Source organism: Pithys albifrons, chromosome 16 (genome assembly GCF_047495875.1).
Source record: "Pithys albifrons albifrons isolate INPA30051 chromosome 16, PitAlb_v1, whole genome shotgun sequence".
In the NCBI taxonomy this organism is placed as follows: Eukaryota; Metazoa; Chordata; class Aves; order Passeriformes; family Thamnophilidae; genus Pithys; species Pithys albifrons.
In genome coordinates this window covers 2646422-2765480 of record NC_092473.1, presented here as the reverse complement: position 1 = coordinate 2765480, position 119059 = coordinate 2646422, and the positions used below count along the sequence as shown (strand labels likewise).

Below are 119059 nucleotides of genomic sequence, written 5' to 3'. Positions count from 1 at the left end.
ACCCCCCCAGTCCCTTCACGCCACCCTGATCCCCTCACGGTCCCCCCTGATCCCCTCACTGCTCCCCTGGATCCCCTCACTGCCCCCCTGGATCCCCTCACAGCCCCCAGGGATCCCCTCACGGCCCCCCCGAATCCCCTCACGCCCCCCCCGGATCCCCTCACGGCCCCCCTGGATCCCCTCACTGCCCCCCTGGATCCCCTCACAGCCCCCAGGGATCCCCTCACGGCCCCCCCGAATCCCCTCACGGCCCCCCTGGATCCCCTCACTGCTCCCCCGGATCCCTCACGGCCTCCCCTAAATGCCCCCACGGCCCGCCCTGGATCCCCTGACGACCCTCTGAGTCCCCTCACGGCTCTCCTGGATCCCCTCACAGATACCCCCGGGACGAACCACCTCACGGCCTCCCAGTCCCGTCATGGCCCCCTCCCTGTCCCCTCACAGCCCTCCCCGGGTCCCCTCGCGGCCCTCCCGGGCTGAGTCCCCTCATGGCTCCCCCCATTCCCCACCCGGCCCCAGGCTGGGTCCCCTCCCGGGGTGTCTCCAGGGATATGCCAGGAGGTTGGACGGCGAGCCCAGGACATCACTTCCAAACCGACTGATGGTAAAAATCCGGTCAGTGTTTTCTGGGGGCTCGTTTGGAACGGGGAGCCGGACACAGCTGACAAACCCAGCGCCCTCCCGGCACAGGCGGCCCTGCGGCTGTCACAGCCCCGGGACAGGCGGTGGCGGTGGCGGTGGCAGCTGGCACAGCACAGGGCACTGCGGTTCTGTTGGGCTGGGAGCTCCTCCTGCTGTGCTCAGCTACGTCGGGCTGACCCCGGGGCATTCCTGACAGCGACACATCAAGGAGCTGCTGTGAAACACCCGACCCCTCCTGTCCCACCTTGGGTGTACTTTGACCATTGGCCATGAATTGTTTTCCTGCAGGGATCGCAAGGGCTCTGGTAGGGATCCTTCCCTCTATCCAGGCTTGTTTCAGTAACCCAGGGGTTGGCAGCAGCTCTCTGCCAGCATCCTGCTCCACGGGAAAAGTTCCTGACTGTGAGAAGCGCAGGGAAGGACCCCCCACAGCACAGTGTGCCCTGCAGTGCTCCCCAGCCCCACAGCACAGTGTGCCCTGCAGTGCTCCCCAGCCCCACACTGTGCCCTGCAGTGCTCCCCAGCCCCACAGTGTGCCCTGCAGTGCTCCCCAGCCCCACACTGTGCCCTGCAGTGCTCCCCAGCCCCACAGCACAGTGTGCCCTGCAGTGCTCCCCAGCCCCACACTCTGCCCTGCAGTGCTCCCCAGCCCCACAGTGTGCCCTGCAGTGCTCCCCAGCCCCACACTCTGCCCTGCAGTGCTCCCCAGCCCCACAGTGTGCCCTGCAGTGCTCCCCAGCCCCACAGTGTGCCCTGCAGTGCTCCCCAGCCCCACAGCACAGTGTGCCCTGCAGTGCTCCCCAGCCCCACAGCACAGTGTGCCCTGCAGTGCTCCCCAGCCCCACACTGTGCCCTGCAGTGCTCCCCAGCCCCACACTGTGCCCTGCAGTGCTCCCCAGCCCCACACTGTGCCCTGCAGTGCTCCCCAGCCCCACAGTGTGTGCCCTGCAGTGCTCCCCAGCCCCACAGCACAGTGTGCCCTGCAGTGCTCCCCAGCCCCACACTGTGCCCTGCAGTGCTCCCCAGCCCCACACTGTGCCCTGCAGTGCTCCCCAGCCCCACACTGTGCCCTGCAGTGCTCCCCAGCCCCACAGTGTGTGCCCTGCAGTGCTCCCCAGCCCCACAGCACAGTGTGCCCTGCAGTGCTCCCCAGCCCCACAGTGTGTGCCCTGCAGTGCTCCCCAGCCCCACAGCCGCTGTCTCATCCTCCTCCCTGCACTGGGACTGTCCCAGCCCGCTCCATCCCGGCAGGCGCGCTCCTCTTCCTCGCCCCTGCCGTAACACTCCCGTGTGGAAGCCCCGAGCAGGCCGCGCTCACACACGCGCCGTGGGCAGCCCTGCGGCTCCGCGGACAGCCCAGCTGTGCCCGCAGCAGGAGGGAACATTCCCGGCCCGCGGCAGCAGGAGAGGCAGCAGCAGAGGGGAGCGTGGTGGGCAGCCCCACAGAAGAGCAGGGAACCGTCACTGCAGCCCAGCGTTCAGATCTAAGCACCTTCTTCCCCTCCAGCATTCAGGGAGGGGAAGGTCTTACCCACCCTCTCCAGCAGGAAGATCCCGCACTGAGCTCCAGGGCACTCTCACCTTATAAATTCCCGTTTCTAGAATGCAGTTCCGTATTGCCTGTACTCCCCCCATCAAACACGGGAAAGGACTGGAAAAATCCATGCCCACCCAGTCTTCAGACACGCTGAATTTCCTATCCCAACTCTCAGGAGACTGGAGTGAGGCCTCCCCGAGGCGGCAGGGGCTGCACCCCCGGCCCAGGTTTGATTTCAGCTCTGCACTTCCCTTCCTCATAAAACACCTGCTCTTCCCTAACCCACCTTCTCCAGAGAGCTGCAGTGAGTGGATCTACAGCGATGCCTTGACTCTGAGCTCACCACACTTCAGGTGGTACTTAAAAATATTCTGGTATCTGTTGTTTTTTTCCACTCTTGCCCAGACCAGGCACCCAGACGAGCTGCAGCCTGAGCCACACCAAGCAGGGCTCGGCTTATCCAAATCCGCAGGCGGTGCCGGTGCCCGTGAAACGGAGGCTCCTTAGAGGAATCAGTGGGACTGAGGGCAGTATCTGAACCTCGGGCACCAGCCAAGGGGAACCATCCTTCAATCCAAGCAGTTTTACCAGCTTTTATTAGAAACACCAGCACATTTCAAGTTTCCTCTTTTTGATCACAAATATAGTATTTTTCCTCTTTTTAAGTACACAGCATGAGACACAGTATCAGGGCTTTCCATCAGTATTTTCTCCTGTTTGGTTTTTGTTTTCTTTTTTTTTTGTACAGCAATTTCTTTTGGACAAGCTTTGGGTTAGTGTTCACTGACCTCACCCCAGCCCCAGTTTTGACATCTTGAATTGCTGAAGACAATAATTGCATGGGCAGATGGATCCGAGGGTGGTGAAAAAGGTACAAAGTTTGCAAGAGAAGTTGAAGCAGAGACCCTCTCCCGTTAAAAGGCGCTGCAGCTTTCACAGCTCAGGGAGAAAAGTGGAGAGAAATGTTTGCTCTTCTCCCCCCGCCCGTCTCCCCCCACGGGCTGCGTGTGAAGAAGAGCCGTGTGTGCCCCGTGCCCGCTCCGGGCGGGATGCCCTGTGGAAGCGCTGCCATGCCGTGCCAGGCACATGGAATTCAGGAGCCTCGAGGTCGGGAGATGGCGCTTTGGGCTGCGTGGTCTGAGCTCACACCTACGCTGGGAATGTTTCCCTGGGCTTTTTAACTCCACGAGGGCAATTCTCTGAGGGGAGGAGGGGTGGGTGTCCCAGGGACATGAGGGCATGGTGACAGGATATTAAAGGGAACATGGACATGATTTGTTATTTTTTATTCCACAGAAAACCCTCAAATCTAGACTCAGAGTTAACAGCAGAAAAATAGTGTTAAAGTCAATAGGTTCATATTTTACTGTAGACTAAATAAATTAGCCTAGAATTAACTCAATACTCTCTATTTTCCTTTCATTGGTGATCCTTCTCTAAATTAATGCAGTTTTTAAAAAGCAACGGCTATTAATAATTTATTCCAGTTAACCCTTATGGATGAACACCTGCAAAGAGTCGATGGCTGGGAATCATTCCCCTCTCCTCTCCCTCCCCGAAAAGGAAACAATCACTAAGGGTGTGTAAAACAGACATGCTACCTACAATATCCATGGATCGTGCCACTCCCTCCGCTGCCTCTGGCTGCTCCGGGGCATGAGTGAATCGTCATAGCCATGTCTTACAAAGAACATGATCCAAAAAAATATATAAATAAATAAAAACCTTAAACATTCTTACATGGATTTTAAAGAACAGAATACATGTTAAAAACTTCAGTAATTTATATCAATTTTAAGCAATACTTTATATACAATGGAAAAAAGACATGCATAGTCCAAATACAATGTTGAAAACAGCATTTTCATAACAAAAAACCCAAACACTAAGTGTTAATACCATGTACATGGATTCAAGAAGGACCACCCTTTTTGTCTGTTGCACACAGTTTATTTAACAATATGATATTATAAGTAAGAAATGAGTTTTTTTCTTTTTACCATTCTATACAGTGATTGAATCTTCTTGGATTTTCTTATTTATAGTAATTATAGCGCTTGCATGATTTACACTAGAATTGCTTTCCTCGTTTCAAGTTTCACACAGAAGAAAGAAAGAAAAGAATGTTTCTTCTCTATCCAGATCAGCACGGCCTAAGAGTGATCATCCCTATTTTCATCTAAGACCAGTTTTATCAGAGAAACAAAGCAACAATTTCTACATCTGCAAGACAAGGATTTTGGCGTTGGCCAATGTGTGCAAGAGTCAATTCCTATCTTCCCAGGGGTAATACTTCAAACGCCTGCAGAGTTCACTATAGAAAACAAAACTCTTCCCGCCATGTGTCAAAGTTACCGGGACACGCTATAATGTTGCATTATCTCAGGAAACAGTTTCTGAATATTATTTTTTTTTCTTCTTTTAAACGCAAATGTTTAAAGTCTTGAAAATACAAATAAAAAATATGAATATAATGAACTTGTTTTCCCCGTTAAAAAAAAGGTATGAGTCAACAGCAACAAAAAAATAAAAACCAAAAAAACCCACAAAAGAGACCAGATATTTTAACCGCCTGGCTTTAACAAAAAAATATATTCTTTGTATTGTTTTTTTTTCTTTTTATTTTTAAACAGCAATTAATTCTTCCATCTGTAGGAAGCAGCAGTTCCATCTAGGATTCAAAACAACCCAGATGTCTGAATCTTTCAGTACAAAATATCCAAGAACACGAAAGGAAAGAAGAAACAAAAGTGATGCTCCCATAATGCTACAAACCCTCCACAAATTTCTCTAATGTGTCCCCGGTGGTGTCACCGACCAGAGACAACTCGTTAGACAACGCGCTCCGGCTGGGGGTGTTTAGTTGGGGAAGCATTGCACTCTGTTCTGGGTTGCCCAAGTGTCCCTGATCCATGGAACTAGCCATAGTGACTGCGAGTCCTGGGTGGGGGGAACCAGTCTGGGGAGAGACGTGGTGCGGTGACGGTTGGGGCTGTATCCGGGGTGACGGGCTGGAATGTGGTGGCTGGGACTGGGGCCGGGGAGACTGAACTGGTGCTGGGGACCGCACCTGGTTGCTGAGGGAGGTGGCGATCTGCTGGCCCGGGAGATGAGACGCCTGCGCTTGTCCTGAGAGCATGTGCTGCTGTGGGCTCATGGGGTTGGGCTGCCCGGGGGACCCTATCTGCTGCTTCATCTGCTGCTGCTGCAGGATGCGCTGCTGCAGGGCCTGCTGGATGTTGGGAGCGCCGTCCGCCCCCAGGCCGGGCTGCCCCATCTGGTTCAGCTGTCCCATCTGAGCCATCTGTCCCATGGAACTGCCCTGTATGGACAGGTGCTGCTGCATCCGCTGCTGCTGCATGGCTTGGGGGTAACCCCCCGGGCCCTGGGGCTGCTGGAACTGGTTGTGTGCTGCCATCCCTCCTGCCATGGCGGCCCCTCCCTGCTGCTGCTGCTGCTGCTGCAGGAGCTGCCGCCTCAGGATCTCTCGGTACTGCGGGCTCATGTTGGCCATGCTGGGGTTGTGGCCGGGGTTCATGATGTTGATGGCCTGTCCCTGGGGATTCATCGCTCCGATGCCTTGCTGCTGCGGCGGGACGCTGGGTCTCTGCACTCCGGCCTGCATGGCGTTCATGTTCTGCAGTCCTGCCTGCGCGTGCATGCCCGGCTGCTGCATCCCGGTCTGTGGCTGCTGCATCCCGGGCTGGGGCTGGATCCCTGCCTGCGGCTGCATCCCGGGCTGGTTCGCCACGTATTTGGCTGTTCTTTGCTTTATAAAAGCTGCCATAAGCTGAGGGTTGGATTTGAGGATATTAAGAACCTGCTGCTGCTGCTGCGGAGAGCTGGGTGATTTCAAGGTCCTCAGCAGGTCCTGAAGTGCATTCGGGGTGATACTGCGCGGCGGCTGCTGCACGCCCGGCATCCTGGGCCCGGCCACGGCCTGCGGCGTCGCCATCGGCATCACCGGCCTGGCCATCCCCGGCTGCATCGGCTGCTGCTGCGGCATCGGCGCCGCCTGCCACTGCCCGGCCTGCATGTTGGACATCACGGGGCCGCTCACGGGGCCGGGGCGCGGTACATTCATGTTGACTTGCGGCATCTGGTTCACCGAGCCCACCGTGGGGTTGACGAGGCCCGGGCGGCCGGGAGGCAAACCATTGTTCATGTTGTTGACCCTGTAGAGCTGCTGCTGTTGCTGGGCAGCCTCCCTCTCGATCTGCCGAGCCGCCTCCACGGCAGCCGGCGGCGGCTGAGCCGGAGGCGGAGGCGCGGACACCGGGTTTGCGGGTTTGCCTGTCGAGACGGTGGTGGGGGGCTGAGTTCTGGACACGCTGGAGAAGCCGGCCGGTGACATACTTACAGGGGAGGGCTGGGGCTGGGGCGCAGGCTGCGGCGTCTGCGGTGTACTTGGCTGCTGCGTGGGGGTACCAGGCGTTGCTGAGGTAGGAGAAGGCAAACTTTGCTGAGGCACGTTGCGGGTGTTCATGGTCGCCATCCTTCTGCGCATGAGCTGAGCCTGCTGCAGGCGGTGCTGGATCTGCTGCTGCCGGAGCTTGTGTTTGATATTGAGACAGAATGGCACGGGGCATTTGTTCTCTTGGCAGTGTTTGGCATGGTAGCAGCACAGAGCGATGAGCTGTTTGCACACCGGGCAGCCGCCGTTGGTCTTGCGCTTGCAGCCCTTGGTGTGCTGCACAACCCGCTTCATCTTCTGGCAGGATGGCAGGGAGCAGTTTGCGTTGCGGCACTGGCAGGCGTGCACCAGGGACTGGATGCAGCGCTGGATGCTCAGCCGGCGCGACTCCTGGGGGCTCTTGGACTGCTGCTCGCCTTGGCTGTTGCTCTCGTCATCCAGACCCAGGCCCCACTTAACCATCTTGTGGTCATGGCTCTTAGTGTTGTAGCAGTTGATGCAGAGGTCGTAGTCCTGGAAGACAAGAACAGCCAGAGCTGAGCTGCTGGCAGAGCACGAGCTGCACTGACAGGACAGCAGAGCGGGGCAGGGGGGCAGCACCACCCCCACGTGCAGGACACCCTGGGTGTCCCTGGTACAGCCACACGAGCACAAGCAGGACAACTTCAGGGACAGCCCTTTCAGCTGAGAGCGGGCAGGGGAGCAGCTGCACAGGCGCCGGGGCAGGCAGGGCAGCAGCCTCAGCACGGCCTGCCTGCAACCACAGCTCTGTACACTGGGTAACAATGAACCAGGGGCTGTCACTGTGGCATTTTATTGCATGAAAAAGTTGCAGGAATTGGGGTTTTTAATTTTTCCCTCTTGGTGACAGAACTGTTTATTTTTCTGTGCTACCTGTTTGGGTACCAAAACCTCCCCCTAGCTGGTAAACCTCAGGTCACTGCCCAAAAGGCAGGGTTGTTCTCCACTGGGTTATTCTTAGTGTAACTACTGACTAATAATTACTACCCTGAAATACGTATTTTTTTTAAATCACTAAAAAAGTCCTCAAACAAATGCAAGTTTCACACTAAGACATGATGAAAACCTCCTCATGATCCACCTTTTCAGTGCCCTGTCCCTTTTTTGCTGCAGGAAGAGCACTCTCCAACATGGGGTACCCTGAGGCAGCTTACAGGTCGTACCTCCTTCCACCACCCAGTTCCCCACGTGTGTCCAATCCATCTCCTGCAGAAACCCTGCTCAGTGCTTTCCTCAGAGGGATTAATTAAGACTCTTCCACCAAGAACTTGGCAGTAACTCGTAGTGTGCAAACCAGGCTACACTTACTCAAATTTGTTCTGTTCAGCTACAGCCAGAGGTGAACACAAGCCCTCTCAGAAAGCCCCTTCTCCCCAGCTCCCTGCTCCAGCCCCATGGATAACTGCCCTCCAACACAGCCCAGAAGTGATCCCTGCTGTCCAAGGGCTGGCCACTGAAAGCACTGAGCCAGGTCAGGAGCAATTATTTGGTCTGATGTGAAGGGCAGGGAGCCACTAATACTGGACCAAAGGGACAACAAGGAGGAGCTGTGGCACCTCCTCTCCCAGCTCTGGGACACTGCCCAGCTGTGCTCTGTACAACACAAGCACCATGTGTAAAGCAGAAGGGAAGTGACCCTGCAGGAGGGTAAGTCAACTGCCCTTGTGGGCATCCCCAAAATGTGGATGTGTCAGAGCTCTGCAGGCTCTGACCAGTCTGACAGTCCCACCCCACCACCCAGTCCTAAAGTTTGAGCAGCCCGAGACAGGGGAAGGTGTCCCTGCCCCTGGCAGAGGGTGGAGTGAGATGGTCTTTAAGGTCCCTTCCAACCCAAACCATTCTAAGATTCACAACTCCTTAAAATTCAGTTAAAAAGCTGTCTATGCAGAGGAGCCATGGCAGAGTAAATGATGTAGCAGGAGCCACTCCTGAGTGTTCCATGTTGAGAAACTAAAGTCACTTCTATAAGAAGAGGTACCCGTCTGATAATTCCCTTCCCTTAAGGCTCAGCAGCCCTTCTATCAGGGCAGGCCTAATCTGGGGGAGCTCTGGGCACTACCCCAAACACCCCAAGGCTGAGCTGTGGGGCAGTTCCTGGGGTCCCAAACACCCCCCTGAGGCTGAGCTGTGGGGCAGTTCCTGGGGTCCCAAACACCCCCCCTGAGGCTGAGCTGTGGGGTAGCCCTGGGGTCCAAACACCCCAAGGCTGAGCTGTGGGGCAGCCCTGAGGCCCAAACATCCCAAGGCTGAGCTGTGGGGCAGTTCCTGGGGTCCCAAACACCCCCCTGAGGCTGAGCTGTGGGGCAGTTCCTGGGGTCCCAAACACCCCCCCTGAGGCTGAGCTGTGGGGCAGCCCTGGGGGCCCAAACACCCCCCTGAGGCTGAGCTGTGGGGCAGCCCTGGGGTCCCAAACACCCCAAGGCTGAGTTGTGGGGCAGCTCCTGGAGTCCCAAACACCCCCCCTGAGGCTGAGCTGTGGGGCAGCCCTGAGGCCCAAACACCCCAAGGCTGAGCTGTGGGGCAGCCCTGGGGTCCCAAACACCCCAAGGCTGAGCTGTGGGGCAGCCCTGGGGCCCACACGTACCTCGCAGACCGTGCAGTGCCACCTGGTCTCCACGTGGTGCTTGCACTCGTTGCAGGTGTAGACGAAGCGGTCCTGGCCCTGCGTGTGCAGCTCCACCAACATGCACAGCGTGGACCACTTGGAGCGCCGCAGGGACGAGAACTCCCAGTGCTTGTCCCGCGCCAGCGTCAGGAACGCGTCGCGCCCGTCCATCAGGTCGCAGCTCAGCAGCGGGTCGGGGTCCACAATGGGGTGCAGGGTGTTGATGACGGGCCCAGCGTGTAAATGGATCACAAAGAACACCTGCAGGTATGAGGGGAGAGGAGTAAAAGTCAACCAGGTGGGAGGACGTTGCAGGAAGAAGCTCGTGCTCTCTGCAGTAACGGCGTGCTGCAGACCTGATCCAATTAACTCAGTTTAAGCTGATCTCTCCCAGTGTGTTCTTATGCAACAGAAACATTTCTAACCCAACCACAGGCTTCACTCCTCCTGATTTTCAGTTCTGATTATCACCGTGCCCAGATTCCCAGGGACAAACCCTCCCCGGGCATATTGTGCCAGTACCTCTTTATGCTTCTCCATGGTGGCATAGAGCTTCTGGGACAGGTCATTGGACACGTTGGGCATGCTGGGCTTCTTCTTGTTGGCTCTGCTGATGCTGCTCTTGTTCTTGTTGGTTTTTTTGTTGTTCTTTTTCTTGGCATTCTTGCTGTCGCCCTGGCTCCCCTGCGAAAGGCACGGGAAGGATGTTACACCTCACACAGCCCTCTCCATTCACTGAGCTCACACTGACACACTTCTGCTGTCAGGAATAGAACTTTGTTCCAATGCCTGCAAATCAGCCCTGCTGTGTTAAATATATCCCATCTTCCAGGAAAAAGCAAAAGCCAAACTGGCAGGCAAACAAATCCAAACACTGATTAAAAACAGACGTTTAAAGTTCACATATACATTAAATAATTGCCCTCTTAACACTGGGATTTTTCCCTTCTCAAACACTGACTTCACCTTCCAGTGCTTGCTTTACAAGATCCTACAGATATCTGATGGTGAGCTACAAATAAAAAGGACTTCAAAAAAATTCCAGGATTGCAGGATCTTGCTTGGTTGTGCATTTGGGGTTTCATATACTTGATCAAGCTCTGATTTAAGGTTTGTTTGTTCTTACTGAACAAATTTAGGGTGAGGACACAGATCAGGACATGCAGGATTTGAAATGAAACCAACAAAACACTCTGTTCTCCATCCTGCAGACTCCCAGCTGTGTGTGCAACTCCAAAAAATAACCTCCCAAACCTTCCCTTGTGCCCAAGTCACAACACAGACCACAGTGGCCATGCCCTGAATGCTACATGTAAGTAAAGAGAGTGAGAAATAGCAGATGATGTTATTTAGATGGCCTGGGAAAACAGAAATAACTTTTAAGAGTTCTCATGTCCTTGCAAAATCAACCCCCAGCTCCCAGCAGGGAACTCACTCAGCCAAACCCCCTTTCTAACTGCGAGAACGTTGGTCAGCATAAAGTTAAAATAAGCTCCTGAAATACCCTGATATATAAATATATATATATATATATATATACACATATGCAAGGAAGTGCCATGAACAGCATGTACAAGCAAACACAGGACTATCCACAGGCATATTTATCCAGGGAAAACAAAAATATTCCAAATGCAGAAAGCAATTCTATTTATAGGCTGCTGCCATCCTTCCCTTCTATTAATTAGGCTGGACAGGAATTCCCTGTCCACTCCTGGGTTCTCTGGAACTAATTTTATGGACTTTTTGATCAAACCTATTTGGAAATGAAAATGAGACTATTTTATGGGAAACCAGACAGCTCTCAGTGATCTGCAGGGACTCAGAAGGGAGCTCTTGTGTGTTCCCACCTTGAGTTTCCCCTGATTTTCTACCACCCTGATGGAATTGGGGCCTGCCCTCCTTTGCCTGCCCATCCTGGAGCATCAACAGAGGCTTTAAAATTTAAACACCAAAAGGAAGAACAGATTGAAACTTATCCAACAGTACAAGCCTAAGTTTTCTTTCCACTCCACCTTTACCAAGTTTGTATTTGGTCAATTGTATTCCAAACAATTTTAAGAAGTTGTAAGATTGTGTTTGTTCCACTTTATTTTGATACTCAGCCACATCACCCAGAGACATGTGAGTCTCACCCCTTCAGAATTGTCCAAGAATTCTGAATATTTCCCACTTCTTTAGACTCTCTTTAACCTGTGGCACAAGTTGCCTTTTAAGAAGCTTCCTCTCTACATACACAAAGTTTAGGATGAAGAATTTAATAAAAGACAGGCAGATTCTGTGCCACTTCAATCCCAACACTCCTCTCGTGCTGCCACCCATGGAGATCCCCATTGCTGGGCAGTTCCCTCCAAGGAATGTCCCAGGTTGAGGTCTCTGCACTGCAGAAGTTCTCACACTTTGAAATCTCCTCCTTTTCCCAAGCCAGGAGGCAAAGACCACACTGTTAATCCTTTGCTGAGTTCCTGGATGACACCTCAGCAACTGGATGCAGATTTTGTGCCCCTGATGCCCCAAACAGCACCTGTGGCTTTAAATGGGTGTTCACAGTCAAGGCTGCTCCATCCCACTTTAGGCCACAACTTGTATGAGATCAGGATTAGTTGTTTTGGGCTTTTTAAACACCTTTTTTCCCCTCTCAGATGCAGAGTAATGATCCTGTTGGCAACAGAGGGCTGCAGCTTAACCCCAAGCCTTGCCTTCCACCTCCCTTTATTCTGCTCTGTTTGCTGCAATATTTCAACATTCAAAGTTACATTCAGAAGGAACAAAGTGAAAGGCACTTGATTTTTGGTTCCATAAAAACACAGCAACAAACTAAATTGGCTTTGGGGGTTTGCTGAATTCTAATTGAAGGAACTTCCTTACTACTGAATTGATGGATTAAGGTCCATCCATCCACACCAGTATCACGTAATTCACACTGTAAGCAAAGTCCTGGCACTGAAGCTGAGGGCAGGTTGTCCCCAGGTGAAGCTTTTGGTTCCCCCTCAATCCATCACACTGCAGATTTTCCTACAATATTAATATTCAAACATGTTGCTGCAAATCACATGTCCAAGGGGCAGCACGAAAGTGCTGAGACTGTTTGGTTACAGCTAAAATCAACACAGAAATAAAAATGAAGGATGAAATTTCAGCCAGGACTCTGAAAACCTTGGTTGTTGGTGTTTTGTTTGGGTTTTTATACACACAGAGAATGGTGGTGAAGGAACAGCACCATCAGGATCAACACTTCCCACCAGTGCAAAGCCTGCAATAAATGCTCTGAAGTATCAGCCCCTTGCTGGTGCAAATGACTACAAGAGCTTGTGCTTAAATGACAGCCACATTTCATTCAGCTTTGAGAGATCCAGCACCTTTCAGGATGCAAACCTGAAGGTGCCCTGCAAAGGTGTGAACCAGCTCAGCCAAAGGACTCTGAGCAAATGCAGCGACACAGAACAGCTCAACACGTTTCTCCAAGAGTGGAGGTGCTGAACTGACACAACTGACTCCTGAGCCTGGTAAACAAACCCCACCCAGCCCCCAGTGTATTTGTTACCCATGTAAAACCAGAAAAGCAGAGAAAGGGCCCCCTGATTTCATGGCTGATGTGAGTGACCTTTTCTGGTTTACTGGGTGTGAACTCTCTCGTTTATTAAAGTGCTGATTGTCGGGTTTGTGAGTGAGAAGCAGACACAGCACATGAGGTTAACCCACCTCTGTTGTTTCACTTGCTGCAGTGCTTTCCTCCTTCTTCCTCTCCTCCTCCTCCTGCTCCAGCTCCTTAATGCTTTCCTCCAGCACGTTGGGCCAGAAATCCCCCTCAAAGTAAGGCAACTCCTTGGCACTGGTCAGCCTGTCCTCAGTTGCTTGTTTGAAGATGTCCTGTGGGGCACATCACACAATTCCAGGCAGAAATAAAGAAAGGAAGGTCACTGAGGGGAGAGAGGAGAACCAGAGGTACAGCCCCAGAGTGCTGGGCCTGCCTTGCCAGGCTCTTTCCTGGTGCAGCCCCACACCAGCTGGCAGCCCTGATAACAGCCCCCTCCCTCCTTATCTCAGACAGTGCTGAGCCCACCCTGAGCCCCATCCTGCCACCAGTTTGTGCTCCTGATGTGAGGGCAGACACCAAAATACCCCTGGGAACTGTTACAAAGCCCTCCCTGGTTTCAAGACCACCTTACTGGAGGCACAGACCCTCCAGCTCTTTGCTACACTAAACCCATGGCAAGGCTTGTCAGAGGCTGTTCTGCCCCACACATTTAGTGACTGTCACTTTTTCTCCAGCACTGTCACTACCATGAAGGAATTACAGCAAATTTTAGTGTGTAAGGAGTGGCAAATGCTCCCTTTGCCACCTCCACCCTGTATCCCTGTGTACATGAGTGATGTTCTCTAATTAAGAAAATCATCCTTTTAATAAGGAGGTTCTCTCATTCCACACTAGTGGGGCCCAGAGGGGCACAAGCTCCTCCAGAAGCAAACAGCCTCTTGACAAGCTCCATATCTCCTTGCCTAGAAAACTGCAGTGAAAGACAAGTACACAAAGGCAGGTTCTTGCACATTTCCCTTCACTCAGATGCCAAACCTGAGGAATTTTCAGCCTGAAAGGCAGAACCTCAAGAAAATCTAAGAAAATGAAGACACTGGCTGAGAATAAACCCCTTGTGCAACACTATCCCAGATTGAAAAGCCCATAAAAATGAAACCAGAAATGAAACAGCAGCAAACCTTGTAGTCATGAATGATTCTCTCAGCAAATGCCTTGTCCAGCATCTTCTTATACCACTCCTGCAAACGTTTGGGTTTGGGAATTTTCTGGTCAGGTGGGTGGCAGTGGAAGATGTAATCATCTCCTTCACTGGGGGGACAGGCCCAGATGTGCCCTGTCACATACCTGGTGTGGCACAACAAAAAAACCTGTCACTGCCATCATCAAATTAATGCAAACTGAGGTATCAATTCAGAGCTCTGGCTTTATTTTGTAGTAGTTCTTATTTTTGCTTTGTAGCAAAGTTTCCAAGGCAGTAACTTCTATTTAGACAAGGGATAAGGTGTGGGATATAGAATCACAGAATCATAGAATTGATTGAGTTGGAAAAGACCTCTGAGATCATCAAGTCCAACCCTTGGTCCAACCCCAGTCCCTTTACCAGATCATGGCACTCAGTGCCACGGCCAAGCTCAGTTGAAAAACCTCCAGGGATGGGGAATCCACCCCCTCTCTGGGCAGCCCATTCCAATGCCTGAGCACTCTCTCTGCAAACAATTTCTTTCTCATCTCCAACTTCAATTTCCCCTGGCAGAGCTTGAGCCCATCATGCCCCCTTGTCCTATTGCTGAGTGCCTGGGAGAAGAGACCAACCCCCACCTGGCTGGAACCTCCCTTCAGCCAGTTCTAGACGGTTATAGACAGTATGTAACACCAAAGCTTAAACACCAAGTGAGCCTCTGATCAAGTGAATGATGTGCTGTCAGTTTAAGGATCAGCAAACCACATTAATAACCAAACTCCAGTTTCCTGTGCAGTGCAGAGGAGGGATGTGTTCCACATGTGTGGAGAGGACAAGCAGAGAGTATCCTAAATGCAAAGCTACTTGGCAGACTGGATTAAAAAAAGCCACACTTCTTTCTTTCTTTCTTTCCCAAGAGCTGCCTTACCCCAGTTTCTTGACGTACTCCAGGTAGCCGATGAGGATCTCGTGGTACACGGCCGTGCGCAGGCAGCGCGGGCGGAAGAAGTGGATGCTGTCCAGGTAGGAGATGTACACACGCCTGGAGCAGGACACAGAGCCACAGTCAGTCACCCGGGCCCAGGGCTGTGCTGCCTGTCACAGAGACTCTCACACCACACCCTCACACCACACACACAGCAGGAAAAACCCAGTGATGATATTTTAATAAAGTGTATTCTGTCACCTTACCATGGTGTGAACAGGTCTCGGGAGCGAAAAATGGGATATACATCGAGAGGCCAAATGAAAAGCAGAATACAAAATAATGTGGGTTTGTCATGTCTTCCCTTCAAAGTCACCTGCAGTCCTGCAGTGCCCCAGGACTGAGACTTACTGCCCAGCGTGCTGTGTGCCAGCAGTTCCTGGCGTTTGGGAGGGGGGCAGTGCCAGCAGTTCCTGGTGCTGGGAGGGGGGCAGTGCCAGCCGTACCTGGTGTTGGGAGGGGGGCAGTGCCAGCCGTACCTGGTGTTGGGAGGGGGGCAGTGCCAGCCGTACCTATGTGTTGGGAGGGGGGCAGTGCCAGCCGTACCTGGTGTTGGGAGGGGGGCAGTGCCAGCCGTACCTGGTGCTGGCAGGGGGGCAGTGCCAGCCGTACCTGGTGTTGGGAGGGGGGCAGTGCCAGCCGTACCTGGTGTTGGGAGGGGGGCAGTGCCAGCCGTACCTGGCGTTGGGAGTGGGACAGTGCCAGCCGTACCTGGTGCTGGCAGGGGGGCAGTGCCAGCCGTACCTGGTGCTGGCAGGGGGGCAGTGCCAGCCGTACCTATGTGTTGGGAGGGGGGCAGTCCGAGCCGTACCTGGTGCTGGCAGGGGGGCAGTGCCAGCCGTACCTGGTGTTGGGAGGGGGGCAGTGCCAGCCGTACCTGGCGTTGGGAGGGGGGCAGTGCCAGCCGTACCTGGCGTTGGGAGGGGGGCAGTGCCAGCCGTACCTGGTGTTGGGAGGGGGGCAGTGCCAGCCGTACCTGGCGTTGGGAGGGGGGCAGTGCCAGCCGTACCTGGTGTTGGGAGGGGGGCAGTGACAGCCGTACCTGGTGTTGGGAGGGGGGCAGTGCCAGCCGTACCTGGTGTTGGGAGGGGGGCAGTGCCAGCCGTACCTGGTGCTGGCAGGGGGGCAGTGCCAGCCGTACCTGGTGTTGGGAGGGGGGCAGTGCCAGCCGTACCTGGTGTTGGGAGGGGGGCAGTGCCAGCCGTACCTGGTGTTGGGAGGGGGGCAGTCCGAGCCGTACTCCTGCACGTGCATCCCGAAGAAACAAACGTCGACGCCGTCGATCTCCTCGAAGGCGAACAGCGCCTTGGTGCGGTACGGGAAGGACTCCGACATCTCCCCAGAGTCCACAAACCTGCAGGGCAGGGGCAGGAGGGGCAGCAACAACAGAGCCAGGCATTAAACAGTGTCCCAGCAGAAAGAGAGCAGGACCTGCAGCGTTATTTGGGGGTTGGAGCAGAGCTGAAGTAAAACAAGGAGTCCTGGTCCTGTAAATCCATGGAAAGACTCTGTTTCCATACAGAGCACAGGGCTGACCAGGCCAGCACTGAGACCAGGGACATCCTCAGGGACCACAAGCCTCTAAACAGGCTGCAGAGCAGAAAACCTGATGCATTATGATGACGTGATGTCACACAAACACTCCTTGTATGAATTGAAGCCAAACTGCTCCACAGAATAAACCTTTTAAGCTTTTCATTTAGAGTGAGGCAAATTAAAAGTCCCTCCTGAAAGCCAAATAGTTTATAAAAAACCAACAAAAATGAAGGAACAATAAGGAACAGGATCTCTCCAAACTAAACTATGAATTCTGTAACACCAATCAAAACGGGGTCAGAATCTTAAGGTTTAGTAACACAAAGCCCAACTATTATAAACAAACCCAAGATGCTCCCACTGCCCCCCAAACAGTCAAAACACAATTGCCACCTCCTCTGCTTTTCTTTAACCTTTCACAATCTTACTCATGTCAAAGTTTCAAAAATGTGTGAAGGAATCAAGGTGCAAACTGTTGAAGTTTTGCAATATCTACACAAGGGGACTTGGAAATGAAAACAATTAAATGGACTGCATTTATTTGAAATAATGAGACTAACCTGGATTTCATTCCTGGTTTGACTTCCACTGTCTTATCTGAACTTGCCACTACTCTGACAAAGACCTCTCCAGCCTCGGGGTGGTTCTGCCGTCGCAGGAATTTGTTCACTCTGTCTTCCAGATGGTTTCCCAAACGGGTCGTCTGCAGCCCTGCAAGGCAAGGGGGACAACAAGACAATGGAAATTTCATTCTGGAGAAACCACTTCAAGTTCAGGGTGTTACTGAACTTTTTAACTCTTCCAGCTTGTTGCTCTGGATGGAAAGGGGTTTTTTGCCCTCTTTGTTTTACCTCCATATGAAAACCTGATGGTTTTATTTATGCAGCCAAAATGAAAACCAGCAAACCCCTCCAGGCTCCTCCCCAAGGCTCAAGTGTTCACACCCTGTGGTGGAAGCTGCAACAGTGGGAAAATCAGCCTGTAAGTGACCCAACAAAGGGCTTCACGGAGCACTCCTCAATTTGCAGCCTTATTTTATGAACACTGCAAACGTTTCCTGCTGCCAAACCCACTCTCTGGCTGCCTGACAGAGATGACATCACTCCACAGAGCTGGCTCCACACCACACGTCTTCAAGCAAAGCAAAGCAAATCACCAGAAATGAAAAGCCTTTTGACTTCAATGGAGATTTCACTGCCTTTGCTCTCCCAGAGAGCTTTGGGACTGCAGGAACCTGCACTGGTTCAGTGGCTCCTGCACGGGCACAGCAGAGCTCAGCTCCACTCCCTGCCCAGACCCCCTCCTGATCTGTACATCACAACTGGCTTCTGTGGGCAGAGCTGGGTTTGTGCTCTCACAGGATGAGAAGGTTTGTTTGCAAATAAATCCACAACAAATTACAGAAATCACAATGAGTATTTTGGGTTAAATTAAGGAAACAGAAGGAACCCACTGTTTTGACTTGAAGATTTATGACCATTTCTCTTATCCTGCTGCACTTATTTTACTACCCAGTATTTCTATTTCATTTTATGGTCAATCTGCTATCTCTTCCAAAGTGATGGTGTAATCTACAGATGTTCAGTTTACTAAAATACATTTAATTTTCTGCTCTCTGTTGCTACATTTTTCATTTGTTCTCTGGCTCCTGACACAGGGCTCTTGGTTCTTCCTCCTGCCATGCAGAAAGCTGCAGTGGAATATCAAGGCTAAAAATTATTCCAGGCTCCAATTCTGGGGAAACCCCCCACATATAATCAAAGGATGATCTCACTTCCTATGGGATTTTATATACTTAAAATTATTTTATAAAATCATGGAATGGTTTGAGTTGGAAGGGACCTTAAAGCCCATCCAGTGCCACCCCCTGACACGGACAGAGACACCTCCCACCAGCCCAGGTTGCTCCAAGCCCTGTCCAGCCTGGCCTTGGACACTCCCAGGTCTGGGGCAGCCACAGCTTCTCTGGGCACCTGTGCCAGGGCCTGCCCACCCTCACAGGGAGGAATTTTTTCCCAATATTCCACCTAACCCTGCCCTCTGGCAGCTTAATCACAATCAGTTTATAGAAACTGCCAGAAGCACCAATTTTGATTTACATCTCTCAGCCTGTCCCCTGGGCCAGTGACATGATGTGGTTATAACCAGCACAACACAGTCTAAATATCATTGACTTGGGACCAAATAACCAAATTTAAAGGCAGGTTAAAATAAAAATACACCTTTATAAATTCCAACACCTTGCCCTTTCCCAGAGTTTCCCGGCCCAATACACTGTTTTAGGCTTTCCATGTATAATAGAAGGAGGTTGGTTTTAAAGGGAATTCAGGAATACTTTATGAGAACATTGTTTTGTTTTCTCTGAGTACAAACTGAGAAGAAAGGGCTCCATTTCAGCTGCTGAGTTAGGAAGCCACCAGAGTTAACTCCACTGCCTTGTGTTTTCATCTTATCCCCTCCCCAGGGCTGAGCAGACCAGGGGTATTTGCTTCCTTCCTCAGGCAGTGCATTGGGGCTCACAAACCCACAAACACAAAAAGACCAGATCAGAAGCTAAAAGAAACAGGCAACATTAAGATCACAGGTACTGTAAAGAAAGGATCTAAAAATAGCATATTTTGAGGTTTTAGAATGTTCAAGTTCCTTTAGAAAGCAGCCAGAGTTTGGCTCTTGGACTCCTCTCACACCAGCACTTCCAGTGACAGCTCAGGACTCAGTGGAACCTGAGGGCAAACTTGAGGAAAGGTCCCCAAACTGTTAACAAGGAATGCTCAGCACAGAAGGTTTTGGCAGCAGCAGAGGCCACACAGCTGGGAGGGGATGAGTAACAGGACACACAGGAACAAAGTCACACTCCTGACTTCTTGTCAGGAAACTCCTCTGGCTGAGTTACTTGCCAGGGCCCTTTGTCTCTGAACGTCCCTGCATTGGCTGCTGGGGAAGTGACATTTGTGGGTTGGCTCAGGAAAAGAAAGACTTGAGGAGTTTGGAGTCTCACAGCTGCACACTGCAGGCTACCAGCTAATTAACCAGTTTGACTTGATATACATTAGGAATCTGAGGTTATTTATCAGCAGCTGGGCCATTGTGCTTGGCAGAGCACACAAATATTGATGGCAATTAACACTTGATTGCATTACTTGATGGCAATACAAGTTTTTATGGGGAGAGGGGACATGTTAATGTTTTGGTGTTTCCCTGCTCAGGTTTGTTTTCAGGTCAGCAGTAAGACCAGGATTTGGACAAGAGCAGGCCCTCCTTTCCCTCCCTGTCCCTGCACTCCCACCAGAGCACTGCTGGAGAAAGCTGAGCCCTCCATGGAGCAGAGCTGGCAGGACTCACATCATGGGAGAAAGACAAGACAGTCCAACAGCAGAGAAGGGAAAAGGGAAAAGAGGAAAGGAAGAAAGCCCCATGACATCCCTGTCCAGAACAGAATGGCTGCCTTGACCCAAATGGCTGCTAACACAAACCTTAAGCAGTGTCACGAACACCTGCACTAATCAGGGGCATCACACACTTATTTCAGACAATTTACAGCAATATATGCTGTGAGGTCAGTATGCAACAGAAGAGACATCTATCTAAAATGGTTGTCTAAAACTGCCATTTTTATTTCATCATTTTAATAATGTTCTCTTACCATTTTAATCTGTCTTTAATGAGACTAATTTAGACTTTTTAACAACAGTGTCTTGTGTGCTTCAGGTTCCTCCAGGGACTGCTTTGATTACTGTAACCAATAAAGCCTCACACAGCTTTATCACCCCCAAATCACCCCTTCACAGCTCTTATTATGCAATCAACCACATACCAAGCTATCAAGAAGCCCCATTTAATGCAAACTCTTGCCTTTATCACAGTGTGGAAGATCCAGGCCTGGGCAGGCAGTGTGACCCAGTAATGCCCAGAACTTCCAAGGACAAAAGAACAAGCAGGGATCATTGCTCCTTCAAGTTCTAGCTGGTCAAGTGGCTGAATCCCCCTCTTGGTGTCCACACTCCCTTTGTTTTTGTGCTCAGTGCACTGACACTGCACTTCCAACACCAGCCCCTTCTTTTCCTGCCCTCCCTTCAAAGGGGTGTGAGTGAAAACTATGGAATTACATTCTCTGGTGTGAGATGTCTGCAGAGAGCTCTGTGTAGGGATTGCTAGAGAGACTGACAGAACCTGACCTGGCATCTTCTGGCCCTCTCTTCAGTGCCCATTACAACACCACTGAGCAGTGGTTACTGCCAGGGGACTCAGACACACAGGGGAATGGAATGGGTTGCCCATTCCAGTGGACAGTCCTTGTCCCACCGCCCACTCTGGAGGCAAGAAAAGCTCTTCCAACACTTCTGTGCTTGGCGGCAGCAGCACCTGAACTGCAGCACAACTTGTTTCTACGTGTTGCTGGAAGGGCACAGAGGTGACAGGCATTTACTACAGTTTCAACACTACATGCAAACATGGCTAAATATAGCCAGAGAAGTGCACACAGACCCGAGCTTTCCCTGCTCTGTTTGCTCCTCTTTCTGCTTCTTCATCCTAGAAAATAAGGACCAAGATGCCAAAGACAGAGAGCAGGGCTTTAAAATGCTGATTCAAATTCTGAGAGCCTCAGGCTACACCACTCTCCATTCTGCAAATGCTGCTCATCCTGACAACACAAAGTCTCAATCAAAAGCTGTTGGGGGTGGCAGGGGAAGGAAGGGCAGTGTTGGAGATAAAACCAGAAATGTCAAACTCACTTTTAGCACTGAATTTGTTTTCTTTGCGTGTTCTCCCGGTTTTCTTCAGACAATTATCACAGACAAACCTATGGAGAGGAAAAAAAGCCAAACATTTAGCACAAGCCCATTACTGGTGAGCTTAAACCCAGTGTCTGAACCCATAATTTAAATGTCAGAGTATGATATAATTCTCTCTGGATTTGAACAGCTTGTGTCACTTCACTTTGAAGGGACTGAAAGCCTCTGTGAGGGGGTTTAACTCTGCCAAGCAGCTACACCTGCACTTTGTGTTCTGTGCACACAACTCACCTCCAACCAGCTGCCCTGGATTGGGAGTTAGAAAGAAACCACAGAAACCTGAGTGTAAGAAAAGTTGGTTTCATGCACATTTTTATCTGAGTCGACTGAAATAAGACCCCAAACACCACAAAATGTATTTTATTAATAAACACTTTGTCCTTTTGTGCTCAGTTCCTACAGGGCAGTGGCCACATATGAAAGAACAGAGGCAGAAAGTCTTTATTATATCAACTACATCTGTCTTATTGTATAAGGGGTAAAAAACTAACAACCATCTCTTACCCTGAAGGCCAAATAATATCATAATGTAACACACAAATCTGGTGCATCTTCCGGCCACATTCTTTGCAGTCAACAAACCTGAGGAGAAAGAACAGCAGCCAATCACTCCTGGGGTCAGGTAAGGGATTTCCCACAACTCACCAAGAAAGAAGGACTTGCCAGTGCTCTGGTAAGAACTGAATCAACTTCAACAGGCCCAATTTATGTGTCAGTTTAAGAAATACTCAGAATAGATTCAGATCTACATCTATCAATCCATGTGTGAATTACATATACATATATATATTACAAAGTGTTCTAGTTTAAAAATCTGAAATGGGCTGTCATGCACAACTTTTTCTGGGTCTTTTTTATCCTTTTCTAAGCAGAGTCCTGAGTCTTCTCAGCTTCACAGAGCCTGCTCAACAACACTGCACAGACTGAGCTTCCAATTGCTGCAACAACCACAAACTGACTAAATGGTTGCTCAACTTTCTGTAAAGGTAAAAACTAGTCAGTCATGAATCACCCTGCCAAGAAAACATGTATTAACTTGTCTTTGCCTGCATAGCTCTGCTGTAGCTTTCTTTTCTTCTGGTCAAAATATGTCAAAATCCTTTTTCTGGATGGGAAAACTGCTAGAGGTTCTCCCAGTGCAGCCTGCAGGGTTGGTTGTGAAGCCAAATGCACTGGGGTCTATCCCAGTCCACCCTCTCAGGCCTGGGGAGGAGCAGAGAGATGATTAGGAATCAAAATGCACTGATATCAAACTGCCAGAGCACAGCAATGGTAAGATACAATCTCTGTGCAGACAGGAAAGGATGCAGGGAAAGCAGCCCAGGCTCCTGAAGGGAAGCTCAGCTGGGCTGTCCCTGCAGCTCCCACAGGATGGCTCCTCTGGGGGACTCAGCACTCAGTGGAGAGAAAAACGTGGTTTAGAACCAGCAGAGGAAAATGCAGAAGTGCCCCAGGAATGCAGGGCTGGGTGTGAAAGGCTCGGTGTGACAGAAGACCATTCCCAGCCCTGGTCAGAGCCTGGCACATTCTTGGAATCACCCAAATCACAGACCTGGGAACTGCCTGTGGAACAGGCTTGTGTTTCCTTTTGGGTATCAAAGTCAGACATCAGCTTTGGATATGGTGCCAAGAACGTTAGGGAAAGATTCTGCAGCCCATTTGGGTAGAGATGGGTGAAAAGGAGGAGTTCTTTGCTCCCTGCCCCATTTCTGGCTGAAGGGGAACTGGAAGCAAAGGGATTAATTTGGGAAACCATCAGCCTGATACTTACGGCTCCGGATCGAGGGTATCGTTTTTCTTCTTCTCAAACTGATCCTTAGAGATGGTTCTAGAGACAAAGAGTTAATATGAAAACTCAGCAGCACTTCTCTATCAGAGGCTGAGACAACATCATGCTTTGCTGAATTGCAGCAAACCTCAAGCCTGAAGGAAGCACCTCAATCTTTATTTTCTAGTCAGAGCAGGCCATTCAGTTCATTTCAGCTTAAGCTACAGAAAACATTTTTCCCATTTCACTTTCTGTGTAAACTAAAAGCAGAGAAAGATACCCAAGCATACAGGTAAATTTAAAATAAAAAGGAACAAGGGAAGCTGCTGTCAGTAAAACAGCCACTTCTCAGCTTGTGTTCCTCAAATCTGATTTTTGTGGCTGGGTTAAAGGCAAGCCATTGGTTTTATAAATAGGGGCTGCCCTTCAAAAGGTGAGACATCAGAATTAGGTGAAGTCTTTGCTTAGCAAAGGTGATGGGTTAGTGACAATTACTGACACAGCCCCTATTGCCCCCCTCCAAGCAAATTATCCAGGGTCTGCCACCCCCTAGAATGGCACAGTAACTGCCCCAAAACAGCAACAGCTGTTAACTGGGTCACTGTAATATCTCCTGTTGGAAAGGAATAAGGTATTTCCCCCCAAACCAGCACCCAGGGGTTTGGTTCCCCCCACCCCAGGCCACACGGGTGCCCCCACCCCAAGGGGCAGCATGCAGAGCAAGGGAAGGACTTACGTCTGAGGCTGGGAAGGGTCATCACCCAGGGTGACATTCTCCCCCTGGATTTCAGTGAAACACTTCTCACAGAAGTGATACCTGTCAGCAAGAAGGCCATATTTGGGTGAGCTGGTCCAGCACAAACACAGCCACCCAAGCACGGAGCCACCAACCAGGGCAGGGCAGATCAGCACGACCACGACGGAAGGGGGGACGTTGTTGGTTGATTGATGGGTCAGTGTGGACAATGAGGAGGCACAGAGGGAGGGGAGGGCAGGATTAGAGAACAGGGAAGGGAACAAACAGCACAGACGTAAGAGGTAAGACGCAAACACCAAGACAACACAGAGCAGAAAGCCAAGGCAAAGCACAGATTAGCAGTCGGTCTCATTTCACACATCGCTAACAAGTCGGGGGCAGATTCCAATCGGGGCAGGATTCACGGAGCGGCCACCAAGGGCTGCCTCGGTACAGATTGCAGAATTTGGATTTGATTTGCATTGCTTAGAGGGGAAAATGCTCTTTGATTCCAGGCTTGTGACCGAGGGAGTGTGCTTTGGGTAAAAAACAGCCTGTCAAAAAGCTTTAGGAACGCACTTATTATGGATTTAAGTAATTAGGAAACACATTGGAAGCATTTGCTGATTATGAGTCGAAACTGCGAAAGCAGAAACACTCGGTATTGTAAAAAAAATCTGTAAAAATATCAAATTGAAAATTTGACTGTATGATTAAAGATATTAAATTGAAAACTTGACTGCAAGATTAAAAATATTAAATTCAAAATTTGACTCAAAGATTAAATGTGACCAATTGCTCAGCTAATATTTTTCAATATAAATGAAACCAAATCCATACTCTAGACAGACATTTAACAGAAATGCAATTATGGGTCAGAGTTTCCAGCCATTTATCTACATAAATACAATATATGTATATATGTGAACAACATGGAGTATTGTACATACATACAATATATTTATCAGGTATGTTAAAGATGTGGAGTTAATTAAGCTTTACAAATCGAATATGAGCCAGGTACAATTTTTGGTCACCAGACCAAGAGCCAATCCAAGTCATACTCAGCAAAACTCAATCTGCAGTTTACCAAACCAAGCTGAGTAAATTGGAATACAACTCTATGAAAATACAATCTGCATTTGAAAAAAAAATAAAATCAAGGTTACATGGATTTTTGGGGTTTTTTTGGTGGTTTTGTTTGTTTGTTTCGGATGAACTGGAACCAAAGTTGTCAGGGTTATAAAACTAAAAAAAAAATAAAAAAAGGAGGCTAAATGTTTGGAAAGGATATGAATTCACACATGAACAAAGGCAACAGAGAGGCCACAGCTGTAAAACGCAGGAAGGCCACAAAGGATCACCAAAATAAAGGAGCTTTATGGAGGATGGAGAGTGAGAGGGTTCAAGCAGCAGTGGCAGCAGCACAGTCCGACGCAGCTCCCGTGCCAGGACACGCTGTGGGCACAGGGAGTGCCACGGGCACCATGCAGAGCACCAACAACTGGGCATGGAGGCTGACCATGTGCAGCTCTGCCCTTCCAACACACCCTGCACACTAAACCACTGCAACCCCGAGGCTGTGCCTTCCTGGACACAACACAAGTGTTGGCTGGAAAGCTGGATCAGAATTCCCTGCTGGGACACGCACTGGCTGCCCTGAGTGGGAGCTCCGTGTCCCCCCATGGCTCCAGATCTCCAAGGCACAGCCCCCCACAGAGCCAGGGAACTGCTCCAGGCTCTGCCAAGCTCTGGCTCTGGGAGTGCTCTGCCAAGCTCTGGCATTGGGAGCTGCTCTGGCTCTGGGAGCTGCTCTGCCAACCTCTGGCATTGGGAGCTGCCCTGCCAAGCTCTGGCTCTGGGAGTTGCTCTGCCAAACTCTGGCATTGGGAGCTGCTCTGCCAAGCTCTGGCATTGGGAGCTGCCCTGCCAAGCTCTGGCATTGGGAGCTGCCCTGCCAAACTCTGGCATTGGGAGCTGCCCTGCCAAGCTCTGGCATTGGGAGCTGCTCTGCCAAACTCTGGCATTGGGAGCTGCTCTGCCAAACTCTGGCATTGGGAGCTGCTCTGCCAAACTCTGGCTGTGGGAGCTGCTCTGCCAGCCAAGAGCCACTGACCTGCCCCACAGCCCTGCCTGTGGGGTGAGACTGACCCAGGGGGCACAAGGGGTGTTTTCCTCCAGGAACAGACCCCACAGGGACAGTCCCACCCAGGGCAGCTCCCTGTACCACCCAGGGTGGGTTACCAGCCCCCCACCAGGCACACTGCACCCAGCCCCTCCTGGGGCAGCCCCACCAGGACTAAACACATGGCCCTGCCAAGGGACAGCAGGTTTTGGGCCTGAGAATGCAGCAGAGCAAGGCCAGGAAGAAAGCAAACGTGTTCCAACGATCTGTAATCATTGGGAGTGATAAACATATTGTGGTTATTAAAGAGGAACACCACAAGAAGGTTTGAGGAGTGAGGACTGACACTGCACAGCTCATTTCCACTGACCTCCCTTGCCCCTCCCTCCACACCCTAAACTGATACCAAAACATGTCATAATGTTTTTTTACAACTCAAATATGAGAGGTGCAGAATTTTATATCCTTTTACACATTGTCCATGTCCCTTTTCTCACCTTCTTTGTATTTTTCCTCAATTAAACCCCTCACTAATTATTTCCCTTACTAACATGGTTGCTCATCACTTTAAGAGTCAGACTGGGAAGGACTGAAACTCAGGAGGACCCAAAGACAGGAGCCTGTAGCCAGAAAAGTCCATGGTCAAGGCTCCTATGAATACTTTGCTCCACTTAAACAATCCCAGAAAAGGTTAATTCTGATCCATTTTCAGAATAATTTATGGGCTTTCAAAGCACTCCAAGCCTTAATCCATGACATTAAAATGAGGAAATAAAAACTGAAGTACAGTGAAAATGAATCACCTAAAGATCATGAACATTTGTCCATAAAATAACCATGGTGAAGCAATAGCCATAATTTATTATGGATATGGACCCTCAGAAACAAAGGCCTGCCTTTTGCATGTCCCCACAAATATTCAGCAAAACCCACAGAAAACATACAATATTCTAGTTACAAGAGCCATAGAAAACCCACAGAATGTCCTTATTGCAACAGATCAAACATGAAAAGCTTTTCAAATGCAGACTGTTCAGGTGACAGACTCCTGTTTATCAAAGAGCAACATTATGGTGCAGTACCAAAGTCCAGAAAATGCTGAATCTCTGCATTAACAGGAGAATTCCCAACTGTAGTTCAGTGCACTCAGAGGAAATTCTCAATTAATAACTGGATGAAACACCAATCAGTTTTCTTGACTGGATATCCACATATGAAGCACATTTTGTGAACACTTTAACCTAAAGTTCTGCCTTCTCAGGGAATCTAAACAGTTCTATACCAAACAATGAACTTTTGATCATTGAACTGTGGTGCCAGAGTCCATTTATTCAATGGTGCCTACATATTCCTAGCTGTAATTTAGTTATGGGACATGCTGGACTTCAAGTGCATCCAATTTTGCCTGTTCTGTACATAGAAAATTCAAGAACATTTCCCAAATTAAAGATCTGCTGGAAGCACAGAATTTGTTTTTCACTTCTTTTCTATGCTGTTAAGAACATCTAAGATTTAAAGTTCACTGTCACAGAAAGTGTGGTTGTTTTAGAGCAATAGAGCTGATGATCAGGGGCTCTCCATGACCTGACAGTCCAAATGCACACTTAAGATATGGTGACAAATCTTCAGAAAGACTCTCCTAAAAAGCCCAACTCAAAGCTCCATTTATCCCTCTTTTAGTTGGCCTGAAACAGAAAATCTCAGATTGCCCCTGAGGTCAAACCCACCCCAAACCCTTTCCCAGGACATCTGGATGGACAGAAATCTGCAGCTTCAAGGGGCTCACATTTGTGATGGGCAGGAAACTGAAATCTTGTAACACTCAGTGCAGAGGAACCCCCTGCCCCACCAACCCTGGACTTCTTGCCTTCCATGGAACAACCCAAATGCTTTAACAAGAAAGTAAATGGGGTAGGAAAACTGAAACAAAAACAAGCCCTTCTTCAGTTAATTTTGAAGTTACTATTCTCTTCAAATACAGAACCACCTGGATGCATAACATGGAAAGAAGTTTAAATTCTACCTCCAGTGTTGGTATTTAAGGTTTATTTTTCCCCAATTCCTGTCCTGACTGTCTTTTCAAACGCATTTTAATTGCTTTATTTCTCTTCAGCCTGACTTTTTTCAGATCCACAGTGGCTGTACAAAACCTCTGATGAGAGTTCATGAGTTTATTTATCATTTATTCCTCGCTGTCAGTACTTTGTGCCCCTCCAAGGCCACTCAGGACCCTTTGGTGTGGTGGAGCCCAACAGGCCTGAACCACCTCAGGGTGTGTTTGGTGAGCAGAGACAGCCCCAGGAGATGAAGTGCAAGTGCTGAATGTCTGAGCTGTTCCTTAACTTCACTCAGACAACATCCTGTGCCCTTCACAACTGGCAAGGCTGAGACACTGCCAAGCCTCTGGAAAGCAACCCAGAACCTCCTTTTCCCTGGTTAAAACAAAGCCTGTGTCTCAGCCCATTGATACTCTGCAGCTTTTTTGTGGGGGATGACCCACATCATCTAAGAACACAAAACCAAAGCCAAGCTTTGAGTTTGCTTTGTATTATAACACTGGAGATTTAAGCATTAAATAGGAAATTAATACTATAATCTAATGATTGTTTAATAATCATACAAACACCAGGTCCTAATATTAATTAATAATTAAGAGAAACTATAATTTTCACAGCTTCTCATGGAGTCTCTGGGTAGTTTTTAATGCTATTTCCAAGCTAATTTAAATGGAATTAAGCACTGACTAGGAAGGGAAAATGTAAGTCTTGCAATAAATCACTGTACCCTTTCCTTGGCAAATTCTGGCACTAATTTGAAACCAAACCTGCACATTTTCACAGTTCTCCCAGAACAAGATAAGAGGATTTCCCAGTGCCTTTCTGCAGTTCTGCCTCTCTCCCTCCAGCAAGCCCTGCTCCTGTTTTTATGGAAAACATGGACAACTTCACCTGCACTTCAGCAGTGCATGGGGCAGCCTGACTAACAGCAGGCACTGAAGCACAGCCAGTGTCAAACTGCAGGGAAACAAAGAGCCACCTGCAAAAGGACAGCAGGGAAAGGTAAAGAAAGTGACTTCTCCCTGACTTAGTTGACAAAGAAAAGCAAAAATTAACAGACCTCCTCCAAGGACAACTCACTTCCTGAGTAAGGAAAAACCCCCGGACTGAGGCACTTACCTATTCTGGTAACTGTAGTAGGCAGCGTCGCGGGGAATGGTGCAGAGCTGCTTCCCATAGCAGCACAAGGTCTGTGGAGAGAACTCATACTGCAAAACAAGGGGGGGAACAGCTTTACAATGGGAGCTTTTGTTCAGCAAAGCATCTATTATGCAAACCTGACGCTTAAGGGTATCAGGTTGTCAGGTTTATTATCACCCTTTTCTGAGCTATTGTAAATGTATTAGCACTGCCCTCTCAATTTGACGACAATCATTAACTCTAAAAGCTGACCCTCCAACCTCCTGTTCTACAGCAATGGCCACGGGAAACAAAGTATTTTAATACTGCTTATGACCAAGAAAGGTGTCACCTGAGGGAGCAAAACACACCAACAACAGCACCAGAGCAGACAGAAGGTCACTATTGAGCTTTCTTAGCTCTGAACACTCCTGTAATAAAGCCACACTTCCAGCTACCCTTTCCCTCAGTATTTCTGTTTTAAAAAAAGCACAAAGCTGAGGTTTTGCCTGATGAGCTCTCTAAGCCCTCTGGGAGGACACAGCTGCACCCCTGGGCACACACCTTGCGGCCACAGCAGTAGCCCAGGGACTGCATGACAGGGTCGATCTCCTGCTCAAACACCTCGGCCAGTTTGGTGCAGAACTTGTAGACGCGCGAGGTCTTGCGGTTGTAGAGCCAGGCGTTGTTGAACATCAGCCACACATCATCCACGTACTGCCAGGGCTCCTGGTACTGCCCCGTGTCCAGCTTCCGCTTGATGGTGGACAGGTCCATGGGGTTCTTCACGATGTCAAAGTAGTCCTTCAAAGACACAAACCCGCCCTGCTGTCAGGGTGTGCTCTGCTCGCAGTTGCTGAGCGTGTAAAATGGGTGTTGGGAGGAGCAAGGACAAAAGAGGAAGGATTTGGTGGCTTTTGTGTCCTAGTTCAGCAAGCCAGGACCAGTTTATCAGCGTGTGGGTGTGACCAAAGCTGTGCATTCTAAACCCTCTCTGCCATTTCCCAGGAACTGTTCCCAATGGCCCATTGGCAGCAGCTGCCCAGGGCACAGCTGAGCCCTCAGGCTGGGAGCTGGCTGGGAAAGAAGCCTGGCAGAGGAGCTGGGAGAACTGCCCTGCAGGGAGTCCTTGGCACCTCCACACCCACCTGAGGGCTCAGCTCTGCTCATGGGCCAGCAACGATTCCAAAATCCCCCCTGACTCCCAGAGTCAGATCCCCCAGTGTGGAACTTCCTGCCCTGGGGGAGGGACTGGGGGCTCCCACCTGCACCTGAGGGGAGAGAATCTTGGGGTTTGGGGACTTCTGGGACCACTCATGGGACCCAGAGGAGGAGCAGAACCTGGACAGGAGGAGCCCACCACTCTCCACCAGACTGTGCCATCATCTGCACCAACAGGTTTTTCACCTCCTTTTCCTCTGGACTCGAGGGAACCACGTGGGGCTCAGCACAGGGGCCAACAAACCCCCCTGTGTTTGTGCCCCAGGGGGCTGGGTTACACTGCTGGGGTTTGGGGGTTAAACCCAATTTCTCTTTGTGCCACTGCATTTATTGTAATATTGTTATTAAATTGTAACTCTGACTTATAATCTCTTTTGTGCTGGGTTCCTTTCCCCTGCCGGTTTCCCTTTATAAAGCAGCACCCCTGGCCATGCCAACTCACCGGGATGCCCAGGAGCTGGGGGTCCACGGGCTGCCGGAACGGGAGCGACTCGGGGTCCTGCCGGTACAGCGCCTCCAGCGTGGGCATCAGCGCCTGGCGCAGCTCCTCGGGCTTGAAAACTGCCAAGGACAGGCACAGAGGTCAGAACATGGCTTGACAGGCTTCCTAACCTCCTGACTTCCCTTAAGAAAATAAAGAATAAAATGAAGAGGGATCTCCTGAGCTCACCATCAGGAGGGAGCCACACAGCTTCTCTATTTACTCCCATCACACAGGGGATATTCCCAGAATAAGGAATGGGAACAACTCTGGCTCATAATGATACTTATTCTAAAACATAAAAAATCCCTCAAAACTTACACAGAATCAAATGAAATCAATTGTTTCAACATGGATGAACCTTTTCCCTTCAGAGAAGAGACTGAGCCTATTTTTCTCTCCCTCCCTTCTAACCTTGCTTGCTGTTTCCAAGCCAAGATTTGTCCAGCAAAAGCTGCACAGTGGACAGGGATGCAGAGCCAGCTCTGCACAGAGTGCCCAGATGCCCTGAGAGCTGGCACAGGTATTTCTCTGGCCACAGAATGCAAACAGTCCTGGTCTGACGGATCACTAATTGATTTTGAAAGTGTTAATACTTCCAGATTTCTATGGCACCACTTGGCAACAGTGGCATGGCAACAGCCACGATTCTTTCAGTAGTGGATGACAAGGACATAAAAAAAGGCAATGCATTTTCTGAAAAAATAATGATAACTTGGAGAGCTCTTTGAACATCTCAGCAGTGTAATTGCATTTATTTCCTTAGGAACAGTGACTTTGCATAGGGAAGAATGCCTATTATTGAGGAAAAAAGACAACCAAAAAGCAGGATGGCATCTAATATTTATCTACCTGGATGAAATGTGAATAATACCAATAAAATGGAGCAATTAGTTCTGCCAAAAGCACTTGAATCCACAGGGCTCAGTGACCCTTTGAGTCACGATCTTTGCTTTTCTCACTCAAATGATATTTTGGTAAGATATAAATTGCTTTTTGGGCCATCTAATTCAAAATCTATGATTTTTAAAATGTACACACAAAAATAAAGCAAGACTAGAAATTAGGCTGACACAACTACATTGGTTGTATGATCATTTCAGTTGTTCCACAACATTTATTGTGCCAATAAAATAGCAATTCTTTTCCATACTTATCAATACCACACATGCAGGCACTTTCCTATGCAAGGAACCCTACCACAGACTCTAAAGTTTTATAAACAACAAATTATATTATGGGACTCTTGAGAAGGAAATATGATATTCCATTAATGAGGAATAGTATTCTCCACTGCTTTGATTCAGGTAGTTCATAACATGACAATCTGAATCATCTAATTTAATGAAATTTACAGGCAAAAAGCACCTTCTGGTTACCTGCCTGACGCTGCTTTTAGAACTTTCTCTTATAATAACATTCCTCTAAGCTACAGTATCAAAATAAATCCGATCTTAATTTAAACCCAAACTACAGAGATCCAGCACCACTTCTGCCAAGGTCCTTAAAGCATAATTATTTTTGCTGATAAAGTTCATAACCCACTTTCATTTTGGAAATCAAAATGAAAATCCAGTTACCATTTGCATTTGGTATTTTACCTAAAAGCATAAAGAAAAGTTGCCTTCACCTTTAGCTGCTCTGCCTCTCAGAATGTGACTAATAACAGTGTACTGGATCTCCCCATACGCTGATTTCACAAAGAAGTTTTGTTCTCCCTTCTCCTTTTCCCAAAATCAAATGCTCTCAGCTCTCCTCCATTAGGTAGAAGACTTTTGTAAGGAGCTGGCACCCAGTTATCCCATTTTGTCTTGGATATGTGGGTGGCAGAAAGAAAATGGGATCTTTGCCTGACTCATGGTGACGTATTATCTGCCAAAGGAGAGTGCAGCGCTACCTTTTTACCTTTTAAACTCCTTCCACAGGCAAGCCTGCTTATGATTACTAAGAGAACCTTCCTAAAGGAAGATGTCCTTCAGAATTACAAGGACAATACATCTGAATAACCCCAAACCCAAGCCCTTGCAGATTTTGCAGTATTAAGTCTTACAAAGGAAGGAAGAAACCAGCAAAACTCATCTGCAAGGTCAAACTAAAGAAGTCACAAGGAGAGAGGAGCTGCCCAAAGGAATATTATGCTGGGTTTTTTGAGCCTACAAGGGAAGAGGGACAGGAACCACCATCTCCTCTTCTTGCTCACATCAGATTTGCAGAAGCAAAGCAAAACAAGGTGATGACTTGCTAAGTTACAACACACACCCCACTGCACTCCTGCTGTGCCCCAGGTGCTGTGGGAAGGAAGAAGTTCCCAATACTTTGGTAACCCATGAAAACTCCTGACCAGCCTCTCCAGGAGTTTTAAAACACCACATAAGCAGCATCAACCCTCCAACACCTCGTTGGTTTGCTCAGCATTCCAAGCCCAGTGCTTGGTTAAAGCCGAACCAACTCCTTGGTGAGAAAACACCAGCGTTTAAACTGAAGTGTCTGAGCACAGCCCAGCCCTCAGTGACAACACTGCCCAGGGAACACTGTGCTCCTAAAGGAGGCACTGGAATACACAGCAACCCAGAGCAGCTTTCACCAACATTTCACCAAATGGAGCCACTTGCCTGCACTTATTGCCAGTGCATTCCTGACAGGAAGCAGCGATTCCTTCCACTGGGAATAGTGCTGGTTCATAAATGCAAATAAACTTTGCCCTCCCTGTGTTGCCTTTTGGTCACAACAGGCTCTGCCAGTTGGTTCTGCAGTGCACTCTTGTTTGCTCTGCACACTGGAAATATCAATCTACAGCAAAATGTGCCTCTTTATTACAGAGAGATTGTGTTTAGTAACCAAATGCAACCCAAAGCACATCCAGAAGATGCAGATTCTTTGCCATTTGCAGCGTGTTGAAAGCTTACCTTTGGTCAGAAACTCAAAGCTCACCACAAAAGATATGATCTCAAAAAAGCAGAGGCCAAGAGACAGAGGTCTTGGAACTGCCAAGAGTTTTGAGTCTAAAAAATTGTATCTTGTAACCTCCCACCAAGCCTGCACTCAAGTATGGCCTCTGACTTCTGTTTATTTCTTACTAACCCAAGGCACTCCATCATTTATACAGTATGTAATGCCATAAAGTTTCCTTGAGTACAGTCACACCTCAATCTATGCACCTTAAGAGACTGCTGAGCTGTTTCCAAGGAGAAAGCTTATAAATGAACAGTATACTGAAAACTGAAGTCCTGGAAACACAGGATTTTAAAATAAAGTTTAGGCCTATTGCAGCAGTCCAGCCTAGGAGCAATGCAGGCTCAGGAGAGGAGTTCAGGTGCTTAGTTCCCAGAGAAGTGACCAACACAACTCAGTATGAAGGTGGTGTGTGCAGCCTTTAACAGGGAAATCAAAGCAGTGGATACCCTGGATAACTGAAATCACTCATCTACACTGAACTCCCCTGAAGGAGCACCAAGAAGCACAGAGAAGGATTTATGTATTTAATTCCTCCAGCAATCCCTGCCTTGGTCCTTCTGAGCAGACACTGCTGGGATCAAGAGCACAGCGCTTTTCTCACCTGTGATTCATGTAACATTAAAAGAATCCTACTTTCAAAATTCAGTTACAGAGTATTGATCTCCCAGAGCTAGATGTGCTGGAACACAAAACACATCTTCCAGCAGGAGCTGAGACAGTGGAAAACAAATGCCAGTGAAACCAAAGCACAGAAGGAAACTCAGTTTTCACACACGTACTTTTCTTGCGGGGCTGAGACGGTGACGTGGATTGGGAAGTGGTTCCATTGGTGCCGCTCTCCTCTTCCTCTTTGACCTCTACTTTCATTTCAGGCTTCTTTTCTTCTATTTCCATTGGCTCCTGTTTCAGTTCTGTTCCATCTGTTTCTTCTTTGACTTGTGAAGATCCTTGCAAATCCTCCTCCACCTTAAGAAAGGACGCAACAAGATGCGCTGTTACATCTACAGCCCAAACTTCAGCCACCAAAATATTAGTCTGAGACTGTTGAAGCACTTTCCATCCATGGCTTTCCTCAGGACAGTTACTTTGCAGTAACGACCCTCCTCTCGCCCCTTAGCTCACCAATTCAGACACATCATTAAGTGCTTTTATAGCTACCACTGCTTTCAGTTAAGCTGTAGAGAATCTCATTTACCTCAGTCTTAGCTTCCACTTGTGTCTCACTAGTCTCTGGCTCAGTTTCTTCAGTTTTAACTTCTGATTTGCTTTCTAGCATTGGTGCATCTGGTCCTAGTTGCTGGGAATTCGTATCAGCACTAGCAACTGAGGCAGGGGTGGGGACCCTGTTATCAATACTAGCTGCTGCCTGGGATAGCTGTTGTAAAAACAGTACAAAAGAAAGACACTGCATATATAGAAATATTTTCCTTTACTAAAAATGAACAGCACAAAAGAGACATGAGATGATATTCTAAAACAGTGCAGAATATGGATACAGGTCACTGTAGCCAAGTTTTGATATCACACATTTAATAACTCTGCTTTACAGAGGAGAAGCCAAGGAAGAATTCTGCCCCAAAGTGGCTTCTTTTACAGAGAAAACACCTGCCCAGTAAGACACTGTACATTCCTTGAAATGTGCATTTGCCTGACTGTATCTTAAAAAAATTATTCAAATCTCAGGATCAGAAAAGGTTCTGATTATGGCCAAATACAGTATAAGGCTCATTACACCTCATCTGTGTGCACACTGCTGCCAGTTTTACTTCGAGCAGTCCATTCAATCCCCCCTCCTTCACACCACGCTGAGAACATCCAAACACACACATTTTACACACTCTGACCAACCCTCTGGGCTAAAGCAGAAGCTGCTACTGACAACTACGGGCTCTATGGTGCCACAACACACAGGAGACTCATGGAATGCCACCACACAAGGCAAGGGGCCGGGCTGGTACTTACTGGAGTTCCCGGTGGCTGTGCCTGCACGGATGTTGGCTGCTGCTGGGCGGGCTGTGGGGTTGGCACCGACGGGGGCTGCACGGGGGTCTGGGGCTGTGGTGTCACCTGGGCTGCGGTCTGCCCCGTGGGCGTGCTCTGGGCCTGCGTGGCGTTGGGGACAGAGCCCGGGGTCGGGGTGGGGGTCTGCCCCGCGGAGGAGACGGGCGTGGCTGGCTGTGCGGGCGCCGCTGGCTGCGCTGGTGCCATCCCCGCGGGCGCCATCCCCGCGGGCGGCACCGGCATCCCGGCCGTGCCCGACGCCGCGGGCGCGCTCTGGTGCAGCGGCGGCTGCGTCACCGGCGGGCACGGCAGCTGCCCGCCCTGCGGCCCCAGCATGCCCATGGAGTTGGGGAGAGCGGCACTGGGAACCTGCCCCTGCTGGGAGAGAGAGTGTGTTACACTGTGGCTGCCAAACGCCCGGGGGATCACACTGACCCTCTGAACCGCAGTGCTGGACCCTGCCCGGCACAGCAACCACCCAACCAAGACATGGCACCAGAGCCTGCCCGGCACAGCTCCCACCCACCCAGGACATCACAGCACTGGAGCCTGCCCCGGCACAGCTCCCACCCACCCAGGACATCCCAGCACTGGAGCCTGCTCTGGCACAGCTCCCACCCAACCAGGACATGGCACCAGAGCCTGCCCCGGCACAACTCCCACCCTCTCAACCAGAACATGGCACTGGAGCCTGCTCTGGCACAGCTCCCACCCCCCCCCCCAGGACACCACAGCACCACAACAGCCTGCCCCAGCACAGCTCTCACCCACCCAGGACATGGCACTGGAGCCTGCCCCAGCACAGCAACCACCCAACCAGGACATGGCACGGGAGCCTGCTCTGGCACAGTTCCCACCCAACCTAACCAGGACACCACACACAGCACCGGAGCCTGCCCCGGCACAGCTCCCACCCAACCAGGACATCAGCCATAGACAAATGCTGCTGGTGCAAGGGACTATGCTCTTATTTCTGCCATCCCTCTCAGCAGCTCTCAAAGCCCTTTCTCCCAGACCCAGATGTGCCTTGGGTGTCCTGCATTAATGCTGGCACAGAGGGGATCCTCACCACCCCAGTGGCACAGAAACCCACAGGCAGAGAGCCTCTAAATCGTGCCAGGAGCTGGGCAAAGCTCAGGCTTCGACACAAAATGGTTTCAAGCAAACAGCTGCTTTAGCCCAGGACTCTGGAGCAGCCCTGCCTTAGAGGGCAGGTCAACACATTTAATGCTGCTCTGTTGCACAGAGCAAGGTTTGAGAGTAGGTTTTTTGTTTTCTTTTTAAATTTAATTTGACTGCTCCAGATGCTTCAGAAAACTGTGGATTTGTTTAAGAGCACCAATACAATGAAGTATTCTGGATGTACTTAAACCTTTAAACTGTACATTTTACTGAAGATTGCATCAGATAACTGGCAATAAAATAAGAATATTCTATCCTCAGATGTAACTGCTGCTCTTAAAAAACCAAATCAGTTAACAATTTCCTGCAGATGAGTTTCAAATTTAAAACATGCTTCTATGTTGCCTGTATATAGTTAGTTTTATTGAACTAAGTGCATTAGAAAAACAAATGTTCACCACAAAGGCAATCAAACAACTGAGCCAGGGACCAAGAAACTGAAGATATTCCAAACTTGACTCGACAGAGCCCTTCATAACCTGTCCTAAGACATCTCTTGTTTGAGGAGGGGGCTGGACTAGAGAACTCTGGAGGTCTTAACTAGCCTAAATTCCTTGGACTCTGAGTTATAAACAACAAGCCCTTCCCTGTGGAAGAGCACACACTTTGGCATCATAAGCACAGCTGCTACTTCACCTGATCACTAATGCCCCAGGAAAATGTTCCAAGAAAAAAACCAACGATTTTGTCTCCAGAAGCAGAGAGGTTAAAACAAACTTCAGCTCTTGCCCAACCACTTCATTATAACTCCTGATTTAAAGTTAGCTCCTCGGGTCCACACAGAGATGAAACATATGTTCCTAAACATCCCAGAAACTGATTTCTGATATTCCCCCTAAACCCCTTGCCAGCAAGCATTTGTGAGGGATTTAAATCAGGAATTACAGGGCGTTGCGCCCCCATCCGCAGATGCCAGTGGGTTGTGCAAGAGCTTCTGGAGAAGGGAGAGGTAACCCAGGATGCCCCAAGGCTGGGGTGACTGCACTGACACTGGGGATGGAAACACAAATAACCAAACACAATACAATAAAGCAAAATAATTAAGAGCAAATAACTCTGATTAGAAACCCCATCTTACCTGTGCCACCCCAGCCTGAGCTGTTGACTGAGCCATGCCCACATTGTTCACATTCATTGTCCCAGTGGATGCAGGGAACTGATTCTGGGGCAGGAATTGGTTCTGGGTGGGAGCCTGACCCATCATGTTGTTGGAATGAGCTCCCATCATGTTCTGTGGCTGAGGCATTCGGGAAGGAGACATTGCCATCTGAAAATTAACACCCAAATGAACTAATTACCCTCTAGTACTATGGAGCAAGACAAAGGAAAATACCCTCAAAGTAATCAACCAAAAAAATTAGAGGAAAACTGGCTGCAGCAAACCAAATGGAAGTGGGGATATGCACAGAACTTCAGCATTTGTTCCCCAGCATTCATGAGAGAGTTATTTTTAAACAGGTAATACTCCAAATCTACTGAGAGTGTTTGCTCTCTGAGATAACAGAGAATCCAGCAAAACCCAAAAATATTTTTGTTTTTTTAAAGAATCAAACATGTTTTCACAGAGGAATAAAGAAGGAGTGAATACTGCAAAGCCAGTTTCTGAAAGAATCATGCACAGACACATGGGAATTCCACAGACAGCTGGAATTACTGCCCCGCTGGCACACACCTCTAGAGGTTGGCTTGGCTTTTGAGAACAGGTAAATACTGAAACCAAGTGCCTCAACAAAAGCCATTCCACAGAACCGCCCCCAGTTTCCAGCCCTGCTCTGTGCCATGGCTGTGCCAGAAGGGCCCCAGCTGCTGAGGGACAGGGTGTGGGCAGGGGGTACGAACCGCGGGCACGGCGCCCATGCTGTTCATCTGCACCGGGTGGTTCATCGGAGACGCTGCCCGCGGTCCCAGCGGGGCCTGTGGCATCTGTACATTCCCTATGGACATGGGGTTAAACTGATTCATTCCTGCAAATGCACCCCCAAAACAACTCATTAGGAGCAAGGCACAGAGGTTATTCTACTATAATATCAACAGTTACTATGACTGAAATTCGACTGCTCTGCGCTTTATCTTTTAACTCAGTTCAGACTATTTGACTTCCCACACAGATCAGGATGCAAGAAGAATTTAGAGAAACACCAGTTAGGATGAAATACCATTTTTGAGGTCTGAAAAAAAATTCAATGCAAAAGATGAGGAGTGTGGATGATCTGCAGAGACACGATGCTATTTATAAATAATACCTTGGGATGGTTTCTTACAATCAGGCATTTGCTTTGAAACAGCAATGTCTTATTCAGGGCTCACTGAAATGGTTGAAGTAAATATGATAAAAATACACATTGTATATATGAAGGCAACTCCAAGCCTCAATCAGGACAAAAGCCGGCAAAATTCTTAACTGGGGTTGTGCTTTTTATACAAAACATTTAACCCCTTTAAAAACCCACACTTGGCTCAAGGTGTAGTTATGGAGCTACACTCCCTATCAGCTTGTTCTCCTATTCAAATGCATTTTAAAAGATTTAACTTCCCAAGGACATTTCATCACAAGTTTTGACTGAGTACAAACTCTGAACCATGAAATAAAATACCTGGGGACACTTTCTATAAGGAAGCTGAAGCACCCAGAAGTCATGGGGTTTTATTTTTCAGATAAAACCCACTCCTGAGCTCACAGCAGCTTCAATCAGTGATGGCAAGTGCTGTGAACAAGCTCCAAGGCTTTTTCAGATGCACTTTGCATCAGAAACCAAGAAAGTGTATCAGGAGTTACACACATTCCAGGATTAATGTGCTACGTGTCCAGCTACAGGTACATTAACTGATGAACAAATGCCAACATCCTTCCCCCTTTGCAGTGTTTTCAATGAGATTATCCACAGTATTCCTGCTTGAACTGTCCCTTTGGAAGGACTGAATTAATGCCCAAATGCTGGGAAAGTTTTGGACTCTGAAGGCTGCACTTGGGACAGTTCCTGCCACACAGCAACAAAGAATGATGCTGGAAACAGGAAGACCCCAAACTTCCCTCCCAACTCCAAAAAACCCAACACAAGATCAGCTTTTCTCCCCAATGATTATTTTAAACCCACAAATGGCAATAAGAGAGGAAAACAGATACCTTGAGAAACCTGCATACGACTGATAGGCACGGTTGGCATGGACATTGGCCCATCTGCAACACAACAGAGGAGAGGTCAGCAAAACCAATGGAAAATACAGCCTGGAGGTTACCAGGAGTCTTGAGCTGAGATGGCAAAATGCCAAGTGCCCAATACAAACTCAATCTCCCTCCATCTCCCCTGAGAAAAGGGAGAAAAAAACCTCCAAGATTTAAACGTAACGTAATTATATACATTTATACAGAAAAGAGAAAATTAAAAGAGAACTACAATATAACACAGACTTACACACGTTAGAAATAAAAAAAATAACTCCCCAATCCTCACTGAACACAAATCCCACCATTCTAGCTACAAATCACTTGAGAACTCAATCTCCCGAGGGACAGACCCAAGCAGAGAGAAAGACTAAGCACAAACATTGTACTTCCCTAAGGTAACATGGTGGTAGTAGATACCATGTCCCAGTGCTGGGCCTGGTCCTCCTGGGACAGCACAGTGTGTCTTTCTCAGGCAAGAACCCATGAAGGAACTGCACTAAGCCCCTCCTACACTTGCTTTTATATTCAAAATGATGTTGAAATATGGTATGGAACACCATTGGCCAACAGAAGTCGGTTGCCAGGTGGCCTGACCCAGCTCCAGGCAGCTGATTTTAGTTAAATGCCTCCCTGACAGGGGTATGCTGCTGGAGTTGCCTGGAGAATGTGTTTTGTACCAGTTTCTTTTGGTTTTTTATGTCATCAATTGAATACAATCCTGCAGGATTCTGATCTCAGAAGCTCAGCAGGGTCAGCCCTGGTTGGTACTTGGATGGGAGACCCCCTGGGAACACCAAGGGCTGTAGGTTCTAGTCCTGAGGATGGGAGACCCTCTGGGAACACCGAGGGCTGTAGGTTCTAGTCCTGAGGATGGGAGACCCTCTGGGAACACCGAGGGCTGTAGGTTTTAGTCCTGAGGATGGGAGACCTCCTGGGAACACCGAGGGCTGTAGGTTCTAGTCCTGAGGATGGGAGACCCGCTGGGAACACCGAGGGCTGTAGGTTCTAGTCCTGAGGATGGGAGACCCCCTGGGAACCCCGAGGGCCGTAGGTTTTAGTCCTGAGGATGGGAGACCCCCTGGGAACCCCGAGGGTCGTAGGTTTTAGTCCTGAGGAGGGAACACCGAGGGCTGTAGGTTTTAGTCCTGAGGATGGGAGACCATCTGGGAACACCGAGGGCTGTAGTTTCTAGTCCTGAGGACTTCACTGTCCCTGTCCCAGCTCGCTTGGCTGTGGCAGATGAACCCCAGGAGCAAAGGGTGGGGCCAGTTTCACTCAGGCTGCGCCTCACCTAAAAAATTCACTGTGTAGGCTGGAAGACCTTGGGAGAGCCCTTCCCAAATCTTCAATTCAGGAAGCCTGCCCATACATACATACATACTCTGAAAACTACAGCCTAAGTTTAGGCCTAGCTTAACCCACAACCCCAGGAGAGCACAGGAAGAGCAGGGACACCCCCCAACACTCACTGGGTGGCCGCACGGGCTGTGCCTGGCCCATGGCCGCTGCCACCTGCGGGATGCCGGGCGGCTGCGGCCCCGCGCTCTGCAAGGCTGGCTGGTTCCCCAGCATCCCCTGCTTGTGCAGACGAGACCGCCGCTTCTCCTCCAGCTCCTTCTGTATCTTATAGATCTTCTCTGCTAGTAAATGGTAGTATTCATCCTAAAAGGGGAAAAAATACTCAGCATCACATATAAGAAAACAGCAGCAGAACTCATTTAGTTTCATTTACTACCTGAATACCACCACCTGTAAGAAATTTCTGTAAGAAATTCTGTACAGAGTGAATGGTCGGGCATTGGAACGCCTGGCCCAGATTGGGGTGGATTCTCTATCTTTGGAGGTTTTTAAGATGAGACTGGATGTAGCAATGAGTGCCATGATCTGGTGATCATAGTGGGGTTGGATCAAGGGTTGAACTTGATGATCTTAGAGGTCTCTTCCAACCCAGCTGATTCTATTCTATTCTATTCTATTCTATTCTATTCTATTCTATTCTATTCTATTCTATTCTATTCTATTCTATTCTATTCCATTCCATTCCATTCCATTCCATTCCATTCCATTCCATTCCATTCTATTCTCAGAATCCCAGACTATTCTGAGCTGGAAGGGACCCACAAGGATCATCAAGTCCAACTCTTAAGTCAATGGCCCACACAGGGGATTGAACCCATGACCTTGGCATTATTACAGCCAAGTTTGAACCAACTGAGCTAATTCTATTCACCTGGGGTTTGGGGGTTAATACCTATTTGGAAAAGAAGTATTTCTTTTCAGAATTATCACTGTTTTAATACAGAAAAGTTAAACCCAAGTTTCCAGGAAACAGAGTTGCTTTATAGCTAACCCTTCACACCTGCTCTGAGTAGATTAGCAAAGGAGAAGGCTGGAGGTTCCCTGTTGCTTCAATAAAAACTAGGATGTTGTGGTTTAGTTTCTCAATGTAACTGATTTTAAATGTTATTTTCATAATAAACATTTCTACTAAAAGACAAATGAAAAAGATATTCCCAGCACACAGTTACACTGAATAAACTTCAGGAGACAGATGTTAAGAACACATCAATTTTTACATGAAAGAACTGCTCTTTTCCTAAAGAATCTGACTATCAACAATTCAACAATCATGGCAAGAGATAAACAAAACCAGGCAAAACCTCAAAGGAATGGAGGAAATTCAGTGAAAAATAGTCCACAGGCACAGACAACTAAACACTACATCTGTACAAGATGAAAAATCCATTTTACTCAACCCACACTGACAGCTGATCCAATAAGACAGTCACAGTGCACACCAGGGAGACAATTCTGCCTGTCAGTAACTGCTGGACATACACCTGCCAAGGGCAGGAGATGATGCACCTGTGAAAGGCAAAAACCTCCCACAAACCCCCAAAACTACATTTCTCTGGGGGGTCACCTACGCTCTCAGCAGCCACTGTTACACTGAGCACAGGGTGGGTGATGCTTGTCCCACAGGCAGTGTCTTTATTCAACTTCCACCAAAACCACAATCTGTTATTACAGCAGGATTGAGTTCATTTCAGAAAACTCAGTGTGTGCTGGGTATTCCTCAGCAGCCTTGTTAAGCAAGTCCAGTGATGCAATCTAAAGCTTTGGCTTTAGGTAATTTCCTTCCTCCAATGCCTCAAAAATCAGTGCAGCACTTTCTGCTGTTCAGTACAGAAGCTCTACAGTTCCTTCTCTCCTCCTGCTCAAGCCACTTCACCTCTAACTCCCTACCTGCAAACTTATTATTATGCTGCTTTCCCCCTGCAAAGGTTCCTGAGCAGGCTGTGTTCACAAGCAGCACACACCACCAGCACAGAGTCAAACTGCTTGCAATGATGCCTCTCACTAATGTGCTTTCCAATGTCAAAGTAGAACAGAAGCTGCTGAAAAAGAAGGGCTTGATTCCTCACGGCATTGTCAATAAACTCTGAATGACTCCCTTCTTCCAAGTTTGCTGTTTGGAGCCAAACACATCGGATGGATTCCAACAACAGCAACTCCTGGCAATGAGGCTCTGACAGGTACATTGAAGGGTGAAGAGAAGACACTTCTGTGTGTTTGTCTGCCAGAAGACATTTCATTTTATAACCAGGGGTTTACTATGCTCATCCTTACTGAGAAGGTACTTAGACACCCATGTATGTCCATGAAATCCTCCCTCTCTCTACAACTGGTCTCTAAAGCTGCCAGGGTGACCAGGGGTGATCACATCCAGGACTTCCCTGTAATCCCCCTCTCAGCAGCTCCAAGGAGGATCCAACATGGTCACTGACCAGCACTGACACAACAGCAGTATTTGGCCACTGCCTACTTATCTCTAGGAAATAGAACTCGCCTTCCAGCGTCAGTTCTTCTGGGAAATGGGCTGAGAGGGGCAGAGAAGTGTCTTACTGAATAACTATCACCTGAAATGCCACTAACTACTCCTTAGTTAAGAAAGGATCTCAGGATTCTCACCAGGTAAGATCTCACTGGCTGCTATTACTGGCACTACCAACGATGTCTTTTCCCAGTAACTTTCAGGGAGTGGTTCCTTTAGGGTGGAGTCCCCACAATGTCATACCCTCAGCCTGCCAACCCACAGGGGTTTGCTCCCTCTGAGTAGGAGAGACTGGAACTGACACCTCTTTGCACACAGCGTGAAAATCATGAACAGGAATTGTGTCTTGTTTCCATGCACAAGGACAAAGGCAGGCAAACTGATTTCCTGTGCCTTTGCCAAACCACTCTGGGTGCTGCTGAGCAGGGAACTAATCCAGTAGTGCAGGTGGAAGGTAAGCAGTGGAACAGCACTGGGCCCTAGAAAAAAACTCCACTGGCAAAGAAACGCTGAAGTTTTAAAACTGCTGTTCACAGACTTCCAAAGAGGGAGGAGGCCAGAAAGGGAAACAGCAAGAACTGCAAGCTCAGCTTTGGGCACACCAATCACACCTTCAGGAGGAATTCAGGTAGGGCTGGGGTGATGCTGTCTAGTTTTCAGGGAGCTGAGGAGGTGAATCAGCTTGGAGTGACATCAATCAGCTGTCTTGGGACTACACAAACACTGTCATAGACAGAAAACACGACTTTCCTTATTGAGGAAGCAGTGAAATGATTCTCTGTGGTTTCCATTACACTTGTAACACCAGTGGTACCACAGTTGTTTAACAGCTGCTGGACAGCTGGGTCAGGCAACATACCCTGCTATTGGCAGACTCATACATGTCTCCCTCCACCTTCCTGGCATAAGCCACCAGGTTCTCCATGCGCCGATCCTTCAGCGCGGCGGGATCAGGAGTGGGAAAGATGGCTTGGACTCTGCAGGGAAGGAGCAACAACAGAAGAGAAATTCTTCAGAGAAACATCAAAAATCAATGCAGCTTTATGACAATCACCCTGGCCATTCCTTTATACACCAGGGGTGGAAAAGCACATCAAACTTGTTAAAAAAAGAAAGAATATTTTACTATTTCTCACTAGATTAAAGCAAATTCAATGATGAAAATAAAGTGAGGTTTAACAGTCTGGAGTTTAAATACCTGTTCAGTACAGCAGAGCAAATTTACTGGCAATATAAACTACTTCCATGCCCACTCCTTAGTGAGCACAAAGAACTGAAGAGGAGGACTAAAGGTCACAGCTCATCCTCAGTGGCCCAGAGGACCATTACTGAGAACTTTTCCAGCTTAACAGTAGAACTACAGCAACGAAACTCTTTAAAAACAGAGAGGAAAAGGCAGCCTTGGTGGATACTCACAGTTTGTGCACTAAATGATTGCGCAGGTCCTGAGTGACATGTTCATGCCATGCTTTCCTTACCCCGGTGCTCGAGGGCGGCGCGGCCGTTGGCATCGAGCTGAGGTTCCCCACACTGCCAGAGCTTGTGCCATCAGTCATGAGTGGGCTGAAACACACACACAGGGGGCTGTTACAACAATGCAGAGTTCTCTTGTAGCTTTGATGCCTGAAGTAATTTTTCAGTCGTTGCTTTTCATAATTTTTTAGCTGTTACATCAAATAGTCCCTGAGTGAAATTTTGGTATCAACAGCAGCAAAGCTCAGGAGTTTACAAGACACAGCAGGAATGACAGAGAACCACAACTGTTAACATATCTGAACACTTAAAAATACAAAACATTCTCCCTTTGGAAATTCGTTTAAAACTACTGAATATTTCAGGGCTCTCAGGAGGCACAAAGAGGCAGCCCTGGAGTTGAAGCAGGAAAGCAGAGTGCACTATGGATATCACTGACCATTTCCATGCCAACACCATCAGTTTCTAAAGCAGCTTCTTATTTACATTCATAAGCATGTAAATAAATGTTTAATTGAGCAAGAATGAAAATGTGTGCATTACTTATTTGTCCCAAGGGATGTTGGAAGAGCAGTTTCAGAAATCAGACCGGGCTGCTGGTCTGTTGTTATTCCTCCTGCAGGAAGGTTCATCTGGTTGGCTCCTTTGGGACAAAATTAAACATCATTGGCACACAGTTCACAATTTTGACAATAACATGACAAAAATATACTTTACTGACCCAAGAGGTTAATGGAAGAAGCAGAGTATCAGGAAGGTATTTCTATAATAGTATCTGCTGCAGGGCAAAGATAGAGCCACTGACAGACTCAAGTTACTTTCAGTCTGAACTACAAAAATGAGTCTATTGAAATTTTAAATTCATAAACTCTTAATATTAGAACAATAAACTAAAAAGGTGGTAATATTAAGAAGCCAGAGAAAGAAAGTGGCATTTGAGACAGAACTGTCTGTTAGAACAGGTGATAACTGGTAAAGCAAAATTCTTCAGCAATTCTGTCTCATCACCTCACACAACAAGCTCTGAGCTGTAATTCAAAATAAACTAAAACTCCTGCTATTTGGCAAAAGCAATATATTCAATACTTCAATAAATGATTAGCAGTGAATACAAACAGCATGACTACTCTAAAGGAGCAAAATACCAGACCACCCTAAAAATTCAATGTCAATTATTTTAACACCTGGTTTCTCGGTGTTTCCTCCACCTACCCAGTGCATTAATGGTCCTCATCTGCTGGTGAGCCTGGGGCTGTGCTGGCTGCTGGCCCTGCACCTGGGGCTGCAGCTGGGCCTGGGGCTGGTTGCCATAGGGCAGCCCCAGGGCAGCGTAGGCTCTCTGCATGGAGCTGGGGTCGATGGGGTTGGGGTTGCTGAGCGATGGGGTGTTCTGCTGGCCCGTGCCAACAGAACCCAGGGAGTTCTGCATTGCACCAGCTGGAGACCCTAAAAGGGCTGTAAGAAAGGAAAGGGTAAGAGAAAATTGAAAAATTACAGGGATAAATAATCATAGAATCATAGAATGGATTGGGTTGGAAAAGACCTCCAAGATCATCAAGTCCAACCCTTGGTCCAACTCCAATCCCTTTACCAGATCATGGCACTCAGTGCCACGGCCAAGCTCAGCTGAAAAACCTCCAGGGATGGGGAATCCACCCCCTCTCTGGGCAGCCCATTCCAATCCCTGAGCACTCTCTCTGCAAAGAATTTCTTTCTGATCTCCAACTTGAATTTCCCCTGGCAGAGCTTGAGCCCATCGTGCCCCCTTGTCCTATTGCTGAGTGCCTGGGAGAAGAGACCAACCCCCACCCGGCCAGAACTTCCCTTCAGGCAGTTCCAGACAGTGCTGAGGTCACCTCTGAGCCTCCTCTTCTCCAGGCTAAACACCCCCAGCTCCCTCAGCCTCTCCCCACAGCACTTGTGCTCCAGTCCCTTCTCCAGCCTTGTTGCTCTTCTCAGTTGGGTTGGAAGAAACCTCAGATTATCAAATCCACCATGTCTTGATCCAACCCCACTGTGATCACCAGCCCATGGCACTCTGTCCCTGGAGGTGTTTAAGAGGACACTCAGTGCCACATCCAGTCCCTTCTCCAGCCTCGTTGCTCTTGTCTGGCCCTGCTCCAGCCCCTCAATCTCTTTCCTGAACTGAGGGGCCCAGAACTGAACACAACACTCAAGGTGTGGCCTCCCCAAGGCAGAGTCCATGGGAAGGGTCACTGCCCTGGGCCTGCTGGCCACGCTAGTTTGGATCCAGGCCAGGACCCCATTGGCCTTCTTGGCCAATGTGATCATGCCAAGAATCACCAGGACATGCACAGATTTCTCTCTATGTTCCTGGCAGAGGACAGAAAAACACCTGAGATGCCAAGTGGGGAAACACCCTTGGGTACTACAGTACAGAAACCACCCTAACTATCAATCCATGCATTCCAAAAAGTCTTTGCATTTCAGGCAGGTAAGTCTGTAATTGCTGTAAGAGATATAAAGATAAGGCTCCTCTATGAGGCTAAATAGGATTTTCATGCTTGGGACAGTAGGCTAAGGGGGAAAAAATTCAACTCCTCTACTCCCCTCTTTCCCATCAATCCCATTTTATGTCACAGTACTGGGCTCCAGAATAGACATGTGAGTGCAGCAGAAATGTGTCCTTGGGCACAAAGGTAATGCTGAAGATCTGTTGGTGGAAGTTCTCATTGCCAGCAGTCCTGCATGAATCCTCTGAGGGCCAAATTATCCCAAATTCCAGTTCCTGAGAGATCTGAAAACCCTGGTGGGTTCCAGTCTGTGCTCACCTGCCTGACCCCCACACCCAACCAGCCTCTCACCACAAACGAGGCATTTCCACTGCAGACAGCAAATGGAAACAACGGGGAAAAGTGGTATTTCCTCAACCCAGAAGAAAATAAAATCCTGCTCTCTGGACACCATTTGAGGTGCCATTCTAAGTAATGACATGCTCCTCTGTGACTGGCCCATGGAATGTTATATCCCTCAGTATGGACAACTGAGACTCTGGTAGAAGTAACTCATCCTTCCCATTTTCCCCTTCAAGTAATTAAATATATAATGTGCATTACCTATTTGTGAGCTAAACACAGCAACAGTAATGGCTTTTAATATTGGCAACAATAATTGTTTTATTGAATGTCAGGAGGGGCACGTGGTTAGATAAAAAACTCAGGAAAACAAGCCTTCTGAGACATTAACAGCATCATCCAGGCTTTCCTAAATCCTGACCCACCACAGAAAACGAGAGAATCACTGAAAGGTCCACAGGCTTTCAGCTCCCACCCAAGAGAAAACACACACATTACAGAGTCCAGGCTTTTCTCTCTCCAGGTGAGAATTCAATTTGATCTCATTTGCCAAAGAACTACAAACAAACATAGTCAGAGATCTCCCTCTCCAGAATGAGCAGCCCCACAGAAAACATCCTTTTTCCCCCCAGAGGACAATCCACAGTATTTTAAACCCTGGGACCACCACAGAAATCAGGCTCATGGATACTTACACTCTGTGGGCACCTTCACAGCAACTTTTGAACTCAGTGATCATTGCCAAGAGTTTAAAAACCAAGTCAAGCTGATTGAGATTCTATCAGCTTAATTAAAGAAAAAAAGAAGACATATTAAAGAGCAACTATATGAATTCCTTGTTGGACTTGCTCATCATCAAAGAGAAGATGCCTTTACACAAGTGCAAGCCAAGGAATTCCAAGAGCAAACCTCCAGGAAGGTTAAACCCCATGAAACTTGTGGCACCCTGGAATTCCAAAGGCTTCAGAGGCTGCAGTGACAGCATGGGTTGGTTCAGGAGCTAATAAGGGTTCCAGCTTGTCAGAGGATGATATTCCTTCAGAAAAGTTACGACCAAACCCCCCCAGTGCTTTCTGTGGCTGTAACTGTGGAGGTGGCAGAAGTTTGGGAACCAACAAAAGGTTTCTGGCCAGCCAAGGACAGTCCAGCCCTTCAGCCCTTCACATCCTCAGGGGGAAGAGCACAGAATTTCTCACATTGCAAGCCTGGCCTGAAGCTCACTGGGAGCAGTGCAGGCCCCCTGCCCACGGCTCTGGCTGAGCTTTGGCTGTGCCACCAGCCCCCACAGACACGAGCTCAGCCCTTGTGTCAGAACAGACCACTGGGCTCAGCCTTTCTGTGCCTCACTCCTCCATTAACAGGACACTTGCTGAGCATTTCCCAGTGCAAGGAGTCTCATTCTGAAGGGGTTTTTTGGCTGTTCAGAGGTTTTCTACGAAGGCATGACATTATTTCAATCTGTCAAACAAGAAGATGGAGGCAGAGAGTATTAAATTTCCATTCTGGACAGATCAAGTCAAACACTGTCCCTTCTGTGGCAGCTACTGCAAGAAATAAAGTAAATTAAAATAAATATAGCCCTGGAACAAATAGAAGTTATCACATTAGGCCACTGCTACATGAAACAATGTCTACTGCAATTTGTTTTTATTACTTGATGCTTCAGACATTGATGAGCCCATGACAGAAGCCACAAGTGTGAAACTCTCGTGTCTTCTAGAGGGGAACCCCTCCAGCTGAAATTAAAATTTATTTTAAACACAGACTTCCAATTCTGTTTCAAGCACAAAGGCCCAGCACTTCTCTAACCTGACCAGTCCAGTGAACATGTTAATCCATATTGGAGAAGTCTGGTTTAAATTTTTGATTTTGCTTCTGAATTCTGTAACTGAGACTTGCTCTGTCCTGCAGCTCCTCACTCTGCTCGTGACATCCACTCCAGCTCAAGGTGGCTGGAGCAAAAGTTCTGCTGGTGGCCTTGACTCACCTGAGCACAAGCCTGTCCTGCACCCAGAACTAGGCAGGTACACAAAGGTAACTGTACACAATCAATTAATTAATGGCTGTATCTCCAATCAAATCATGGGGCAAAGATCTTACGAGGAACATGAAGGTGGGAAGTGTCAATATTAAACTTCACCACCAATGCCATTTTGATGCTTATTTAAGGTCAGCATTAAACCAAAAGCCTCCACAGCACAGCACCCTCAGCCTATGAATGCAACTCCTCATCCCAGGGGCTCACCACCTCTCCCAGGGTGCTCTGGGATAACTGAGGGATCACCATCATATCCATGATTTCCAGCAACTGCACAAGCAAGAAACATGTTCTGTTTGCAGGGAGCAGAGTTACTGACAGTCAGACCTGAGCAAGCTGGACTTCATTTCCAGTTTTCACAGGCTCTGCTGAAGAAGTGGCTGCCTCCTCCTCTTCCTCTGGGATACAATTCCCTGTGCACCACAGCACTTCTTCCTTCTCTGCCAAGGCTGGCTCCCAAACGCTGCCCATCCAGCCCTTCTCCCATAACCTGCTCCCTCAGCCAGTTAGCTCCTGCTCCCCATGTCCACTGCCCTCACCAGATTCCCTAGTCCACATACTCCAGAATTTCTTGCTCAGTCTTCTTTAAAATCACATTTTTAGGTGAAGATCAGTGGTTTCAAATTTAATTTTTCTTAATCCAGTTTCCTCCTCGCTGCATTTTATTTAAAATTTTCCTATGACAAAAATTACAGAGGAAACCAGCTCCATGTTCCCAAGTCTCACTCACGTGAGCAGGGGATGTGATTTCTGGTGTTCCCTGATGGTGGAATGAAGCACACAAAGCACTGCATGAGGAGGAAGGGGCAGGACATGAGCACAGCACACCTGAAAGGGCAAGAAAACCCCTGAGCTGGGGCACAACACACGTGCCCAGGTCGGGGTAGAAGAACTGAGGAGCTCAGGCAGGTGCATGACAAGATGAATATTCAAAAAAAAAATAACTGTGAAGACACAGCTACAAAACTAGGAAATGTATCAACAACTGTTTGCAAGAATTTATAACTCTGATTGAGGACTCAGCAGGGAGCAGGTACTTCCTTAAAAAAGGCCCAGAACATTTCAAGCCACTGTTTCAAAACACAGGAGTCACCTGCTCATTGAAAAGAAAAGCTCAATGTTTTAGCATGTGCAAAACAACACTTGTTTTCCAGTTTCTCTGCCCCCTTGGATGTACATGGGACACACAACAGGAACCACGTGGAACACAGAATTTTACACTTGCCCCAGTATGAACAAGTCAGGTCACTATCAACCATTGTAACAAAATACAGCTCAAGAGGGCTTTAAAAAACAAAAAAAGCTACACAAAAGAAACCTGGCCCAGATGTTCTTTGCAAAACATCCAGACACTGAAAGAGCTGTCCAGAACCAGCTCCATGGCAATAACCCACAGCCCAGCACCTCCTGCAGCACACAGAGCCCAAGGAGGGGGAACACGAAGCCAAAAAGGCACAGGAAGGGCTGCACATGGAAGGGTGGGAGGGAGGCACCAGAGTGCCCAGGGTGGCAGGGAGGCACCAGAGTGCCCAGGGTGGCAGGGAGGCACCAGAGTGCCCAGGGTGGGAGGGAGGCACCAGAGTGCCCAGGGTGGCAGGGAGGCACCAGAGTGCCCAGGGTGGCAGGGAGGCACCAGAGTGCCCAAGGTGGAAGGGAGGCACCAGAGTGCCCAAGGTGGAAGGGAGGCACCAGAGTGCCCAGGGTGGCAATGAGGCACCAGAGTGCCCAGGGTGGCAGGGAGGCACCAGAGTGCCCAGGGTGGCAGGGAGGCACCAGAGTGCCCAAGGTGGAAGGGAGGCACCAGAGTGCCCAAGGTGGAAGGGAGGCACCAGAGTGCCCAGGGTGGAAGGGAGGCACCAGAGTGCCCAGGGTGGAAGGGAGGCACCAGAGTGCCCAGGGTGGAAGGGAGGCACCAGAGTGCCAAGGATGGCAGTGAAGCACCAGAGTGCCCAGGGTGGAAGGGAGGCACCAGAGTGCCCAGGGTGGAAGGGAGGCACCAGAGTGCCCAGGGTGGCAGGGAGGCACCAGAGTGCCCAGGGTGGCAGGGAGGCACCAGAGTGCCCAAGGTGGAAGGGAGGCACCAGAGTGCCCAAGGTGGAAGGGAGGCACCAGAGTGCCCAGGGTGGAAGGGAGGCACCAGAGTGCCCAGGGTGGAAGGGAGGCACCAGAGTGCCCAGGGTGGAAGGGAGGCACCAGAGTGCCAAGGATGGCAGTGAAGCACCAGAGTGCCCAGGGTGGAAGGGAGGCACCAGAGTGCCCAGGGTGGAAGGGAGGCACCAGAGTGCCCAGGGTGGCAGGGAGGCACCAGAGTGCCAAGGATGGCAGTGAAGCACCAGAGTGCCCAGGGTGGCAGGGAGGCACCAGAGTCCAAGGGGCAGCAGGGGCACCTGCAGAACCTTCTAAAGGGTGGGCAACCCCTGCAGGAGCTGCTTGAAGGCCCAAGGTGGACAGGCCAGGACTGAAGGAAAACAGGGATGGGCACAGGAAGGAGAGTTCCAGACTCCATAAGAAAGGCAGACTGACATGGGAACGGGGTTTCTGCACTTCCCATTCCTTTCTCCCTTTCTAAATTGTCATATTCTTCTCATATCCTTCCAAATGCAGATCCCTCTTCCCTCCAATTCAGCAGATTCTGGGATGATTCATTCCCAAGACAGTCAACGTTTTCTTCCAGTCTTAAACTAACACAACTAGGTCAGTTTTCACCTGAACAGGCACAGCATTTTCAGATGCACATATTAATGTAAATCTTTTCACAAACCTTCTTTTGACTGCTCCAAAAGGGGCCCCTTTTCTAAGAGCTCTAAAGTATTTTTGCTGCTCCTCTTTCACTTTCAAACAAACCATGAGCTGTCCTGTGTGTGACTCAGACATAATCCAGGACAAAGAACCACCTACCACGGGGTTATTGATTAATTGATCAGAAGGAGATTTCATATTTATCTCCCCCCACATGCAACAAGAGAGCCAAACTCTACACTTACCCACCATAATTCTGTTGCAGCCAAACAACAGCCCATAACAAAATTATTTTTGAGGACTGCCTGTGTTCAAGTTTTTGTTCTCTTTTGATAAGCTGCAGGAGCAACAAAAATACTGCACAAATTACTTTTCTACAGCAGCTTGCATTGAAAAATACAGTTCTGCTGTGCTAGATGTTGTTAGCACTTTGACAACAACTGTCTAATAAGGATGTTATGCACAAATGGACCATGTCATATTAAAAAGCAAAGCTTTCAACACATTTTTTGAGGGCCAAACAACCAATCACTTGCAACAAATTACTATTTTCAACACACAAGACTTATCTTGTTTACCAAGAAGTTTGATAAAACAAAAACAGAATCCTGACCTCCAGGTACCTCTACAGTTGTAATTTTTTCAGTTTTGGAGGGGAAAAACCCCCTCCTGAAACCATAAAGAGGGCCATGATCAAATAATTTGACAGTCTCCCCAGCTACTGCCTTTTCTCTCTAAATCCCACCTAATTCAGGAGCAATTCTTCATCCTCCAAGGTTTACTGGTGCTCCTCACTGCAGACTCAGCTTAACTGGAAATCAGCACAATGCTCCCAACCCAATTCCAGTGTACAAACTTTGCAAGTTCTCCAGCTATTTTCCACTTCTTAACCCTTATTTAAATAACACTTAGGCACAACATTACTTAAGACTCCAAGAACTGCAGTGCTGATGCTGTAAAATGTTCCATTCTGGCATCTTTTCAGAGCATTTGATGAGAAGCAAACCCACCAACATAAGTTCAGCATTTTCTGTTTCAGAACAAGAGGGAAGAAAAAATCCACTGGAAATGGACTTGCCCCAAGCATCAGTAACAGCTCAACTATTACAAAACCCAGGCATGGGCACAATGATTTGCAGGACTTTAGCTAATCTATGCCAGCAATAAATACACTGCATGATCAAGACACCCAGAGCAGATCTCCCTGAATCCAAGATTTTTTTTTCCTCCAACATTTTTGATTATTTTATATCACTAGCATGTTAATTTAAGCTGTTTCTAGCAGCAAGAAAAACAACCAAGTAGCTTCTCTCCTTCCCCAAACCCTCCCTAGACCCCAAACTGCCTCATAACTGGAATCCACTGACCTGCCTCACAATGCAACCCCAGTTAGAGGTTGCCACAATCCTTAAAAAGAGATGAGTGCTTGAGCTCAGACTTGCCCAATTACTGTGTATTTCAGTAATAAACTGCATTCAACGATCAGAGAGGAGAATTCACTAATAAATTTGTGCTTGCACAAGACTGTTAACCAGCTACTCTGCTTGTTAGGACCCTGCCAAGGTTTGTTCCTACACTGCAGAGGTGCTGGGCCTCCCCAGGAGCACTCAGTGGGGACAGCAGGGGGATACTCACGCTGTTGGTTCCTTTTGTCACTGGCGTTTTTCAGAGGAAGGCACACGGGACAGTCGTGCCGGGTACAATTCTTCCAGTGGGAGATGATTTGTCTCGAAGATGCACAGTGAGCAACTGCAGCAAGGAAAAGCAGGGGAGTTAAGCTGGTTGGTAACAGAGTTAACTGGTTCTCAGTTCACTCAATGGCACTTTTAATAGCAGTTCTAGTCTTTCTCCTTCCCAAGCAACACTGTAACTAAACTCAGCTAAACACGACTGAAATTCTTTGGGATGAGCAAAGAAAACAATGAAGGAAACCAGTATTAAAATCTGAGACAAAGATGGTGGATAGCACACCCTTCTGTAGAGAATGAACCCTTTCCACCTCAGTTAATGTAACTGCAATGTAACTGTACTGTAACTCCCTTCTTATACAGCAGAGGAGATGGAAAATATGCTTGCAAGGCTACCCTGGTGTGGGGGGATGACAGTGTGTGTGGATCTCCCAAGGTCTGAGGTAATTAACGAATGCACCCTTAAGGAGCAGAGAACCACCTGTAGAATGTGTGATACCCTGTAACCAGGAGGACGTTACCATGTGTGTCAGTTGAACTGACTAACCAACAGTGTCATGACATATTGGGTACAAGAGTATATAAAAAGCATAGCTGTAACTAAAAATAAACTTTTAGTTGTAAGCCTTCTGATGCTGCTGTGCCTGAGCTCTTCTGACTGTCATTAATGCACCCCCATAACCCTACAAAGGGTGACCCCAATACCCTGGTACCTGTATGTGTGTGTATGGCCAGACCTCACGAGCAAAGATTTGGGCAGGGCTCTCCCCATGTGCCCTTCCAGCCTGCACAGTGGATTGTTCAGGTGAGGCTCAGCGTGCACAGAACTGGCCCCACCGTTTCAGTCCCAAGGTCCATCTGCCACGGCCGAGCGAGCTTGGACAGTGACAGGGAAGTCCTTGGGACTGTCACAGCCCCCGGTACTGACCGGGGCTGACCCTGCTGAGCATCCGAGATCTGACGGGATGGGACGGCAGGGAGGGATTGAACTGCCGGGGGACGGTCCCCACTGAGACTCGAACTCAGGACCTTGGGATTCGGAGTCCAGAGTGCTCTCCTTTACACCACAGGACCACCCCATCCACTGGACCACCCCATCCTGGTACCATCCTACTTGTGAAAGGCAATTCTGCATTGTGTTTTTTAAACTGACAACTGCAGACAGATGAGAAGCCTAAGCCAGGCAAAGGAACAGCAGTTTAACCCTAGAACCGCTTCCGATGCCATCTGTGCCAGGTATGGCAATCCTCTTGCTGGGATGAGGAACACTGGCTACACCCACCCACCCCAAACCCCTCCCACAGCTGGTACAGGAGCAGCCCCAGCCCGTGCTCTCACCTTGGCAGGCCTTGCCGGCCTGGCAGTGAGTCATGTGGTTGAGGACGTTCTTCATGGTGCGGCAGTGGGGCAGGGCACAGGCGCGCACCTCGCCGTTGGCCTGCTCGCGCCGCTGACACTTGTGGGCGTGGAGCAGCAGCACCAGCTGCTGCTGGATCAGCTTGCGCTTCTCCGGGTCCGCCGTGGGCCCCGTGGCCATGGCCTGCGCCGGCACGATGCCCACCTGCTGCACCTGTGGCTGCATCTGCGACTGAGAGAGCACGGAGGGCGGTCAGGAGAGAGCACGGAGGGCGGTCAGGAGAGAGCACGGAGGGCGGTCAGGACAGGGCACGGAGGGCGATCAGGACAGGGCACAGAGGGCGGTCAGGACAGGGCACAGAGGGCGGTCAGGACAGGGCACGGAGGGCAGTCAGGACAGGGCACGGAGGGCGGTCAGGAGAGGGCACGGAGGGCGGTCAGGAGAGGGCACGGAGGGCAGTCAGGACAGACCAAGGAGGGCGGTCAGGACAGGGCACGGAGGGCAGTCAGGACAGACCAAGGAGGGCGGTCAGGACAGGGCACAGAGGGCCGTCAGGACAGGGCACAGAGGGCAGTCAGGAGAGAGCACAGAGGGCAGTCAGGACAGGGCACAGAGGGCCGTCAGGACAGGGCACAGAGGGCAGTCAGTGCCATGGCACCAAGCAGAGCATCATTGTGGGGTGTGGCTACAGGTGTGGCTGCGGGGGTGGCCTCCTTGGGAGGGGCAGGCACTGATCTCTGCTCTCTGACCACTGACAGGGAGTGGCTGGAGTTGTGCCAGGGCAGGGTCAGGTTGGATCTCAGGAAAAGACTCTTCCCCCAGAGGGTGGTGGGCACTGCCCAGGCTCCGCAGGGCAGTGGGCACAGCCCCAAGGCTGCCAGAGCTCCAGGAGGGTTTGGATGATGCTCTGGGGCACAGGGTGTGACTGTAGGGGATGGGCCTGTGTAGGGCTAAGGGTTGGTCTCGATTGTCCATGTGGGTCCCTCCCAACTCAGCATATCCTGTGATTCTGTGAGTACCACAAGACTATTCACCAGGCTACAAAGGGTTGTTACACCACTCCCTGAGCATTCTCAAAACTTTTCTATTCTAACCTTGAAACAACAAGGTTTCTCTGTTAAAACATCTACAAACAAGAGTTTAAATAACAAGCCACTCATTAGACAGAGCCTAATTCCAACAGGAATAAACCCTTACCACACTTAGAGGTGGAATTCTTTAAAGTCCCTTCCAACCCAAACCATTTTATGATTCTATGAATTCAAGCCTATTTAGTATTATATTTTCATATTACAGGTTTCATACACTTAAATCATTGTTTTTCATCCCTGACAGAAAGAGCAGTCCAGTGGGAGAAAACACTCAAAATTATGACTGTCTCTGTGTATCACAACAAAAGGTAGAGTTGGTTTTCCAAGCACAAATTAGTCTTTTGTCTCACAAGGGAGTGCTGATATTCCTTTCAAAGAGAAGATTTCCTGGTTAAGCTGTACATGGTTTTCTCCTAGAAAGGGCCACCTAAACCTGGGTGGCATTGTGGCTACTGAGGTGAATTAAAATTTGACTTCCAGCATCCATTCTTTAAGGACACACTTCAGTACCGAGGCCTGAGCTGCAAACCCACAGAGATGTTCAGTCTAAGGCACAGCTCATCACAGAGCAGAGGGAAAACAGCCCCCTTAACATGTCATTTCTTCAGCAGAGATTCAGCTGCTTTTCTCCCTTCCTGGACAAATGTAGAACCTGATTTCAAAATTAAGCACATGCACAGCCTGCAATGACTCCCCTAGCAGGGTCAGATATGGGACTGCAAAAGTGCTTAAATCCCTGTGATTTGCAGCCTGAATTAATCTCATGGACAAACATAAAACTGTCCCAAGAATCACTTTGATTGTGCCCTGTGAAAACAGGTTAACACAGCAGAGCTCACCATTTCCAAGCCACCTAAGGAAAGTCGGCCATTAAACCCCCTTATAAATAGAATACAGCAGGAACAGGGATTATACTGGGGAGGTAACAGAGGAAATAGTTCAGTGCTGTCCACTACTGACCAAAGCCTGTGCATGACATTTAAGAACATCATGTTGAAGTGACAGAATACACCATTTGTAGCCTGTTCTGTTCTGACCTTTGAGAAGGAACTCCCCAGAAAATTCCACAGCCTAATAACAGCAAACAATCCTTTTTTTTGTGAACAAAAGGTTCCCTGGCATAAGTTGTCACAATTCCAGCAACAAGTTTTGTCCCTGCACATCAGCTTTTGAAGAGTTTGGCTTTTCTTCTGGAGAGCAAAGCACAAAAGATCAAGTAGAAAACACCATGGCCAGGGTTTGATGGAGGAGGTGGGGACTCTGCCACTTGATAATGATTAGAGTAAGTCTTAAACAAAGAGGAATTGCTGAATTTGTTTGTCTTGGCCTTGGCAAGACAAGAAAAAGAGCAATAAAAGGAGAAAGAGTGAATGAAGGAAACTCAGCTGCTTTGCTCCCAGTGCATGCAGCTGCAGCTCAGTCTTCCATCTCTCCTGTGAAAAAATCCACAGGGCAGACAGGTTTTGCTGAAACAATTCTTGGGTCACAAATAGGAAACAATTAGTTCAGTCAATCTGCAAAAAACTACAGAGACCATGCCAAAGAAAATCTTGTTGGAAGTGGTGTTTTCATCCCAGTCAAAGAACTGTTTCCCAAGCCAAGCTGTGCTTTTGTTACTCCCCTCCCAGTCAACAGCCACAGCTGTATCAGCACAGATGTCCTGACCCAAAAGGGCTCCTTGAAGAGTAACAAAAGAGCAGAATTGCAGAGCACCAATGGTTTGAAGAACCACCAGTCTGGGTTCAGATGAGAGCAGAGTGTCTGCAGGTGGGCACGAACCCCCCTTGTTATTGCCTGCTGACTTTGGGGAAGTTGTATCATCCCTGCCAGTCTGTCTGCCAGGATCAGTGCTCTGCAGGCCCAGTTCCTGCTGGAGCCCTGCCAGGGCACCAGGCAGGCCAAAGGACAGGGAATGAGCAGGAGGCTTCTTTTTGCTTCACCTCAGTGACCAACAGTTGTCTTGCTGAAGAAGGAAGTTCAGCCACTTCTGCTCCCACAACTAAAATTAACCTTTCAATGGTCAGATACACAAGGTTAAAAAAGGATGGGTTTGTTTCTCTTGCCACTTGCTGAGCTCCACCATCAACAGAGCAAATGGGTCAGGGGTTCTCAGTCTGCAAAAACCTCTGCCAGAGAGGGAAGGCTCATTAACCACGTTTCTAGAAACAGAGTAATACACATTTTGATAGGGTAAAATAGCTACTAATCCCCTTTAAAATTACAGAAATTCTGCATTCCCACAGGAAAGTGGTTCTGCCCTGTCCCTATCCTGAAGGGCAGAACTTCCTGCACATCTGGGTGGCACAGATGCAAAAGCATCTCACTGTCAAGAATGTGAATGGACATAAAGTTCCCCAGTATTTAACTTTACTGAGGCGACCAATTCTCTACATTTTGATGTTTATACTCCAAACCACTCAAGATGGAACATTATGCACCTCTTCTTGTTAAACTGGCCACCAATTTCAGCAGTGGTGGCAACCTCAGAGCAGGTAAACAGTGTGATACAGAACTCTGCATCAGCCCAGCTCCCACAGAGCATTATTATGCTTTTAAAACATTTCCTCTCCTGCAATTTCTTTTTACTTCCATGTTTTTTCCTTCTCCCTGGCAGAAGAACATGATTTTCCAGATGAATATATTAGGACAAATCCTGTGTTTAAAAAATGCATTTATTTCTTTCAGACAGGTTTGGAATCAACAGTGGATCTCAGTCAGGTAATTAAAAATCCACTGCCACAAATGCCACCTTCAGGCACCCACGAGTACATGAGGTGAAACACACCCAAACTTCTTCAGTTCCCCTTCAACCACAGGCTAAGAGTGTGATCCTGAGGGTCCTTCCAGAGAGGAGGCAGTGGGCATAAAGTGGATACACACATGAACAGTGAATCTCAAAGAACATTTCTCATCAGCAACACCTCTGAATTCAGTGCTCACAGTGTGATCCCCTCCCATTGTGTCCCCAAACACATTTTCTCTGGGATTCAAAGCAACCCTTTCTGCACACAGAACTGCAGGAATGCTCCAGGAAGTGCTGAACCAGCTCTGAAGACCCCAAGCAGCCCCATTCTGTGCCCAGAGTGATGTCATATGGCCCCAAGAGTGAGGCCTCCCCAGGGCAGTCACTGCAGGAACCCAACTATGGCCCCAGCTCCACTGGGAAGGGGCACAGAACCATCTGCACTGCTTTTACACACTCTGGTGTTCTCCATGTGGATGGGGGTTTCTCTGCTTCCACCAGTTACTCCAAACAGCCTGATCCTGTCCAAAAAGAAGAATCCTTCAGACACCAGGAATCCCAAGGTCTGCCTTGGCCCCAGAGGCTGGAGGTTCACACACACCCAAACCAGGCTCAAATGGGCACCATTTGTGCCCCAAACCCTGCAGGGCTGCATTTCCTCACCCAAGGAGCAGGAGGAATCAGGATCTGAGTCTGAACAGTGGGCACAAGACTTCAGAAGGAACAAGACAAGGCTTCCTGAACTGGATACAGCCTTGGAAGGTGGTCGTGGTCTCTGCAGGGAGAACAACTCCAGTGTCAAGAAATGGTATAGCCTGTTAATAGCACCAGCCTGAGCACTGGCACTGCCCCAGCAAATGAGGAGAAAGGCAGGGAGATACTCAGCTCATGAATACAAAGCCAGCATGATCCTAGAATCCCAGAATCACTGAGGCCACCCTGTGCCCAATGCCCACCTTGTCCCCCAGCCCGGAGCACTGAGTGCCACGGCCAGTCCTGCCTTGGGCACCTCCAGGGCTGGGGACTCCAAACCATCCTGGGCAGCCCCTGCCAGTGACTCCCACCCTTTCCATGGAGAAATTCCTCCTGCTGTCAAACCTGAACCTCCCCTGGAGCAGCTTCAAGCTACAGTCTTAACATGAATCAAAGAATGATAGAATGGATTGGGTTGGAAAAGACCTCCGAGGTCATCAAGTCCAACCCTTGGGCCAACTCCAGTCCCTTTACCAGATCATGGCACTCAGTCCCACGGCCAAGCTCAGGTGAAAAACCTCCAGGGATGGGGAATCCACCCCCTCTCTGGGCAGCCCATTCCAATGCCTGAGCACTCTCTCTGCAAAGAATTTCTTTCTCATCTCCAACTTCAATTTCCCCTGGCAGAGCTTGAGCCCATCGTGCCCCCTTGTCCTATTGCTGAGTGCCTGGGAGAAGAGACCAACCCCCACCTGGCCAGAACTTCCCTTCAGGCAGTTCCAGACAGTGCTGAGGTCACCTCTGAGCCTCCTCTTCTTCAGGCTAAACACCCCCAGCTCCCTCAGCCTCTCCCCACAGCACTTGTGCTCCAGGCCCTTCTCCAGCCTCGTTGCTCTTCTCTGGCCCCGCTCCAGCCCCTCAATAAGGTGAATGAAGAACACATTTGGAGCCCAAGGTTTATTTCAAAGCCTTGGCACTGACAGGGACACAAGCAGAGTTCTCACATAAAGAGTGAGCAGGAATATTTTCACCTTCCAACCTTCCTGACAGAGTGTAAGTTGCCCACGTGGGAGGGGTGCTGGGAGTGACCCTGCAAGCTCATGGCACCCAAAGGTGAGAAGGCTCCAAAGGTCAGGCCATGGAGGAACAGGAACTGCTGGTCCTGGAGAGCACCCTCAGTGCACTGGTCTTTTAATTGCTAGAGTTTTCTTTCAAAACTAGCAAAGGTCTCAGTATTGTGCAGTTGACTCTGCTGGGAATCAAGGCTGGATCAGCATCTTTCTTAAGGATACACCTGTGGAATTTTATCCCCTCATCTTCCTGACTGAAAGGACCAGAAAATGCCAAGAAACACACGCTGAAAAAGTGTTTCAAAGTAGCAAAAAGGGACAAAATCCAGCAATCTCTCAACAGAATTCAGCTCCCACATACAGGAAATTACCTGAACAAAATATCGAGGGGTTTATACATCATAAATCTTAATATTTTAATGGGGGATAAAACAAACTGAGGAATGATGAGCATTAACAATCCCAAAGAGCAAATCCCAAATAGAAAAAAGGATAAGAGACAAAAGGGAAGTTTGTAAGGGAAGGAAAGCCATGCTGACCATGGAGTACTTCACTTCAACTTCTGGAAGAGAGCAGGAAATAGCAATGGATATTCTCCACCACATGTCTTTGTCTATGGGGGGCAGGAGAGTAGAACATGGACAAGAGTGCTGTGGAAAGAGCAAATCCTCTTTGTCAGCCTTTGCCAGCCTGGCACTGCATTTATGGATGGTGCAAACCCGAAAATGTTCCAGCATTCCAAGCAAAGCACATTCCCAGGATGGACTCCTGCACTGAGGCAGGACAGAGGTGCCCGCTCTGCTCCTGAGCCAACATTGTTCCTCTGGCACTGAACACTGTTGGGGTTGGTTTAGGTTGTTGAGGTCCTCTCCTTTAGGAGACCATGGCCAAGCAACATGGACAAGAGCTGCTCCCAGCTGTTGGCTGCTGTGAATCAGGAGGGATTTTCTTGAGGAAGAGAAGGAGTGAAAATGTTCTTTGAGGGAAAAACTTTTGTGCCAATGAACAAAAAACTTCCAGAGAGGAGGTCAGGGCAGGCAGAGGGAAGGTGAGCACAGCCAACAGCTCAGCCCAGAGCCTGGAGGCTGCAGAGAGCAGCAAGCAGACACACAGCAGGACTCCCAGGCAACAGCCACAGCCCTTTCCCACAGAGAAAGAGAAGAGTGACTGTGCTGCAAGAGAGGAAGAATCACTGAGAGGGTAAGAACGCAGGCCCTCCTCCCTGGGAGGGCACAAGAGTTAAGCTATTTTTCACAAAGCCTTTTATTTCTGGTCTCTAGAATAAAACACCAGTTGGCTATTTTAAGTAGCATCAGTTCTACTTGTTCTAATTAAACCTGGCCTCCCAGTTTAAGAGCTTTCTTCCTCTCTCTCAGAGGTCCTCAGCAAGGCACACCTGAGACATCCTCACACTGTCACCTCTCCTCCCTTCTGATCAAAACCTGCTGTTACAAAAATCCTAAAGGACATGAAAAGAAACAAAGAAGAACTCAACAGAAAGCTCCTGATGTAGTTTAGTAAGAGATGGAGAAAAAAGCCAGGAGAAGACATGCTGCTCCAGTTCTAAGTCAAGAACCAAGGGGAAATGATTTCCTTTGCTTCCAAAAAGTAACATTCTCTCAACTCCATCTGCTGGTCATAGGGATAACTGTGAAGCCAAGTTGGTTTCTGGAAGCCAAACTTCACCCACTGTGTTCCTAATTCGTGTAGAAATCCTAGATTTACTGGGCTGTCCATGCAGGAACCATCCATCCCCACCCTTGAACAGGCAGCACTGCAGAGAGCACAAAGCTCCAGCAGGATGGAAGAGTCTCACAGGGTTCCCTCCTCCGACAGCTCCTCCTGGAGCCTGCACATCCCCAAAGCAGGAGCTGCAGCCCGTGCTGAGGGCCCAGGGGCACAGTGTGGGGCACTGCCACAGCCCAGGGCCGAGCTCAGCATGGCCAGTCCCACACAGAACCACTGCAGCAACGCTGAACCTCAATAATGTGCCACCAAACCTTCCAACACCATCAGAAACAACATTTCTCCTTGGGACATGAGCCTTTCATCACTCAGGATCTGTAAGAGAACTGACTGCAGCAGTCACACAGATTAAGAGCCAATACGCTGTTTGGAACCACCAGTAACACAAAACAAACAGCAAAATCAATCCATCCTGCTGGCACTGAAAATTAATACCTTAATGCTGACCTTTTAATCATTTTAATACCGTTTGTTCTTCTTTTCTAATTAAAGAGATTAATCCAAATGTGCTTCCCAGGTTGTAGTGTAAGGTCATGCCTGGAAGAGGGGCTGCAAAAACTAACCCTTCTGAGACCCACCTGATGGGGAGGGAAGAGAGGGCTGTTCTCAGGGAAGTGGTAGCCTGAATTTGGATGAAAAACCCCAGAGCCACAGCTGCAGCACACTGGGCCTGGCAGCCAGGGTGATGCCTGGTCAGTACTGGGGACAGGGGCGTCACACAACAAGTAGAATAAAGTGGGTTAAGAGACTTATTCATCTTTTTCTTTACAGCACAATGTAAGGTGGAAGGCCAAAGACCGAAAGGAGCATTTAAAAAACACACAGTTTTTCAGGACTTGGGGGTCTTCAGGCAATGGCTGCACCTTTCTGCTTCCTCCTGTCTCGTTTAAATACTCTTCATGGCAAACACAGTGTTCAGTGCCATGCTGCAATCTGGTTTCCTGCCTCTCATGTGCCACAAATCACCAGTGTTTCCATTCACATAGAATGGTACTTTTGGGGCCCTTTTATGATAAGAATAGTACAGAGGGCTGGTTTAGCAAGATATGTGGTTTCAATCATCCCACAAAAGACCCTGGAGGGTTTGATTTTTAAAATACACTGTTGGTCTTTCCCTTGCTCTGGTGGATGGAGTCTGAGCTGATCCTCCATGGGTCCATTTCTGACAGATGTTACAGATGTGAACACAACACTCCTCAGGGTTCAGGGCAGTGTCTCCAGCAGATCACACACACAAGGCCAGCTACATTAAATCAACCACCACCTGCAGGGGCCTGGAACATCCCAGGACACAGAAATGGCAGAGGGATTGCAGCAGGAGAGCATGGCATGGCTGCTCCACAACTGCAGTCCTGCTCTAGGGACCTGCCCCTGTTACAGCCCTGCCCTGGGGACCTGCCTCTGTCACAGGTGCTCTGGGGACCTGCCCCTGTCACAGCCCTGCCCTGGGGACCTGCCCCTGTCACAGCCCTGCCCTGGGGACCTGCCCCTGTCACAGGTGCTCTGGGGACCTGCCTCTGTCACAGCTGCTCTAGGGACCTGCCCCTGTCACAGCCCTGCCCTGGGGACCTGCCTCTGCCACAGCTGCTCTGGGGACCTGCCCCTGTCACAGCCCTGCCCTGGGGACCTGCCCCTGTCACAGCTGCTCTGGGGACCTGACCCTGTCACAGGTGCTCTGGGGACCTGCCTCTGCCACAGCTGCTCTGGGGACCTGCCTCTGCCACAGCTGCTCTGGGGACCTGCCCCTGTCACAGCTGCTCTGGGGACCTGCCTCTGTCACAGCTGCTCTGGGGACCTGCCTCTGTCACAGCTGCTCTGGGGACCTGCCTCTGTCACAGCCCTGCTCTGGGGACCTGCCTCTGTCACAGCCCTGCCCTGGGGACCTGCCCCTGTCACAGCTGCCCTGGGGACCTGCCCCTGTCACAGCTGCCCTGGGGACCTGCCCCTGTCACAGCCCTGCTCTGGGGACCTGCCTCTGCCACAGCTGCTCTGGGGACCTGCCTCTGTCACAGCCCTGCTCTGGGGACCTGCCTCTGTCACAGCTGCTCTGGGGACCTGCCTCTGTCACAGCCCTGCTCTGGGGACCTGCCCCTGTCACAGCTGCCCTGGGGACCTGCCCCTGTCACAGCCCTGCTCTGGGGACCTGCCCCTGTCACAGCTGCCCTGGGGACCTGCCTCTGTCACAGCTGCCCTGGGGACCTGCCCCTGTCACAGCTGCCCTGGGGACCTGCCTCTGTCACAGCTGCCCTGGGGACCTGCCCCTGTCACAGCTGCTCTGGGGACCTGCCTCTGTCACAGCTGCCCTGGGGACCTGCCTCTGTCACAGCCCTGCCCTGGGGACCTGCCCCTGTCACAGCTGCCCTGGGGACCTGCCTCTGCCACAGCTGCCCTGGGGACCTGCCCCTGTCACAGCTGCTCTGCACAGGTGCCATCTGGGTCACATTTTAGTTGCCCAATGTGACAGACACATGTCACTTAGACATGTGCTCCTGTAACCCACTGACCTGCTGTGGGTGTCACTTCACCCTCAGATCATGCATTAACATACAAAATAAGGTTTAGCATCTCAGAACCTACAATGCTCAAGCTCTGAGTCAGCACGTTCTCCCAGTCTTACTGTGTTTAAAATCTTTACCCCAGAGAGGAGCTGTGAACATGAACTAAACCCCAATGTCAGGCCTGCTCCAGTGCTGGCAGGCACAGGAAAGACCCTCTGGGAGAGGCTGAGGGGAATCTGTCAGGACATGCCCCCAGCAGTGCCCCAGCCACACACCAGGCAGCACAAACACCACGAGATTCTGCCCATGTGCTCTGTCCAAGGGCTCTGTTCATGCTGCTCACTCAGCAAAGCAAAGCCCCTGTGGAAGGAACAGCACATGGATGTGCTACTCCCAAACAATCACACTGCCTGCCTTACCCACTGCTGCCAGATAAAGGTTAAACTTTAACAAGAGTGACGTTTTTTTTTAAATTCTTGGCTTTACAATGAAAGTGCTTAGATGGGAATGTCAGTTTGTGAAGCTCCACCCCCATGAGGACTGTCATCCCTCTACCCCACACACGAGCAGGGACCTTTGGGCTCAACAGTTCCCATGTCCTTTGGCTGAAATGGCCACTACTCTCCATATATTGGATGTATGAACCTTTGGACACCTGAGAAACAAAGATGGTTCTGACTGTCCTCTCAGCTGGTGTTTTGACATTTTAAAGAAACTGCAATTGATAGCACTGGGAAAGTTTCCCTTAGATGGGAGAAAGGAAACAGTTTCTTTTCTGTCCCACCACTAAACAAACCCTGATGGCAAATACCTTTTTTACTCCACTGAGTATTTGCCACTGCACCTTATACCAGTATGTGAACACATTTATAATTCAGGCTTCCCAAAACCTGATATTTAAACAAGCACAAAATTAAGCTTCAAGATCACTCAGTCCCTGAGGGAGAGCTGAAGGTTCTCTGTGGAATCAGGACAATAATTCCTTGGCTTCACACCTGACCCAATGTTTTTAAAAACAAATTTAGAGCAGTCACGCAGCAAATTGTCTTTTACAAATACCCTGCTCTAGTGCAAGTGCTATTCTGAGCATGGTTTGCAGTTCTAGTCATCAGCTCCTTTCCATAACCATAAGCAGTGAATGACAGATGATAATAAACAAAGATTTCACAACGTGACTGAAGAAAAATTAGGAAGTGGTCCTGTAAAATCAGGAGCAAAGAGGAAGTTCATGATGTCCTGTGGCCTCTCAGACAGAGCCCATCAGTGCCAGGCAGGCAGCAAAGCCAATGATGGAGGGACAAGCATTGGTCGTGCCAAAAAATAAGTTGGGTTTTGATTTAAATTAAAAAATAAGTAATTTGCATCTTATGGAAGGTTTTACAAGTTTCTATAGTAACTGCTATCATGTATAAGAATATAAAATGCAACAAGCTGGAGTTTCCATGGAAACAACACAAGCAGTTTGATTAATATGCAACATCCTGAGACAAATGGGAATGTTTAATTTCACTTCATAAAGAAAACTCAAGTAAATAGAATACTACAAACTTGCAAGGTATCCTGGTAAGAACTGTTCCCATAGGCTAGTGAGCTGCCAGTTGTGCACAGCACAAAGTGAGAAGTGTTTTCTACACAAAGTGGGGTGTTTTCCACAAGAGATTCCAAGAATATGAGGTTCTGTTTGGTTCAGGAAGGTGATATGCACCCAACATGCTCTAATTGATAAACAGAACTTAATGAAGACATTTTTATATGGTTTGAAGCCAAAGGTCTCAGACAAAATGATGCACTGCAATTCTTGTAACAAAACACTGTGATTGTTTAGCAAGTTACATTCCTGCATAACAACGTACACAAAGGAACTGGGGCAATGCTGAGGGTCAGATGGGAGGTGATTTGATCGTGCTGCAGAACCACAGAATCACAGAATGGATTGGGTTGGAAAAGACCTCTCAGATCATCCAGTCCAACCCTTGGTCCAACTCCAGTCCCTTTACCAGATCATGGCACTCAGTGCCATATCCAATCTCAGCTGAAAAACCTCCAGGGATGGGGAATCCACCCCCTCTCTGGGCAGCCCATTCCAATGCCTGAGCACTCTCTCTGCAAAGAAGTTTTTTCTCATCTCCAACTTCAATTTCCCCTGGCAGAGCTTGAGCCCATCGTGCCCCCTTGTCCTATTGCTGAGTGCCTGGGAGAAGTTGGGTAACCCAAGGCTTTGGAGAGCACCATGAAGAGGTGAAAAGCTGGAAGCAGCAGGTGGCACTCACCATGTTTGGCACACTGGTGACGGGAGTACTCTTGATGTCAGCAGGGAAGGGGGACAGACTGTTGGCCATGCCTGGCTTGGTCGGTAACTGAGGAGTCACTCCTGTCGCTCCCATCTGCTGCCCTCCAGTCTGACTGAAAGGCTGCCCAAAGGGACTAGTGTTACCTGCCATTCCCATCTGCAAAAGAATGAATGGAATGGTTAGAGCTGCTGAGATTCCAGAGATGTAAAAAAAAACCCCACACAGTTAAACAATCCATCTTTGCGTTCACAGAGACCACATCCTGCTGTGAGTTGCTCAATATTAAACTCTCAATAGTAAATTCACAATTTCACAACTTTAATCAAGTTAAAACATATTCTAAAAAGATGCTTTACAAACATACACAGCTGAAGTCTTGCAATTCATCTTACAAAATCAAAGGCAAACACAAGACTATCCTTCCCAATCTGCATTGACAGAAATTAGTTTTCCAACACTATAAAAGCTTTTGCAGAGCCAACAAACCTCAAGCCCTGTGATACTTTGTGCATTCTGTGCACAAAGCATGACATTGTACATAGTCTGGATGAGAAGGGAGGGGAATATAGAGAGGCATCGAGCAAATGGTTATCAGGTTCTGTTCTGGTGCTTGAGAAGTGTCTGAGCAAAAGGACATCTGTCCAAGTCTGACATCCCTGACAAATGGCACCCCCAAACTCCTCCAGATTATCAAGTACAAACACAACTGAATGAACCATCACTGTCCATCCCAAGAGTCCTTGGCCTGCAGAGTCTCCCCTGTGGTGAAACTTTTGTCACTGGACCCACTTAAGAGTACACTGGACAAAAGTTGCTGAACAGACACTTCAGCAGGAATTTACTTCTTCCAAAGAGGATGACTAAGACAAAGATACTTCTTCCTCACCTCAAAATAAAGAAGAAATTTCAGTCACAGAACCACTTAAGCTGGAAAAGACCTCCAGGATCAAGTCCAACCTGTGCCTGTTCCCCACCTTGTCCCCCAGCCCAGAGCACTGAGTGCCACATTCAGCCATTCCTTGGACACCTCCAGGGATGGGGACTCCAAACCCCCCTGGGCAGCCCCTTCCTGTGCCTGACCACCCTTTCTATGAAGAAATTCTTCCCAATATCCAACCTAAACTGCCCTTGGCACAACTTAAGGCTGTTCCCTCTCCTCTTGTCCCTGTTCCTGAAGCAGAGCTCGACCCCCCCCACCCCAGCTCCCCCTCCTGTCAGGGATTGCAGAGAGCCAGAAGGTGCCCCCTGAGCCTCCTTTCCTCCAGGCTGAGCCCCCCAGCTCCCTCAGCTGCTCCTCTCAGGACATGCTCAACAGACAACATTTATTCTCCCCCCTGCCCCGCACTGGGAGGGTTTCTGGGTGCCTTTATCACCCATCAGAATGTCTTAAATATAAATCCAACCACAGAGTAAAGCCTTTCTTTGAAATATTAAATCATATTTTCCTCTTCCCTTGACCTCTCCAGCCTGTCCTTACACAACAGAGCAGTGGCTTTGCATGCCCTGGTGTCCTCCCTCCCCTCCCCAGCAGGGATTCAGGGCTGTTCTGCAGCTGGAAGGGCCACACAGAGCAGCTTATCCTGCCACAGCCCCACGCTGAGGGCTGGCTCAGTGGGTGCCTCTGGTGCCCACAGGAATGGACTGAGTGCCCAGGTGATGATGTGCTGGTTATGGGCAGCAATTGCCCAGGTGATGATGGAATGATAGAATGGATTGGGTTGGAAAAGACCTCTGAGATCATCAAGTCCAACCCTTGGTCCAACTCCAGGCCCTTTACCAGATCATGACACTCAGTGCCACGGCCAAGCTCAGTTGAAAAACCTCCAGGGATGGGGAATCCACCCCCTCTCTGGGCAGCCCATTCCAATCCCTGAGCACTCTCTCTGAAAAGAATTTCTTTCTCATCTCCAACTTCAATTTCCCCTGGCAGAGCTTGAGCCCATCGTGCCCCCTTGTCCTATTGCTGAGTGCCTGGGAGAAGAGACCAACCCCCACCTGGCCACAACTTCCCTTCAGGCAGTGCTGGTCCCTTCATGCTGTGCTGGTTCTGGGCAGCAATTACAGCAGGGCAGAGTCCAGTACACACCATTTGCCTGGGCCTTGCCCTCTTGGCCATGGACTTTGCCCCCCTGGGTTTCACACAGCTGGGCCAGCTTCTCCTCAGGGAACACTCCCTCTCCTCTCCCTGCATCCTGTTGCCAGATCTGGGCCTTTTTTCACTGTACAACACATTCTATCTTTACACATTAAAAAAAAATCCCAAAAGCTGTTACTTGGTAATGCAAGAGGTTATCAAGTACATGCTGTGTTCCAGAGCAAAGCTGAATAATTCAAAAAGCACACAAGACCAAAAAGCAGCATCTAAAGTTCAGTCCTAAGACTGCTTTGGAAGAGAAGTGGTATTGGCTACTATCACACTGCACAGGCATCAAGAGTTTTCTGTTCTGTATTTCTGTGTTTGCTTTGTCGACTGCATGCTCAAAAAATTAATTTGATTATTATTTATTATGCCATGGCTTTTGGCAGCTCTTCTCTGAGGAATTAATAGCAAAGCATTTAATACAATTACCCACTAATTCAGACAAGGTATGAGAAAAGATGAACTGATAACAACAGCTATTCATTAATGCTTGGAGGGTCTATCGGATTAATAGTGAGGAAAATGTCTGAAATTAAAAGTGAGATTCTGAGAAAGGTTATGACTAACTCCTGAAACCTTCCAGAGGCCAGAATAGGAATACTAACTGCTGGGCTGTTACTCAGTGTCATTCCCAACTACAAACTTCCACCTGTGGAAGGATTTGGCCCTTCCAGTCTTCTTTGATCTTGCTTTTAAATTTGGTGGAGTTTTTTTTAATGGAATAATATACTGACCACTCTGGCAGCCACCACTGTGCTGCAAGTTCCTTGGAGCCACCAGCAGCACTGGTGGGCCTGACTGAGGAGACAGGAATGCTGCACATCCAGGATCCTGCCTCCAAGGCTGCCAGTGCAAACACAGCCCCCTGGATGGGGCAGCTCATGGATGGGGCAGACCCGGCCCCAAGGAGGAGGAGATGGAAAGGGCTCAGTGCAGGCAAAAGGATGCCCAGCACAGGATGCTCAGCTGGCACTCTGGTGTTGAGAGCTCCTGGCAGAATCTTACACAGCTGAATTTTCAAAAAGCAGAAGGGAGATTTCCTTCAGGCAGTGAGAATGCTGAGCAAGTTTTACACCAAATTGAAGTTCTTGCTCCAGAAGAAGCAGAGAGGTGTTCCACACCATCAATAAAGATTCACACTTTTGTACTAATGTGTTTAAAAAGAGATTGGTTGAAAAAATCTTATGAATACTTTGGTCTCAAAAGACAAAATTAAAAACTCTTAATTTTATTAAAACTGCAAACCACTAGAACACCCCCCCAAAGCACCAAGGACCTGCAATCCTAACAGGTACCACCACGTGAGTGCTTCATTTTATTGTAACATTTCCTTTTCAATAGATCTTGTTATTAAACACCTCACAACTCAGTGTGACAACAAAGCAATCTTTCAAGTCTTCCAAACAGAGTGCTTAGGAGGATGAGGATAATTTTTCCAGCTCTAGGTGGTCATTAAGCCATAAATACTTGATTGAAATGTTAAGAAGTGCCTTGCTGTACTTTGAAATCCATTTGGAAGCAGAGGAGCTCCCAGGTGAAACTCTGTATTTTGGTAACTCAGCTCTCTGCCAGGTTGTATTTCAGTGTCCAAAGCCAGGCTTCCATAAGGAAAGGGAAACCAAGGCTAGAGAGTTCCACCAGTCAGTAACTTAAAACGTAGCACAGTTTGATAACACTGTTAAACACCAGACATGCCCTTTAACTCACTACACTTCATTTTTGTAAATTACTGCCAAGGAAATGAACCACTAAAGACTTTTTTTTGCTTGAAGTCCATTTAAAAAAATAATCTGAAAAGGTGAAAAGACCTTTTATTTGTGGCAATCCCTGAAGTAAATATGGAGACAAAAAGCCCATCACAAGATGAGCTCATTAAAGCTGACAGATGCTCGTTGTTTCAGGGGTTTGAAACTCAGTTTTTGCTGGGAGGAGTTAGGATTAACAGCACTGTGATATCCAGGGACAAGGAGTGCACAGCACCATGCAAGGCCTGCCCTAAGGAACCCTTAGGTATTAATTAGGAGTTTCAGTGGCAGAACAAACTGCAGCCAAACAGCACCAAGACCCGCAGCGTTCCAGAGCTGGCAGTGGCACCCTGAGGAGCTGCTGGGACTGGGTTCCACCCCCAAACACAGCCAGGAGGGACCCCAGCACAGCACCCACTGCCAGCTCCCCTCACCCCTGCTGGGGAGGCACCAAAGTGATTGGGGGGACTTATGATTATTAATTGATAATGTTATTAATCGATATACCTATCACAGAATTTGCACAGTAGTTATTATAAATTCACTGTATAGCATGTGGCAAAACTCACAAGGCACAGACCTGTCCTTGAGGATGCCATACCAAGAGGCCCCAGAGCCTCTTGGACTAATTAAACCATCAAGGATACCATATGAAACGAAGATAAATCAGAAGATATGTCAAAAGAACAAGGTAAGTGGAGAAATTCGCCAATTAGACCAGTCAGAGTTGCCCAACAGATTCAGTTTGAAGCAGTTTTGAGCAAAAGGTAAAAAGTTTATGGGAGGAAGACCATTAACTTCATCCCCAAAGACCACCAGAGACCCTGCCCTGAATTCCCAGGAGGAAAAGCGCAGGCACAGGAAGGAGTGACACAGGGTGGAGAAAATGGGAATCAGCTCTTGCAATGCATTATAATCACAGAGTCACAGAATGGATTGGGTTGGAAAAGACCTCCAAAATCATCAAGTCCAACCCTTGGTCCAACTCCAGTCCCTTTACCAGATCATGGCACTCAGTGCCACGGCCAAGCTCAGCTGAAAAACCTCCAGGAATGGGGAATCCACCCCCTCTCTGGGCAGCCCATTCCAATCCCTGAGCACTCTCTCTGCAAAGAAGTTTTTTCTGATCTCCAACTTCAATTTCCCCTGGCAGAGCTTGAGCCCATCGTGCCCCCTTGTCCTATTGCTGAGTGCCTGGGAGAAGAGACCAACCCCCACCTGGCCAGAACTTCCCTTCAGGCAGTTTCAGACAGTGCTGAGGTCACCTCTGAGCCTCCTCTTCTCCAGGCTAAACACCCCCAGCTCCCTCAGCCTCTCCCCACAGCACTTGTGCTCCAGTCCCTTCTCCAGCCTTGTTGCTCTTCTCTGGCCCCTCTCCAGCCCCTCAATCTCTTTCCTGAACTGAGGGGCCCAGAACTGAACACAACACTCTGCCTTCTCTGAGAAAATAATGTTCATGCATGAAGAAATAATAAATATGTATAACTTACTTGCATACAAACCAGTTGTTAACTCGACCAGGTGTGCAGGTTTTTGGAGGAGTATCCCCCCTGCACCCAGGCATGGAATAAACGTCCCTCTCTATAACATCACTGTCTTCTTTCCACAAATGAGAAGGAAAGGAAGAATCAGGAAATCACACCCTGGAAGATGTTCAGCTGCAGTTCCTGGTTAACCATCTGAACGTTGAGCTCAGTGGCTTGTGTGGAACTTTAAACCAGGCCTAACTGCAATCTCAACAAGTAAATACAAGCAGAGGATGGAGCCTGTAAGTAGTAAAGACTTTACTCTGCTTGTTCATTCTGCAACCTGAAACCTGCAGCTCCAAAAAAAAGGATGGGGGGGCTCCAACGCTGCAGCTCCTGCCTCTGCTCCCAGGTTTCCCCCGTGTGAAATGAGGGGGCAGGTGGGGGCAGGAAGACACTCAGAGACCTTTGTTTTTATATTTCTGAAACAGAACTCCGATTCCAAAATAGGAGAAGGTTACCAGGTAATTACAAGTCATCAAAGAAGATAAACCAGCAAGAACACGGAATTAAGAACCTGGTAAGAACGGTCATTTCCATGGGGAACTTTGGGCCTCCACAAGGATTTGTATTTGGCTAAAAGTTTGTTAAATTCACCTTCCCGAAAGGAACAGAAGCAAAAGCAACCCAGTGTGAGTTGTTTCTTTTTCCACCTGCAAAGAAGGGGCAGGGACGTGCATGACTGAGCTACTCCAGCTGGCACAGGCAGCCAGGGCATCTCCAGCCATCACAAGAGCTGAAAGATTCTCCCTGAAAAAAATCCGGGTGATGTTGCTGTTCCCTCCCATTTTGTTCTAAGCTTAAGGATGTTCCTCCCTGTTGCCTCCTCCTCTCCTCTCTCAGCTCATGCACCTGCCACAGCCACCATTTTTGGTCCCCATAATCCCTGCACTCCATCCTGGGGTGGCTCCTTTCATCCCACTTCATTCCCTGCAACCCACGTTTTTATCCTTCTGCTTCTGTGTGACGATTTTGGGCTACTTTTGCTTCTTGCCTGGCTCTCTGTGGTCACAACCCCCTGAGTCCTGCCCATCAGATCACAAGCAGACTTTTTCCCAAGCAAGGAGTGTTCCACCAGCTGCAAATGGGAGATGCAGAGGAGAATCCCAAGCACAAGCCAAGGCCAGAGGTGCCTGAAGAAGGAACATGATTAATGCAGGACAGCAGCTTAAACACATTATTTCTGCTCCAAAACAGTCCTCAGAAACATAATGACACTCTTTTTTAATGGAAAAGAAGCATTTGATTTAATAATTCTGCTATCCCAGAAAGACAAGCAGATTCTGTTCCCTATTTTATCACTATGGCAACTCTCTAAGACACCGGAATCTATTACCAAATGGGGATGGGAAATGGGGTGTATCACTCAGGTCTCACAAGCCAAGGAATGTACAAACTCCCAGGATGAAAAGAACCCCCAACACTTCAAACCTTTGCCCAGCTGACCAACGATCGCCCTGTAGTGTGTTCTGAGCAGCAGGTGTGGCACTTCCTTCTCTGGTTTGGCTTTTTTGCTCTTTTCAGACAGAACAGCAATTGTGTTTTCCCTGATTCCTGGAGTTTCACAGGTGTGACCAAACCTGAACCTCATCCAAAGGTGCAAGGTGGAGCTGATGTAAGGCAAGTGAGCAGCTCACCAATCTAATTCCAAAGACACTTTGGGAGCAGCCCGGACCTACACACGTGCCATTCCTGGTGCTTTTAAAGGTTTGTTTCTCCCTCCCTTCTTTAGCATCACGTACTTCCTCCTCCAGCCCAGGACCAAGGAGCTACTCCCTCCTGGACACCAAGTCATCATCCTGAGATGATTCCAATGGGATGAAGTTCAACAAAGCCAAGTGCAGGTCCTGCCCTTTGGCCACCCCAAATCCCTGCAGCGCTCCAGGCTGGGCACAGAGTGGCTGGAGAGCAGCCAGGCAGAGGGACCTGGGGGGACTGAGGGACAGGAAGCTCAACAGGAGCCACCAGTGTGCCCAGGTGGCCAAGAAGGCCAGTGGGATCCTGGCCTGGATCCAAACTAGCGTGGCCAGCAGGCCCAGGGCAGTGACCCTTCCCCTGGACTCTGCCTTGGGGAGGCCACACCTTGAGTGTTGTGTTCAGTTCTGGGCCCCTCAGTTGAGGAAAGAGACTGAGGGGCTGGAGCGGGGCCAGAGAAGAGCAACGAGGCTGGAGAAGGGACTGGAGCACAAGTGCTGTGGGGAGAGGCTGAGGGAGCTGGGGGTGTTTAGCCTGGAGAAGAGGAGGCTCAGAGGTGACCTCAGCACTGTCTGGAACTCCCTGAAGGGAAGTTCTGGCCAGGTGGGGGTTGGTCTCTTCTCCCAGGCACTCAGCAATAGGACAAGGGGGCACGATGGGCTCAAGCTCTGCCAGGGGAAATTGAAGTTGGAGAGCAGAAAAAACTTGTTTGCAGAGAGAGTGCTCAGGCATTGGAATGGGCTGCCCAGAGAGGGGGTGGATTCCCCATCCCTGGAGGTTTTTCAACTGAGCTTGGCTGTGGCACTGAGTGCCATGATCTGGTAAAGGGACTGGAGTTGGACTTGATGATCTCGGAGGTCTTTTCCAACCCAATCCATTCTATCATTCTAAGTGTTCAGGCCATGAATAAACCCTGTCCTTCCCTCCCCTGCACGGTTTTTATTGCCTGTCCTCTCACCTGCAGCACCACAGCATTTCCTACTCACAGACCCTTTTTCAGCTTCATCTCCAACATGTTCCCCTACCCCACACAGCTGTGCACAGTTCTGCTCCTCTTCCTTTGGAAAGTCTGCTCTCTTCTGTTGCCCCAGCCCACCTTTCACTCCAGCACTTCCAAATTTAATAAAGGTCTGTCAGGACAGACTGAATTCACTTTCAGCTTTCCTGGGTGAGAGAAAACCCCTGAATTTGCAGGGACGAGCAGAGGAGCAGCACCCACCTCTGACACACTCCTGGGTTTGTATCTTGCACCACCACTGCCTACAGAAAGTTAATGCTATAAATTATTACTATTTTTTTAATTAGCTGGTCCAGACAGAAAAATTTAAAAAAACCCCCAAAAATAAAAACAAAATAGAAACCTAAACCAACAAATTTATCTCCAAGTTAAATGTTGATTTTCATTCAGTTTTGAAGCACTGACTCTGCACAAAAATGGAAGAAGGTTATTCTGACCAAGCATTTAAAACCAAAACACTGCCATCAGACTTGGACCAGCCTCACAGCAGAAAAGACACTGAAGGGTTGATATGAGAATCAAGATCTCAGAGCAGCACGGGCTGAGTGGAAAATAAGCCTGGCTGAAGTAATCTGATTATGATCCAATCCTGTAAACTAAAAATAGATATCGTTAATATTCACTTCGGTATCTTCTGGGGTTTTAACCAGAAAACAAGCCTGGAAAGAAAGGAAGGAAGCCAGACAAGCCTGGCTGGACCTGGAAAGACATGAATGGGCAAAACCTCGAGGAACAAGGGTGAGCTCTCCATGTGCCAACAGGAGGGGTGAAAACACAGCTGGGTGAGGGGAAAGCAACACCCTCTGTGTTAGGAGGGATGTGGTGCTACTGCAACAACCACCAACACCAAAGCAGTTCTTCAAGAAGGACAGGTACAAACGACAGGACCCAGAGAGGCCTCAAGTACTATCCAAGGGACAGAAAGGCACAGCTAAAGACAGGCTAATAGCAACCTAATAGCCTCATTTATTTAGCTTACTATTTAAGCTTATTAATTTGCTTATCTTATTAAGGCAAGGACTGATGTGATTCTAAAGGACTGATTTCAGGAATAAAAACCTGATCTCACAAATATTTTTTATTTAGCAAAGTCATATAAGCAGGTAAGAGCTGAAGCCCTGTAACTTCAAAGGAAAAACTAGAAAAAAATGGAAGTGACCAAATATCACTGAAATTACTAGGATTATATTCATGTTTTATTTAAATAATGTGTACCTCTATTCATCAACAGGAATTAGTTCACAAAAATCATAAGGCCTCTAATCAGATGTACCCTGACTTTGCATCACTTTCATTTTCATGTGCTTAATTCTCTATACAATGGAACCTCCTACCAGAAAGATCACAAGTTCCCTCCTGCTTGTCTGAAGGCAACACAAAAAGGTGAGATGAAAAAGTAATCTTGGGAAGCAAAACTAATATGAGATCTTGAGCAAAGTCCATTAACCAACCCCAGGGACAAGGAGCAAAGGCCAGGAAAGCTGAGGGGCAAAACAGAAGGCAAATCCTGAATCAAACTATTGCAGCTCCCTCTGCCCCACAGGATGGGGATACAGAGCAGGGCTGAGGGAACCTGCTGGTGGCTGCTCCTCCAGAGCCTTGGGATCACAGACACCACAGAATTCCAGCCATTCACCAGATCCAGTGGGATCACAGACACCACAGAATTCCAACCATTCACCCCATCCAATGGGATCACAGACACCAGGACCCACAGCACAGAATTCCAACCATTCACCAGATCCAGGGGGATCACAGACACCAGGACCCACAGCACAGAATTCCAGCCATTCACCAGATCCAGTGGGATCACAGACACCACAGAATTCCAACCATTCACCAGATCCAGTGGGATCACAGACACCACAGAATTCCAACCATTCACCAGATCCAGTGGGATCACAGACATATGGGCCCAAGCACAGAATTCCAACCATTCACCAGATCCAAGTGGGATCACAGACACCACAGAATTCCAACCATTCACCAGATCCAGTGGGATCACAGACACCAGGCCCAAGCACAGAATTCCAACCATTCACCAGATCCAGTGGGATCACAGACATATGGGCCCAAGCACAGAATTCCAACCATTCACCCCATCCAATGGGATCACAGACACCAGGGCCCACAGCACAGAATTCCAACCATTCACCAGATCCAATGGGATCACAGACACCAGGGCCCACAGCACAGAATTCCAACCATTCACCCCATCCAATGGGATCACAGACACCAGGGCCCAAGCACAGAATTCCAACCATTCACCCCATCCAGCAGCAACTCAGTCACCTCTCCAGTCTGACACCAGTTGCAGGATCACAGCCCAGTTCTGTCACTGGTCGGGCACCCTCAGGAAATGGCACAAACAACAGTGCTGTGATAATCACTGTGTAAATTTTTCCCTAATCACTTTGGATCTCTCTGGTCAGTTTGACCCAGTTTTGTTAATGGTCTCACAGATAATTCATTCCCAAGATTGCTGAGAGAAGACATGGACAGGTAGATTATGCCACTGTCCTGCCTCCAGCCAGTGCTTCAGGTGACCACCCAGCTCTGGCAATATGAAGACCATTTTGTTCTCTCCCTCCCAACCTGCACCATGGCTGTGCAAAGACTTCCAAGATTGTGGACAGGTCTGAAAGCCTGGAGCAAACTAGAGAGGGAATGTTCCATGCCCTGCCCGTACAGCCCAGAGCCTCTGCTGGACAAGGTGAACTGTAAAGCATGACCATGGAAAGGACGAGAGGAGTGGGATGTAAGCACAGGTGTGTGAGCTGAGAGGAAGAACAACCCCCACAGGAAACCATTCAAGGATAAATGCTGCTCCAGTTCCCAGTGGGCAAGTCCTCAGACAGAACAGGAGGGATGACGTTAGTTCTGGGCCTCCTGAAGGGACCTCTGGGTCATACTGATGAGACAGCAAATGAGTTCTGTGACCAGAACTAGGGGGCTCTGCCTCCAGACAGGAGGGGCTGCTGGGCTGTGTGGATCCAATGGCACATCACACCCACAAGAGTTGACACCAGCACACAATGTGCTCTGATGCCACCAAGATACGCTGGGGCAGAATCCATCTGTTTTGGGGTGACAGGGGCATCCCAACAGCTGACTGTGCTGGAAGCTGAGCTGAGCCTGACTGGGAACACGTGGCAAGAACACCCCAGTGTGACTGGCCCTGAGGCCCTGGGCATCCCTGGTGTAGATCACCTCAGGAGAGGGTATTTAAGGACTCAGAAGGGCTTTGTTGGGCTTTTGGGAGAGCTGCTGTGGAGACAGAGGGAATCAAACAGCTGAAGAGCTTGCCTGGTCTCCCAGAGGACCCCTCTGCTGTGGGACTGCTGAGGGCTGAAGAACAACAGGCACCGAGTGCCACCACAACAGTGCAATGTCAGCAATACTGCACCAGCCAGGACTCTGACACCCCCATCCAGGAGAAGATTCAGGAAGTGGAGACCAAGGAGTGGTCAAGCAAGACTCACTCACCCTTTAATAGCCCTGTATGGCCAGTAAGTGCACAGTGGACACTGACAGGGGACTCTGGTGGCCTGAAGGAAGTGACATCACCACTGCCCCACAGACCCCTGGGCCAGGGAGCTCAGGATTGAGGGGGTGTGTCACATTCCCTGGGAAAGCTGAATGGTGCAATGGACTGCTAAAAACTACACTGAAAGCAGTGGGGGGTGGGACCCTCAAACACTGGGATGGGCATTTAGCAAAGGCCACTGGTCAGTTAACACCTGAGGCTCCAGTACCTGAGCTGGCCCTGCCCAATCAGAATCAACACATACCACAGCAGTGGATAAAGCTCCCATGTGAGGAACGTGTTAGGAAAGACAGTTTGGATCAGGCCTGCCTCAACCCACCCCCTGGGATTACCTTTGCTCAAGGACCTGGGTGCACTTGGTGGGTGAGGGACAGGGAAACATGACAAATACCTCAAGGGGATTTGATTTTTGGGTGAGAACAGTCTGTAATGTCAATTTTCATTATATTGGTTGCTGAATGGCACTGTCACTGTGTGCCAGAACTGCCATGGACAATGAGGATGAGAGTCATGAGCTCCTGGTGCAGCTGAAACCAGCTGACAGCACCCCAGCACTCCTGCCCTGGGAGACATCCAGGATGGACAGAACCCACAGTCCTGGACTGAAGGAACTCAACAGACACCTTAGAGGGGCAGCCATTGCCTGTGGAAATGATACCTGTGCTTGTGTGTGTGTATATATAGATATATATTAACATATATAGAGCTGGAAGGTGTAGGATCTGGGCATGACATGGCTGGTGCAGAATAAGGGGTGGGTAATGCCCCGGTTGCAGCCAGGACAGGGTTAATTTCTGCAGCAGCTGGGAGGGGGCATGGCCAGGACACAGAGGAGCAGCACTAAACTGGGGAATACCATTCCTAAAGCAGGACAGACCCTCGGATTAACATCTCCATGAGGCAGAGCACAGAGAGCTCTGTCACCCACTGCATTTAGCAGCAGTCACAGCACCCAGGGCTCTCCAGGAGCCACCAGCACTGCCAGTTTTGTCCTGTCAGCACCTCAGAGATTATCTGAGGACATGGGAGGCAGCTGAAAGCTGAGAGGAAACGATTTGGAAGACCCCTGGGGAGGGGTGCTGGGAAGAACTGCAGCTCCAACAGTGGCAGTGAGGACTCACAGCCCATCTACTGGTTATGTTACTCTCTGATCTTTTGGCAATAGAATAATAGGAAGGTCAGTCTTTTTTTTCCCCCCATCAAACTGTTCCTACAACCTCTGAATCTGACAAAACAGCTGTAGGAGGAACTCAAAAATTCAGCCTTTTACCAAGCCACCACTATCCCTGCATTATTCTGGGCTTAGTCTATGGTACAAAAGCTAAAAGTCAGTGTAAGCCCGAAATTAATAATTTCAATTATTTCAGAGAACAGAACACGCATGCCACAATTAAAGAAGAGAGGAAGCAGAGGCATCCTAGATGTGATCTCTGCTGATAGGCCAGACCTTCACAAACTACAGCAGAGCTGAGGAGTCACATACAAGAGAGCCTGGCTGCTCCAAGGGTGAACTGCTCCAGCAAAACACACCTGCCACTCGTGGCTGCTTCCTTCTGAATGCCGGGATTTGCAAGGAGGGACATGCTCCCCACTGCCTCCAGCACTGCCCTACAGTGCTGCATGAATGAAACGAGCCAGTGTGATACAACACACAAATGCTGAGGAGACAAGAACTACCTCCACCTTTCAAGAGCTGCTACAATCTCTGAGGCTGTTTCCTGCCTGCCTGAGCTGGAACTCTGGGGTTCCACATCACCACTACCCTTAGGATGACAGAGCAGATGTGCACAAACACTCCAGCCCTGAGTCACCCCTGGTTGCTCAGCACCCCACAGGCTTCATCCAAACCCCCAGTTCCACCACTGACATGTCAGGGACATCTTTCTACTCTCTCTTTTGTTTCTTCTATAAACCAGAGCAAGCTGGCACGCAGTGACCCACAGACCAAGCTACAGCACAGGGATGATTCAGAACTTCTGGCCCTGCCACCCCATGTACCCTTTACTTCCCTCTCATGGGCCTCAATAAAACCAGTCACTTAATATCCATTATCAGATTAGCCCTTCAAATCGTTTGTCATCAAATTACCACACCTACCTCAAACCTGGGCTTTCAACACACAGCTTGGTTAAAAAGCTCAGCTTTTTGTTTCCTGCTTCTCCCTTTCCACCCATTGAAATGTTTGTGCTAACAAGCAGCATGTCACCCTGCCTGGCTTAAATAATTTTAACTTTCTTCCTTTGGCACTTTCTCTCAAGACTAGGAAATCAAGCAGTTGGGTGTCTGAGATGTCAGAAGTTACAAGTGAAGTATACAAAGTATTGTGAATGAAAGTAGATCTGCTCTAGGTAATGGAGGCCTTTAGAAATTCAGACTGACAGATAATTCGGCTGCTCTTAATGCTGTCAGTGACAGGGAGAGGACAGAGGGGCTTATTCCTAATCCCCAGAGTGGTAACTCAATGAGAAAGGGACTTTGCCACCTGCACCATTTCACTGCCGGGTCCCAGGTGGGTTTAACACAAATTCCAGAGCTCTGTGACCTGGCATTGAAACCACCTGAGCACCCCCTGCTCAGCCCTGGGTGCTGCTGCCACGACTCCCACCAGGGCTTTGCCCACAGGCTCAGCACCAAAGAGCAGCCCCCCCAGAGAGCAGGGCCCCCCAAAGGGCACCACCCCTCCAAGGGCAGCCCCCCAAGGAGCTGTCCCCCAAAGAGGAGGCCCCCAAAGAGGAGGCCCCCCCGAGAGCAACCCCCCAAAGGAGCAGCACCCCAAAGAGCAGCAACCCCCCAAAGGAGCAGCAGCACCCCAAAGGAGCAGCAGCACCCCAAAGGAGCAGCAGCACCCCAAAGAGGAGCCCCACAAAAAGAGCAGCCCCCCAAGGAGTGCCCCCCCCAAAGGGCAGCCCCCCAAAAAGAGCAGCCCCTCAAGGAGCGGCCCCCAAAGAGCAGCAGCCCCCTAAAGGAGCAGCCCCCCCAAGGAGCAGCTCCCCCAAGGAGCAGCTCCCCCAAGGAGCATCCCCCCCAAAGAGCAGCAGCCCCCTAAAGGAGCAGCAGCCCCCAAAAGGAGCAGCAGCCCCCCAAAAGGAGCAGCAGCCCCCCAAAAGAGCAGCAGCCCCCCAAAAGAGCAGCAGCCCCCCAAAGAGCAGCAGCCCCCCAAAGAGCAGCAGCCCCCCCAAAGAGCAGCAGCCCCCCCAAAGAGCAGCTCCCCAGGCAGGCACACACCAAGGACTTTGCTCTTTGGACTCTTATCTCCCTCTGGAATGAGGGACAATCCTCCCCCACGGAGCAAGGTCCAGCTCCCCGATTGCAACTCTCAGGGAAGCTCCAAAGGCAGGTCCATTAGGAGCTGGTGCTCACTTGTGCAGAGGAAAGACAGGCTGTCTTTACTATGCTGGCATCATCTTGCATCTGTTTACTGACAAAAAAAAGTAAGTCTCTACTAATTACTATTTCATCCTATAGTAACGTGTTCCAAGAGAAAGTCACCATGGCACTTGGAATGGATATGCCAGAGGGACAGATGGAGAGGCAAGGAAAAGATTAATCATTTTATGGCAGAAAGCCAGTGGTGCTACCAAAACAAAAAAAAAAGTGAATTTGGTTTCAGTTCAGGAATGGTGGCAATGCCAGTGCCTGAGCTCACCTAAACCAACCTGCAGGTTTGGCAGCTTGACAAAATACTGTTAAAAATACTCTTTTAAAGTCAGCAATGAGAATGCCTGAAAGAGAGTAGCGTTTCAAGAGTAAGTTTTGAGAATTAACTCATGCCCTGGCTCCCAGAGTGCAGAGGAAGCCCAGCCTGTGCTCCAAGCCCCACTCTCCCACCTCTTTATAACCAAAGCCACAACAGGTCCCTGAAGCAATTGCTGTCCTGCTTTTAGCTGGCAGCCCAAGGAAAAATGCTCAAGTGCCCAGGAATAACTAATCTATTTCATCCTTTATTACAAAAGGTTTGGTAAAACTAAAAATAAAATTTTTTAAATCCCATTAAGAGGAAGGCAGGTGTTTTATCACCACTTGTAATAAGATTTGAAGTTCTCTTCCAAGCATTTCACAGAGGTCAGAGAGAAATTTAAGCATTCCAAGACCATTAAATAAATGAACAAACATTTCTCCATAATTACTGAAATACAAAAGGTAGAATTTCATGGGAAAACGCTCTTTACAAATGACTGGATATACAGAGAACAAACTCTTAATACCTTTAATTAGAAATCAATCTTTCCCAGGAAAGGAAATGGAATAATCATATGCCTGCACTGGAGAGATGCCTGGAGAAAGAAAATGCCTCCAAAATTCTGCACCAGCCTGAGCACAAACACAATGGAATGTACTACAACATACCACAACTTGAGCACTCAGCATCACTGTAGTACTTATGAATCAAGAATAAAGCTCAGAAGATTTACTTTGTAATGAGTGTCACCTCTGCAAATAACTTCAAAGCTCTAATGGCTAATTAGCCACAATTGATCAATGTATTCCAATTGCTTCAAGAGCTTCCATGAGTGCCAAGCAGAACAAGTGGCTTTCTTTAGATAAACAAGAATTATTCTTAGTACACACGAATAGAAACTTCACCAGAACCACAAAATTAACTGAAGACGTTCCAAAGGTTTGTTTCATCAAGGAAATCTGGTTTGGACACAAGGAGTAATTTAACACTTAGAAGGATTTTGAAAGATTGCAGTTCAGTGAAGATTCACCTCGACAGACACCTCATTGTGTATTCACAGGGCAAAATCTTTCATGAGTTACTTCCAGAAGATGCCTCGGTGTGTATTAAATACATTTATAGTCACACAAAACCAGAATTTTATAACCCAGGTTCTCAGCTGAGTATCCCTGGTCCTCCCCCAATTCCTGTGTTTCATCAAGATGAATGAAAAAAAGTTGAATTAGACAAGGGGGAATGGCATCCCACTGCCAGAGGGCAGGGACAGATGGGATACTGGGAGGAAATCCTCCCCTGGCACAGGTTGGGCAGAGCAGCTGTGGCTGCCCCATCCCTGGAAGTGTCCAAGGCCAGGCTGGACAGGGCTTGGAGCACCCTGGGCTGGTGGGAGGTGTCCTTGCCCATGGCAGGGAGTGGCACTGGATGAGGTTTGAGGTCTCTTCCAAACCAAACCAGTCTGGGACTCTATAAATGCAGGATTCTAAATCAACAGGAGTTCAAATCACAGAATCATAGAATGGATTGGGCTGGAAAATACCTCCAAGATCATCAAGTCCAACCCTTGGTCCAACTCCAGTCCCTTTACCAGATCATGGCACTCAGTGCCACGGCCAAGCTCAGCTGAAAAACCTCCAGGGATGGGGAATCCACCCCCTCTCTGGGCAGCCCATTCCAATGCCTGAGCACTCTCTCTGCAAAGGATTTGTTTCTCATCTCCAACTTCAATTTCCCCTGGCAGAGCTTGAGCCCATCGTGCCCCCTTGTCCTATTGCTGAGTGCCTGGGAGAAGAGACCAACCCCCACCTGGCCAGAACTTCCCTTCAGGGAGTTACAGACAGTGCTGAGGTCATGTCCACACTCCTTCCTTTATGTCCTGGTACTGGATTTCAGCAGACCCCAAAGGCAGTGCCAGCTGTGCCTGGCAGCCCCTCAGCAGTGCCCACAGCTGGCTGGGGACAGCCAAGCCAAAGGAGAGCACGTCATGCTCCAAAAATCCAGAAATAAAAGGAATAAGCTGTTTCAGTAAGAAAAAGCAGCAGCACAGCTTCAGAGAGCCTTGCCCCATTTATCCCCCAGAAGCTGGGCAGGGACACATCATCCAGCAGTGCCTGTGATGGGATATTCCTCAGGGAGGGAAAGGCAATAACAGCTCTGCACAGCAAGAGCAACTGGAAAAGTATGTCAGAAATATAATGAAAAGAGATATTCTGTGTCCTTCCTGTACAATGTACACTCTCCTTGACAGACACGAATCCTAAAGGAAAAGTGGACACTCTGGAGAAAGGCTGTGCCTCTAAAAGAAATAACCATTCAATCCAGGGGGGGAGAGAAATCAAATAGACAAGAAACAAACTCACACTACAGGTTACTTTAAATGCATTAGAAGAAACAAAAATCAATAGTGCCTACTCCAAACAACCACTTAGCACAAAGAGCACAGCCTGACATTAACAGTAACTATGGAGAAATGTAACTATAAATAATTTACACTGTTAAAATAATTTTAAAGTAACTTTAAGAGCCAAGTATGTTTAATTTGAAACACCACACTGACTTCAAGAGCTACGGTGACATTTCCAGTCCTTCTGTAACAGGTGCTCTCCTTGAAGATTTAACAATTCCCAGGAAGGTATCAAGACAATTCCTAACAGGTTTTTAAACAGGGCAAGATTTGATGGCTGTCTTTAAACACAGATTAAATTGAGCAGTGCAAACAAACCAGGCACAGACTCCTCACTGACAGCAGCTGCACATGGGATGATCCAGACACACATTTCAGCCCAAGGTGCCCCATATCAGACTAGGGAAGCAATCCCAGCTCATTCCAAGACTGGAATCTTATTTCATAGTGTTCCAACACTTGTCCCTTTTCAGGGTACAAAGATCCTGCCATCCTAAAGGCAGTTATTTAATTAAGTCAATTTGCCAAAAGTTTCAGAGGGCATTGCTTTGTGATTGTTTCCAGAAATCCCCCTAAAGGAGCAGCCAGGACAGCAAAATGCTGCAGCCACTCCAGGAACACCAAACCTTCCACCACCCCAACCAGCAGCATGCCAGACTGTTAAATAATCTATTTACTACTCTCTTTTACAAGTCTATTTCATAGTTTTTTGGCAAGGATGTTCCTATATTTAACGTGCTGTATTTTCATTATGATTCATTCTAAAACAAAAGTGCCACTAAACCCCTTTCAGGAGGGTTTTGTTTGGCAAACCTGAAGGAGATTGGTACATACAGATACTCTGGGGCTTGAGCATCTTCAAAACTTGTAAGGACAGACATTTCCAGGTGTTACTACACATAATTTTTGTAGCACCAAGAGTTCAAAAATCACCTCAAGTCCCCATTCATCTAAATCTCAGTTCTGCAAAGTATTTCTGGCCTTAGAACTGAAGCCATTGCAGGGATGACACACAGAGAGTTAAACACGAGCAATAAGCTCAGGGTGCCACTTCCCTTCACAGCCACAGCAATTCCTGCAGTAAATAAAAATACTCTGCTTTGTAGTAGCAGGAGGAGGAGGAGAAATGAGCACACTGAGAGCCCACGGGCACAGCTACAGCAAACTCTGCTGATGTCACACACAGACTTCAGTTTCCACACAAAAACCAACAGGCATTTCCTCCAAATCCTCACAAGGAGAAAGGAAAATGCCATTATATTTTGCCATTCCTTACACTCAGCCCTGCAGGGTAAACCAGCAACTGTGGCAATAAGAATTCAGGATTATTTTTTGAGAAGAGGGGAAACTTTGTATTGGAACACCCTTTCTGGTTTAAGAGTTAATCAAGATGAAGAACAATCTGCCACTGCAAAGCAGATTTTGGAGTGTTCTGTGTAACCTCTTGGATTGAAATCCCAGCCCCCTGTGGAAATGAGGGGATTTGGAAATTCCAAAGTGCAACTTCCCAAAACAATGTTATTTTTTGCCTGATAGCTGAAGGGTCCTGTTCCCTTCAACAAAGTGGTTTTCACTTGTGGAAGTGGCAGCAGGAGCGTGGCCTGCTCTGCCTCCTGCCACTGCTGATCCATTTCTCAGCAAGGCTCACACAGTTTACGTGTAATTTCCCAAGTTTCTTGCATTGCCTTTTTTCTAAGAAAAAAGACCACCAGCATCCAGTTTTCAGATGTGCGTATCACCTGCTTTGATACACTCCTGCATGTCCTTCCAATTACAGCATTCCCAATAAAATCACAGCACCCTGTCAAGAACAAATATTAAATTTATCTTTCAACTAAGACCAAGTTTTGAGAACTGCTAAAAGGCCCTGTCATCAGAAAGGCTCCTGTGAAATCACATCTACATGCAAGATTAGAGTCTATAAAGAAAATTACTATGACAAAGACACTTCCTTCTGACTGAAGTAACCAGGCATTTCATAACTTCCACACACCAACGTTTCAGTTGGCAGCTTTTCCTCCCTCTCAACATCTGAGTCACTTTTCACCTGTGTATTAAAAAAAAAAATCAAACTATGAACAGCAGCAGGAGATATGTGAAAGTAGCCTGAAAACTAGAAAGAAGGCATTTCAGTCAGTAAGGACCTGGAAGTTTTTGTCATTTTGATAAACCTGAAAGAACACTATAGATCTTGATTTTAATCTGTGGCTTCCAAAAGAACTGGTGGATCTGCTGGTTGCACTTCCAAAACTTTCTTTCAGAAGCACTTCTTAGAAATAAAGGCCATTCCACCAACAAGGACTGAAGAATTGGAAGACTGTAACAATACAATTTATGGTTAGTGACATCCTCCTCACTGTTTGTGTTGTTACCCCAGCCAAAGATAATGGCACAATCCTACTGGAAAAGATCCCATAACATGTAATTTCTGTCAGCTGAATGATAAGCCGATGCAAGTTCACAGAGAGCCTTTTTAAGTGCCTGAGTGTGGAGCAGGAGAGGAAGCCAAGCTGTGGTTTGTCCCCACCAAGTGTGAGTGCTCTGTTTCTGGCAGCCCTGGAGCCAAAGTGAACCCTGATACCTGCAGAGCCAAGTGGCTATCACTGCACAGATCTCCAGTGGCATTGCACAACTGCAAACCAGGCTGAACTCACGGCCCAGGAATAGGAAACAACTCCATCTCAGGTGCCAGCAGTAATAGTTGTGGTAAGGGAGCTTTATAAGTCACCAAATCTCCTCAGCATATCAGCAGACTCATCTGTGGAGCACCACTCTGCATGCTCAGGTTTCAAAACAAAACTGCCTCAGAGACTTGCATTTTACTACGAGTCAGTGAGTTCTGCTGGTCTGTGTTTCTCTGCATTTATATCCTCCTTCTGTTTGTAGAAGCACAGATGTCTCCCCTCAGTGAAAACGCTGCTCTGGTGTTGTTATTTGACACAGCGCTGAGAGACCAGGGGCAGATCTGTGACACTCTCCAGCCCCTGAAACTGGGAATCTCTGGGATATGACTGGGATGGCTGCTCGTGTTTGCCAGAGGCACGGCCTGCTGGGAGCAGCAACTTGGCAGCCGAGCACGGACAACGCCACGGATGAGAAGCAAATTAACTGCAAGTCATGTTAAAACAATTCAGGAGCACTCGGACACATTGAGAGACAGCAGAGAAAGGAGCAGCACCAGCAGTTGCTGAAACACACAGGGAAGAATTGGGATCCTGGCCTGGATCCAAACTAGCGTGGCCAGCAGGCCCAGGGCAGTGACCCTTCCCCTGGACTCTGCCTTGGGGAGGCCACACCTTGAGTGTTGTGTTCAGTTCTGGGCCCCTCAGTTGAGGAAAGAGATTGAGGGGCTGGAGCGGGGCCAGAGAAGAGCAACGAGGCTGGAGAAGGGACTGGATGTGGCACTGAGTGTCCTCTTAAACACCTCTAGGGACAGAGAATCCACCATGTCTTGATCCAACCCCACTGTGATCACCAGCCCAGGGCACTCTGTGCCCTGGGCTGGTGATCACAGTGGGGTTGGATCAAGGGTTGGATTTGATGATCTCAGAGGTCTCTTCCAAATCAAATGAGAAGAGCAACAAGGCTGGAGAAGGGACTGGAGCACAAGTGCTGTGGAGAGAGGCTGAGGGAGCTGGGGGTGTTCAGCCTGGAGAAGAGGAGGCTCAGAGGTGACCTCAGCACTGTCTGGAACTGCCTGAAGGGAAGTTCTGGCCAGGTGGGGGTTGGTCTCTTCTCCCAGGCACTCAGCAATAGGACAAGGGGGCACGATGGGCTCAAGCTCTGCCAGGGGAAATTGAAGTTGAAGATCAGAAAAAACTTCTTTGCAGAGAGAGTGCTCAGGCATTGGAATGGGCTGCCCAGAGAGGGGGTGGATTCCCCATCCCTGGAGGTTTTTCAACTGAGCTTGGCCGTGGCACTGAGTGCCATGATCTGGTAAAGGGACTGGAGTTGGACCAAGGGTTGGACTGGATGATCTTGGAGGTCTTTTCCAACCCAATACATTATGTGATTCTATGAACATCTTCAGCTCACTTAATTCACAATCAACAAGTGTATCTAAACGTGGTACTCAGAGCAGATCCCCCAACTGCACTGGGGGATCTGTTTAAATAAATAATCTGCTCCATTGTTTCTCATCACAAAAGTTCCTTAGCACAGACTCCTCACAACATCAAGACAAGTAACATAACTACACACACCAGGTAAGCTGTACCAGAATCCTTCCTCTTTCACATCATCATCAAGATTAATACCCAACATCAAAACACCACTCAGAGAACAAGGAAAGGGAGCAAAACTGTGAATGTGCTTGTCCAAAGCATGTGTATTATACAGACACCAACCCTCAACACAACAATAACAGAACCTGCTTCTTTTATAGCTCAACAATAAAAAAGAACACAAGACAACTGGTTATTCTCTTGGTAGAAATAAAAAATGGTTTTACTGTTTCCTGAAGTTCACTTATGGTAAGAGTTGCTCCTCCTCTCTAATCTGAACCTTCTCCTGCTGCAAACAACAACTGCCATGTGGCTGTTCTGACTAAAACTGAGTTGAAAACATGCACTGTTCACAAAAGCTAGACCAGTACAGGTTAGAGAAAAAATTCTTCTGGACTCACAGGAAAAAATCCAGCAGAACAGAGCTGGGTTTGACCAGTTAGAGACTGTTCTGAACCTATTCAGATTTGGTATCAATCCAACAGTGACCAGTATCAGCCTCCAGTGGGGTTTAAATCCCTACACGGAGGTTACAGAACTCACCACTTGCAAACAGCACTTGGAACTCTGTATCAACTCCCTGCTCCCAGATCACCTCCTCAAATACTGCACTGGAAGATCTGACAGCCACATCAGCTTTTCTATCAGTTTCTCCCTGCCAGGCAGGTTCTACTTGATAGCAATACAAATATTTTCCTTTAGAGTTTTCAATGAGGTTACTCAAAAGGTACAATCTTCAAAAGGCATCCCCAGAAAACCTCCAAACAACAACTGGAACCCTCATAATCTGGTACAAAAATAAACAACCATTTCCTCCTGATCTGTTTCTACACTCAGACTAAGATCTGACCAAAAGATTTCATCTTTTTCTGGGGCACACACAACCCAGTAGTGTTTGATTAAACTGCACCTTGCAGAAAGAAAACTGAACTTGAGGTAGGTTTGTTAGTTCTATAAAGAAGAACACTCTGAAAGGAGCCCCCAGCAAGCTGCAGTTGGACAGCAATGTGCAGATCATCAGCCACACACAACTGCAGGACCCTCCAAAGCTCCTCCTGCTGGGGACCAGCATGTCCTCACTGGAGTTACAGCTCTGGAGGCACTGCCAAACAGGTGGTTGCTGTCACAGAACTGGGTAAGGAGCAATTACAGTTGGGAACACACGGAAAAGAGAACACTCAGAGCCCTCTCATCTGAGTGGGACTTCACTGCTCCTTAAGGGGAAGAGCAGAAGTACCAGTGAGGTGAATCATTGTCCAGAACTCTTATCAGAGAGCACAAAGGAAGGCTGAGAACTCTATAAAATAAAAGGGAACTTTCCAACGTTTTCTTCTGACCTCCCACAGGCTTTGATGGCAGTACCAGGACAAGGGGAACACACCTCAGCAAGAGACTGTCCAACAGCTCAGCTACAGAAACACAACTTCAGGTCCTTGCCAGCCCCAAGGAACAACAGGAAGGCTTCAAACCCCTCACTTGGAAAAGAGGAGCTCCCACAGCAACAGGGGAGAGTCAGGCACAAGCAAACTTCCAGTGAGGGCTCATCCCTATGGAAGCAATGGCTGCCTGCTCAGCTTTGCTGCTGCTGCTCATGTTGGACACTCAACAAGCTTAAAAAAATAACTCTGACAAGATTTTCTCCATGGTTTGAACATGTTTTCTGGACTTAATGGACTTAACAAAAATGTGCTACAACACAATAGGACAATTCATTAGTACTGGAAATGACTGTGACAATGGGATCTGTTCCTCTACCCTCACCCAGTGATAATCATTTAAGGAAGAATCCTAAAAGCTGATTTCTTCAAGAACTTCAGTCCAATCAACTGAAAACTACCCTGGTAGTGTTATCCAAGCAAACAGGGCCACAGTGCCCCAGCTGCAAGCAGAGCTGGTACAAGAAAGGAGTCTGGCAGTGAAGGGAGCAGAGACAGTCACAGCACAGAAGAGAAGGTTCCTCTCAGGTTTCCAGGTGATCTCAGTAGGTCAAACCCACCAATCTTTGGGAGGATCATGTAAATTCTGTTAAATCCTTTGCTCACACCTCTAGAGATGCAGCAAGTATTTAACCTCTCCAAAACATCTGTCATGGTGCCAGCACCTTCTGGCCCTGTGACATTGAGAACTGGTTATTTTCCAACCCTTTTTTTGGTTAGGGGTAAGGTTTACCCCCACCTTGGACTTATGCAAGCACAGGAACATGAGCTTCAGTTACCATGCTCAGTTCTGCCCTAAAATGGCAAGTCCAGCCCCAAATTAACAACATTGGCTCATGATGATCCAGATGAAATGAACCCTGTTACTCCTGAGAGCAGGTGCGGGGATCAGATTCTGGATATTTTCCTTATTTTCCTCATACTGTAGAGAATCCTTATAAAAACATACCACAAGAAAACCAGCAAAAGGAATGGACTTTCCTTGATTAGTCATTTACTAAAAAAGCCTTAGAACAAACCACCACAGAACAAGGTCTGGCCCAACAAAACTGGTCCCAAACCATAAAGAGCCACAAGTCCCACAGTCATGAACTGGGACAAGTGGGCTACTGAGTGAGGCCAGTCAGTGATGCACATCACTTATTGTAAAGGCAATGAGAAAATTCTGGTTTAAAAAGTGCTTTTAGATTTCTTTTCTGCATTTGTAATTCACACTCTTTCCTTCCCTTGGGATGATGTGCAGGCACCACCTGCAGAATCTCCTTCCAGCCTTGATCCAGTTTTTCAACCACGATGGCAGCCACATTTTAAGCCTTTGAGTCCAACTGGGCACATTCACTATTAGTCAGATCAGCTCTTTCACCACTTTTACCACAGCCCTTCAACTCTTTGAAGCTGTACATGTTAAGTGGCAAACATCAGGGAATAGGAGGTGAAAAAATGAACTAACCAACATTCTCCTTCAGCAGAAATTTCAGCTTCAGGATAACAGACAAACTCAGTGAAGTGTTTCTTCACTTCTCTTAAAAGCTTTCCTCACCACTGCAACATCCACAGGAAAAAACTACCACACAATCATGGCTGATAATCCTGTTAGGACAATGAACTGGGGGATGGGAAGAAGCTGGAAAAGGATATCAATGCTCAAATGCCTACTAAGGAAAATGGCCAAACCAGGATGCTGCTGCCTGGCAGAAGAAAATTCAGGGAGCAAGTGTTTGTTCCAGAATGGAACCCCAAAATCACTGTGTAAAACCCTCAGCTCACCTGCTCTCTTACTAAGAGAAAATGAGATTTAAATAAAGTAAAACCTTCCTAAGGAAACACAACGATCTCAAGCTCCATCTTGTTCAACAAGAGATGGAGCCCTGGAAAACACCAACCTTCCTATTTTTGTAAGCTGGCCAAGTTTTAAAATTATTTTCTCTTAAGTGCACCTTCACAGCACCATCATTTTCTCACCCTTCCACTATTCTTTTCCAATCTGTTCCTTGTCCAAACTAACATTACCTTGCTCCTGAACATTTGTTAGCTGAGAAAGCCTGGGCTCACCCTCCTGAGCTGGGCAATCCACCTGCAGCTGGAATCAGGCTCAGCATGAAGCCCCTGAAATATGGAATTTGTCCCAGTGCTGGTCCATTCCTTACCAGAGTGGGTTTGTTTAAAATCCAAGACCCCACAGAACCTTCCCCACCAGGCTCACACAGACCCTTCACATGAAGACATTAAGCAAGTCCTTTTGCTTTGAGGTAATTCTACTTGAGTTGGTTTACATAAAAAAATCAGTGTATTCACCACAAAGCTGTGCAGTGGTTGGGAAAAATCTACTCCCAAGCACTTAGATCTCTGTAAGTTTATAGAATAAGCCAGATAATTAATTAGAATTTGTCACTCTTCCCACAAATTTTAAATAAAAACAATTGAAAGGTAAGCTGGCTCCTTCCAATTGCTCCACACAACAAAATGAGCTGTTTTGGAGGCTGGAGACAACTGTACCCACTGTGAGATGCTCTGACCTCCACAGAGACCATGAGCAATGTGGTCTCCTTAAGCAAAGGGGTCTCCTTCACTGCACAGAGAATGCCTTTTATGCTTTTTATCTAAAAAACAATAAATTATCTGTGCAGAACCCCACAGTGATGTCAGCCACCCTTCAGAGCACAGGACACACACTTTCATGTCAGGCAATGCCATTTTTTCCACAATTCCTAACACATCAATGAATTAATATTTATATGTTAGTAATTTACAGTGATAACAGCTAATGATGTAGGAAAAGATAAAAGATCAGAGATAAATTTTTGTTTTGTTCTACATATCAGAACATGGTGCATTTGCCATCAAAATTCCCAGAACAAATGGTCCCAAAGCAACCCAGACACTAGGTAAGCAAGAGCACAGCACATAAAACACTGCTCTAAGCTCACACCTGAAAACAAAGCACAAGGAAGCAGTAACTGCATGAGGAAGGGGCCAGAGCATTGCCCCATGACACTTCCAGGTACATGTTCCCTGCCCTGATGTGCAATGCCCACTGAATTGTATTTCTGTCCTTGCCTTTCAAAGAGTTTGCACTAGCTTGGCAATCCATGTGGAATTTGATGTTCCCAGATCAGCTCCTCCACATTTAAAAAGCATTTATGACACAGCTGCTGACAGTGCTCCTTGACCAGAGGAGCAACTGCTGCACCTCTGCCCTCAGCCCACAATGCTCACACTGCTCTAGAAGGTGCTGCTGTCTGGCAGCTCCACTGAGATCCTGCACGTGAGGAATCACTGCTCCCTCTCTGCAGGATTACACTACTCTTTTTTAATTCACCCTGCTAAGACACTCTCCAACTTTACACTTCAAGGATGTGTTTTTCAACAAGTGCTTTCACTGCTGATTACATGAGCAGCACTGCTTCAATTATCTTCCTCTTTCAGGGCATCACTGAAACTACAGACTCAAGAAAGCACATCCCTTAGTTGTATTCTAGAAAAAGGTCTACTACGTTCCCTGAACACCTGTATGGAGAAAAACCAAGTGCAACAAATAGAATAAATGAAATGGCATGTACATACTTTAGTCATTGCTCCTGTCTGTGCTGTGTTCAGCCCGGTGTGCCCAGCCATCTGTGGAGACACTTGGGTTAAAGTCTCTGCCAGCACACTGCCTGCATTCCCCTGCATGGCAGGGGCAGAATATTGCATTCCTGCTCCCCTTCCTCTTCCAGCTGCCCCAAGAGATCCATTCATTACCTGCCCTTGTCCTTGCTGAGGCTGATTCATTAAAGTGTGACCAGAATTACTGTTGAGAAGGCTCTGGTGTGTCTGACTGAAATTAGTATTCATACATATCCCAGCTCCAGTCTGTGATGTTGCAGGGCTGCTCGTCACCATGCCCACTTGTTTTTGTGCTTGAGAGTTCAGGGTTTGGGAGGCAGGGGTGGTGGGGCCGGAGGTGCTGGCTGCCTGCTTGGCCAGGCCGGGCGCGGCCGCGTCTGCCGGGGCCAGGGGGCTCTTGCCCATGGCGCCCAGAGTGCCGATGTTGGTGCTGTTGGGCTGCCCCTGCCCCTGCCCGCCCACCCCCTGCTGCACGGGGCTGCTGGAGTTCACATTGCCAAGGCCTGGCGTCAAGGAAGAGCCGCTGCTGCCCCTCAGGAGCTCGGAAAGCTGTTTGTGTTTGGAAGCCGCATCTGGAACGAGGTTCCCGCCGCTGTTTAAAAGGCCCAACTCGCCATTGGGGATCAGCTCATCAGGAAGATCGTTTTCCAAGTCAAACAAAGAGCCGAAATCTACAAGGTAAAACAGAAACATGAGTGAGAAAATGTGACAAAGTAGCAGCTAAAATACTTATCTTCGTTACTCTGTGTCAGGGTTAATGAAAGGCATTCAGGTACATCTTTCCCTGACCCTCCAGTTGCCAGGAGGCCGGAGACGGTCCCTGTGACTCCAGGGCAGTTGTTGGTTCACACCATCCACACACAACCACACAGGGAAGGGCACTGCCCAACAAGGAGGTTTGTTGACAACACTTGACAAAACAAAGCCTAAAAAAAACAAACGTGGCATGAGTACAACGATCTAACCCAACCCTTTATTTTCCTTGTTTTGGCTAAAAGATGACAGCAAAAACAACAAGATTTTTTCCTATTGATTTGCTCTCCCAAAAGAGCAATTACATCACCGTCTCTGACCTCCTCTGTAATCCCAAGCCAGTGCATTTCACCCAGAAACCCAACCTCAACCTTGTCATTTATGTGTGCACGTGGCCAAAGAACATCTTCCAGTTCAGCCTCAGGAGTCAGCAACTACTCCTTCAGCAGTCTGACCCCAATCTCACACATAAACACGTTTGAGATCAGCTGCTGGTCATTGATTTGTACCATGATCTGCTGCTTCAGAAGATCCCAAAATGCACTCAGAGTTTTCTCCCTCTAATGTCTCTTGAATCAAGTCATTGCTTAATTCCTGAACGGTTCCAATAATTCAGATTGCTCTGTAAGTGCCCAGCCCTCATTTATCATGCCCAATATTGACAGAGGTAATCCACACACTCTCCAGATGAGCAAAATAAATCAATCAAACCTTCATTAAGCCACTTGAAGGAATAGCTCTGCCTGGCTGGAACATCCAGACTAATAAAAAAGTGCTGGGGCTTTTTTCTTCTCCTTTAAGGGGCAACTCAGGTTCACTAAAACATTTTTTTTGCACATCATAAGCAGCATCTGCGTTAACAAGGTTATTTTGGTAAGTAACTAAAACAAAGAAAGTTACTTCAGTGTATATAGGAACTTCCATGTGAAAATACAAGTCGTATTTTTGAAGAACAAGTACAAACACAAGCAATATTAATAATCATCTAAACAGACCAGCCACAATTCACCAGAGTAGCTGTTCAAACATGCAGCCCATCTCAGAAGACTTTTCCAGTCCCAGGACATGATGTAAAACAACCACTTCTCACTGTAACACGAATGTCTGAAAACTTTATTGAGCCCCCCAAACCAGCCCTGAAAACCCCTCACAGTGAGCAACAGACGAACCACATTTTTTCCAGATTAGAGCAAAGAAAAGCTCTTTACTAAAGAAGGGCATCCCAAAAGCTTCATTGTTTTAAAGTTTAATTCACTCCTCAACCACAAAAAGTTGGTGCAAGACCCAGGCTGCAAAAATGATATAAGATGGTACATTGAAGAGAAACAACAAACCCCAAACAACACTTACCAATGCAGGGATGCAGAACAACACACCTCAGTACACTCAAATACCACACATTTCATCAGGGTGTGGATTTCCAGTTAAACTCACTGAAGAAAAATGAGTGAAAACGTTCTGATTTACAGTGCCCAGTGAGTTACACTGACAGTCACAGCAAACACAGCCAGAAATGCTAAACTCTGCCTGCTGAGGGCTCAGGGCCCACCCCTTGCCATCAGCACCTCCGAGGTCAGGGATCCCTCCAGGACTGCACCAAATTGGGGGCAACAGGACCCACCCCAGCTCAGAGCAGAGCCCCTGCTCCTTCCAAGCTGGCAAGTAACAAGCCAATATTAGTTAGCAAGGTTCATCAAAGTATTTTTAATTTCTCTTTCTTGCTGCCTCTCCTTTCAGGTGTTCAGTCCACCTCTTCAGTTTGTCTTCCACAGGAATTCCTGCCGTACCTTCAGCTCCCTCCCCGCCTGGAATTGCTTTATCCCTCCCCTTTCCCACACAGCCACTCCGCGCTGCCTGTGCCGCAGTTTGTCTCTTCCTGTACATTTCCCTGCTACTTCCCTTCTTCCGAGATTTCCCTGATTTTAGCCATCTATCTCTCCTACTCCTGCCGTGCAGAGGGTGCTGGATCCAGGGGCACAGCCCGGAATGCCGGGAGGCTCCGGGACCACCTGCCGGTGTGACACCGAGGGGGGCCCGGCCGAGGCTCTGCCTTTGTTGTGCTGCTCTCGCCATCCCCCTCGCTCCGAGTTCCAGCTTTACAGCGCTCCATAAATCCCACAGAAAGGTGTTTTTCCAAGTTTCTGCACTCAAATTGTTAATGTTTCATCAATCATAGAATCGATTGGGTTGGAAAAGATCTCAGAGATCATCAATCCAATCCTTGATCCAACCCCACTGTGATCACCAGCCCAGGGCACAGAGTGCCCTGGGCTGGTGATCACAGTGGGGTTGGATCAAGACGTGGTGGATTCTCACTCAGTGCCACATCCAGTCTCATCTTAAACACCTCCAGGGATGGGGAATCCACCCCCTCTCTGGGCAGCCCATTCCAATGCCTGAGCACTCTCTCTGCAAAGAATTTCTATCTCATCTTCAACTTCAATTTCCCCTGGCAGAGCTTGAGCCCATCGTGCCCCCTTGTCCTATTGCTGAGTGCCTGGGAGAGATGAGATGTGTGTTTGTGCAGGGGCAGAGGAGTGGCCAGGTGTGGAGGGGGAAGATGCTGCTGTTGCTTAAAGAGTAGTATTTTCCAGGTGTATTTCAAAATGGGATGCTGGAGTATAAATGCTCAATTTTTTTTTTGTTTTTGCTTGGCTGGTTGGGCTCTCTCAGTCTTGCCAGAGCCAAGGACTGAAAATATTTATGCCATTTACAAAAAGAGTGAAGCAATTATTTGGGAATAGTGCCCCTTAAAACCTGGAATAATCCAGCTCTCCTAAGCTCCTGTAAGAAGGCTGTACAGGAAAGTTAGGCATAGAAAACATACAGCTCTTCCAGCAAGAAAATAAAAAGCAGGTAAACAACTTAGCACAGTGGTCATGTAAAAATTCACCGAGAATTCCAATGTTCAAGCAACGATTAATCACCTTTTATATTTAATCAGAGTCATGCACATTAAAAACACCAACACACAGCACATTTTACAATGGTTATAAAATAAAACAGAAAACAAAAATCTACTTGAGCATGTCTGCAACAAATCCATAAAGATAAGAGATTGTCTTGGCAGTTATAAAAAGAATAAATATATTTACACACATATAAAAATCTGCCATAATAAGAACACAGCCTATTTCTACTGACAGAGAAATGAAAAGCAACTGCAGTCACTCTGTGCTCACAAGAAGAACATAATTGATCCCATTCTCAATGCTTCAACTGTTTCTCAAAGTCAAAGGCAGCCACCAAGAGCCTAAAAATTGAGGGATTTGCCCTGTGTCCAGTTCCCTGGAGCAATGCTCAGGAATGGCTCTGCTGGGGATCCCAGGGCAGCCACCGAGCCCTGAGGCTGCTCCATCCCCCTGAACTGCTGCTCTCCCAGCACACACCTCAACAGCAAAAGGGACCTGGATTTTAAAGGAGCAAAGATCCCCCAAACTCCCAAGGCACGTACCTCTAATTCAGTGCTGAGGAAGCAGCAGAGCTGACTGTGTGTGTATGGCCAGACTTCATGAGTGAAGATTTGGGCAGGGCTCTCCCCACGTGCCCTTCCAGCCTGCACAGGGGATTGTTCAGGTGAGGCTCAGCGTGCACAGAACTGGCCCCACCGTTTCAGTCCCAAGGTCCATCTGCCACGGCCGAGCGAGCTTGGACAGTGACTGGGAAGTCCTCAGGACTGTCACAACCCCTGGTACTGACCGGGCTGACCCTGCTGAGCATCCCAGATCTGACGGGATGGGACGGCAGGGAGGGATTGAACTGCCAGGGGACGGTCCCCACTGAGACTCGAACTCAGGACCTTGGGATTCGGAGTCCAGAGTGCTCTCCTTTACACCACGGACTGCCCCAGAGCTGACTAAGGCTGTGGAAAATCACCTCACAGTGCCTTGTATCTAACACAGCACTTCTTATCCCAAACCTCACACCTTTCATTACCTGTTACATAAACTCTCACTAAAACGTCCTCACCAAAACCCAGAGCTGACAGGATTTTTTGGAAGGCATGGAAAAGCACTAGGCAACTGCCACCCCCCACTCTTTCCAAAAGGCTCCTTCTCCAATCTGAGCATTCTGCGTTCCCTGAGCAGCTATTTTCACACATAGAAGATAACCACACTTGAGACACTTTCTCTCCTAATTTCAGTTTTATGAGCTTCAATGTCACAGTTTTCTGCCTTCCCGGACAACACTTTCAGAAATCAGAATGAAAAAAAAAAGATGTTCTGTTTCCTTCGAAGTCTTCTGAGAAGAAAAAAAAAACCAGACTGTTCTGCATCCTCAAGGAAGAACGTTCTCATCTCTATGACTGTTTGTGGCTGTCACCGGGAGACTTCCCTAATACACATACATATTCAATCAATTAACTTGTTTCAATGTCACCATTCTCCCCCCTTTAACTCAGCCTAGAGAGGTGACAAACATTCTGAGGTGTTTCATTACACGACTTATTATCTCCCACAGCGAGCAGGAGGAGAACAATCAAATTCAGTTTCATTTTTTACTGCACAATCTCTGCTTGAGACCTGACTGAGTTCTGGTGCCCAGCCTGAGTGCCCATGCCTGCAGCAGGCACTGGAGTCACACTGCAGAACTTCCACCGTGCCTTTCTGCCATGCCAGCAGAGCTGCTACATTTCCCTGAGCCCAATTTGGGTTTGTAAGGCTTCTTTCAATCACGCCAGACCCCAGCAGACAAAGCCTCAACAGTTCAGAGCTCCAGCCAGTCCCTAAATTCACTGTCAGGTAGTTCCCCTCAATAGCCACACTGTTTGGTGCAGTCAGCAATTACCACCTCCATTCCAACCTCCTTTCCAGGTCTGAGGATTCTGTAATTCATTGTTTCATAAAAGACAATTACAGCATTTAATGTCTGGAGCAATTAAACCACACATTCATGGAAAATATAAAATTTCCAGTAAGGAAACTTTACGTTGGTGTCTCTGCCTAAGGAGACACAGAACAACTGTGGTGCATCTGACCTTGACTTTCAGCAGAGCAGCAACACTTCTTCAGAACACGATGTTTAACAAGCTGGTTGCAAACGATGGTGAGGAGGGACCTGGCTGGGTCCAGGAGACCTCCCTGGGTGGAGGGTGGTGAGGGGGAATCAGAGATCCAGCAGCAGGATCTGGGGGAGTCCCAGCAACTGGTGGCTTCATAATAAGAGATCTGAATATTTAACTGAATTTATTCCTGCCTGATTGTTTGAACTATTTTCATTTGGGATGACAAAGGAATATGGTCTGGTTTGCTCATTCCTTAGTCAGTGGACTGGTCAAAATTCAAATGTGTCGATCCATGGAAACGAGCCTGACCTTTTGGAATTCTTGGTATTGCCTCCAGGAACCTCATTGGGGTCATTCTCACGGCACTCTGGGCTCACAGACCTGCAGTCAGTCGGGTCAGAAGGGATGTCAGGAGGTCTGTCTGCAGCCCAGCCCCTTGGGCTCCTACCAGAAAGCACCTGCTCCAGCCCCAACCTCCCTGCTAGTCCCACTAAACTCGCTCCAGTTCCTTCAGGACCTTCCCAGGGATGAAAGGGAGCTGGCCAGGCTGCAGTTGCCTGTGTTGTCCTTCCAGCTCTTCTTGAAAGCTGGTGTAACACTTGCCTTCTTCTGCTTTCCTGTGGCTGGGGTTTTAGGGAGGGGGGATTGTGAAGGAAGCATTGCCACTGCCACACTTCCTTTGCAACTTGTCTGCTGGCAAAGCTCAGCTCTCCTAGGTAAGATGAATCCCATTCAGGTACACACAACCAACTAAGCAGTGAAGTTCCAAAAATCAATTAAATTAGATCCATTTTGTGCATTCCAATAGCCCAGGGGGACACTATCACCTTAGAATCCAGTTAATCTGAAGTTAAAGTAGCTTCAAGCTTCTAAAATCTCCCTCAGTCTATTTTTGTAAGACTTCAGCAACTAAGTGACTTTCCAAAACCAAAGCTCCTTAGACAGAGAAAACAATTATGAAACTAACAAAAAAGAATCTCTTCTCTTCCACTCCCTACTGCAATCTGACCAGTATTATTGAGTTATTTAAAAATGCTCCTGACACCAGCCCCAAGAGCCAGGATGGGGAAAATGCCATACCTATAACCTTTATACCATGACTAATGTGTGTGATAACAACCACCTGATACAGGAAAGGTCAACTACCCTGTTCCTGGCTTCTTCCTCACCTCCATGAAAACGGTACAAACAGAGATCCTTCCCTGGTTCCACCCGGTTTAGTCCCCAACCTCTCACACAGTGACTATCACAAGGTCTGCTGTACTTACCCAAACTGTCTCCACCATCTCTATTTTGCTGTGCTCATAATGAAAATACAATCTGTGTTAAAAGTTCAGAAAAACCTAAGATACTGGCTTCTTTCAGGAACAATCCCTGTTTTCAGAGCTATCCTTCCATAAAAACTGGATTGCTTCAATGTTTCCCTATCAATTACAAAGTAATATATAAGGGCACATTAAACACACCTGGCACTGAAGTTTATATAAAGAAACAAATAGGAAAAACATTCAGGTAAGAAGCTGGACACTCATGTCTTCCCAGAGGCCAGAGGGGAATCAAACCAAAATAACCCCCAAAATCTGTGGCAGGAGCCCAACAAGCGCATTCACTCTTGTCTGTTCTTGGATCATCAGGTGGCAAACAGTGGACTGACTCTGCCTTCCTTTGGTCCTACAGAGCCTCTCCAAAACCACTTTTCCTCCTTACCCAAGATGTCTTCACCATTTTCACAGAATCATAGAATGACTTAGGTTGGAAAAGACCTCCGAGATCATCAAGTCCAACCCTTGGGCCAACTCCAGTCCCTTTACCAGATCATGGCACTCAGTGCCACGGCCAAGCTCAGCTGAAAAACCTCCAGGGATGGGGAATCCACCCCCTCTCTGGGGAGCCCATCCCAATGCCTGAGCACTCTCTCTGCAAAAAAGTTTTTTCTGCTCTCCAACTTCAATTTCCCCTGGCAGAGCTTGAGCCCATCGTGCCCCCTTGTCCTATTGCTGAGTGCCTGGGAGAAGAGACCAACCCCCACCTGGCCAGAACTTCCCTTCAGGGAGTTCCAGACAGTGCTGAGGTCACCTCTGAGCCTCCTCTTCTCCAGGCTAAACACCCCCAGCTCCCTCAGCCTCTCCCCACAGCACTTGTGCTCCAGTCCCTTCTCCAGCCTCGTTGCTCTTCTCTGGCCCCGCTCCAGCCCCTCAAGATCTTTCCTGAACTGAGGGGCCCTGTAGCTGTGTCTGCTCTTGGGAGGAACTTTAAATCTCCCCCAGCAGGACCCACAACACAGACACAGTGCCACAGAGCACTCCACAATGGGGCAAACGCTGCCACTGACCAAAAGGCTCCAGGACATTTCTTTGCCATAAGAACAGAAACCTGGACAGAAGGAAAAGGAGGCAAACCAACTGCCTATGGACCGTGAGACACCACACTGGGAACATCAGCTTCCCATGCACAAGATCATCCTGATGAAGATTAAATATTTTAAGGTTCTTGGAGCACATTAACAGAAGTGGCATTGCCTTCTCACCCTAGCACAGACACACACACCTTGTCTGTTGCCCTAATTTTACAGCTGACAGAACACTAAGTTGGGGATGACCCTTTAAAGAGGAATCATCTGAGAATCTGGTAACTAATAGTGGGCACACGCTCCAGGCAGCGTCAGCACAGGAATGCCCCGACCTGGCTCCCACCCCTGACAGAGCCACTGCTGCCCTCCCAGCTGTGCCACCTCCCTGCACAGCTGGCACAGATAATGCTCAGGGACATGAATTACCCTGACAAACAAACCTCAACTGTGACAGTCCCTGGCCATGGGCTTCTTAGTAAATATCTTGTCAGCAAAGGTGGCTCAGATTCTGAGGTGCTCAGCCCCATTCTCCCCACAGTGACTGACAGTGTTGGTGATGAGAACTCAGTTCTGGCTCAGGCAGCCCCTTCTGCTGAAGTTCCCACCTTAATGTACCTTCTCCAACCAAACCACAGAACAGGCCCATTCTGTAAAAACTAAAGTAGGTAAAAATAGGTAAAACTAAAATAGGTAAAAATATACTTGAAGTAAATATTATGAAAGAACCAACCAACCAATCAACCAAAAAATAGGCTAAGCAAGATTACCAGGAAACAGGGAAGTTTTGGGTCTCCCTTATGATGTGTAAGACCTGCAAAAACTGTGTTTCCCTTCTTTTTCATGCCACTTTTTCCTCCCTGTTTCTGATACCAAATTTAAGTGAAATGTCTTTTGCTTGGCACCTCAAATTCAGGTGTACAAGAACATACAAACCAAAACAAACCAAATACACATAAGGAAGTGACAGCAGGTATGTGATTAAAACTAATGATTTTTGGATCTTTCTCTCTAAAAAAGCTTCCAATAACAACTGACAACCCAAAAAGCCCCAATTCCCTCACAAATCTATTTTACTTTAAAGCACTGATTTCAGTGAGATGAGGCTGGTTTGAATAATTCTCATTAATACTTTCCTTAAGGGAGTTTATGAACCTTAGGAAAAAACTTCACAGCTCCTCCAAAACAGACTTACACTCGGTACTTACTGAATTTCAAGCCTCTTGGTAATTTCCCCAGTCCTTTTCTCTGTGAGATGAAACCACCCCGAGGGTGACACAGAAGTGATGTCATCACCAACACCCACTAAATCAGCTCCCAAAGCACCCGTGGTGGCAGAGCTGGGCACAGCAACAGCAGCTCGTGCTCCTTGGGCAGCACACACGGACGGGGGCTGGAATCCAGTATTCCATTTGACTTCTCTCTCTGCACCAGGAGGGAAGCAGCTCCAGTGCCTGGCTCAGCCATGCCCAGATGCAGCAGGGAAAGGATGGGAAACCTGTGGGATTGGGAGGCACATCACCCAGCAAGAGCACTGTCCTCCTGAGGAAGCTCCCACAGCATGAAATGCGACTGGCAGGGAAGAAGATTATACAAATACATACATGCATATTTCCAGATATATAAATAAAAATGTATCCACACACATATGAAGTTATTGCAAGCCAAGGATACTGTATTTATCCAGTGTCACCACTAAGATCCTTATTTCTCAATGGTGGTGAATAAGAAGGGAGGAAAGATGAAGTGAAGCTTTTGAAGAGTACATGTTAATGGCTTTAGATTCTGAGCTATAATTATCAGTGCTAATAGAAGTTTCAGTTTGCTTTTTATTCACACTTTGATTGTGCACAATACCTAATGGTATTTGTTGAGGCATCTCTATTAAGAGAGTTTTCTAAATAAACTATTTAGATTCTCTCTGTATCTTAGACATCTGAGAAGACAGATGGAAAACATAACATATGTTAAAAGGAAGATTTACAAAGCAAAAATTCTTGAAAGTGTAAACCAAATTAGGGTGGAAGTGTCAGATTTCTAAGCTATCCCACATGCTTTCCCACTGCATAAGAACAAATCCCAAAATTGTTCAAACCGTGTTTTTCAATTACCCCTCCACCCTGACTTCACACTGACTTGCAGTATTTTGCTAATAGAGTGAGGGGGTTTGTTCCTGTTCTTCTCTATTAGCAGGTAACAACAGAGAGTAAAATAAATAAACACTAAGAATATGGGGAATTTTTTAACGTGAAGCTGCAGACATAATAACAAAACACAGCATGTTGCTGTAGAAATAATTTATGGCACTGGACGATGACACCGAGGAACGTCCAGCCAGAAGAGAAAGTGAATCATCTGCAGCAGAAAACTGGGAATCATTTTACAATGAGAGATCTCTGGAGCACAGTGACCCCCCCAAGCACAGCCTCTATAAGCACAGCCTCTACTCCTGCCTGCTGCTGGCAGGGCTTCTCCAGGAGCTCTACACCACAGCGTTTACTGAGTTAATTCTAAGCCACAAGAGGCAAGGAATCACTTTGATAAACAACCCAGTACATGTGCAGTTATCACTCAAAACACGCCTTTAAACAAACCGAAGGAAATGGGCACAATGGTCAGACTGTGGCCTGTCTCATACCATCAGGTGGCAGATCACCTGCTCAACTTTTCATCCCACACACATGTGAGTGTCAAACTCCTTGGAAAAATCTATAAAAGCCCCCAGATCCTGTGAAAGTACACAGTCCCCTGCTATCAGCAATGCCTCAGGAACTGGTAAGAATTAGCTGCACTAGACTCTCTAAATGAGCCCATGTCTAATCTTAAAATCTCCTGTTCCAGATCACAACTGCTGGCATCAAGTTATGCGGGTCAGTTACTCCAGGTGAAAGAGAAAATAATCAGCTTGTATCAAACTTACAGCTCAAAGTAAACATTCTTGCTCGGCATCCTCCTGTACCACCCACCACCCCCACCGTTAGACGTAAATGCTACATCTGAAGAAACAATTTAGCCATGAAATATCCGGGTGCGTTTTTCCCTACCCCAGATACTTATGGTGCAAGTTCCACAAAACAGAGGACATTCCCACTGAATAATTACAATTTCTTTACCTACAGCTTTCCAGAAGATGCATTTCTTCCCCAGATTTTCGGCTTATAAATCCAAGTCAGATCATGTCATGGAGTTACCCTCTCCCTTGTTCACGTGAGACGGAGGAGCTGCGACTCTCACTGTCACAGCACACGAGTGACACCAGCTCTGCACAATCCCACAGAGCAAGAGCAGATTACACAGCCTTCCTTGAAGCTTTGCAGCCACACAGCAATGAACCCTTTAAAACATCCATACTAATGCTTCCACATGCCCAAACAAAATCTGGTTTTAGATCATGGAGACGTCACTCCATCTGAAGTCTCGGCTGAGAATGCAAACACAAGCTTAGAAAACCTCGCTGTCTCTCCTTAAGCTACTTTGCTTTTGTCCACCTCTTTTAAACCCAAACCCTAAATCTACTGGAATACACCTATCTGCTTTTTGGCAGGGGAGCAGGATCAAACCAGGCTGTGCATCCACACGAACTCCCTCCTGCGAAGTTGTGTAGCTGGCTGGGAGTCAGGTGGAGCTCTGCTTATCTCGGCACGAAGGAAGGCACGTGCGGCAGGGCCGGCCTTGCCCGGCACCAACCCCGGGCCCTGATGCCAACACGGGCTGGGAGGAGAGCGGGAGCTCCCAGGGATGTCGGCCCGCAGACCCTGCAGCAGCAGCCACGCTGCTCGATCCGTGTGAAAAAATCAACAAACCCCAGACACACGAGAAAGTATGAGGTGAAAATCCGGCTCTAATGGGTTTTTGATGCCGCTTCTCTCACATTCTTCCCAGCTTCACCCACTTCAGGAACTCGTTAGCTCCTGGTGCCGGCAGGGACACCCTCTGCTCTGGCCCAGATTACGCTGGGTCGTTTCTGGAACTGGCGCAGCTCCACAGCAGCACAAGCTGCAGGGAACGTAACAAACGACTTCAGTGCAACCCAGACCCCCCCCTGCAGAAGGGACCACGGTCCTGGGGCACCTGAACACCTCCAGTTTTGCTGCTGCCCCACACAGACACGTATTTCCCAACCCCTGTGCAGCGTTCAGCCCAAGAGCAGCTCAGGAACAATGTGAGGTCTCTGTACACTCTGCTGGAGGACCAACGCCAGCAATGTACAAAATAATCACGACACTCAGCATTAAAATAACACATTGCCATAAGCAGAGTTACTGTATTTCTACTTTCTGTAGGAGTCCCTTGTTTATTCTGCCCCGTGCTGGATGAGAACGTCTCACAACAGCCGCAGAGGAGACAAACGTTTAAGTATGAAAACAACTGCGTATCTAATAAAGCAGTAATTAGACAAAAGCACTACTCCTACCTGGCTAGACAAGGAAAGTCTTTCTCACGGACATTTTAGCACCGGAGCGAGCTTGTTCAACGCAGCGCAGCCACCAGTCTTAACCTCCCTTATTGATACAAAGAGCAGCGTGGCAGCTGCAAAATGGGACTATCGTGAAACTTAACGATGGTCACGGCACCCATTCCTGCTGCCCTTTCATCTCTGCTCCCTTCTCCCAGCTCAGACATTAGATTTAGCTGCTTGGGTTTAACAGGAAAGGCAGTATTTTCAGAACGTAAGCAGACCAATTTCAACGGCACCAACTTTGCCCCGGTACGCTGCGGAGCTATTTTTATCAGAAAGATTAAAGGCAGCTAAAACTTACCCTGACAAAAGGAGTTGCTTAACATCACCGCATCAAAGCATCGAGAGAAACATAAACAAGGCTGAGAAGCTGCTTTCTGCCATCAGCGCCTCGGGTAGGAGCACCGGCAGGCTGCGAGAGCACATCCCTGCCGCAGCACCCAAGGGCGCGGGGCCGCCCTGCGCTCACAGCCCTGCCCACCCGCACGGGGAACGAGCCTCAAACCCACCGCCCCAGCCCCCTCCGGCCCCAAAGGCCACTTCCCAGGCTGCAACAGAACTTTCCCATTTAAGCCTTGGAATCAGGGAGCAGCCTGGTTTCGGTCCAGGAACAGGTTTTTGACAGCAGTCACTACTCCAGCTATTTGTATCACCTGCTACAACGCACAGAAACCACCAGTGATCCTTCCACAAGCAGCACTAAGTGCTGGCAACAAACCGAGAAGCACTTTTCCTAGAAAAATCTCTGAGTGAACAAACATTACTGGCACTCTGGGCAGAGAAGTATTTTTTGCCTGGGGAACACCAGGACGATGACAGAACTCGAGAGACACACTTGTCCAAAATACAGCTTGGGGTCTGCCATCCCCATCCCCATCGGCTCCCTCAGTCCTGCAGAACTTTCTGCAGATGTTGGAGTTCACTCATCCAGAGCTCACCGAGACACACGAGAACTTGCTGAACAGGACGTAATTAAGATTGAGGCATTCCAGAACAGACCAAGTGAACTTCAAAAAAGAAAGGGAAAAAACCCAAGACACCTCTTCAAACACCTTTCACTGGCTACAAGAAGAGCCCAAAATGTCTAGCTGAAGACTTAGAGGCAAACCGTATCCCTCTCGAGTTACTGTGCAGCATTTAGCAGCAACTTCTGTATCAGCCTCCTGTATATTCCACTGTTTCCATGAAAGGGATTAACGCGGTTCAATCACAAGACCTCACCTAGATACTCCGACAAATTCTTACTCTTGATACTGTTTCTTTCTCACTTGTTTCATTTATTTGTAGGCTGAGAAGGAAAGGTTACCGTAAAAAACCCTAAAGGACTGAAAGATCTATAAACTATTGCCAAACGCAGATTGAGCAAGCCGAAAAAACCCACAGAATTTATCAGCTCAATTATAGCCATAATTTTTTTTTCAGTTTGTGAAAACACAGCAGGAATAGCATGACTGACTTATCACTGTCCCTTTCACAAGATTCATTAATCTCTGAAAGCAGAAATGCAAGTCCAACACACTTCGTGTTCCTCTGAAACCACAGTTTCAGTGATTGAAACAGTGGGAGCACCAGCAGACATCGGGCCACGCACACGAGCTCCTGTGCACACACGTGTGTGTTTACAGCGGGCACACGCTTGCTGGAAATGAAACATTCTGATGCATCTTATTATCTACAAACCCATCACAATCGAAGAAAAAGGCAGGTTGGAGACACTCTGCGACACACAGCCCCACTGCCGGGCATTTTGTCACGCAACCAACCCCCAACTGCAATTATAATCTGCAAATCGTTTGGGTTTTAAAGGAAAAATGCTCGGAACTGTTTGAGCCAAGCGCCTTAAACCTGAGTCACAGGTGGGGAGGCAAAAAAAAAGGCAAAGTATTATTGGGGGGTGGAATTGGAAGGTCTTTACGGTTCTTTCCAACCCAAACCATCCTATGATTAAGAAGCTATTAGGGAGTTTGTTCCGTTGGGTGCCGCACGCAGGGGCACAGTGGAAGAGCCTGTACAGGGCTGTTAGCCGTGGGTAACGAGTGGGTTTACACCAGTAGACAGAAACCTTGACCACCTTTCCAAGAAGCCACCTTGAGCTTTAAGTTGAAGAAGGTTAGATTTAGATCAGGTATCAGGAAGGAATTCTCTCCTGCAAGGGTGGGCAGGCCCTGGCACAGGGTGCCCAGAAAAGCTGTGGCTGCCCCATCCCTGGAAGTGTCCAAGGCCAGGTTGGACGGGGCTTGGAGCAATCTGGGCTGGTGGAAGGTGTCCCTGCCCATGGCAGGGGTGGAACGAGGTGAGCTTTAAGGTCCCTTCCAATCCAAACCATTCCATAACCACAACAAGCAGGACGGCCTGGCCCTTCTCTTTCCTTACCCGCAACCCACTCACCTGCGCCCCCCACCCATCCAAACCAGGGGACCTAAAAACGAAGATGGTGGAGGAAAAGAAGGGAAGCCCAACTCAAAAAACGCCTCTTCCAACCGCTATTTATAGCCGGGCCGGCACTCGCCGTTCGGGTCCCGCCCGGTAACTTCGGCCGCGGAGGCCCAGCCCACGCCCGCCGGGAGCCGCGGCAGGCCGGGCAGGCCCCGGCCCCCCCCCGCCGCCGGAGCGCTCGGGTTCGGGGGGGAACAGCGGCCGAGCCCCACCCGAGCCCCCCCCGCGGCCTTACCTGTGCTATCGCTGGCGGAGAAGCCCGGCGAGTTGAGCTTGGCTCGCTTGGGGTTGGGCGGCCCGTCGAGTAAGTTCTCCGCCATGGCGGCCGAGGCGGCGGGGCCGGTCTCGCTGCCGGGGGGTGCCCGCGGGGGTGCCGAGCTCGCCGTGCCCGCCGCTCGGGAACCCAACAGCGCCGCTCAGTGCCCGGCCGGCCGCCCCCGCTCCCCCATGCCGGGCCGCCGCAGGCCGCAGGGAGGAGGGCTCGGGGCGGGGAGCGCAGGGCCCAGCGCCCCCTCCCTGCCGGCCGCGCTCCTCCCGGGCGCTCCCCCCGCCGCGGTGCCCGGATGGCGGCTCAGCCCGTCACTCGGGGCGCATTCCGCCCCCCCACACGCTCCCCTCGCCTCGCCCCGTCCCCTCCCCTCCGCGGCGGCGGCGGCTTCGCCCCGGCCCCCGCCCGCCGCCCGCCCGCGGCCGAGGTAGGGGAGGGAGGGAGGGGGCGAGCGAGAAGGGAGAGCGGCGGGGGGGGTGGGGGGAGGAGAGAAAGGCGGGGGGGGGGAGTCAGAGGCAAAAATTAAAAAAGAAAAAATTAAAAAAATTTCCTTAAAAAGCGTAAAAACGCGCCGACCCCCTCGGAAAAAACGCCCCCCCCCCAAAAAAAAAAAAGAAAAAAAAAACAATGAGCGCGGCTCGCGGCGGCTCCCGGCGGCGGCTCCGGCGGCGGTCGGTCGGTCGGGTCGGTCGGTCGGCGCGGTCGGTTGTCCCCGGGCGGCCGCGCCCCGCGGGCTCGCGCCCCGCTGCGGCCCCGCGGTGGGCTCGGCGCGGCTGCCCCGTGCGGCGGCGGGGCGGCCCCGCTGCCCCGGCCCGGCCCGCTCCGCCCGCGCCGCGCTCCGGCTCCGCGACAAGATGGCGGCTGTTGATTCCTCAATTAAAAAAAAAAAAAAAAGTTGGTGCTTTTTTTTTTTTTTTTTTTTCCTCCCTCTTCTCTTTTCCAGCGCCCTCGCGGGGGCGGGCCCTGCGCGTCGCGTCAGCGCGTTTGCTGCTCCGCCTCCCGCCCGCCGGAAGCGCCCGGCGCCGGCCGAGGGTGCTGCGGGTCCTGCGGGCCGGGGGCAGCGCGGAGCGGCCACCGGCACCGGCCCCACTGCAGCCCCGGCCCCACGGACCGAGCCCGCCGACCCGGCACAGGGTTCCGCCTGGAGCGCACTGCGTGCTGCCGGCGGGGCGCCAGAGCTGCCCCTCAGCGCTGTCTGCCCCGACTTCGTAGCCCCTCAGGTGCCTCAGCGCCGCCCTCGCAGTGTCCCCCTCAGTCCCCCCACAAACTCCCCCCTTAGTCCCCCCACAAATTCCCTCCTCAGTCTCCCCACAAACTCCCCACCGAGTCTCCCAAAAATTCCCCCGAGTCTCCCCACAAACTCCCCCCTCAATCCCCCCACAAATTCCCTCCTGAGTCCCCCCACAAATTCCCCCCGAGTCTCCCCAAAAATTCCTTCCTGGGTCTCCCTACAAACTCCTCCCTCAGTCTCCCCACAAGTTCCCCCCTCAATCCCCCTACAGTCTCTCCACAGTCCCCCTCAGTCCCCTCCCAGTCCCCCTCAGTCCCCTCCCAGTCCCCCCCAAATTCCCCCCCAGTCTCCCCCAAACTCCCTCTTCAGTTCCCCCACAAACTCCCCCCACAAACTCCCCCTTCAGCACCACCCCCCCAAATCCCCCCTCAGTTCCCCCTCAGTCTTCCCCCAAACTCCCCCCTCAGTCCCCCCATGGATGGCTCAGTGCCCCCCACAGTGTCCCCCTGCAGTCCCCCTCAGATTTTGCCCCCAGGTCTCTCCTGCTCGCTCCTGTCAGGGGCTCCCCCCTCAGTACCCCACAGCCCCCTCAGGCCTTCCTCTTCTCAGTGTCCCCTCGCAATGTCCCCTGCCCATCTCCCCTCAGGTGTCTCAGTGTCCCCTCGCAATGTCCCCTGCCCATCTCCCCTCAGGTGTCTCAGTGCCCCCCTCACAGTGTCCCCTGCCCATCTCCCCTCAGGTGTCTCAGTGCCCCCCTCACAGTGTCCCCTGCCCATCTCCCCTCAGGTGTCTCAGTGCCCCCCTCACAGTGTCCCCTGCCCATCTCCCCTCAGGTGTCTCAGTGTCCCCTCGCAATGTCCCCTGCCCATCTCCCCTCAGGTGTCTCAGTGTCACCTTGCAGTTTCCCCATCTCCCCTCAGGTGTCTCGGTGTCACCTTGCAGTTTCCCCATCTCCCCTCAGGTGTCTCAGTGCCCCCCTCACAGTGTCCCCTGCCCATCTCCCCTCAGGTGTCTCAGTGCCCCCCTCACAGTGTCCCCTGCCCATCTTCCCTCAGGTGTCTCAGTGTCGCCCTGCAGTTTCCCCAACTCCCCTCAGGTGTTTCAGTGTTGCCCTGCAGTTTCCCCATCTCCCCTCAGGTGTTTCAGTACCCCCTTGCAATGCCCCCTCCAAGTCTCCCCACATTCCCCCCTTCCTGCCTCAGTCCCCTCACAGTCCCTTCCCAAACACTCCTCTCAGTCTCCCCGCAGTCCCCCCACAAACTCCCCTCAGTGCCACCACCGATGGCTCGATGCCCCCTCCCAGTGTCTCCTCCCAGTGTCCCCTCTCAGTCCCACCACAGATGTCCCCTCTCAATGGCCCCCTCACAGCCACACCCCTCACAGCATCTCCTCTCAGTCACCCCTAGTCCCCTCAGTTCTCCTCTCAGTCCTCCTACAAATGTCCCCTCTTGGTCTCCCCTCACAGCAACACCCCCAGTCTCCCCTCTCAGTTTCCCCTCAGTTCCCCCTCAATTTCCCCTCTCAGCCCCACCACAAATGTCCCCTCTTAATGTCCCACTCACAACCAAGCTCCCCCCTGAGTGCCCCCCTCTCCCCCGTCCCCTCAGGGCAGCCACACAATCAGAGCTGACCCACTCTCACAACAATCCCAGCCTCACTTATGCTCTGTCTAGACAGACTTCCCCAGCCCCAAACAGGTTTAGAAGACTGGAGCTCATTCACTTCCATGGATTTCCATACTGGTTCCCAACCAGAGAAGCAGGTCGTATAAGCCCCGGTGACGTGTGTGGCAGCAGAGCTACCTGTACCCAAACTGGTTGCTTGGGGCTGTTTTCATCACCTTCATGTTGGAATGTCCTCGAAGGGCAGCCAGAACGGGAGGAGAGGGAGGAGGAAGGCACTGAGACAATCCCCAGGATGTGTTGACAAGCTCCATAAGCTGAGGTGGATTCATCAGCAATAATGTATTGGTTTAAAGGAGATCTTTCTTCCTTTGCAAAGAGTAAGTCTGCCTTTTGTTTACTGCAAAACTCCAATGCATTACATTTACTTCTACATTTACATGCATTTCATTACATTTACTTGCAAATTCTGTATTTATTTACATGGTGCCTGTCCTTGCTGAGGTCTGTCTGTAATCGCTTGGAGGTCTCACAGGCCTCTGCTTCTATCACTGTGTTACTCTTTAGTTAAACAAGTGAGGGCTCCTGCTTTTGACTGCTTTAATTTCCTTCAAAAGCAGTGAGATACCAGCCGTTTCAGGATGTCTCAGTGTGGGACAGGGTTCAGTGTCTCACAGCAGCTCCAGACATAGAATCATAGAATGGATTGGGTTGGAAAAGACCTCCGAGATCATCAAGTCCAACCCTTGGTCCAACTCCAGGCCCTTTACCAGATCATGGCACTCAGTGCCACGGCCAAGCTCAGCTGAAAAACCTCCAGGGATGGGGAATCCACCCCCTGTCTGGGCAGCCCATTCCAATGCCTGAGCACTCTCTCTGCAAAGAATTTCTTTCTGATCTCCAGCTTCAATTTCCCCTGGCAGAGCTTGAGCCCATCGTGCCCCCTTGTCCTATTGCTGAGTGCCTGGGAGAAGAGACCAACCCCCACCTGGCCAGAACTTCCCTTCAGGCAGCTCCAGACAGTGCTGAGGTCACCTCTGAGCCTCCTCTTCTCCAGGCTAAACACCCCCAGCTCCCTCAGCCTCTCCCCACAGCACTTGTGCTCCAGTCCCTTCTCCAGCCTCGTTGCTCTTCTCTGGCCCCGCTCCAGCCCCTCAATCTCTTTCCTCAACTGAGGGGCCCAGAACTGAACATAACACTCAAGGTGTGGCCTCCCCAAGGCAGAGTCCAGGGGAAGGGTCACTGCCCTGGGCCTGCTGACCACACTAGTTTTGATGCATGAGAGCAACAGCTTTTGTCCAGCAGTGTTTTGTTGTGGTATAAGGCATTTATTCCAGTTTAGGTTAAGGGAAGATGTTTTGCTGTGGGTGGGAAGTGGGTCAAACTGTCAGGCATAGCTGAGGACAGCAGTGCCCTTTGCTGGCTGCTGCTTAGAGTTTTTAATTTAGTTGGTGTATTTTGAACTGCAGCCTGGATCACTCTTTCTATTTGCCTTTCCCTTTTCAACCTCTACAACCTGGAGTAGTGAAAGCTGTCCCTGCCCATGGCAGGAGGGTGGAACAAGATGGGCTTTATGGTCCCTCCAACCCAAACCAGTCTGTGAGCAAACCAGGCAGTCAGCAGTAAGACAAGGGGGCACGATGGGCTCAAGCGCTGCCAGGGCAAATTGAAGTTGGAGAGCAGAAAAAAATTCTTGCCAGAGAGAGTGCTCAGGGATTGGAATGGGCTGCCCAGAGAGGGGGTGGATTCCCCATTCTTGGAGGTTTTTAAACTGAGCTTGGCCGTGGCACTGAGTGCCATGATCTGGTAAAGGGACTGGAGTTGGACCAAGGGTTGGACTTGATGATCTCGGAGGTCTTTTCTAACCCAACCCATTCTGTGATTCTATATGATTATGTCAGTTATGGAATTGCTGGAACACCTGACACCAGGAGCCCCCATAGCTTTAGCTCCCCTTCCCTGCTGCTGCTCTAACTCTGCAGCTCTGGCACGAAGTCAGGATGGAGATTTACCACTGGGGACAGGTCCTGAGTGGTGTCACAGCTACCACCTGGATCCAGAGGCTGTTCATGTTGCCTGGTGCTGGACAGCACACCGGTGTCACACCAGCACTGTGACTGACCACACAGCCACTGAGCAAGGGACCCTGACAGCCCCACCGCGGCGACAGGAGCTGCTGTGTCAGGGCCTGAGAGGGATCCCCACGTACTTGGTGTTGGGAAGGGGGAGCAGAGCAGAGGACAAACGGAGGCTGTGATTCCTCTTCCATTAGGTGGGAGAACTCCTCCATCTTTGCAGCAAGTGCCAGGCTTGCCGTGCTGGGGAAACCAGAGGGGGACTGAGAGTCCCAGGAAGAGGGTGGGAGGGGAAGGAGGGGCTGTGGAGGGATGGAATCCTTTACCCCAGGCAGTAGGGGCAGAGGAGGAGGATCCTGTTGCTGCTGGGTCCTGCAGCTTCCCCATGGCATGATGTCCCTTCGGGATGGCCTCAATTGCCCCTTGCCATGAGATCAGAACAGCACCAGGTTGACAGCAGGAGGGAGAGGAAAGTGTTGGCTGTTATCCACTGTCCCTGGAAACAGGGCTATGATTAAATACCCCCAAAGCCTGAGTTCTGCAGTGCCCAGGGTAGCACAGCCCTTTGGTATCAGTATTGCAGGAATCAGATGACCTCAGTTCCTGGTAATGCCAAACACAGAAGAAGCTGAAATAGAGTAGGAGGATTTTGTGAAAAGAAACTCTTTGAAAGACACTATATAACAAACATACCAGGATTCAGTGTGGACCCCAGTGCACAACTCCCTGCTGCCTGAGCTGATGGCTGAGCCCTTGCTTGGATTCCTGAGGCCTTCATCCTGGTGAAGCAGGTGCTTAATGGATAACTCCTTTATTCAGGGACTAGTTCCAAGAGAAATTGCATAATAAAATCTGCACTGCTGCAACCCATCACCAGACTTCCTGTCTCCAGAACTAAGCTGCTTAAAGACACAGTTCTTGAGATCCTTTACCTTCCTTCCCTGCCCAAAACAATGGAAGTATCATTTCTATAGCTCGTGACCTCAAAACCTTACAGGCAAACAATTAGCAGTGTTTGAATAACTTCTGAGGAGCTCTGCCCTGTAACTTGTAGTCACCGTGGCATCATCAGAGCAGTTGCCATTGGGAATGGGAGTCTGGTTTTCCTGGTGATGTTATGTCCCAGCACCTGGATGCCTTACCATCCCCATGTGCTGCCAAAGCTGTCCCAGGAAAAGGAGAAGCCCAGAGCCTGTTGCCTCCTCTCCCCTCAGCCACTGCAGAAGGTGCTGCCTGTTCTTTCTCCAAGCACGTCTGGTTACACACACCCTGCACTCATGGGATTGTGGAGCAACTTTCTGTGAAATAACTGTTGTTTCTGGCTTCTGATTTTCATTGTATGTGTGAATTCCATGGTGTGCAGGAAGTGGTGGTAACCCAGGACCGCAATCACAGCGCTGTTTTGTGTTCAGCTGGATGTCTTTGCACTTCTGCAAACCCTCAGCTCCTTGGGCTGCGGAGCCCAGTGCATGTCCCAGAGGGTCTCCTTGCTTCATTTGATGCAAAAAAGGTGTTTGCAGGTGGCTGAACAAGTTCTGGAAGTGCCATCCTGTCATCTAATGCTATCAAGCACTGGCCAGAGCTGATTCTGATTCTGCTCTACTTTTCAGTGTGTATTCATTAATTCAAGGCCATTTCTTACCTACTTGTTGAGAGTCTACTGGGGACTGGATGCAGACTTGGACATTACTGTGAAGTGCTCAAATTCCTGTCTATCATCTGGCAAGCCCATCCTCTCTCCGGGCACCACTCAGGTGTGGAAGAATCCCCCATGTAACAAGTAAGGCTGCCTCACAGAAGTGAGAAGAACAGTTTAGGAAGAACACATCGTCTCCTGTCATCAGCATAATCATATCTGTCACTCCGAGGGGTCCTTCTTATGTCCCAAAAGTGAAGCCTTTTAGCTGGAGTTGGCCTGTATTTTTGCCATGCCTGACAAACTATTAAGAAAAGTCTGTATAAACCTGTTTTAGCACTCTCACCCCAGGTTGCTGCATGATAAACCATAGTTTGCACTTTATCTGAGAGACAACAGTCCATTTGCTTTGTTCTGAAGTCAAACTGCTATGAAAAATTTCTGTCTTTGGGCTGTGCTACATTCCAGTTTCTCATCTGTCTGACAGCAGCTCGCACCCTGCCCCACAGTCAGTTTAAAAATCATATTTCTATCCATAAAATAGTGATCTGGGTAATCTGGGCAGGTTTCATGTCTGCCAGCTCCCTTTTAGCAGTTACAATTAGTGCTTTATGGGTGGTTTCAGCCACCGTGGGCCAAAAGACATGGAACTTTTTTCCCCTGCAGATTATGGTGACAGATCCCTTCCCTGAGCACTCAGAAAGGCAGGATTCCCAAAGACACACTCAGGCCATTTGTGATGGGAAGATCTCAGTGTTTCCCATCTCCCAGCCTTGTCCTTCAGTGACAGATTTGGCCTTCCCCATTCGCAACCTCTTCAGGTGCTGCTGCTCAGAGCTTGGCATGAGCTGAATCCCAGATGAAAGGCAGTCCAAGTTCAGATGCTGAACTGTGAGCTCTGGCAGTGAGCACTGCTCACATTCCCCTCTGGATCCCCACAGCATCCATGTCTTGGAAAAACACCTCGTCCTTCCCACGAGGCTGGTGCCTCCCTCCATTCATTCTCCTGTTCTCTCCTCACAGCTCAGAGCAGTGGCCTGTCAGTATCTTCAAACCCGGGGGCTTGGGTGGTTCCTCATCCCTTGAAAGGTGTCTCCAGATTCCTCCTCACCTGTTTCTGCCCTCTGCTCTTTCCACCATGGCATTGCAGAGACAAGAGCGGTACCTTCCAATACCTGAAGGGAACTTACAGGAAGGAGGGGATAGGATTATTTTCAAGGGCATGTGGTGATAGGATGAGGTGGAATGGGTTCAAACTGGCAGACAGTGGGTTTAGAGTAAATATTGGGAAAAAATTCCTCCCTGTGAGGGTGGGCAGGCCCTGGCACAGGTGCCCAGAGAAGCTGTGGCTGCCCCATCCCTGGGAGTGCCCAAGGCCAGGTAGGACAGGGCTTGGAGCACCCTGGGCTGGTGGGAGGTGTCCCTGCCCACGCAGGGGCTGGAATGAGATGAACTTTAAGGACCCTTCCAATCCAAACTGTTCTGTCATTCTGTGATCAAGGGCTCAGCATGTCTGACCACACTAAGCATTGCTCCTTTTGATCCAAGCCCACCCAAGCATTTATTAACTCACTTGGACACACTGCACACGTGTTTTGTGGAAGCAATTCATTACTATAAATCTCATAGTTCATTTTTCTCTCCCTGCATATAGCTTTCATTTCTCACTGGTAGCCGTGCTCACAGCAATGCAGTGACTTCCACGTAAGTGTCTGCGATGACATTTGGAAACGCCCTCCTTGTGTTCTGGCTGACAGTCCTTATTTTTTTTGCAGCAAAATCTGGTGTTCCCAAGAAAACCCTGTCCAGGCTCGTAGGCTCCCCACCATCCTGTGTGCAAAACTCTGCTGAGCCACTGCAAAGCCAGGCCATGTGGACACTGGTGGCATTTCCCCACTGTCATGGCTAGTGGAGGCAGCTACAACAGCAGAGCTCTGAAGTTCCTCCTGCTCCATTCAGCCTTGCCTGTCCCTCTGCCTCTTCTCTTCTTGGAGTCAGTCACAGCTTCAGTGCAAGGCCTTGGTGATCTCCAGGAGCTTCATTCCTGGGAAATTCCCCATACTTTGTCAGT

The 119059-nt window shown here is 48.9% G+C and overlaps 1 protein-coding gene across 5 annotated transcripts; it reads right to left on the bottom strand.

The window, feature by feature from the left end:
- Positions 1-2758: 2758 nt before the first annotated feature.
- Positions 2759-111288, bottom strand: CREBBP (CREB binding protein). Of its 5 annotated transcripts, XM_071571651.1 has the most exons (32): positions 110392-111288; positions 95292-95827; positions 95115-95165; positions 68120-68296; positions 55990-56239; positions 54599-54712; positions 46583-46825; positions 45914-46013; positions 45314-45460; positions 44757-44874; positions 41532-41724; positions 40021-40074; positions 38736-38860; positions 37975-38163; positions 35676-36092; positions 34909-35088; positions 34493-34679; positions 30720-30838; positions 29621-29860; positions 29057-29145; positions 23756-23836; positions 23023-23079; positions 21756-21833; positions 21192-21259; positions 17019-17169; positions 16130-16276; positions 14866-14979; positions 13936-14101; positions 12922-13089; positions 9742-9903; positions 9199-9480; positions 2759-7106 (listed from the first exon to the last, which is right to left on the bottom strand). In XM_071571651.1, exons 1-32 carry the CDS (start codon positions 110474-110476, stop codon positions 4947-4949), a joined length of 7248 nt encoding a protein of 2415 aa, XP_071427752.1. In that variant the 5' UTR covers positions 110477-111288; the 3' UTR covers positions 2759-4946. The 5 variants fall into 5 exon arrangements, with proteins under 5 accessions (XP_071427752.1, XP_071427749.1, XP_071427750.1 ...); XM_071571648.1 differs by having other exon boundaries at positions 95115-95827; XM_071571649.1 differs by having other exon boundaries at positions 35676-36089; positions 95115-95827.
- Between the last annotated feature and the right edge of the window lie 7771 nt (positions 111289-119059).

Coding starts and splice junctions, on each gene's coding strand:
- CREBBP (XM_071571648.1), bottom strand. CDS start 110,476: ATGGCGGAGAACTTACTCGACGGGCCGCCCAACCCCAAGCGAGCCAAG. Junction 23,837..29,056: donor TACTACAGTTACCAGAATAG/GTAAGTGCCTCA, acceptor TCTTGCTGACAG/GTATCACTTCTGTGAGAAGT. Junction 21,834..23,022: donor GATACCCTCGATCCGGAGCC/GTAAGTATCAGG, acceptor CTTTCTCCTCAG/GTTTGTTGACTGCAAAGAAT.